This window comes from Callionymus lyra, chromosome 2 (assembly GCF_982586985.1).
Source record: "Callionymus lyra chromosome 2, fCalLyr1.hap1.1, whole genome shotgun sequence".
In the NCBI taxonomy this organism is placed as follows: Eukaryota; Metazoa; Chordata; class Actinopteri; order Syngnathiformes; family Callionymidae; genus Callionymus; species Callionymus lyra.
This window is the reverse complement of record NC_141819.1, coordinates 38700222-38822117: the sequence shown is the minus strand read 5'-3', so window position 1 is coordinate 38822117 and position 121896 is coordinate 38700222. Positions and strand designations below refer to the sequence as shown.

At 37.8% G+C, this 121896-nt stretch overlaps 3 protein-coding genes across 3 annotated transcripts; 1 reads left to right on the top strand and 2 right to left on the bottom strand.

Moving 5' to 3' along the window:
* Positions 1-280: 280 nt before the first annotated feature.
* On the bottom strand, positions 281-32698 carry itga3b (integrin, alpha 3b). The gene is made up of 26 exons (XM_087785082.1): positions 32439-32698; positions 16715-16842; positions 15372-15454; positions 13967-14204; positions 13782-13874; positions 12788-12992; positions 12282-12475; positions 11746-11834; positions 11204-11340; positions 10972-11058; positions 10843-10910; positions 10628-10773; positions 9846-9992; positions 9685-9782; positions 9444-9612; positions 9296-9373; positions 9140-9219; positions 7561-7638; positions 7394-7496; positions 7080-7256; positions 3458-3592; positions 3264-3377; positions 2107-2205; positions 1914-2039; positions 1641-1814; positions 281-449 (listed from the first exon to the last, which is right to left on the bottom strand). The coding sequence occupies exons 1-25, from the start codon at positions 32606-32608 to the stop codon at positions 1704-1706; spliced, it is 3153 nt and encodes a 1050-aa protein (XP_087641208.1). The 5' UTR covers positions 32609-32698; the 3' UTR covers positions 281-449; positions 1641-1703.
* A 21180-nt stretch (positions 32699-53878) lies between these two features.
* Positions 53879-55684, top strand: dlx3b (distal-less homeobox 3b). The gene is made up of 3 exons (XM_087785074.1): positions 53879-54332; positions 54595-54779; positions 54927-55684. The coding sequence occupies exons 1-3, from the start codon at positions 53990-53992 to the stop codon at positions 55239-55241; spliced, it is 843 nt and encodes a 280-aa protein (XP_087641200.1). The 5' UTR covers positions 53879-53989; the 3' UTR covers positions 55242-55684.
* A 5613-nt stretch (positions 55685-61297) lies between these two features.
* dlx4b (distal-less homeobox 4b) lies at positions 61298-64664 on the bottom strand. The gene is made up of 3 exons (XM_087783069.1): positions 64221-64664; positions 62471-62664; positions 61298-61714 (listed from the first exon to the last, which is right to left on the bottom strand). Exons 1-3 carry the CDS (start codon positions 64519-64521, stop codon positions 61463-61465), a joined length of 747 nt encoding a protein of 248 aa, XP_087639195.1. The 5' UTR covers positions 64522-64664; the 3' UTR covers positions 61298-61462.
* Between the last annotated feature and the right edge of the window lie 57232 nt (positions 64665-121896).

Sequence of the window (121896 nt, the reverse complement as noted above, 5' to 3'; positions counted from 1 at the left end):
GAAAGAGTTCTCTCCGTCTGAGCCGCGGGGAAATAGATGTTGCATGTTTGAAGTACCTTTTCGGGTGGTCGGGTTCTTATTGAACATGTGACCGGTCCGTTTGGGTCGGGGCAGACGGGTCTTTTTTTGGCTCTACACAGAGTCCATAGTGAGGATGGAGGTCAGAGCAGAAACACAATCAGGCGCCGAAACAACTTCCAAAGTTAACACTGCATCCAAAAAAGAATTAAAACAACAATCTTGTCCAGTTATATTGCACCGGCAGAACCCAAGGCGCCTGGTCAGTACCAGTAGCTCTGCAGCTCGGTCCAGCTGGTCATCCAGTACCTTCTGTGCGGCTCGTCGGGCTGAAACGCTGCGTTGAACTGATAGCGCTCAGCCTTTCCAATCTTAACCCCCTGATGCTTTGGCATTTTCCGGTAGTAGATGGCTCGCCTGAAGAATCCAAGCTGGTGAGACATGAAAGAGGGAGTCAGGGCCAGGGTGAGAGGGGGAGGGTCAAGGTTACGCTGAGACTTCCCGAGCAGGAGAGCTGGAAAGTCGGTGAAGAAGAGGAAGATTAGTGCAGAAAGGTTGACTGGTGTCAGAGTGGAAAGAGGAAAACATCCATCGTGAGAAAGAGAAATCCAGTTTTTTGTCACAGATTTTGACTTCTGGTCCAGATGATGTGGTCTGTGAACATCAAGTCTCTACTCTTGTCTCTCCTCGTACTGGTCTTCGTCTCAACTGAAGGTCTTGGTCCTGATCTGAAGATTTAGTCTGATTGTGGTCTTGGTTTAAATAAAGTCTTGATCTTGTCTAGGTGTGTATATTGGCATGAATACAGCGAAACAATTAGTATCACGGTACAGAGGTAACAAAAAAATATATTGTGATATACTGTAGTAACAAGGATATATTTGTAGTATTGTCGAGTACTTGACTCTGGTGTTGTAGAATTTACAGACCACATGACTCTTGACGAAGTCGTAACTGCTTTAATTTGTTTTGAAACCAAAATATGTCCAAACATCAGCTTTAAAAACTGCTGGAGTCGACTGTATCCTCTCGTCCTCAGACATCGCCGGAATCTCCGATTTTATTGTTGCTTTGGAGCACCTAATGACTGCTGCCCTCTAGCAGCTAGAAGTTTAACCTAAGCAAAAATTGAACAAATAGGATGAATATTTGCATGTTAATTGTATCAGATACATTTTGGGCTAAACAATGGTTCAAATTTATTATCGCGATGAATTGCAATGTATACACAGAATCCCCTCCGTCATCATATTTATCAAACAACTATGAAATTAAAATATAAACCAAAATCATTTGATTGACGATGACATGATTAGAAAGCAAAACTAAAAATAGAATTAAAATTAAAATAACAAAACTGATTCACTGCAGTTGAATATTGATAAATAATTTTGATGAAATGTATAGATATTTAAGTGTATAGATATTCCCTAACTCTCATAACCTTGTCTCCGTATGGACGTAAGTCAAAAGTTTGACGTGAGGACCAGTCCGAGTCAAGTGGTCCGAGACGAGTCCTCTCTATGAAGGTTGAAGGGCCCACAGTGAGAAAGACAGAGGTTCTGACGTCAGCCCCAGAACCAGAGGGAGCAAAGAAAGTGGATTTGAAGGGTTCTTGTTACCCAAAAGCCCCAGTGGAGTGTGCTGCCGGGCCCCCACTACAAGGGGGGCCCCGTCTGGGGGTCTCAGTAGTCCTCTGTTAGCCTCTCTGTCTCAGAGGGCTGGATCTTCATCTCGGCTTTCTGGGCCTTGGCCTCATACATCTCCCTCCTGCTGGCTCTCTGGAAGAAGCCGCACTGGGGAGGCAGGAGCAGGGTGGTGGAGAGGTTTAGACTTCGGCTCGACAGTCTCCATGCCTGTCCAAACACCTCAGCGAAGCAGAGGATGCCACTCACCTTCCACAGAATCAGAATGATGATCCCCAGAAGCAGGATCCCCGCCACGGCGGCGGAGATGATGATCCAGAGGGGTAGCTCGTACGGCGTCTCCACACTGGTCTCAGGTTCGATGTCCAGCGTGAACTGTACCAGAAGACTTGTTTTGAAATGTCCATGCTTTGAATCAAACATTGTGTGTCTAGATGGTTACCATGGCGCTCTGACTGTCCATCTTGATGCTTTGTTTGTCAGTAATCAGTCTCAGAGTGGCTTGACCTACGACCTTCACCCACTGAGCATTTGAAAAGTCCTGAAGAGACAAAAACACCATTAACAACCTTAAACACATGATCAGCACGTCATTGGTTGTAAATACATCTGCTGACCATTACTGGGTTAATTATGAAATCACAAGTTCCTACAGCGCAGTGGTCAGTGAACGCATCATTCAACCAAAAATCACTCATTAAATGTTATGTTAAAATGCATACCATAGTTATTGGACTATTATTTTTTGGAATAATTGAATTGAATAATTTCTATATTGAAAGGTTGAATTTGTTTTTATTGTAATTAGATTTTTTTTAAATTTAATATTTTCAAAAGATTCAAGTTTTAAATTCAATATTTTTAAATGTGTAGACTTTTAAATTAAATTTGAACTTTCAGCCAATCATGCAACACACTGATGATCATGTGGTGGATTCCTAAGATTTTTGTAATCCAAATTGAAAAATGCTTAATTTAGATATATTATTTAATATTAGAAATAGAATATCAGACAATGTTTTTTAAAAAAGTAATTAAAAAAAAATAGAAAACATCATTTTTTTTAAATTCAATAATAAAACTAAATCACCCTTGAAAATATAACTCATTAAATTCGATTTTAAAAAGGATTCAATGAGTTCTATTTTCGTTTACATGTAAAGAACAATACATTTGACCAACAATTTTTTTGCACGACAGACTAGTTTAATGTGATAATATAACATTTTTTTTTACTATTTTTATCTGAAGTTCTGTCTGAAATTAAAGAGTTTGTATTTCACTAATTTTTATTTAAAAAAAACAACCATCCAGACAGTAATTATCAATAGAAATCTTATAAAATCTCTCATGGACCACTGTTATGGATTTAGCCACATTGTTGTATTAGCCATAGAGTTCAAGGAAAGTATGAGTCAGATCTTATCTTAACAACCGTATCTTTATATGTCGCATTTTCAATATAGGCATCAATCTAATTTGATTTTGAGTTACCGTCCATCGGGCCAGACATAAAGACTTGGTTAGTGTTAGTTTGACACCTGTGCTCTACACTGTGGATGTCTGGCTAAAGGCTCGTCTATATGGTCGTCCACCGACCTCTAACATGGTGCTGTTCCACAGGCGCGAGTGGACGTGAATCTTCGCCGAGTTGGTCATGTTGAGCAGAGGACACGAGAAGGTCACACATCGCGCCGTTCCTTTAGAGCATTCCTGGAATAAAGCGGGAGGAAAACAAACTGAAATGAAACATGTGTACCGACATTTAATGTCTCTTCCTAAGATGTTCTTACCAAGGAGTAGGACTTTTTCCGCGGACCCAGCAGCTCGATCTTGGCCTGTGGTTCAATAATGTGAGGCGGAGTCGCATCTTCGCGCTCGTCCTCTCTGATCTGCCGCCGCACACGTCTGGAGCCGCCCTGGGACAACTGCATGGTGACGGGACAAGGACACATTAGGAAGCCAAAGAGACACTGCGTCACGCTGTAATTACTGGTTTTGATAAAGCTCTCACTAAATCACCACCAGAATAGATTTTTTATTTTTAAAGCATCTAAATGTGGACTGATTTAAATGGAGGAGAGTATTCTATTCAGAGCACTAGGATGTTGGCGAGGGCTGACACTGGGCTTTTACTAAAAAACTATTCTTAACAGCCACAATCTGGCAGCAGGAACTTTTCACTGTCACAGCATCAGCTCACACTAAACACAAGATGAGCTACAGTCGGTGTACAGACGTGTTTTTCTGCAACATGGTTGATTCTATTTTAAAACTGAGCAGATGAGTCCACTTGAAAACAGTCGCCAGGTTTATTGTGTTCAAGAAATAACAATAAAAAACGGATTATTGATGTATTTAAGAAATGTATGCTAAACGTGTATATATTTCCTCAGGGGCCACGTTATATACTCTATGACTGTTCTAAGGGGCCGTCAAGCCAATAGAAGAATTTTTAATTATGCCATGCCATTTTTATGTTTATTTATATAAAGAAGATTGTAAAATGTAATAAAAGGCATGTATATATGACCATATATATATGTATATATCTTGAAGTAAAATAAATACTGACAAAAAGGACAAATAACTACATAAATGAGTGAAGGAAATTGTTACAAAATTCAATTGTTAGGACGTCAGAGCTGCTATAGCGGGACCATTGTGAGGGGCCATAAAACTAGAAATAAGGAAAGAGAAGACACAACATGACTAGTTAAACAAGTTAAAATGCTACATATCAAGTGTAAAAATACATAAGATATAATCAAATAAACCTAAATACCCTAAACTGTAAACGTGCTATATATTAAATACCTTTTTTTTTTTTTAAAGAATATCAAGATTCACTCAAATTATTCTAAAGACCAAGTAACGCTAAGAAAAAAAAGAGGTGAAAGGTCTTAAAATTAATCCATACTTTATGATATACAAAGTTGATAAGAACATGCTGTTTATTGCTTAAACTTCTATTTTTTGCTCAAGAATCTTCTTTCATCTTTTTTTCAGCTAAAGAAATCATTGGATGATATAGTTCAGGGGTTGAATCGCACAAGGTGCCAAAATCTTGTAGAAGTCTAAGTTAAGGTACACACGATGTATAATAACCGTATGGGAAGAAAGATTATGATTTTTCCTTCTTTGAGCCGATCTTTACTATGTCTAATCTATCTTTTATCGTTTCCTGAACACAACATCTTGATGGCTCACTAGGGGTGTTAACATCTACATGTGTAAATGGTTACACGGATAACAAATCATAACTGAAGGTCATGTGATGTGGGAGAGAGGTGAGAGGTGTCAATAAAGACTCAAAACTTTGTCCTGTTTTGACAGCGACAACTCACAATCTTTCATGAAGGATTGTGAAACGATAAGGCAAGTACCACTATTGCATTCACACACAAGTGTTAGTTGTATTTATAAAGGGATTCAAATGTTTGTAAATGAAAAAATAAATAAAATGCTTCATAGAATTACTCTGAGAGCCGTGTGACTATATGGAGTATTACTAAGTGGACACGTGGTGCTGCTTGGTAGCTTAGCAAAGTCATTGGTTCGCTGTCTATAAGTTCAACCAGAATTAATACATCAGGCTTTGGAAAGAAATAAACGATTTTAAGTGAGTTTTATATACTGTCGATGAATTTCTGTTATGTACTCGTTGTCATGGCTTTAATCTAGTACAGAAATAGTTTTTTGTCTGATAACTACTGGAAGTAAGTAAGTAAGTAATATTTATTTATATAGCGCTTTTCTAGACCAGGGTCACAAAGCGCTTAAACAATCAAAACAATACTCAAAAAAGTATATACTTTAAAGATCAAGATAATACTGAGGACAACACAGGAGTTCCAGAAAATCAAGGAAAAGCCTGAACAAATAGAAACGTCTTAAGATGTTTCTTAAAGGAGTCAGTAGATCATCAAGCGCAAAGAGAGAGGAAGATCGTTCCAAAGCTTAGGAGCAACAGCCTGAAAAGATTTCTCTCCTCTGGTCCTGAGCCGTGTGCGTGGAACCATAAGTAGATTCTGATCCACAGACCTCAGAGCCCGAGCTGGGGTGTAAGTCTGGATCAGATCAGTGATGTAAGGAGGAGCCTGACCATGAATAGATCTGAAAGTAAGAACCAGAATTTTAAAGTTGATCCTGAAAGAAACTGGAAGCCAGTGAAACAGTTTCTGGTCAGTTTTTTGCAGTGTCGAACAAGAGACATGTCTTTATCAAATACAACACCCAGGTTTCTCAGGCTCAGTTTGACAGACTGACCTAAGTCACCCAAGTACTGACTCAACCCTGGAATCTTATCATCAGGAGCAATCACCAGTGTTTCAGTTTTGTCCACATTTAGCTGTAGAGTGTTTTCACTCAGCAATTGTTTGATTTCTAGCAAACAATTGACTAAGCTGTTCAGCCTTTGGGGCTCAGTTGGATCAAAAGAGCAGTAAAGCTGGATGTCATCAGCAAAAATTTGATAAGAAACATCTGGAAATCTCTGAATGATTTTACCGAGGGGAATCAAGTACAGCAAAAACAATAAAGGACCCAGAACAGAACCTTGAGGGACTCCACACAACAGATCTGCCGATTCAGACCTCATTTGATTGGCAGATACACTAAAACTGCGCCCAGAAAGGTAAGATAAGAACCATTCTAACACAGACCCAGACAGTCCCACTTCATCCCTCAGTCTTCTCAGCAGGATCTGGTGATCAACTGTGTCAAAGGCTGAGGACAGATCCAAGGGAACCAGAATAGGGAATTTACCAGAGTCAGCCGACATCATGATGTCACTGGACACTTTCAATAAGCTTTGAATGAATGGAGACAGAACGCTCTAGTGGTTATATAGCGATACTGCGACTGAAAGATCATAAATCTCAGTTGTGTAACCGGTTTTATGACTGACCGTGACTGCATGTGTGTAACAAATAATGACATCCCTACGGGTCACACTATTGAATGGAAATAGTTGATCATTATTTGTTTATTAGTGTTACTGTAGTGCGTTGCACTTGTACTTCTATTTATTGTTATTGTTATGTTGATTACTGTTTAATTACTTGTTATTTGTGTAGTGCAGGGGTTAGACACTAAAGGAGAAACGCTTTTGGGCATTTGAAAATATATATCTTTTATTTTGTGTTTTCTTTGTTGTCGACCCAATTGTAATTATCAAAGTACCACTAATGTGATTAATATATTAGAGGAATACCATTTATCATCCATTTTAATTTACTATACTATAAAGTTATTTGAGAATTGTGTAACAGAATTATTGGAGCTATTTTGGTAAGATGGTTTCCCCCCTTAGAGTAGCCTGGAGTTGCCCAAAGGTTGGTGACCCTGGTGCAGTGTGTTTAATCTGTTTGGACACACGGGAAACAGCGTCGGAGACAAGCGTGTGCGACTCACAGTGAGGTTCAGGGGGTTGACCATCTCTCCGGGAGGGTTACATTCTCTCTCCGACTCGGTCACGACGACGATCTTGGTCAGATACAGGAGCCACTTCCCGTTGGAAACCTCCACGGGCCACTCAAACTCCACAGCTAGGGTCCCCAGGTGCCCCAGCGGCTGATCCCTCATGTTAACCTGGCCAGGGATGAAATAACAGTCATTTTGAGGGATTCAACCCTCAATTGCTCCCACCACAAGCTCTTATAATTCTGTTGTTGTTCCGTCTGAAGACATGTGGGTGATACGAGCGCGACTATTAGAAGCTGACTCACGTTGAAGGTGAACTCCACCAGACTGCCCACGTCACTGGTGTTGACCATGGCCGACTCACCCATCACCGTCCCTCCGAACTTGGTGTGCATCAGAGGGTTGGTTCTGGATACAAACGGCAGATAATGAAACTGTCGCTGCCGGTCGTGTCAATAAAGTTGTAGCTCACAGGGAGAAGGAAGGCTGGATGGTGTTGACGACGAGCAGAGTCGCAGACGCCAGCCTCAGGTCCTTCTGCTCGCTCAGACTGAAAACACATGGAAGTATTTAACTGTCAGCGAAGAAAAATGTTCCGTTCAACGAGGAGAAGGAAAACAAACAACAACTCATTTTAAATCATGTCGAACAAACAGTTGCTATTAAGATAATTGTTATTATCCCTGCCCGGGTTCAAACTATTGAACGGACTCAACTAAAACAATGGATCAAGAAGCTCACTTTATGGTTTCGAATAATCGACAAATATTTTAAATGTTTCCTCAACAGTTGCCAACGCGGGCGCCAGTTAAATGTGTCACGCTACTGCCACCTGTTGTCCTTTGGAGTGCATTGCAATAATTTACATTCAAGGGTTTTAGTAATAATTATAATAAAAACACATTTTGTTGAAAAGCTCGCAAAATGTACAAATAACAAAAGTAAACAATAAAATCACATAATAAATTTACTTTAAATGTTTTCGAATTATATCTATAAAGACAATGTTATTGAACGTGTCCTGGTTGTTAGATGCTTTATTGAGTTGGTTATTTAATTTATAATTATTAAAAGATAATTACATTTTTCTTTTAGTTCTAAGAGGTAAAACTTTATTCAGAAAACTAAAATGAAGATGATTCATTAAATTATACTTTTATGATTACTAAATCATAATAGTTTCGTAATTCATTTTTATGTTCATGTATTTTTGTAATATTTAAGATTGCGTTTTAATCGTTTTATCAAACATGAAGGTGCTTCTGATTCTAACTAAACTCAAAAGCTATTCTGGCGCAACCTAGAGCTCAAACCGTGTCATCACAGGCGGATATTTATCTCAGGTAAATATATCGTTGCAGAAGAGAATAGGATCTGCATTTATTTATTTTTAACTTAAAATCGGCAACATCACTTTTATTTATCTGTACTTTTATTGTCATGCATTTTTTTGCTTTTGTTTTTGCCACAAATAAACACAACAATATATTTTGAATCTTTTTCTTATATTCTCTTATGTTATTATTAAACAGAATGTTCATTTTCATTTAGTTTTAAAATGTAATTGTATGAAATAAAGTGGTAGTATTTGTAATGATAATTAAAGTATTTGAACTGGTAGTATAAGTATAAAAAGAGCAGAAGTAATACCAGTTGTAGTAGCACTAATTATAATAACTACAGTAGCAGATACTTATGTATTACTTGTAGTTATAACTAATAATGATAACTACAGTAGCAGATACGGATGTATTCGTTGTAGTTATAACTAATAATGATAACTACAGTAGCAGATACGGATGTATTAGTTGTAGTTATAACTAATAATGATAACTACAGTAGCAGATACGGATGTATTCGTTGTAGTTATAACTAATAATGATAACTACAGTAGCAGATACGGATGTATTAGTGGTATTAATAACTGTGACATCAATGGTATTAATAGAGGTGAAATCATTTTTAAAAGTTGAAGCAGTAGCGTCACAACATACTGACAACCAAAAAAATAACAAAACTGAACAGAAAATCAAAATTGGAAAATGTCTTACGTGGATGGAAGCATTGTAGTCTCGATCTCCTCAGTCAACAAAGCAATGTTGGACGTCTCAAACTTCAGGGACAAGGAAACCTGGCGACAACATGGACGTCAGCGTGACAATAATGATCAATTATCAATAAAGGCTTCCTTCATGATCATAACTTACTTTCGTGTTACCCTTGAGTGGATTACCCAAATCACAGATGACTGAGATTCCAATACTGCATTCTACATCTGTCTTGTTCTGAACACAAAAGATGTTGTCATGACAACGTGTCGTTTTGTCTTCCTTTGCCGCCCTCTAGTGGACATACCTCGGACCTGAAACCGGAGTAGATCAGCGCTTCAGGGACGGTGACGTTCAGCGTCGCGTGATGGGCGTCCTCGGCCTTCTTCCCGCCCGTCGGAAAGTTGGTCACCTCCACCGCCAGCCAAATGATTTTGATGTTGCTGTTGAACTGAATGATCTGCTTTCCGCCCTTCCTGTAGATGCAAACAAGGAAGTAGGATTCACGTCCACAGAGTCACGGTACCCCACAGCAGACCGGCACTCACCTGGGGTACGGCTTATTCCTGTTGTTCGCGTACTGCGCCGTCACTTGGAGGTTACTGGTGCATTTGTTGTCGTCGCCACACTCCTTCTGGAAGTGAATCTTTGGGAAACGACACAAGCGTTACGACCGCTGTTTCACTGGTTCACCTCCAGAACTTCTCACCTCACTCCTCTGGGTGAGTTTCTGATCCGGGCTGAGGATGGGGTAGGCGTCCAGGTTCTGTATGGTGCGTCGGATTTTAGCTGCTGGTTCGTGAAGGCTCATGCTGAGGGAAAAGACCACCGGCTCCAGTTTGTCAACGACAGAGGCCTGTCAGGGAAGTAAGTTGGTCAACGTCCACTTGAAATGTTATTATCAACAATACAGTAAAAACATGTTTAAAAAGAAAGTGCAAAAATATGACTAGACATATGGAAGTTTCTGCATTAATGAAGCCATACCCATCCTGCACGTTTATTGAACAAACTCTACATAGTAAGTAAGTTAGTAGTGACCATTGCAATTTTAACTAGTTTAAATCAGCAACATTGATTTAAACTTGTAAACTCCACATTGCATATGAGGTGCAATCCCTCTCAACAACCCTCTCAGTAACGCTAACCAGAAAAGCTCCCACAATGCTTTGCCGCCCAGTCAACCACTGACAGCTGTAGATTACTTTTAACATAGGAACATAGACGTAGAAAGCGACCAATCAGCTGTCACTAAACAGAACAGTGTGTAAAAAGGCATCATGGGAATTCCCATTGTTGGCACCATAATTAAGGTGAGTGCAGTTATAGTGTCAACCACTAAGTTCTGTGTTCTGATAAATCCCCAGTTTCTAAGAGAGTGAACAAACGCAATAAAAGTTATACCTGATACAATGCGTTTAAATATTTAGTACTGTGTACTTATATATTGATATACATTGATTGAACCCAAATTAAAGTGCAAGATCTTACCACGACGACCAAGTTGAGGACATGGCACTGAAGTTTGCTGGACGGCACAGTCAAGAGTCCCGTGAAGGTGTCCAAGCTGTTGTCCTTGAAGCGAACCCTCGGGCTCCGCCGCCGCTCCATGTCGGCCTCCACCGTGTAGTTGACGGCTGCGCACAGGCCAGAATAAACATTGGTTAGGTTCGGCTGTTTGTGGCCTCAGAGTCGAGGCAGCTTACTTATGTCTTTCTTGAAGTTCTTGTTGCCGTTGCTGAGCGTGAAGGACATGCAGAGGTTCGCCGCGATGCTGTGGAGCGTCACAGAACGAGTTCAGTCAACCGTTGACTCCTACAAACAGGAAGACTCACCAAGCCGTGTTGACAGGACAGTGGTTAGGATCCACGATCTTAGGCTCCACTGTGAAGTCTGTCTGCATGTGAACGACCGGTCGGGCCCTAGAATGAAAAATGAAAAATTAAAGACAATTAAATATAGTACTTTAACTTAACTAACTTAACATATTTTGTAATACTTTTAATACGGAATAATTTGGACCTTAATGAAAGTTCAAAATTAACAATATTCAGGCCGTGGTCATACCTGAGCAGTGCGATGCGGTCGTCCAGGGAACCAACCAAGATGTCTGGGTAACTGTTTTCATCCATGTCCATGCCGCCGCTGATGGAGTAGCCGAATGTTTTGAATCCCTTTTTGTCTACCGACTCTCCCAGTATCACCTGCAGAGGGCGGAGAGACCACAGCGGTCACCAAGATAAGATCGCATATGTCTTGGATACAGGGCCGGTAATAGGCAGGGGCAAGAGGGGGCCTGGCCCCCTCAAATAAATGTTGTGCCCCCTCAAACCAGGGCCGGGTCTAGGCAGGGGCAAGAGGGGGCCTGGCACAATGCCCCCTCAAGATTTGTGGCTGCCCCCTCATACATGTCTGTCTAGACCCGGCCCTGCTTGGATATGAAAATATAATTGTCACAGCAGTTCACAAAAAAAGAAAATACACACACATTAGATGAAATATACTGAACACATATATAATTAAATATAAACATTAATTAAATAATCAAAAAATAAAATAAAAAAATTACCAAAAAAAAAAAAAAAAAATAGCCAAAGGGAAGTTTGTACCTGACTGGGTTTCTGTGAGATTCCCTTTTCACTGCCTGACCATATATAGACCCTTCCTGTTTTGTGGAATGGAGCTCCCACTGCAAGATCTGCAATGACAAGTCAGTCAAATTTAATTGAATGACTTAAATTCAATCATATACATTTATATCAAGCTAGTTGATGCCTGAAACTAACCACCTGGATATAACTTATCCAATCTACAAGTAACACAAATAAAATACTTTTTATTACTTACTAATTCTCCATATCTTTAACAAAAACATATTCAATTGAATAAAAAAGAAAATCATGATAAAACAACAAAATAATTGTTCCAAGGTTTCAATCAAGTTCTATCTAATATCTTATTTCGCGAACCTGGTCTCGAAAAGCACTATATAAATAAATATTACTTACTTACTTACTTACTTTTAATATCAACATTGATGTAATTGCACTACTGGCCCAATAGAGGGAGGCAAAGTGTAATTCTCACTTCCTCTAATAACGGCCTGGACAGCTTCTGTCTTCTCTGTTGTCATCAACGTTGTTACCTTGAAATCCGTCTTGGTTGACGTCACCAACGGCAGCCACGGCAAAGCCAAAAGCAGACTTCCTGGGTCCCTTCAGCACCACGCTGGCCGTCTCCTGGAAAGATCCGTTCTCGTTCATGTAGATGTACACGGCTCCCTCCTCGTCCTTCATGCGATCAAAGTAGAAGGGGGCGCCGACGATGAGGTCATTCCAGCTAAAAAAAATAACAACAGGAACTTGTAAAATTCAGGCAGATTTTCCTGACTGCGCAGAACAAGGATTTGCTTTCAACATGATAGAAATCGCTGCCATACATTCACCTCAGGACAGACACAAACAAGATGAAGTTACATCTACATCACATACTTCCTGCTCTTGACAACTCCTGATCTCAATATATTAACTTAACACTTATGAACAAACTCCTTAACTTAAAATCAGTGGAATCATGAAATAATGATCTTTTTGTTCAATTACTTTTTTTTTCTGGAGAACATTTTTCAGCCTCTTCTGTGTCGGGACTTACTCATCGTTGTTCAGGTCGGTGACGGCGAGGCAGTTTCCAAAGTACGAGCCCACTTGTTCTCCACGCAGGACGAGCGCCTGCAGGATTTTCTTGCCCTTCTTCACGCCGAGCATCACGGAACCCTTGGACTCCTCTCTGGGAGACCCTGTCACCACCGTGTACTCGTCACGACTCAGCAGTCTATTCTCTTCCACCACCGAGTAACCTGGGGCCAGAAATCCAGTTTGTTATTTTATTATATAATATTGAATGATTTTTGGAAAATGTAAATAAATAGTAATATTATGAATCGTTATAAAATAGAAAAGGTATGAAAAGTATTTAAATTCCTCATTAATTCAAAAAGAAAAATAGTATTACTCAAAAATACGAAATGGTACATAATGTTAAACGTTTTCAAATTATTTTTAAATTAACATAAATATTATTATTAGTTATCATTAAAATGTAAAAAATGTGTACATAAAATATGTTTAATTCCTTGTGTATTCAAAAATAAAAAAAATATCATTCTTAAAAATAGATACATGGTGATAAAAAATTTTTTTTTTGTTTAACTGAATTAAATCATTAATATATTAAAACTTTTTTTTTTAATATATATATATAATTCATTGTTCCTTTCATTTTTATACGTTGAGTTCGAGAATCCAATACAAAATTCCACCTTTTTTATTCATATCTCTTTTAAATTCAGAATTAATAGTTAGTATAATAGTGCCAGAATTAAAAAAAAATAAAAAACTAATTATAAAATAAAAATAAAAAAATCCACCTTTCAATATACAAATTACTGAATTAAATGATTAAAAATATACATAACATAGTCAGCATTTCAATGATTCAAAAACAATAAATGCTGGGGAAATAAAACATTTCCCTCCAAAATAAAATTGAGTTGAGTTTCAACATTTGAAATGTTAAATTCAACCATTCAATATTGTGACGACACTGACGTTCTGCCATATTAACCATCTAAAGCGTGTAACTTTACCCATGTAACTGTAGCTTCTCTTCATATTGTCAAATTTTGATGTTTCAGAGTCCCACAAGTCCACAGGATCTCTCCATGTCACGTGAACGTCTCCTGCAGGACACAAGAGAATAAATAAAGTTGTAATAATTGGATTAGGTTTCAAACATCAAGAAAACATCGTTTTGAATGAGTTCCCGTCTCACCCTGCCAGAGGAAGCTGCCGGGAGCGCCCAGGTAGACGTCGTTCTCCGTCATGCCCCCGGAGATCCCCATGTTGCACATTCCCTCCAGCTCCATCTCGTAGGGGTTGCAGACCTCGTAGCTGAAGGTTTGCCACTCGTCGTTGGGGTCAAAGGTCAGATCGTTGCTTCTCACGTAGCATTTCCCGATCATCATGTACTGCATTTTGGACACTATCTTGACGTAGCGGTGACCGCATGCCTGGAATAGGTGTCATTAAAAACAACTTCATTTAGTAGAAGTCATATCATCTCTTAGGGCGGGTTAACACCTAACACGACACGCCACTGGTTTACATGTTAAGTCAATTTACTGCTTCTACTCCTGCTTTACTGCGACTTCAGATTCTATGTTGCCGGATGAAAGAGTTCTGATTGAGCCAGAGACGACAATTCAATGAATATTTGTTTTCCTTTTACATATCTACTTTAGTTAAACAGCAAAAATACTGATGCTCTGTTCCCCTATTTTGACTATCCACTGACATTAGACCTGACCCCAGAAGCTTGAACTACTTATTTACGCTGCAACTTGCCAGGTACCATATTTTTCTGACATAAAGTGCACTGAACTATAATGTGCACTATCAACGAACCACTATATTTTCATATATACACTGTATATCAAAATAGTTGAATTTCTTTTATTGGGAGTCTGATAGCCTTGACTGATCTGGGAGGCTCCTGACTACCACAGTGCGGAGTAATAATATACTACAAGAAAATAATACATCTAGAAATAACACATAACGTGCACCGGATTTTAAAGCGCACAATAGATGTTTGAGAAAACCTAGCGCTGGTAGTAAAGTAACATTTGGTGTAAACACACTATAATATTGAACTAATACTTTTTTACATTCATTAGCTTGATTTAGTTTGAGAACGACTGAGATGTTTGCTTCTTTCTTTTCTCATCAAAAGAGTGATCCTTTATTTAGTTCATCATTTTAATTCATGATAGCATGTAGTTGAGCTTCATCTAAAATGTGTCAAATAAACTTAAATGTAGTGTGCTTTTAACTTAAATGTAAAGTTAGTTACATGTTTCAGTGTGTTGAAAATATAAACATTATTTTTATTAAGAATTAAAGACAATAGGTATGAACTAATTATGTTAATACGTCATGAACTCAAAGAGAAAACTCATATTTAAAATTAAAAATGGTATATTTGACAATAATAACTTGACATTCCATGCAATAAATTTGAAATTAGGATGAATATAAACATTTAAAATCCTGCAGTGGCCACGACACGATGACACCACGACAAAGAAGCCGACAAGCTTCACTCGACCGATAGATTCAAAGCTGATCTGCAGCCAGTTAGAGGAAAGCGAGAAAGAAATGCTGAGTAATGTTCTCACCAGCACGTGTCCCCCGCCAGATTCTCTCTGGCTCGCCACGGTCACTCCCAGCCACATGCCCTCCACCATCTCTTCCTTGTTCGCTGAGGACACATGCAACCGTTATGTTAACAGATAAACATCCACAGAATAAAAACTAAGCTATCAAGTTGACTTGATCTTTAAAAGTCCTTCATTTCATATGATAAAAATAAGTAGAATTATAACAGCTTCCCCCAAGAATATATATTTTTTAATTGTTCTTTTAGTAAACTGTTTGCATTTTTTTGTTTTTTCCTTGTTTATTTTCTCAATAAATACTATATTCTACAGTGGGATGATTGGGTAAATAGTAAAAAAATGTTTTTATGTAAAACAGGAGTGTGAAAGTTAATCACAGTCGAGGAAGTGAGCCACACAAAAATAATATTTACTAAACTGCAACAGGAAGAATGAGTCTGATATTTGTCTTTTCATTTTTGGAGTAAATACATTTGAACAAACTCAGTGTTTCCTCTTCTTTTTCCAAACCAACCATCTATTTTACTCTTATTAGAGGTCTCTGCATTATTGTTGACATCCATCATCTCTTTTTCTTTTCTCAAAAACAGACATCTTCATCTCACACTTATCTACTTTTATTCAGAACCAAACATCCAACAACCACATAATACAACTTGGGGCCTTGAGTTGGACAGATGGTGGTGTATATTATTTATTTTTACATAGATCCAGAGTTACAAAATGGGACCAAATGCAAACATAGGTAGGTTCTAAAAACTCCCAACTGGATTAAAATCCTTAAAACTCTGACGTCACAGTAATGAAAATTCAACTAATGTCAATATACAACACATAAAATATAGTTACAGTGGTCACTCGTTTATTGAGGGGATTACGTTCTTAAATACTCCCAGAATAAACTAAATTAATTAAGTACTGACAATTCAAATTAACAACATTAAATTAACATTTCTTTTGCACATGCAAACTCAACATTGCATACGATGTGCCATCCTGTGCTCCTGTAATGTTTTGCCGCCCAGTAAACCAATCACAGCTGTCTATCACTTTTGAAATCGTAAGATAGACGTTTAATTTAAACGCAGTATTGTAGCCAACCAATCAGCTTTCACCAAAGTGTGTAGAAAGGCATCATGGGAGTTCACTGTTTTGTTGGCACTAATGAATTAGTGCGTTCCACTAAGTTCTGTGGTTGTGTTGAAGTTGATCTGCTGTTCCAATGATTCAACTAACATCTTGAGCAATAACAATGAGTTTTGCTGTCCCTGACTTCAGTTTGATACAATATATACTCTATATTTAAGTCTAGAAATATCACAGAAAAGTGATGAAGGACTTACTGGATTGGACCAGGCCCATTCTGGAGCAGTCGTCTCGGCTGGTGGTGATGGGACACGAGTAGACGTCACCGGTTTCGTCGACATCTTTTAGGGCAAGAGATTTTTCTTTGGGGGCTCCCACGAGGAGTCTGGCCAGAAAACAAGAGCCTTGGTCAAATACATCAAATCATTATAACGGGCAGATCATTGAGGAATGATGATTTCAAGGGGCTCACGACAGACACTCAAGTATCAGAAGGTTCAGATGCTTCTATTGACCTAGTATCGAATGGACGCTCTGACGACAAGTGGTGACGGACCTGATGGCTCAGTCCACTCTGCTGGACACATCAGCACGTTTGAGTTCACCACGACTACTTTGAAGTATCAGACACGACCCAGCGTTGAGTTTCTGTTTACTGTCAGCACCAGATTTATTATCTCCACTTTGTAGGCGGAAGGTGCGGACAGACTTGTTTACCGAGCCACGACCTACTTCAGCTCTGACTCCACAGCGTCGGGGAGAGCAAAGGTCAGATCTTAACTCTGTTTTGGCTCTTTCATTCATTCAGCCGGTGCTTTCAGCGCCGGACGTGGTGCTGGTGATAGAAAGTGGAAGGTGCGAAGATGTGAACAGCGATGGCGATTGTTTAAACCACATAAACTACACCAGGTGTTTACAATCAACATTACTATCTCACCTCAACAGACAAATTGGAAAATGTGGGAAAATAATATATATATATATATATATAGGTCAAAAGATTCATAGATGTTTATTTCCCACATTTTCCAATTTGTCTGTTAAGTATAGTATATATCTATGTATATCTATATATATATATGATATATATGCCTGATATCAACAGCTCATGGACCGGTAACAGGCCGTTACCAGATGGTTGAACACCACTGCTTTAGAGAATGATTATACAATAGATTAGTACTGAGTAACTTTTTACTTGCAAATGTTTGATTAACTAACGTTTTATTACTTTTCCATGAGTTCTCCAGAACTTATTGAGAAATTCCAGTCCAACCCAATTTGGTCAGTTATATTTATTGTCTTCTTGTTCAAAATAAAAAGTTTTCACGGATATTTTCAAAGGTGATTTTATTTTGTGTTGACCATATAAACAGTGACAATTTTCCTGATAAAATACATGGATTTTTCCAGGTGTGTTTCTATTTGTGGTAATAGCAGGAGAGATAAAATTAAAGTTTAAAACCTCAGGCTATTAAGTAAGTAAACATTATTTATAAAGCGCCTTTCTAGACCAGGGTCACAAAGTGCTTTAACAAACAAAAACAATACTAAGTTAAAATATATACTTTAAAAGATCAAGACACATAAGACAAACACAGGAGTCCCAGAAAATCAGGGAAAAGCCGGAACACATAAGAATGTCTTAAGATGTTTCTTAAAGGAGTCAGTAGACTCCATCAAGCGCAAAGAAAGAGAAAGATCGTTCCAAAGCTTAGGAGCAACAGCCTGAAAAGATTTCTCTCCTCTGGTCCTGAACCGTGTGCGAGGAACCATAAGTAGATTCTGATCCACAGACCTCAGAGCCCGAGCTGGGGTGTAAGGCTGGATCAGATCAGTGATGTAAGGAGGAGCCTGACCATGAATAGATCTGAAAGTAAGAACCAGAATTTTAAAGTTGATCCTGAAAGAAACTGGAAGCCAGTGAAGAGTTTTAAGGATCGGAGAGAAATGCGAGTTCTTCTACTTGAGCGGGTTAGAATATTTGCTGCAGAGTTCTGAATCAACTGCAGGCGAGACAGCACCTTGTTAAGACATGAAAACAAACTGTTACAATAGTCCAGACGAGAAGAAACAAACGCATGGATTACAAGCTCCAGATCATGTTCCGACAACATTTTCCTAAGTTTAGAGATTTTTCTCAGTTGAAGGAAACTTTTTCTGGTCAGTTTTCTACGGAAGCCAGTGGTTCTCGTGGATGTTGCTCTGATCCAGGAACAATGAAAGCTGCTCAGACATCACCTTCTCCAAGATCTTGAACAAGAAAGGTAGCTTAGAAATAGACCTGAAATTACTGAGGTCAGTCGGGTCTAAGCCTGTTTTTTTAAGTAAAGGCTCCACAATGGCATGTTTGAATGCATTGGTAAAAACCCCTGTGGAAAGGGAGAGGTTTACCATTTTATATTTGATCAACTATTGGGCACATCACAATCATCTGAAGGTCATATCTGAGCTACATTAAACACACCGCTGCACTCCACAGTCACGGATCATTGCAAAGCTTGTTCTGTATTTGGCTTATCTCGACTGGGTTCATATCCAGGAATTCCTTTCCCCCGGCTGAGCTGCTTGAATCAAAAGGAACGATATCTGAGCAGAAAGTTGTTGACCTTGTGTGAAAATGTGAGATAATTCCAAGGTTTTTGAAAGAGCACGAACCACTGTTGAAGCACCAACTAGTTAATAAAGAGCAGGTTACAACATTTTGTTCTCGTCACCTCCTCATAAAGAGCCTGTCGGGAGAGAAGGAAGAGAGGAAGAGGGGGAACCAGGTAACTGCATTCCTCCCTACAGGACATGTTGAAATTTGCCCCACTGTTGAACACGAGCCTGACACTGCGAACACACCCAGGTGGAGCGATGATGATGATGATGATGATGATCAACTAGTTGTCTAATCTTCTCTATACTTCAGGTTAGCGAGGCGAGGGGCAGACTAGTCATGTGTTTAGTCAACACACATCAATTTACCAGACCCTTGACACAGCATGTCTTTAGTTCACTGACTCAGAACACACTCAGCAACTGGAAAAAGCCAAGCTGGAAATTAACAGTATTAATGATTAAAGGGGGAGACATTTTACTTTCAGTGGAAAACAGTGATCACCTTTTAAACTGCTGACGCATCTTTTTTTGTCTTGAGTTGAGAAAATGAGTGATGGATCTCCATGTGTGTACGTTACCTCAGGGCAAAGAAAAGAAAAATTCCAGTTTGATTAAACAGAGCTTAAGGGCTTGTTTTCAGTGTTTTGCTGGGATCCGTTTTTCTTTTCTCCTATCGAGTCTTACTTCAACTGTAGTGTCTTGAGATTTTTGTTGTTATGATATGACACTTTAAATAAAATTGGATTGAATTGTGTATAAGAAATATGACTATGTGGTATTAAAGACTGACAAAACTGAATCTTCTTTGTCAAAAAATCTTTTTTTATACAATTGTATGGACGATTGGAAAGAGGATGGTGCTTGTACTGTGTCCATAATGTGGCCTTTTTAATTGTTAAAATTAAACATTTTAAAAGTCTCACAAGATTTTTATGACAAGAACAAAAGAACACCAGAAAAGTGAAGCTGTGTCGATGCTCACTTCTAAACACTTGCGTTAAACTGGTGAATGTATCTGAACTTTTGTGTAAAGGTTTTGTTTGTTTTGTAAAGTTTGAAGGTTTTCTTATTACCGGTACTTCTTTTAATGTGACCCTCCTCGAAAAAAAGTTTGGACCCGCAAGTCTTTTGTTGATATTTTACTATTAATCTGTCTTGCAAAGGCCAGTTGACTTCATCAAGAACAATGAATGGAAATTAAATAGAGATGTTAGATTTAAATCTATTACAAATCCACAAAATAAAAAAAAAGAATTGGAAAACTGAGCGTTGCCTTCATGCACGTGAAGCGGCACTCCCGTCGATGATTTACTTCACACCCACACTAAGTCTTCTGTTGAATCATGCGTCACCAAATAATCAAACAAGCTCAGACAAAGGACTCCAACAATGACCCACAATCCCACACCTATTTCAACAACCCATGTTTGCCCACATATACACACACCTGGCACAAAGTGTGTTTTAAAGACCTACTGTGTATTTGTTACGATATTAAGACCACCTGTGTATTTCTACCTCTTAAGACAAGAGCATCAACTCTTGTGTTCATTATGTTCAAACTGCAACAAGTCATGAGGAGAAGATCAATAAAGAAGGAGATAATAGCTACAGGAAGATCAGGAACTGAGGTCCTCAGCTAAAAGAACGCAATCATTTACAACCTTTTAATCATATTTTCACCGCTACTCGTGATCTCCATTTAACATTTTGTACAATGTAGGAAAATTAACATTTGTACTGGCCGGAGAATACTTCCTCACTTCAGGAGCCGTGCACATGCTTGAGCGTTGATAAACTTACTTCTGTATTTCCTCAGGAAATTGAGGACAATAAAGTGGTCTGTGGCGTTGATGTTGAACTATGAGAGTCAAGCGATGAGCTGGCTTTGAGCAAACACTGACAGATTAACTTTCGAAACTGCGACCAGTGTCTGCATGTCGTGTAAATGGTTAAAGATACTGCATAGTGATTCATAAAGGAAAAATCCATTAGTTAATCAGAATGGGACAGAATGTCACGTCATCACAGCAAAGGTTATTTTGGCGGCATGTTGAGTTCATTCATGTGGAGGGCGAGGAGGAGGACACCCTGGTCCACTAAGGGGCCTCAATTAGGGACGGGCATAGATACTTTGTACCATTACAGCCCCAGTTCTGACTTAACCAATCTGAAAAGCAGAACATATTCCAATGCTTCAATTTAGTTTTTACTAATTTATTTTTTCAAGATTTATATTTTGGTCTAAAATACAAACATTCAACATGAGGACTGCATTTATCAGTGAAGGCATTATTGATGCATCCTGATAGGCCGACACAAATGACAAAAACATGCTGATGTTCCTTTTTAACATAAGATAGTATTTGATTAATATTCATTTGGATCTGATACATTCAATGACATCGGTATTGCTATGATAGGTAGTCAATTTTACAACTAAACGATGAATGAACAAATAAACACACACAAAAAGACACATGGGATTTCTAATTTGGATTAATTTAAATTTGTAAAAATTTGCAAAAAGGTAAAACGCCCAAAATATTAAAATCCAATCATCTGATCAGACACTTAGCCTGAAGTCACAGTACCAGTTGTCAGGATATAAGCCAGATTTATTTTTTTCTTTATGCTTGTCAAAAGTATCGAAACTCAAAAATGACAACCCTATTTTTCTTTTAGATAAAAAAGCACTTACTTTACTTTTAAACGTATCCTTGATTTAATTTTTTTCTGTTTTTTATCTATTTTCCTTTTAAGGTGTTTGTATAAACTTTTCAGTTTTATTTTTATTTTTAATTGATGATGTTATTCTATGTTGATCTTTGTATCCTTTTTTTTTCTTAGCATTATTTCCTTTTATCTATGTTCTTTACATTTGCTATTTGTGATCCGTTGCACTTTGTTCTTGTTTTTATGAAGCTATCGTCTGGTGTGTACCGGAAACCCAATTTCCTGAAAGAGTTCTCAGGAGGATAAATAAAGTCTATTTATTCTTATCCAATAATAATGATAGGTGATCGCTACCAGCCGATAGGTGCCCCCTATAGTCATGACAGTGACACTAACCACACTACACCATCAGGCACCCGTGATTTAGTTTATGTTGATAATAATTCTTATCAAAATATTCGATGGACTTCCACAGAAAACAAGTCCCTCCAGATGTCCTTATTGGATTGAGGCAGGAGCAGGCGGGGAACCATCAACTCTTGAAATAATATCAGGTATCAGAAGCACCTGCTTCTCTGGCACACACACATCAAACAGGCCATCTCTGCTGGACAAACATCCTGTCTGAGCGCCACCATCTGCCCGCGGTGAAACAGTAACAAGCTCATTTAGAGCCTGAGGGCCAAATCAAACACGACACGATGATAAACAAACTCACTTTTCATTAGCAACTTAGTAAAGCCTCGACCCAGATCCTCCATCTGCGCGGGCCCCGCCCACCGTCACCGCATGAATGATGTCTGGCTTTGACTGCTGACCCCAGCGGGCGGTCCAGCTCTGCCACACATGATTAACACGCACTTTTACACAAACCATCCACCAAAGTGACATGGGCAAATACACACACATGCAGTCAAACAAACAAGAGCTCCACACTCACAGCAGCACGCGCTGTGGACACATGTTTCTCAATGACCCTGGACACCAGTCTGCAGCCAAAACTCTTTTCACAAACACAATTTCCATGATCAGTGTGACTTGAATGAGGAAGGTGTGTGTGTGATTTGAGGGTTGACTTCCTCACGGTTAGAATAGAATGGACCGCAACTGCATTGTTAGAAGTCCTTTGCGAAAGAGCAGCTAGAAACAAAAGTTTGACCTTTTGTTACCCAGAAATCTAATAATTGTTTACTTCTCTGAGTGGAAAAACTATTCTAAAGGTACTTAAAAGTAATATGAAGCCCAAAGGTTTGACCCCCTATCTTCAGACTCTCACCCAATGCTAAACCTAAATTATCCTCAGTTTTACTTCTATTGGAATTCTCCATATTATTGTTGACACAGATAATATCTGTTTGCTGACATCTTTAAAGTTATGATATCAACATCAACTACTATGTACTTTGAGCCAAATTTGGGCCCCGGACGTTGAGTTTGACTGAAGTAATGTGCTACATACGTCTCATTACACTGAGCGGAAGTCTAGAGTGTCAACATCAAATCTTTTATATCGCTCAGTTGAAATGACTTAGATTTTCCAACCAACTTCATCTTAATCTTCAAACCTCTTGAGTAAATACTCAAGAAGAAACCTTTGATCTATTTTTAAGATAGGAGTAAATAAAGGAGATACATTTTCAGATTAACAATGGTACGTTTAAAAAAGAAGAATATCAAATACAGCAGTACTTGTGTTCCAAATGAGACAAATTGCTCCAGAGAAACATGAACATTTACGCATCAGTACACAACATAATAACTCATTAAGCTAATGGAAAACAAATCCTTAATAGTTAACGACAATCCAAATCTTAGGTTAATACAACAAACAAGTTAGAGCAAGATTCTGTTCTTTTTAATACTGTCCTACGATTATTTACATGGAGAATACAAGGTGAGTTTTATCGTCAGCATTCTCTTACGTATCTGTTTGTTACCTAGCTAGAGCTGCGAGTATACTTCATACTTTTAAAGGATATTAAACTGAAGTACATTATATCAACTCACCACATCAACTTCCACCATTTATCGAAATTTGTGGCATTTTGAAAAAATAGTAGTAAAATCCCACACAAAAGATTGAAATGTGGTCAGACAAGCTACTTCATCATGCTTCTCAAATTCCCAAGTTCACGTCCAGACCAAAGACACCAAAGGTTAGGACTTGTTTCCCAACATGATAGACATTCCACGTGTTTCCTGCTGAGAACAATGGCCACATAATTTATTAACGTCTCTTAATTGATTTCCCACATTGAATATTTGGGATTTACTGGGAAGGAAGCTGTCTGAGCCATCAACAATGCCAAACATGAAAAGAGTCCTGATGGATAACCGTCTCCGCCTCACATATTCAACTCACCCTAGGCTAGAGTGACATCCCTCCCCAGCCCTACTCCATATGTAAACCAATCCACCGGGATCTTCTCCCCTTTAAAGCTGGAGAATGACCTCAGAAACATATATAGCTCACTTCAGTTGCCCCCGGCTGGATCTAACAGCTCCTTTCTCCCTGATGTTTCAGCGCATTTGTGCAACCACAAGACAAAAACGGATCTCTTACAAACAGAACGAGTCCTCGCTGCAGGTATGTGGAGGGGAAAGAAGCTGAAGACAGAGGCTCCTATGTGGACATTAGCAGAGGGCCTCACGCCCCACTGGGATCCATTTCACTCTGTTATTGGAAGACATCGTTTCCTGGGATGCTCAAGAGTTTTAAGTTTTTAAATCTCACCTTAAAACACACTTTTAACACAGCATGAGACTCGGTAGCTGCTCTTAGTGCCTTTTACTTGTTTTTACTTGTTTTATTTGGAATTATCTTATCTCAGTGTTTTTAAGTGTTCTCTTTTTTATGTTCTTGTATAGAACTTTGTATCAACTACTGTTGTTTAAAAGTCCATTTTAAATAAAGTTGAGTTGAGTTGAGTTGATAGTAAATGTAATATAGTACATATATTTTTATTTTAAGTTTGTTAAGATCGCGTGTCTGGAAAGAGTATTTGAACTAAAGTTGTTTGTTTGAACTATTTAGTTAATATGATGATCCAACGGTTTGGAGCTAAAGTAAGACTGAACCGTTTGGACCCATTATCGTCATTTTTTAAAAAGAGAAATAACTTAAGAATTGCTTAAACGACCTTTTGCCGTATTATGCGTTTTAAGATTTAGAATAACAGCTAATAAGTATTGGCAACAACAAGCTAAGGAGTATTAGCACAATACAATTTCTCCTTGAGTTGACAGTATTTTGAATATTGAATATTACTACTTCAGATCAACAACTTGACATTCATTTAAATCAGAGATATAAATCATATAAGGGGCCAAAATCAAAACATGTATATTTAGGAATGTGTCTTTAACAGGAAGGATAATCTGATTGCGATCTTAAACTCTCTCCAATGTTGCTCCTTTTTTTTTTACCAAATACACAGAAAATATATGATTGGAAGTCTCAGTATAATTGTTGACATTGATTATGATTGTTTATTATCTTTCCCTGGGCCTTGAGTTTGAAACATATGCTCTAAATACCTCTTTACTCTTTATCTTTCTTCCCAGAAAGATGAGGAAGTATGTTTTTGAGTTTGACAGAAAGTGGTCAAGTGACATGCCTCAGGAGATTGTTATTGTTTATTTTTAAGTTATGATTTTATTCTCCATCTATGACTCCATTTGTAAATCCCGATTGGGTCAGCGATCATCGGAGCGTTGTCTTCTGTGTTTTGATACGACATTACATTATATAAAAAGGAGGAAAAGGCATGTCTTCTGAAAATGTTACAGACGAGGGTGGGGACGCAGCGCGATCAGAGGAGCTGTAAAATATTATAGCGTTCACAACTGACGAGGTAACGAGATGGTCTGTAGACCACCGCCGAAGTCAAAACACAGTCACGATGTTCTCTTCTCACGCTTTTCAACAACCACAACAACTCTCACTCTCTCCACTTTAATCCAGAAACTAAAACACACTTCCTTTTAACTCAGCCAATCAGAGTCAGTCTCTCTAGGGTTATTTTAAGAGAGTATTAACTGTGCCAGAATGTTGAAAACGTTAACAACAGTTTGGGAAGGTTTATGAAGCGTGCACGGAAGAATTATGAGGCCTCAACATGTGTTTGAATAGTGAAAAATGAAACTGTCATTTCTTGGATATTAGTTTATTGCGTTTTTAGAACGCAAACCATGATTTTGATGACTTGCAACAGGAACATCAATCCAGAAGTTGAGAATTCCCAATATGACTGTGGAACTTTTAGGTACATGCAACCATTTTTGTAGTCCTTGATACTTTGCCACTTTTGTAAACTAAAAATGACTTACTGAGTAGGATCATTAAAAAAAAACTGATTATTATTCAAAGTTACTCTATCTATAAGTTATAAGGCCAAACGGTTGGACGCACCTTCTCATTCAATGTTTTCATGATTATAAACATAATAGATTCTCAGTGAAGGCAACAAAACTATGAATAAAAACATAACTTCTCAAAAAAAGTGTTAAAAAAAAATGAAAACTTTGTCTTATATTCTAGTTTCTCCCAAGTAGGCACCTTTTTCTCTGATGACTGCTATGCAAACTTTTCTCATTATTTTGATGACATTCAAAATATAGTCCTTCTAAAATGGTTTGACTTCACAGGCGTGTTCTTTCAGGGTTACTTAGTGGAATTATTTTGCCTTATTAATTGGGATGCAACCATTGGTTAATCAGGTTGATATAGTTATGGCACATTTGATTACTAAAGTAAACAATAAATAAATAAAAGCACATGAACCATTTCTTAGGTTTCAATAACCATTTCTTAGTTTGAACTGGTTGCTTGTTGTTAGTCGTCTGCTGCTGTTAATGATCGAAGCTGAGCGACGATGTGACGATAGTCACAGTCATGCAAAGCATCTAGACGGGTGCAGTCGATGGCGGCGGTGATGTCGGACACATAGTGACACACGATCATGTACATTTTCCGTCGACCGTGTTGCAAGAGTTCCCTTGCGTGTAACAATGTCCGGCGATGTGTGCGGGTGTAAGACACCACGCTTGATTCTTATCTGAAAGACTTCCAGTGTTGCATGACTTGCACTCCAATAGGAACAAAGACCACATGGACGTCTTTGATCAGGGAGGCAGGACGGTGGCTAAGTGCCACACCGGACGTTCAGTTCATGAGGTCACTCAGTTACATGTTGCAGTACACAATGTCGTCAATTTAGGTTCTTGATTGTCCATACAGCAGTGACGTCACTCAACAATGTCTTTTTTTTAGAGTTCATGCTTGAAGAACTGAAGGCAGAAAGGTCGGTTCAAAACTGCTCAGTTGCATTTTGCTAACTTTAAAAGCAGGATCGAGGCGTGTTCTTGTACATGTTTAAACGGATCGTCTGTGTCTATGAACATCCCAGCTGGTTTAGGGGGAAGACCCGCAGAATTAAATGGCTGACTTTCATGGCCTCAGGCCTTAGACGTCAGACAGAGATGATCTAGAAAAGCAAAAATGTTCAATTAAATATTCAAAGGTCGAAGTGATTAAAAGATGCTTAACGTGGAACTTTCTCTCAGTGAGTCTGGCTTGTGGTAGGTCTTGACTGCTCTGGGGAATCTAAAAGAGTTATTAGTGAGGCTCTTGTCGACGCGTTCCCCACTTGTGTCGCGGTGATCGGCCTGTCTTGTCTCAACCTGAAAACCTGGCAGGTTGTGACTGTGCACAGAAGGGTAATACATTCCAGGCATACCGTGGGGTCAGGGGACTGGAAGAGCCAATAGGTAGCCAGCTGACTGCCCAGTCCCCCGCCCCGGCTGCATCAGGGGAACAAAAAAACCTCTCTTGGGTAAAATCTCAGGCACCCTAAAGAGGTGAGTCAAAGTGAAGCAGGAACTGACGGGTGAATACCTGCAAAATGCAAAACAAATCCCCCTTTAGGATCGTTCTATGGTCCAGAATTCCTTAAATCACAGAGAGTACATGTGAGAAGGCTTGGACACTTCCTGTCCTGAAACACCTGCAGAAGTTCCTCAGTGTTGTTCGTGTGATATTTAGTTCTTATGATGAAGAACGGAATAGCTTTCCAGAAAGTCTAGAACTGGTTCAAGTTCTGTAAAGCCATGGACAGGTTTACAGAAAATGCAGTATGTGTGAAAACCCTGATATAATCGAGTCTCACACACAAGCCAAGAGGGCACTTTCCCTGCTTAGTGGGTCAATTCCCACGGCAAACCAACACACATCAAATGGCTGAACAGGAGAAGAAAAGCTTTATGTTTGTTAGACGATGTCTTTATGGGAGTTTTCGATCTAGAAAATACCAGTGTTTAACAAGTACTTTTCAGAAATAGCAGTGTGCCTAAACTAGAAACAATGCTGAAAGAATGGAAAACATGCAAACGTCACTTTTTATATAATTGATTGATTGATAAATTGATTATATAAATGTCTGAAAGATGTTTTTTTGATTTAAGAAGTAACATTAGCCTATGACGCGTTGCCAATTCAAGACGCTTGTCATGTTGACCCCAAAAATGAACATGTAAACTAGTGAAAATGAGTGAAACACAAACTCTCTGTTTCAGAGTCCTCATTTCATATAAATAATACTAAAACACAATATAGAACACCATTGTCGGCATAAAATCAAAAAACGTTGCAACCAGTCCTGAACTCTTGGCGAGTCACTGTATAGTAAGATGTATTTTTAATGTGACTAATGTTGCTTTTTTTTGCCGTTCGTGCTCATTTCCCTTTCGTATGTCAGACCTGCAGCCCTTATGCAGTATTATGTGTATTCTTTAATGTACTTCTTGAAGGTCTTTTGAAACTTTTCACACTAGCCTGTCTGTAATCCTCCAGCAAAATGTTAACGTTTCCTGCTCATTTTTGAACAACATATCAAAAAATATAACCAAATGCCCAATCAACATGTTTTCCTGGACATAAAACACGAAGTTCTGCCTGAGAAGTAGCAAAGAAGGTGTTTTGTAATGAAGGTATTTACTGTATTTAGGTTCCACTGTTAGTTCAAAGGAGAAATCCGAGTAATGCTCACAAACCGTTCATCTATTCCAAATTATTGTCTTACATCACTCCTCACTAATAGGATAATGTCCTGCTGAGGTTCAGGAAAAAAGAGCAAACCAGAGTTAAAACCTTCAGGACTTTCATCCTCTGTCTGACTCATGCAGAAACAAAGGAAGAGTACTTTCAATATTCGGACGTGCCACAACAGGTTTATACGCTTGCATTTTTTTCAAATTCGCTTTCAGGCTGCAGAGATGAGGAAGAGAGCTGTGACTTGGTAAGACGGATGGAAAGGCCAAGAGAGACGGCAGGGACTGTAAAACCAGCCCAAGTCAAACAGTGCAAACACTATCTACGCATTCTTGTGTCTCTTTACAGAATCACAGCAAACAGTTGAGTCAGAGCCTCATTCCTTATGTGTCGGGATGAGAGTAAAAGGCTTCACAGCAGCAGCTTTGTCGAGGAAATGAAGAAGAAAATCATGTTGAAACACTGATGACCGCCTTGGATGAACACCTGGCTTTAAAATTTCATTTTCCATTTCAATCAGAAAGACTCAATTTGTTCCATTACTTAAGTCATTTCCAACTATGCTCCTTGTTGTACGGCACACAGATGGATGAGAATCTAACTCAAAAACATATCAAATATTTCTAAATACAGCGAACATGTTGGATAAATAATGTTGGAGATGAAGGTAACAAGTAGAAGAAGGAGAAGAGGTTCATTGAGGTGGTAAAGAAGGACATGAAGAAGATAAGAAGCACATGGGAGGACGGTAGGTTAAGGTGGATGAGGAAGATTTGCGATTGCAACCCCTGATGGGAAATGCAGAAAGACAAAGAAAAAGTTGCTGATGTTGTAACAATTATTTTGCCGCACCACAGTCAAACAACCTCAAACAAGGACAATTGTTTTTTTGTGGTTCAATTGAAATCCGGCCATTAGACGGCAGCGTTCATTACTTCAACCTCAGCTAAAGGAACAATGAAATCCTGCGAGATCGCATTGATGACTGAGGACTAAACGATAGTATTCAGCTGATTATAAAGTTAATATGGGCTGAATATATTATATACAATCATATCGTGCGCTAAATATATTGTATCAAAATTGTATCGTGAGCTAAATATATCATATTGTGAGCTTAATATGTAGTATCAATTTGCATCGTGACCCAAATATATTATATTGTGAGCTAAATATATCATATCGTGAGCTAAATATATCGTACCAAATTTGCATCATGAGGTAAATATATCGTATCAAAATTCTATCGTGAGCTAAATATATCTAAATAGTATCATGAGCTAAATATACCATATCAAAATTGGATCGTGAGTAAGTAAGTAAGTAAAGGTTATTTCTAGACCAGGGTCACAAAGCACTTTAACAATCAAAAATTAACAATCAAAAATAATACACAGTTAAAATATATACTTAAAAGATCAAGACACATAAGACAAACACAGGAGTCCCAGGAAATCAGGGAAAAGCCTGCAATTAAGAAGTTAATAAGAATGTCTTAGATGTTTCACTAAATATATTGGATTTGCATCATGAGCTGAATATATCATTTGGAATTGTATCATGAGCTAAAAATATCGTATCAAATTCGCATCTGAGTATATGATATGGGATCGTATCCAAATTGTATCAGGAGCCGAATACATTGTATTTGTGTTACGCTTCAGCCCTAGCAGCTGTATTTAACATTTTAACTAAATATAGCTTTATCCTTAAAATCATTTAAAATTATGCAAAACAATGCTATTGGCATTAGGATTTATTACCAAGATTAAAAATGTACAATACACATAATAAGGATATATATTTAGGTATTATATAGTTTATTACTGAATTTACTTATATTTAGAATAAATTATATTTTTTGTGTACAATTATCAGTTTAATCATTATGCTGTAAGAACCCTGATCTCCAGTTTTTTACATCTTGATGTCCAGCTACAATTCTTTCTTCTTCTCCTGGGTTTCATTGAGATGTGGAAAGAGAAATGTGTATTCATGCTCAAATTCATTGACTCCACAGACCGATTATCTAAAAATATGTTCATTTGAATAATGACTTGATGTTCACTCTGGCATAAACAACAACAGGAGACGTGTGCAGCAGACCCCCGATCATCCCTCCAGACCCCAAGTCTCATTATCACGGCCATGTGGTCCACTTCTAGGGTTGCAGACGGTGGGCAGTCTCTTGTCTCCTGAGACGGACCTAAGATGGCCCATCGATCATGTGTAAAGCTGGACCATCCACTCTCACGTCTGAATGGATCTATTTCACAGTAGCGACCGCCTGTCATCAGACGACACAGAGGAAGTATTTTCTGGTTCTAACATCTTCTTCCTCTTCAAAGAACTGATAACACCAGTTATGAACTCACTGTGTGATCATGGATGCGGAAGGATGAGGGGGCGCTGTAATTAGCTGGGGGGGAAATCCTACACCAAACAGTGGTAGTGTTTGAAGAACATTGCATTGGAGACAAGAAAACTATTGCAAAAAAAACAAAAGGAAGATCAGCGTAAGGAGCATTTGGGACTCTGTAAAAACATGCCCACTGGGGTTACAGAGCAATCATCTGCTTTATTGTGCAACTCAAACCCAAATTCTGTCTTAGCTTAGTGTTAGCCTCAGGATAGATTGAAAGAAAGTTGAGTAGGTTGTTTTCAAGCTGTCTTTAGACTATATAATGACTCGCTAAGACCCCCTTGCACCAATAGGACTTACAAGTCGATGTAGGCGTATAGAAAAATAAACTGATCAGAACTTATTGTTGCAGCTAACCAAACTTTCGTGGTTATTTAGAAGTAGTTTTCCTGTTCAAACGAAGACCTATTAGATTCTAACTCTTGCGCTGACCACAAAAAAACAACTCAATCTTTAAAGTGAGCTCCACAATCCTATATAATAATTAAACTGTTCCTCATGTCGAGTCATAATGGGACATTCTTTTAACATTTCAAAGACAATGGGGGGAAAACTATGTACTACCAGGGGTCCCACTGTGGCCCCATAATCCAATTTCAGGTTGTGTCAAAACATTTATTATCTCAAACACTGAAAAATAAATAAATAAATAAGTTAGTATAATGAACACTGTACAAAGTTGAGATACAAAGTGGTAACTGTTACTATAGTAGACTAGTAGTATAGCTACTGTGAACTTCTGGATAAGATATATTTTCGCATTTATCTTTTTTTCAAAACTGCATTTAATGTTCTGATAAAACACAGTGTCAGCACATATTTTCAAATCTTCAAATTAAAAAAGGTTTGGACCCTAGTATATGTATAACTACACTTGCTCACTTTTTACTAAAGATTAATACATAATTAATAAAAAAATGTATCGTTTTTATGTATTTCAGAAAGAATGTGTAAAAGTTTCAAATCAAGTTTCTATTTAAATAGGATCTCCTTGATATCTATGTAAAACTTCTGTCATTTTATATTTATATATCAAAACAGAGTGCACAGGTGTCCTCCACCTCCCAACTCCGCACTGAAAAGATCGTTTTTAATCCGAACCTCACATCTATGCGGATGCAAGTGTCGACAGCCTCGCACCGAGGACTCCAGCAGGTGCGCGTCACTTTTCAATCCGCTCCTTGTTTAAACCAAGAATTTAAAGTGTATGACGCGCAAACATCCAACTTACATGTACTTGGCGGATCCCTTCGTCTGCTTGTGCACGGCCACGGAGAACCCAAAGAAGCTCCCGGGAGTCTTTCCTTCCTTGATCACAGGAAACCGTTCATCGATGTTAAATCCAGTGCAGAGCAGAGTTCGCAGAGCCAGGAGCGCGCAGAGGGTCAGTGCAGGAGCCATGTTTGTGGCTGACAGCCAGCGAGGGTCCCACAGGTAGACTGCCTCCCTCACAGAGACCTCCCCGCCCAGATCCTGTCCTCACCCTCAAGGTGACGGTGTGTGTCTGCCTCGCTCTGGCGCCCACCCCACGACTGCCTCCTTCCATCCCTCCCCCTTTTACACACCCACTTTAATGGACATCATGAACTTTACAAAGTGGAGCTTTGAAGCTTCAGACAGATGTTATTACTAAAAAAATAAAATTATATTTAATAGTGTTTTAACACAAAATAAAACTTTATTTAGTTCTTTGTTTAGGACTTTTCTTCTTTAGTTGTTCTTGTCATGTTTGTCTATGTTTATGGATATAATTTGATTAAATATTGAAATCATATTTTATGTTGTTTTATGTATTTTTTTCCAACGTCTTTTGGTTCTTTGCGCCTCCCTTTTGGCTAGATGGCCCCTCACAGCATTCACTGTATAACATGTGGCCCCTGAGGAAGTTAAGTGATTGCATACCTCTGGTTTGATTGTTGGTGTTTAAAATTTCCCAGGGGCCATATTTTATGCAGTCGCTGCTGTGAGGGGCCGTCAAACAAAAAGGGAACTGAACAATATAAAATGCTAAGCTAACTATGCTAAAATAGTCCATGTATTAGTTTTCATAACTTTTTTTGAACCTATAATTAAAACACATTTTTGATCTTTTTTACATTCACTTAAATCTTTTTTAAGCGAATAAATACTCACGAAAATATGCTAAAAAATTAACAAAAATAAAAAAATATTTTAGTGTTAGTTTCTACATGACCTCACGAGGGCCACATCAATGCAGTGGCTGTGGCCCTCAGAATTTACCCGGCTCTGATCTTGATCTATGAATGTAAACGTTGAGTGTCTCAGCAGGAACACGAAAACATGTCTCACTCACTTTGCCAGAATGAAATGACGTCAGGAAACTGTGCATTGTAATGAGGTGTCTCGGGGGCAGGAAGGAGTTCATTATGAGAAAACAAACTCCCCCAGTGCTGCTAATAGTCGCATGGTCCGCCTGCACATGACACTCAGCTCTGCTTGACTGCAGATCGCTCAAACTTCTGGCCTGCAATCAGCAGTTCATTAAACCCTTAATCCCCTTAGCGGGTTCACAGGAACAGCCACAGTTTGTTCTCAGCTACTCCAGGATCTTTTGAAACTTCTAAAAAGAATGAATGTGTTTACAATCCAACATGGATCTACATTTGAACAATCTCTGGATAACAGAGCATTAAAGCTTTTTTATATCAGCTCTGGTTCAGCTGCTTGGATGGTCGTTGACCTGGTCTAATAAGCCGGAAGAATTCTTTACCGTCACCCTCGGGTGAGGAGGTGCAGATCTGCTCTGTTTTCACTTGCATTAGTTTAGGCTTTGATTTATTTGAGACTTCATTGGCACAAACATATATATTAATGGATATTTTTATAATATTGAATATATTATTATTATATAATTTTTTTTAATTTTTTTTTAATTTTTTAATTTTTTTTTAGAATAATTGTAAGTAAGTAAGTAATTAGTATTTATAGAGCGCTTTTTAAGACCAGGGTCACAAACCACTTAAAGAATTAAAAATATATATATATATTTAAAAGGTCAAGACAACACAGAGACAAACATAAGAGTCTCAGAAAATCAAGGAAAAGCCTGCACGAATAAACATTTCTTGAAATGTTTCTTGAAGGAGTCAGTAGATCATCAAACACAGAGAGAGAGGAAGATCGTTCCAAAGCTTAGGAGCAACAGTCTGGAAGGATTTCTCTCCTCTGGTCCTGAGCCGTGTGCGTGGAACCATAAGTAGGTTCTGATCCACAGACCTCAGAGCCCGAGCTGGGGTGTAAGGCTGGATCAGATCACTGATGTAAGGAGGAGCCTGACCATGAATAGATCTGAAAGTAAGAATCAGAATTTCAATTTTGATCCTGAAAGAAACTGGCAGCCAGTGAAGAGATTTAAGGATCAGAGAAAAGTGAGTTCTTCTACTAGAGCAGGTCAGAATTCTCGCTGCAGAGTTCGGTATCAACAGCAGGTGAGACAGCTCCTACTTGTACATTTACTTTGTTTCTCATCTGTTTTCTGATCTTGCCCTTGAAAATAGTTTCAGTAAATCTGTACATTTTCAAACAATCGTAAACCTTGTGCTTAGACATTTTTGTTTTGTGTAAATCATAAATGTACAATCGTATATTTTTCAACTGTAATCAAACTATTTCTAACCGTAATTAAACAATTTTCAACTTCAATCAAACAATTTTTTAACTATATTGAACCAATGGTCAACTACAATCAAACAATTTCCAACTGTAATCGAACAATTTTCAACTATAATCAATCAATTTTAATCTATAATCAAACAATTTTTATCTTTAATCAAACAATTTCACTTCAATCAGTTTCCCCTCAACATATTTTTAACATCATTCTAGACTTCCAATCCATCTATATTATACTGTACTTTTCAATATCAAGAATCTCTTGTCGTGTGACACCTGTGACGCTCGGAGGTGAAATGTTGTTATCAGTGGAAAGGCGAGTGCACAACATGCCAGTGTTGACACTGTCAACGTCCTGTTGTCGCCTTATCAAGACACTCGTCTGGTACAGCCCTCCTGACGTTGGCCAGATCCACACCGACCTCTCACATGTCTGGAGCTTCAACAATCTGTTGCTTCGACTCTCAGTGATTGATGCTTGTTGGTCGTGTAAACAAGTGTTTAGCTGCTTAGCATGTGCTGATGCTGCAGTAACTACTAGTGACACAATGATAAATTTAGTGAACTTTTAACATGAACCTTATCACTGGAATATAATACATAATCTTTAATAATTATTATTATTATGATTTGAACAGTTTTGGGGTAAGAGGACGATGTTGTTCTAGCGGACATTAAAAAGAGAAAATTCATTAACTAACTGGTAACAATTTGGTAACAATTTGGAAACAAACCTCACAATTGTAGTTTGACTTAAAAATGACTGACAAATATTGATACCAAGTTTGTTTTCCCTGTAAATTATATCAAGAATATGGTACATTAGACGACTAAAGTACTCTTTTTTGCTTATATATTGAACAAAACAGTAAAATAAATAAAGATATTGACAAACTTTTTAAATCACCTGAAATGATGAGTCCGCTGTTATTTGGAAGGTTTGCTACAGTTTGCCTGAAACAAGTTTGTTTTGTGGGAGCAGAAAGAAAGTGTTCCCCGACCAGAGTGTAAGCCAACACCAGCCGATGAGAACCCCCAGGACAAAGACCAGAATACAGTTGCAGTACCCCCCCCTCCACCCGGAGACCCCTGCTCCTCAACCCTGCAGCTCCAGTGGCCCACAGTTAACAATGTAATTTGAAATGAATCTCCCAATTTCCTGCCCTCCCCCCCCCACCCCTCCATACATCCACAGATGCCGGAAAACAACAACAAAACGGCCTCAACTTTGTTTGTGTGGCCACTGCAGCTGCGTGAGGAAATCAAGCCGTCATACGTTGTGTGCTGCTCCGTGGTTTGTGTTTCCTCTCAAGACGTCCTTTGAATGGGCGCTGAGGGCTGATGGGAAGGTGGGCGGAGCGGGGAGCGATCTGGAGATCCTGATGTGAATGACTGATAGCTGAGAGGGAGCAGCTATTGTGACTCCAGGATGTCGCGGGTGAATGTAACAACATTGAGTCTCTAACAATCTGCTGAGTCATGTTTTAACTGGAAGTCTAGAACATGTTAATAACACGCACTTTTCATGAACTAAACGACAAGATTTTTTTATTTATTTGTTTCAATCTCATATTATATTATTATATGACACACACATCACATACATGTCTAAACATAATCAGATCAAACATTCAACTGTAGAAAAAATATTTCTTAGAGATTGAAAAGAGGTAGAAATAAATGTTAGTTCTTGTGGGTGTCATATTATAATGTATGGGTGATCATTTATGTGTGTCATGTGATACATTATGGGTGCCATATGATACATTATGGGTGTCATGTTATAATGTATGGGTGATCATTTATGTGTGTCATGTGATACATTATGGGTGCCATATGATACATTATGGGTGTCATTTTATAATGCATGGGTGATCATTTCTGTGTGTCATGTGATACATTATTGGTGCCATAAGATACATTATGCATGTCATGTTATAATGTATGGGTGATCATTTGTGGGTGTCATGTAATATATTATAGGTGTCAAATGATACAATATGGGTGTCATGTTATAATGTATGGATGATCATGTATGTGTGTCATGTGATATATTATGGGTGCCATGTTATAATTTATGGGTGATCATTTTTAGGTGTCATGTGATACATTATGTGTGCCATATGATATATTATGCATGTCATGTTATAATGTATAAGTGTCATTTAATACATTATGGGTGTCATATGATACATTATTGGTGTAATGTTGTAATGTATGGGTGATCATTTATGTGTGTCATGTGATACATTATGGGTGTCATGTTGTAATGTATGGGCGATCATTTATGTGTGTCATGTGATACATTATGGGTGTCATGTTATAATGTATGAGCGATCATTTATGTGTGTCATGTGATACATAATGGGTGTCATATGATACATTATTGATGTCATGTTATAATGTATGGGTGATCCTTTGTGGGTGTCATGTAATATATTACAGATGTCATGTGCTACATTATGGTTTTATTAATTTAGTTGTATCAAGACAGTATTTAAAATAATGTTTTTTACCTGAGGTTCATTTTCATGTATAAAATGTTCCACTTATGTTCACTTATATTTACCTAAGAGTGCTCAATGTGACATGCTGTGACACACATGACTGGTGTGAATAATTATAAAAATCATGATAAAGGTCTGGATCTATGGTGTGGTTGATCTCAGCTTCAGGAGATGTGTGATGAAAGTGTGTTAACATCTCTGAATATGAATGTACAGCAGGGAACATGACACACAGACAGAGCGGCACATTGGTTGAGTATGAAACACAGCACGCTCTCTCTCCATGACCTCGCTCCACAGTGATGACAGAGACATCGGTTGCCATGGAGCCCAGAGTTGCTAAGAAGCCGGTATATTCAGAGCAGCGGAGACAATGTAGTCCGTTCAAACTCCGCCCAGGAACCTTGCTGAGTTCAGCTGACCTTTCACAGGAGTAAAACTTGATCTCAGTGTTTCTGTCCGCTCACACAAAGATTTAACAAGGACCACGTCACACGTTTGTGTAGCTGTTTGCTACCTGTGGACTCAGTCAAACACTGATGGAAGAGTCCCAATGAACTTCTCTCAGTATCCGGAATCATTGCGCTGTAACTTGAACTGTCTGGTTCAGACCGGATCTAATCCTGCTGTGGTTAATGAGGAAAATCAAATTATTTTTCATTTCATTATTTCTTGTGTTGCTACACAGAAGAAAGTACTTTTATATTTCCTGGATTTGACAAACCCTGGAGACCATTATCATTTGGTTTTAAACATCTTTGTCCTCTAACCAAACAGTTACACTTCAGTTTATCCATCTTTTTATTTCTAATCAAATGGAAATATTTGAGAAAGTAAGCTCAGCTTGTTTGGAAACCTTTGATTTGACACTTCCTGGAGTAGCTTGTGTGTACGTTTGAGGCTCACCACACCCTGGCACACAAGTATGTTTTCTCTTTTGCTGCTACATGCTTTTCTGTTCGGCCGGAAGAAAATGCAGAGGGTGTTTTTTTTTGGGGGGGGGGGGACCCACGCAGGGTTTTGCAGCTCCTCGCTCCTCAGGTCCCCCAGTTTGTGCAGAGTAAAGGAATGTATCGCCCGAGGAGAGAGCGGTGGCTCTGAACACTCTCCAACTGTCCGGAGGCACCTGTTTTTCAGCTTAGCTGTCACGCAGACAGATCGAGCGATGGGAGACACACACACACTCACACACTGACACACACAGACACATGGGCCATATTGTGAAAACAAAACACAGACAGTAAACAAGGATGTATTTAAAGAAGAATACACTTTTGTCAGCGCGTCTGTATGTCGGCGAAACTTGAGAACTTCTGACCGTATTTCAACAAAATGTAAAGGAAAGTTTATTAATGGGTTCGAAGTTTACAGCAGAGATTGAGAATGAATTGTGCATGGCTCAGACATAAAGATGTTTTTTGTGTGTTTAAGCACGTAAAATCTGATGTGACCATGTAGAATATCAGTGTCGATATCAGCATTTATTTATTTAACTGGTTCGTGAGTCACATGTTACTAGGTCACACAAATCATTTTTAATAATTTTAGATACATTGATTATTATTGTCTGGAATGTATTTATAATGTGGGCATTAAATAAAGAGAACAATCTGTCATATCATTTATGTTCTATTGATTATAACTGTCTGAAATGTGTTTTATTTTGAACAAACATGGTATTTTCTTGACACATTGAGGCTCTTGGTTCAGTCAAGTTACCTCCCAAAATCAACCTGTAAACTAGTGATAATGAGTGAAACTCAAACTCTACATCTGGGGTCCTCAAACTTTCTTTTAGGAGGGCCATGTTTCATGACGCAGGGGACAAATATAAACAAAGTGGTAACTCATTGAGAAGTTCACATCTACAGTCTAAAAAGCATTTCACACTGAATAATACACTTTATAACAGATATCACAGGTTGGATTAAATCTGCTTGGTCATGCCTGCTGTATATAACTTTTCTTTTACTGTTTTTATCTGTTTAAGGTCGGTCTGTGAATATAATGCCAATTTTGAACTGGGTCAGGTGCAAAAACGGTGAATGACCCCTGAGCTAGCTGACAATATAAGGAAATCTTTGTTAGTCAATTATGCAAGAATTAATGATAACTGGCTTAATACTAGTTTAAAAACAAGTAATCCAACACACTACAATAGTTCACTGAAGTTTCGAACGGGATGATTGATATAAATGTTGATCAAACACCTTTTAAACAGCCTCTTTATGGTCTAAAAGCACTTTAGAGAAAGAAACAAATCACACACATTTGAAGATAAAGACCACAAATTGGCTTTTGTGCAGCTTTTAGTTGCAAAGTGAGATGCGGTGAATGATTCATAGTTGGACTAAATCATACAAAGGCATTCGCCACGGAGGGCTGGCAAGGAGTGTTTAATTTTTAAAAAGGGAGTTCTTATGAGTAGCATTCCTTTCTCTGCCCGGAGAGACATTCTTCCTGAAAACAAACAGCAGATAGTGTGCGGAGGAGTCGCAGGTGAAGAGTGATAAGCCCGATATCTCGGCCCGAGTGATATGGCCGAGCAGCCAAAATGAAAATATTAATATATTTATACTTAAACGGCATCCAGTGCGGCTCAGCATCTGGCGTGACACCGGCTTGACCTTTAAGGCAAAACTAAATCTTAGCTGAGCTCGCAGTGTTTTTACTGACAACTCTGTACACGGCAGTTTACGCAGGTCGAGTCCTCATCTCGCAGGACGCATGGCCCGGGAACTTGATACGCAACAGTCTCCCTAGTTTTAACTTAGAAGCATTTTGACCGGAAACCCCAGAAACCTGTTAAAACACCGTCTCAGACCTGAGCTTGTCGTATGGAGTATTGCTTGACAAGTGTTTCTGAGATGTCAAGCACATAATCATATTTACCTTCTCCTAACTCAATCCCCAGCAGTTCTCCATTTGTCACCTTGAATAACAGCTGGATGTATTGGGCTGTAAAGCGGAGCCAGGTTCCATGAACAGGTTTAATGTAATTTTCTGGACAGACGCTTGAATAATGACTCAATCTCAGAAGTAGCCGAGTCTGAATACCCAATGTTTGGTCTCCTCTTTGATCAATTCTCTAACTTGTCTTTTTTTATAATTGAGTTGTTTGTTTATTCAGATGTTTTCTTGTGTTTATTGCCAGGGATATTGTTCGAGAGTGTGTAGCATGTTTCTCTAAGTGTGTCAATGACGGCAATGGAGGAAGGTCTTGGTTCTTGCCTTTTAAAAGCACAGAATTCTGTGCAATCACTCAAATAATTCGACTTTATGTCACACCAAAATGTTGGTAGATACAATCCATAGAGCCTTAAATACCGGCGACCAAACTACCTGGTGATGAACGACCACAGCTCCATTGAAAACGAAGTTGTTGTAGTAAAAAAACAGCCGTATTTGTAACAACGAAAGAGCGAGGGAAAGATGGTCTTGTTTAACTTGACATAAGACATTAGAGAGTGTGAAGGAGAAGCTTGTTTACCGTCACTGTGAACACTGTTGTTACACTCCAGTTAGGAATCTACAAAGTAATAAAGCCGGCACAGTCGCCTAGAGCTCCCACTCCGGACCCCATTTTCAAAAGTTGTTTGTTCGTGCAGCGACGTGAAGACTAACACTGAAGCCACCATGATACTGTGGCTAACTCTAATCTCGGAAGTAAAATAAAAACCAATGCAAATCCTTTAGTGCTGTTGTCCCGAACCGGCAGGTTGGGGCCCTGAACCATTGTGTGAAGCATTGGTTACAAGGCAGTACAGGCAGAAGAAAATTAAAATTTGGCTGATTATTACCTCCTGAAATGTGTTTTGTTTTGAGAAAAGGCTGTATTTTCTGCGAAGTTACATTTGCCTATGATTCTTGACACGTCAAGATGATCGTCACAGACGTGGTAACTCAAAATATAACTATATGAACTAGTAAAAATGAGCACAACACAAACTCTAAATGGTTAATTTTGTTTTACCCCAAGGCGTTCCCAAACCAGCGCCGAGACATAGACTCTCCAGCTCATCCTTGAAAATCATTCTTATTCTTGTTTAACTTAATTTAAAAAATAATTCTGTTCATGACTCACTCACTGAATGAGTGATTTCCACTCATATCTCAGCGATGCAGCTTGAAAGCGGAGAGACCACCTGTAGGAGCATGAAAGTCGCTCAGAATGTTCTAATTAAAGTCTGAGCTCAGTCGGGTGACTGAGTCGCCAGGTATTTCTGGTGGTTTACACAAAATGAAAACAGAAACCGGTCACATTTGTCCTTGAGTTCTGTCAGACATGGAATTTACACAACACCGTTATTTAGAGTTATTGAACGTCTGCAACGGTGCAATACCTTCTCTCGGCCAGGTGAGTCACTTCCTGTCTACATGTTCCCACATGTGAGGATCACATGATCTGTGTGTGTGTCCTCGACGCCTCTACTGGGAGGATAAAAAGCTTTTGTTTCCTCAGACAAGTGGAGCAGAGAGATGCTTCAGACCTGCACATTATTCACTCAATTGAATGCTCCTCTCAGATCATTAAACCTCCATTCATTAGTGGGGGACACGGGCGAGGGGCCTCAGCAGCAAGGCAAACAGAGAGGCCACTCTCGGGGGGGCCCCAGTCCCCAAAACTGCTGCCTGCATCGCTGTGGGTGGTAGTGGGGTCCAGTTAACAAGAGAGGAGGATGGTGACACCGGGGACAGGAAGACGAGAAGAATGAGATGTGAAATTAGCAACCGGCTAGATACAACACTTTTTAAAGGTTTATCAAAAGAGCATTTGTGTAGATGATGTGGATCATTTATATCAGGGGGTTCAAACTCAAACACACAAAGGGTCCAAATCTTTTAACAGTAAGCAGATTAGGAATCTGACTTAAGGCTGTCAACTTAGACAAAGAGGAGACATCAGAGATCAGATTTGGTTTAGAGCCACAACAATTTTACTTGCAAGGGGAGTTTAATACAGAACCTTCTCATCGAATGTCAAGAAAGTAAGAACTGTTTCACTTTTACTACATATTTATTTATTATCCGAGAGGTGAGAACAAAGTTCACGATAGGAAAAACACAGACTGGACTAAAATACTGCTGCTTTTTTGTTTTCAATCCGCATTAGACAACTTTTAGTTTATTTCTGCTGTGACTTGATTTGTGGTGGTGATGCAGATCCCCAAACATGTGAAAACAGGGGAACTTTCATGTGACTATTTGTAATTGTTCATTCAACTACATGGGAAGGCTGCTGACCTTGCTACCTGAGTTCAAATCCCAGCACGGAGCTTTTTTTTCCGCTGTGAGGCGACACAACCTTGCATCATTAAAGTTGTTTTAGTTAGACAGAGAAAACATGTTCCAATTGATAAGTTGTATAGGTTTTAGAGAAGTTTTTAGAACTGTGTTCCGTCCTATATTGAGACTCTAGATCAGGCTCCTCCACAACACTTTTTTGCACCACAGAACCCCTTATATGTAGGTATTGTTTCCACAAACCAGCCTTCAAAAAAAAAACAGCAAAAATAAAATTGCATTAGTGGAAAGATAAATAAACCATATCGCTGAATCAGCGGAATTGCGTGTAACAAAATGGTAACATATAGAGTTCGTTTTTTTTATTCATATTCACTAGTTTACTTTTTTTTTTATGAGATAACTTGACTTTAACAATCAACAATTTAACACTTGACTTGACACAAACAAATAATACTTACGTAGAAAAAACAATAATCTTTTCAAAATATGTAAATATTGTTGAAATATTTATCTTAAAATTTAAATATTTTGACCTTCTTGGTTGGATCTGATTATTTATCTCCGGTACAAAGGCAATACTTGTGGTTTTTTTTTTGTTTTTTTTAATGAAACATCATCCACTCCTCCAAAAGAACACTTTTTCCTTTTATCTAAGGTTTGTATTTTCACAAGCGTATTCCCTATTTCCTGAACAAGCTCTAGTGATCTTATCACTTCCCTGGGGACACGAGAACTAAATCCTGCACAGGTGACAAGGAAATGGAAGTGAAAGGGGAATTCTGCTGAAACTCTGGACTCAGAAGTGGCCACTTTACTTTCTCTTGGACTGTATAAGAAGTTTTGACGGTTCTCGTTTCTCTTTGATATTCTGTGTTTTCTTATTTTGGAACATAATAGAATCTTAACAACTTCCATTTAATCTATAAATTATCAAACATGTGTATTTTAATACAGCTGGTATTTATAATGATGAGAAAATATTTACTCTTGCAGGGATGAGCTTTAAAGGAATGTCAGGGGTTAAGACACCAGTTTATTTGTACAGATTTTGTCTAGAAGTCTAGAAAGGTTCAAGTCTAGAAAACTTCATAATGAAAGTTACCTTATATTTTCCATATATCTACATTGACACCAGGAGCAACAAAGAATTGGAGACTGACTCTGAAAACAGTATATTGAATTATCAGCTTTAGGAGTTCCATCTATTGATCCAAATTGATGATATAACAATGTTTTTAATCCTATTTTTACATAAACATATATTCTTTATATTTAACGTGATAGTAACAAATATTGTAAATCAATACAATATATTATTAATTTGAAAACTTTTTCTGGGTTAAATTCAAATCAGCTTCCTGTCTAAAACCCCAAATTTTTATTTATTTATTTTTATTAGAAGTATTGACTGTATATATATCTTATAGACTCGCAAACAGCTCTAGATAAGATATTGAGCATGAGCATGTAAACTATTGATCTCTCAGTGAAGGGTTTATGGAGTGTGGACAACTGGATTCAGGGAAAGGGGACGATGGGAATGTCCAATTACAATTACACTTGTACCATTTTAAATACATTTTAAATAAGAATGATATATACATTCATATTGCAGAAGCCTGCTAAGAAACTGTTCTTAGGAGCGCTTTATAGCAAGACATGTCAGAGACAATGATTCGGACGGTGGATGAAACACTGAAGCATGTTATGTTAAATATTGATTAAAAAAATGGCTTGAAAATGAGTAAGTAGACTACTGACTTCTCTCTTAAGGTTTAAGGGGGGAGAGCAACTCAGGGGAAAGGGGGACAGGAAGGGCAGTAGACCCTCATGAAAATAAAATTCATACCATATGAAGGATTTCTATACTTTTAGATTATTTCTGCAATATCTGGCTGGATTATTTTCTCTTGTCACCCTTCAGTGATTTGTAGGTTATTTACAGAAGACTTGAAAATTCAAATATGTACAATTTTGATGAAATGCAAAACATATTTATTAAATACAAAATAAGGGTGATTTCCAATATTTCAGTTATGTTTGATCATTGTAAAGAAGCAGAAAGGGAGGCAGCAGAAAGTCCTCCTCGAAAAATTCAAACAAGACCAATTCCAACACATTCTTTTATCATTTTAATAAACGTTAAATACATATAATTCTCATAGTTTTTGCTTCTTTTTTAGCAGTTGTAATCAAATCTAGTTTTAATACCCGGGCATATTCCAGCTAGTTTATATACTGTTTATAATCTGCTGGTACATACAGTGAGATTGTGAGACGGCTGAGTGAAGTGGGAAAAAGACAGAGGTGGAATGAAACCATGCTCAGACTTGCCTGGGAAAAGACGACTCCTAACACAAGCTAACAAGCCCACCTAATGACTAGGTGTCGTCCCGGACAAGAATTCTGTGATTTGGCTGCCAACTACAGATTTACAGTCGTCGACAACAGTTATTTGTACTTTCCTTTAATTGAGGGTCACACAAGTTTATAAACAGCAAACCAGCGACATATTGTGGAAGTAGGTCCGAACGTGCACTTCCCCTTTCTTTCAGTGTTTGTTTGAGGACCAAACCAGGTTCTTCTGTCCTGACACAGTGATGCGTCCACGGAGCAGGAGGGAACACCCTGCCTGCAGGTGCTGTCCAGACATTCACCAGCTTCATTATGCAGTCCTTAGTGATCCAAACAAACACAGGGAGGATCAGGGTGGAGCTTCCTGAGAGGATCCTGGGAGAGGCTGGATCTAGAAGTGGGTGACTGTAACCACGGTGACCGCAGAGATAATCATAAAAAGAGATTGGGGTTACAGGGTCAAGAGGAATCCCGCGGGAAAGGGAATTATTTTGGAGGAGTCATGGGAATGAACTTTGTGTGATTAAACATTTCGGGGGGAACTAGAGTTGCGGTCGAAGATGATTGTATCAACAACACTCACACCAAAGGTTGTAGCAACCAGTGGTGGGTAGAGTAAAAAGTAGGCACTGAAATACTGTTTGAATACGAGTAAAAAGGTTATTGGTGACAAAAACTACTCAAGTATTGAGAAAATGTTTGGAAACATCTGATTTATTTGTTAAAAACTTGTGTTTTACCATCAAAAGATGGTGGATATGAACAGTAGCCTCCAAGATAACCCGTCCTGCCGATGATATTGAGTCGGTCATGTGACCAGACTGCAAGACAAGGGCTATGATTCATTGCTTGGAAACAGCCACAAGGTAGATCATTGGGCAGAAGACTATCTCAAACTGAAAAAAATAATGTATATTTATAATTCTCAAGGATCTGATGAGCCAGAGATGGCAGTATCTATTGTTTTTCTTCTTTCATGCTCCCACATAAGATAACAACCAACAATCATGGCGTTCTATTTAGATTTTACAATAACTTTACTTTAACTTAACCCAGAATTTATTTTAAAATGAGAATTGAGGAACTGTCATCAGTTGTTTTGTAACCGGACACATACCTTGAAAAAGTATATATATAATACAATAAACAGAATCTGTAAAATAGTTAATACAATCTCAAATACTGACCTCGTTTCAGGGTTTTACACTGGTCACTGCAGGTGTCATGTGACTGATCAGGATTGGCTGAGTTCGAGGAAGTGTGTTTTTAAAGGAAAGAGAGAGAGTTCGACATTGTGACAATGTGTTTTGACGTTGGCTGTCGTCTACAGAAGTCTGTGCATCAGTTACCAAATAAAGTTATAAAAACTACAGCCGTTTTATTCAGGATCACTTACCATATCTTTAACTATGAATTAATAAAATAAAAGAATCTGTGAAACTCTGGATTTACTTACAAATATGAAGTCTCTGTCACATAAAAGGGAGGATCCAAACTTAGCAACACTTTGTTTGTGAAGATGCTTACTCTAGGTAACAAAAGCCTATCAAAACACTTCCACTAGGTCATTGTGCATTCCTGTGGGTCCTCCTGAGAAAGTGAGCTCAGAGAATAATAAGGATTGAGTGGCGGTTGGACAAAAAGGTACTAATCAAACAAGTCTCGCCTTTTCATTTGATCCCACTCTGAGCAGCTGTTTGCATGCGGCGCTCTCACTCGTCCTCTCTTGGCAGAAGAGACACATTCTTCTCAGAGAAGCTTCTGTTGCCAGGACCGGGACACTTGTGCGGATTCCTCCATGTTTTGTCTTCATTCTGCACCTTCTGGGTTTGAGGATATTGCGACTGATACTGCCTTGATCTACTGGTTCTGTTCTCGACCATCGTTCTCATGTTGAATCAGTTGGAATGTCAATGGCTTCTTGTCTCCATCAAAGCCATTGTTTAGATATTTCAATTCAATCATTGAGTGAAGGATGTTCAAAGTTGAAGCTGAAGGATGATAGTTTTTCACAATAAAAGCATCGCTGATGTTCCTATTATTATACTGCAGGCAAAACAGATCATTTTATTTTCTTATATAGAATGAAATATACATATTTAATGAGAGGAGAGAGCTAAAGTTGATTCTTCTGATTCCACCCTGCAATTATTTTTCAAAAAAAGAAAATATGTTTGTTTAATCATTTAGGAAATTTCAGGATTTTACTAATTTTTTTGTTTGATTTTTTGCTTAACGGTTTGACTATTCGATTCCGAATATTTGTTATTTGTTATATTGTTCATTTGTTTTATAAATAGTTTTTTTAGGATTAGTTTATTTTTCAAAACGTTTATTTATTTATTTAAGTCTTTTTTTATTTAAATATTATTTCAATATATATATTTACAGATGTTGTTTTACATAGAGTGTTTGTTGCAGCATTGGCAGGTACAACAGAAGATCAGGATGAAATGAATTATTAACAAAATATACTTTGGATTATGATACAGTATATGATATGAAAAACCTACAATTATTTAACACATGAGATACTAAGAATTATGCTTGCTCTGCTCACTTATAGTTTATTTTATTGCCTACCCAGTTGAGTGGTTCAATGGATCTAAATGCTTTTAAAAGTAGAGATAAGAAGCATGTGACTTCTCCAAAAACATTCCCAATTCATACTAAAACTACGCAGTTTTAAAGAGACCATTTCTGGAAAGTTCATTCTCTAGACTTCCAGTGGATTAGTTAGAGGTCGACCCAGCAATATCCAGGCCCCAGATTTCTCAGGCTGTTTCTCAACAGGACGTGAGTGGAGAGCTGGTGTCCCTCTGAGTCACATTCTGAGGCGAACAGGCAGGTAAATGTTATGTGTTTCTGGGGGTCCACAGCTGCCAAATAAGTCAAAAAGTTAATGGGAGGCACATGTGGACAGATGTTAGAGGTCAGGACTCTTCCTGAGAGCAGACCCACATTAGCACACAGGCTCATTCTAAACACCTTCTGAAGCTCCTCTACAGGGCGTCCTCCACCCACACTGACCCCCCCAGGAACTGTTCGCTCGCTGCTATCGACCGTCTCCTGTTTTTACAGAACGATAATGACTCTGGTCGGTCTGCAGACGTGCTCTCTTTGTGTGCCCCACTTGATCCAAGTGTTTCGAGGCTATTAGGGGTTTTAACGTGTCAATACATGTGTCAGTTTTAGAATCTAACAAAACTATGTTGTTGCAGCATCAACAAGTTTTACATGATCAACTTCCCGAGTTGCTCAAAGTCGTACCCCTTAGTACACTTTGAATCATACGCAAATGTTTGTTTGGTATTCCTCTTACACATACAATTATTGAATTTCCAACTGTTATCAGGCAATTTAAACTGAATTCAAATGTGAAGACTTTCCAACTGTAACTATTTTACTTTCTTGCTATGATTACACATCCTCTTGTGGAAAAAAGCAAACATTGCAATCGCCCAGAGAGTCTGTGAGAGTCATGTGACCACCAAACTGCTTCATAGACAGTTTTCTTCTTTCAAATTATTAATATACTCTTTTCAATTTACCAGAAAGAAGAAAACAGAAACATACACTACTATGTGAATGTGGCAAGAAAAGTTGCGCAATATTGCAGTTACACTGTTTGACTGTAGGTGGAGCCAGAATCAATGTTTTTGAACTTACGTATTGCAGCTTTAATAAAAGTAAGCTTGTTATATGGTGTACTGCACAAATAACCAAGATTTACATGTATCATATATTCTCAGCCTCAAATGTTTGCTAGTTTACAACTCTTAAGTAGCTAAAAAGAAAGTAAAAGTCAAGATGTCTGTATTATCGGATTCTTGATTATGGCAGACTCCACTTAGCATGGTCAGGGTTAGGAATAAAGGAGGACAGACTTTACTAGACCTCCTGGACTAGACTCAGAACAGTGACCTGGCCGTGCGTGTGATCAGTCCGTCGGATCAGCAGCAAACAGCCAGTGGCGCTTCATTATCTCCGATGCCTTGAAGTTTTCAAAGACGAGTCATGCCGATGGTCGAGGGGGGGGTCGTAGGAAGCGATGGGTTAGCGGTGTCACCCTCCACCCTGATTGTAAAAACCAAAACATCCTCTTTGGCCTGTTTGTTTGTTAGTGGAGTCAAATAGAGCTATGTGTCCAGTTAAGTGTTAATGATTCTTGTAGTTACTCTTGCAGCGAGCAAGGTGTGTGCTTGTGAGATGCTTTCCAGGAGAAGAAAAATATAGTACACAATATTTGTCCTGAGGGCTTCGCTCTCATGGAGATTCAATTCACCGTGGAATGCCGAAACAGGAATTTAGAAAGCAGATTGAAGGAGACACATTTCGTGCTTCAGATCTGTTTAAGGTCATGTGAAAATATTCAAACTGGTGCTTCTTCTTGTGACTAAACATCAATGCAGCTTTAGAATGAGCGAAAGAATGTGATGAGTGTTTGTTTTTTTTAAGCATCATTTGTAATGTACAGGAGAAATTTATTTTGTGTCGCATCAGACCAAACTTTGTTCCGCTGTAATTGCTGGGTTTTGGGTGTCTGAGCTTTTGTTCTGTGTTGGAAACAAGCCAGCTGCTCCACTTAAACACTGTACACTGTAGTTTGTAAAACAATTAGAACAGGTTTCTCACACTTTGATCTGGAAAATCAGGTCATCATATGTAGCTTAAGATCATAGAAACATTGTTGTGGAAAAACTAAAGTTTGACAAAACAATGAAGGTTTATCCCATTCAAACAAACCTATACATACCTTTTGCAGTACTTTTTCTGTATTTTTCTATGCATGTAGTAATACATGTAAATTGTATGCTAAAAGTAAAAAGGAAACAAGTCAAACTAACACATAAAATATGGTTAAAAGCTAAACAAGGGAGAGTAGAACATATTTACATAAATACCTGAGGTTATCCAGGTAAAACTAAGGAAATTATCCTTATTTTAAATGTATCTAATATGGTATTTATGTTTTTGAAATTGTACCTTTTTTAACACTCGGGGTGAACTTCTGCTCCCATTTGAGCCCCTTTTACAATTGCAGAATGGAGCTGATATTTTGGAAATCTGTAATACGTAATAAGTAATACATACTGTATATATAGTTTAGATTTCAACAATAATGTATGTATTTGAAATTTCATGGGGTCTTCTGCCCACGTGTCAATTACAAAATGAGCTGAATTTCTGTAAATTTCCCTAATTTGTGGTTATAATTTAATTTAGTAGATAAAAGTACACAATCTGTAGGGACATGATAGAAGTACAGGAAGCTGGGAAACAAACAAAAGTAGAAACACGTCAAAGAGTAAGCACAAGGTAAAAGAAGCAACGACAATATGCCTCAATGGCATATTCTTTTTAGACTAACGCTTGACCAGGTTGCACTATTAAGGAAGGAAATTTACCAACAGCATATGTTGCAAAGTAACATTTTATGTAGTCATTGTTTTATACAGTCATCTGATCAGCTGTTTTTTCTGGCAAGAGCATTAGCACCTTGTTATGCCTGCCCGAATTTGTTGTAGTGAGCTCTGAAGAAGTCCTGAAGCTTAGTCATTAAAGTGTACCAGGAACTGGAAACATAGTAGCTTGGTATTGTACATAAAAGAACCTGTAGACAACGGTTATGACTTCTTGTAATGGGAAGAAGTTTTCTCAAAGCCATAAGTTCAACAGATGGTACTTTCCACTTCACAGTCACAGCACTAACTGACTCTGCTCAACTCCACAGGCACTGCTACCTGGGGAGGGCCGTTATAACATAGTGTAGGCAATAGTGTACTTACCAGACACACAAAAAGGTCTAGACCTGGTCCGTGGACCATGAAACAACTTTTACCACTGACAGAGCCTACTCTTTACCGACGAAAAAATGGCGGGTTTGTTTCTTGTGTTGGGAGTCAGGTTGATGACTGTTCAGTCACTGAAAACCAATAAGTGACCAATAAATGGGCAGCAACTGGTTAACTTCACCTTTTTATGACTAACAATATGATTTTCAGGTGGCAACAAAAACCGGGGAAAGTTGATTCGAGTCCAGTAGAATAGAATAAAAGACTAGCCAGTGTCAAAGGGCCAATTGAAACTTCTCCAAACTCCCTGTTGGATTGAGTATGGTAGTCCAAGTCTGACAGAAGTATGAGGGACACAAGAATAGGTCAAGATCTCGATCCTGGGCCTAGTGAACCACTTCCCTTTGACCCAGGAGGTTGCAAGAAACAAACAGAATGGGAAAATGAAGCTATACCTATCAAGGAATAAGAGCTTAAGAGAGTTCAACATCTTAGTTATTGTATGTGATGATCATAACTAAGGCTGAGGAACGGGACCTCTGAGCCCAAATGCACTCCTGAGGGGAATCTTCACAGGATCTAAACAAACTGATGATGTCATGTCAAAATGTGGCAGGGACAAGGGGCAGAAAAGAGGCATGTCGAGACATAAGGAGCTCTTCCCAGAAACCTTAGTTTGGTCCAGTCACTCTGATGATGGTGGATCTCAAAACAGGTAACTCCCACAACAATAGGAGGGCACACAAGCATTACTCCCAGTAAAAGAGTCATGAGAAAATAAAGGAACAGTTTTGTGCACTTCAAAAAACCTGTTTGAATAACTGGAAGGTCTGTAGGTGGAGACTGTGCATTTCTCAATGACAACATGTGGTAGATTGTATGTTTAATAAAGTTACGTAGGTAAACCATGATGTTTTAAAGTAAGTACAAGTTACTTAAAGAGAAGATGTGTAATAATATTGTTATTGTATTTTTTGGAAACAAAATAATCTACATTTAAGCATTTAAAAGGGGGAAGTGACATTTTTATCCACTTATCGCAAAAGAGGATGAGGTTTATCAATGTGCGAGTTACAGTAACTCTTAAAACTTTAACCTGGGACGACAATACGAAGGTTTTTACTTACAGTAGTGAACACCTGATCTTTTACTGGGTTGGACCACGACATTTCAGAACTGGTGAGTATTGTATTGATGATGAAAATAGTTCTAGCGACCTCTTTTGGATAGAGCACGCAGTTGCAGCCAGAAGTGATGTTAAATTTAAGAAATGTCTACTGTAGTTTAAAAGTAACCTGTGTTGATTCTCGTTGAATCTCTCATTTAAATTATATTTACTTCTACTACATCACACATATATGAGAATGGGAAAAAAAAGAAAAGTATCATCATCGGTTATCACACTTCCTCTTCCTCATACTTATTTACAAAGTTATTTTGTACCTTTTAAAAAAACAGCCTTTGTACTTGAGCGTTATTTCATTCTCGAGGCTCCACAAAGTCACTCCACAGCTCGATCACACATGCTTTTCATAGTCATCCAAACCTTCGTCTTTTGAAAGTTCTTGATAGTTGATTATGTCTTGATTCGTAGATTATTTGTGTTTTACGAATAGCGTCTGTGTGATATCTGTAACCTGGTTTTGTTTTTGTTTTTTTGTTGGTTTTAGTACTTGTGTTATCTTAGGGTCAAGGTGACCCGGAGTCTCTTTTTAAATAAATTGAAACTGAAGGCCCAAAGAACTAATGAACGACCTCTGCATATGTATTTATGGAAGCCAGGGATGTTGTTCACCTTGACCCAGTCACAATACAAAAGATACCTAAAAACACGTTTGATTTTTGCGCCTCGAGGTCACACAAGGGTTTAGGCAAATGGCGAATAATAGATTTGACAGCGTGAACACTTCAATGATGCAGATATACCAGTAGGGGTCAGCAGAGTACAAAAATGATTCACGTTTGATCTGGTTTCGAAAATGCAGTTCAAGGAATCTCTGGGTTTGGAACCAACTCTTTCACTATCAATGTTTCTCTCTGGTTTCTTCTTATATTTCCTTTATTTACCCAGCAACGCTCTGATGACCAGTTCACTCGTTCATGTTCTTCCTCTTATTCCCTAATCGTGGTCGCTTTTTGGGGGCGAGAGACGAGGGACACCCTGAACAGTCCGTCACAGGGCACACGTCTGTAATGTGCAAAGATTATACAACAGGGGGCGCTGTAGACCGCTAAATAAACCTTTACAGTGAAGTAAAGCTTACAGCGTTGATAAACTAGTTTAACTAAAGAATTCATGAATTAAACACAAAACAAGAATTTTTAATGTGAATACATCTGAATTTTAAAATTAAACATAATTTTGAGTGTTATTGAAACAATTTGCATTATTTAATTTGCATATAGATGTTTGTATATAGTAAGTAAGTGATGTTGTTACAGACTAAAATTGTGGACTACAACAATTTGAGAGAGAGTGACAATATGTTACTGTATAGAATAGAATAGAAAAGAATAGAAAAGCTTTATTCATATTGATATTGGGACAATAATTTGATGATGATCAGTCGACTCCTGGTAGCCCTGTAAGGGCCAAGTGAGTAGGGCCACATTGATTTTTTGCCCGGAGCCTCCAAATCTCTAAACCCGCCGCTGCTCAGGCTCACAGGGAGGAATTCACCCGCAGGTAAAGTCAGCCGAACGAGCCGTCAGTTATCTCTTTTATCACTGCAGCTAAAGTTCACTGTCCGACATCACCTCTGCATGACAAAGGCGGCCAGTGGGAGTCTGCAGGAGGCTGAAGCCGCTGTGATCTCACAACAGTGTTAAGCAAACAGCGCATAAAGACATTAGGGAGACACTCTGGCTGCGGGACTTAACTGCGCCCCTATTGTCATGTGACGGTGCGAGGCCGGCGTCCACAACACGCAGTCAAATTCCCATCATGAGAGTCTCTCGGAGGAGGAGGATACCTGCCCGGTGTGTAAATGCAAATGTCGACGAAGGTATGTGCGTGTTCGAGCTCCATTTCGCCTGGAGCGCAGAAGAAGCGGGGAGCCAATGAGAAGCGAGGATCCAGCCCAGCTCTTTATAACTCTGTGACACACAGGCTGGACCATGCCACAACACTCCGAGCAGCCGGGCCTCTTCCACGGGAATTACACCGAAGAGCCCTTTTTTAGAGCCTCTTTTCTCCTCCTCGCGCCACAGAACTCCTCTGGACTTCTATTATTACCGCGTCCACTATGAGCGCAGGGCAGATCTACGAGAAGAAGATCGCGAGTATTTTGACGGATCTCCCCGGATCTATGAGCTGCCACCCGAGCTCCAAGGACTCCCCGACTTTGCCCGAGTCTTCCATGACGGACATGGGCTACTACAGCGGGCAGGCGACCCACGGACACCACGAGTATTACCAGGGCCAGGCGTACGGACAGCCCCTCAACTCGTACCACCACCAGTTTAACCTGAACGGAATGGGAGCCGCCGGAGCGTACGCCACCAAATCTGAATACCCCTACTCTAACAGCTACAGACAGTACGGACACTACAACAGAGACCACCTGCAGGCATCCCCACCCAGCTCAGGTACCAGAAATGAGTTTTTCTAAATAGAAAAAAACAATCTCCCTATTGTTATTTATTTTTCAAAGTTTTCAAGCATAATAAAATGTATAACTTAGTCTGTGTAAGACGTAATCGGGTTTGAAAAGAAAGGAACTCGTTTTATAATTCACTTTATAATTATTGTTACAATTTGTTTAATTACATTTGTTTAATTTCTCACGACAATCTTATAGACTATATCCATCAGAAAACTCAACGTTTTTTTTTACTGTTGTTTCTACAGTTAAAGAAGAGCCCGAGCCAGAGGTTCGGATGGTGAACGGAAAGCCCAAAAAGATCCGAAAGCCGAGGACGATCTACTCCAGTTACCAGCTCGCTGCTCTTCAGAGACGCTTCCAGAAGGCGCAGTATCTGGCGCTCCCGGAACGAGCCGAGCTGGCGGCTCAGCTGGGCCTGACTCAGACTCAGGTAAGAGTTCATTTATCTGGTCTTTTATCGTACACTTTTCATAGTATGTTACTGTAAAATACTTTTTTTGTGTGCCACGCATGCGTAATGACGCACACGGAGACGTTATATAATGATCATTATTAATAATATGATTTTCTTCTTCAGGTGAAAATCTGGTTCCAGAACCGGAGATCCAAGTTCAAGAAGCTGTACAAGAACGGCGAGGTTCCTCTGGAGCACAGCCCCAACGCCAGCGACTCCATGGCCTGCAACTCGCCTCCGTCCCCGGCCGTATGGGACAACACCACCCAGCAGAACACACCGATCAGCCGAGCCCAGGTCCCGCAGCAGAACCACGGCTCATCCCCGCCTTACATGGAGGATTATAGCAACCACTGGTACCAGCAGGGATCGCACCTACAGCACCCTGGAACCGTGCACCACCCGGTCCCTCAGCAAAGCGTGGGCGCAGTTTACTGACACTTGGAAAAGGTCTGCCCTCCCAACATGGACTCTCCGCAGAGCGAGCTGGACCCGGGAAGACCTGCCTTTTTTGGACGATCAAAGCATCTTCCACTCACAAGCACATAAGGGATTTAGTTTCTTATTTAAAAAAAAGGACGACTGGCGTGGTTTTCTTTTGAATTATTTATCGTTTCTGTTGTAATTTCTCCCTTTTTTTACGTGACCACGGACTATTGATCCATGTGGGTTTGTAGAAACTAAATCAAAGAAAAAAGAAAAAACTCAGGTCCTATTTATATGTATTTGTACAAATGTTTCGTCGAAGGCTGTAAATATGTGTTTATATGCAGAACCACTATGATCATATTTGTTTGAGTTGCACTGCAGTGCTCACCAAAAATACTTTTTATAATCTTGTAAGTATCTCCGCCTTCTGTTGAATAAAGCTGGTAATTGCATGTCTGTGTTGAGATTTATGTTCATTTAAATCATCTAGAAAGAAAAACAAAACATTATCTTGTCAAACTAACGATCAATTGTTTTCACTAAATGAACGAATTGCGACTATTTTTTTGCGTCAAATATATAATACACTGAATTCACATTTCACGATTAATCTAAGAACAATAAACGTCTTATATTTATTCTATGTATTGATTAAATTAAATTCGTATTTATTGCATCAAAGACATACACGGTTGTGTAATTTTAATTTAACGTACATCGCGCTCCTAAATGAAGAAGAAACGCAACTATAAACAACTATTCCTTTATTACACGAACGCTGGTTATTCATTTTGACTTTTGTTTGTTTCAAAACAAATAAATATAGTTACACCCAAGACACAAAAAACACCATCAACATTTTGTTCTGCCCTCACGTGCATCAGAATGAGGGAATTGAACCCCCATGCGTGGGTGCAAATGCGACGCAGACACCGTGGAGTCACTGCGTTTTATTGCTGCTCTGTTGCCACATAACAAGAATCTACAGCAAACTGTGTGCGTGTGTGACCAAACGAACGATTAGAAATCCAGCTTATTAAATCCTATAGGACGTTGATGGCGATCTGATCCACATGGACCCACCAGGACGTTATTACGCATCAGAAGAGAATGTGCCAACGGAGTCAGTGAGTTTTTCATTTCTGGCCCAAATGTTTTTTTTTTCTACCCAGAGTCATTAGAGAACGTTACGGCTTCGGGATGTCCTGTATCTGGTTAGGAAGTACAATAAATAAAACCACAAGTAAAGACGATCATTTGAAGAGATGAAACTGCGAGTGACATAAAATACTTAATGAATTCTGAACATGCGCAGTATAAATATGACTCAAACATATTTTATAAATGCAACATGTTCATTAATTTCAATCTGGATCAAATATTTAATAGTAAGATCAATAACGAGTTATATAAAAATAAACGTGTGTTGTTTCAAAGCTTCCAGGTTAACATTTCTACTTTATCAGGTCATAAAGTACTGACGTGATCAGTTCACCTGTTTAACATATAGTAGTTTTAAAAATTGTAAAAGGGACTTGGAAGCAATCAAATGAAAGAATGTGTAAAAGCATAAAAAAAAACGTAAAAAGCACCATCCTGTTTAAAACAATCCGCTGGGGTGGTGTTTGAATAGAACCAGAACAGCTGCAATAAAAAAACATTTAAAGCTATTTAATCCGTTTTATTGTGCCGACGCCATGCCAGGTTATTTTGCTAAATGAATGCTTTTATTATTTTGAAATAATCATTTTTATTGTTGAAATATAACACTTGTTTTATATAGTTTTAGCTGACACAGCACCACCAATCAAAGCAGAGAACTGAACAGAAAAATGTAATTATTTTCAAGTTTTAGTAATTAGAAGAAAAAGAAAAGTACATTTAAAAGGTTTTTTAGGTTTATGACACAACTGGAATATATAATTGTCGTGTCAAGGTCATAATAAAGTGACACAGACTGAAGAGAAACTACAGGGATGTTGTTGTGTGAGCATCTTTTGGCATAAATAATAAAAATACAAACACAGCACTAAAGAAGAGTGAACAATTGTTATTAATCGGCGTCATTTACAGGGAAAAGTATGGTCACTGGAGGTTAGGTCTGGCCATTACAAAACAAACAGATCACACATATGATGAAGGACTAAACATAATTTTTTTTAGAATATTAGGCCCTTTTTGCCGTTTCGCAAAGTAAAATACTTTTAAAACGATTTGTTCATTGTAAAAGGGAGTTTTTTGCTGTTATTAAATATTTTTGTTGGTTTTCTCGTTAAGATTTGAAAAAAATGATTTTATTTTTTACAAATTTTTACACTGAAAAAACACATTTGTAAAATAGGCTAAATGATCGGAGCTTTGAAAAGAAACTTGAGAGATGAAAAAAAATTCCAGAAGGAAAAAAAAACAGTAAAAACTCGACCTTCAAAGATCAACTCACATATGAGAAGAAAGTGTTCAAAAAAAATAATCGCACAAGCAAAGCTTGGCACTGAGGTGTTGACTTTCTACATGTACACACTTGTTTTATATTTCCCAAACATCCTTTCATCATTTTCTCCCCCAAAATAAAACATGTCACGATCCACAATCCTGACTCCTCTAAGGTCTTTGTAGTCCCTGAAACCCTCACCAGTTGTCCTCGGCCTCTGTCATCGTGCTCCCACTTGCTGATGTGACAGAAGCAATATTGTCTTATGATATCAATGAAATCTCATCAGCAGGTCATGTGATCCCCCCGCGGCGGCTCCCTCAGCGTGTGTGGCCCCCCAGCTGCGAGGGGAACATTAGCGGCGCCGGTGACAGGCGCTTGTGCGTGGGCGGTCGGCCGTGTCCCGGGTGTTGTCTGTAAACACCGACAAGTGTAGCCGGACCTGGAGCTGAACTGAAGCGTTGAACTTGATCCTGCCGAAGTCACCGCAAATAGAACCGGAGTCCAGGAGGGTTTGAGCCCAGTCAACGCCGAGGTGAGCCAGAGGTCGGCAGGTCCTGGAAAGACTTGTTGCAGCTGTCCTGTGGATGGTCCGGTCCCGGGGCCAAGCTGAGCCCTGGATCACTCACTCGGACCATTTTGCTGATGAAGTGAGGGCAGAAAGGTATTACAGCAGCTGTGGGTGTGAACCCAGGATGCCCTCTGGACATGGCCCGGATGAACATCATCATGACACCACAGATACACACAAACTCTCTCACAGAGTGGATACGTGCAATTCATAGCATTCCACCCAAGCGGCCCCTAAAACCTCCTGTTGTTACTCCTGCTTCCTAGATTGTGGGTTTCGGGTCGAGGCTGACTCATTACTGAAGGTACACCAGTCGGGTGGCAGAGCTGTGGTCTAGTTCTCAGGCTAATGACCAACAACTACATCTGGTTCTATTCACCCAGGATATTGCAATTAGAGGATGGATAGATACGTCAACTAGGATTGGGTTTGAATGGTGAAGACGCCTCACCGTTAATCCATAAGGCACATGTCAAACCCAAAGCCTGCCAAGTGACTTAGAGAGGCCCCTTGGATGATTGGTTCTACATCAGAGTGGATTAATGTTCATTTATGGCACTTTTCGACTCTGGCTACCCTACTCTACTCAACTGGACTTGACTCCACCGGTTTGTGTTGTGTTTCCACCAGCACTGTATGACGAAGCAGACACTGTTTTTAAGAGAGTGACATCACTGAAGAGTCATTACTACCAACACAAGAAACCAACCCACCATTAGAAAAACACTGAAAGTACTGTAGGTTGCCAAAAAGTTATTCCGTGGACAAGTCCAGAACCTTTTTTCGACTGTAAAGTACACCATTCCGTCCAAGTTTCGTGGTGCTATGTTATGATGGCCCTGCCCGCCGTGAGAAGGTAACTGGGCTGGTGGAAACACAATACAATCGGTGCGACTGTTATTAGTTGAGTAGAGTCAAATAGAATTAAGGTGATTGGGATGGAACTGTGTGGTAGAAACGATCCTGTTGATATCTTCACCTAAAAGATAAGTAACAGAGTTGATGAATGTCAACAAATATACACAGGAAACAAAAGACAATATTTTGGACTCTATATTCCTGTTCCAGAAAGTTAGTTTTGCGCCCTAGACTGAAGATTTGGGCTCATCGTGAGTAAGGGTCAGGGTTAAGTTTATGGTCAAGTTAAGCGGAAGGGGTGTTCGATCTAGGGTTAGGGTTTGGGTTAAAGTTAGGGTTAGGGTTACTCTAAAAACCTCAAATGACCCAAAAAATGACAGGTTTTGATATAATAAGTGCTAAGTAACCGATGTATGGTCACTTACGGGCAATAAGTCTTTAAGAAACAATCTGATCAGCTGTTTTATCAACAAACACATACACGTGTCTTTTAGCTATGGGCTTAAGGACTGGGCCAACTCCGACTTGGGGAGTCGACGGCATTTGTGTGGCAGCTGAAACGTGTTTTGGACGTAAGTGCAGAAGAAATCTGAGCAATTGACGAACTCATGAAATTGAATTGACCTTTTTTTTTCATCAAAAAGCTGCAGCTGCTCTCAACCGAGTTCCTGCTGGACCACACATATGAATTATACTTGACTTAGACTCTGAGAATAGAGACGAGTGAAAATTATAGTGAGCTTTTTGGTAATTTAACTAAATGTTCCATTGTTCTTCTTCTCAAAAACAAAACCCCATTTTATGAATTCCTGACATCTTATTATTTTAATGTGACAGAAATTCTTTCATGCGAGAATGAAACGTAAATCATTACATGGAGGTTGAACACTGGGCTTAGGTTAGGGTTTAGCGGGTGGTAATTATGGTTTGGGGTTTAGGTCTCAAAGAGAAGAATTCAACAACCGAGGAGCAAAACAATGAACGTGTGTCGCCTCTTTCTTGAAGTCAAACTGTATTCAATCCCTTAAAGAGGCGCGAGGATGACACTGAATCATACATTCGTCTCCCACTCCTCGCCTACCGGGAGATGTCGGATCATTCTGGCTAATAACAATAATCACCGGAGAGACCGTGAGTCTAATAACCAGTTGTCCCATGATTAAGAGATCCCACCTCACATCTGATCAGCGTTGATACCCTCGGCTCTTCAACGGCTCTGAATAGTTCCATGTCTACTGCAGCGTCCATTACTCTCATCTGGAGATGGGAAATTGCCTATAATTTTCCCTGATGCCCGTCACTTGGTCCTGCATCTTCCCTGAATGTTTAACAAGGCGCATAATCATCGGGATTGAGGAAAGCTGTGTATATAAGACGCTGATGTAGCACAATGCAAAGGAAAGCAGTGCAAACATGGAAGTGTGCGCAGCGGCTTTGTTGAACCCAGGAGCAAGTCAGGATGACTCAGCGGGGTTATTCTTTTTTTCGGACAAAGGTGTCCCTGGCATGGACATCCAAGAAGTGGCGAAAAGTAAGACTTCATTAAAGAAAATAGGTGTTTTATCATTCTTGTAATTAATAAACTGTCTTTTAATGTTCAAGTCAGGATGTTTAGATTAATCTTGTGCAATGAATTGAATGCAGTAATATGGAACTTTTGATGGAACATCCTGTTTTAGCCAGCAAAAAAAAAACACGACGGTAAAGCTAATAAACGTCCCTTTTATTTATATTAATTACATTTTGTAAAATTAATTTCGATTTGGTGAAAGTTGCAAAAGTGTGTTTTGAAATTTCATAGTTTTATAATTTGGTTTAAGATTAAATAAGCAAATACAAAAAAAGTTGTATACATTTCGAGGTGAATTTATGTATTATTTTAAAAAGGATATGATATGGTAATAAGTCACACAACGCTCTTTTTCCCTAAATTAATATATAAATATATTCTGTTGTGCTAAGCTCGATCCCAAGAACACACTTGCTTATCAATGCATTGCACATTTGCTATACAAACAATCTTAATAGCAGTAGCAGTATGTAATATAATGAGATTATTTGGAAATACTTTTTTTTTTTAAATCTATGTACAAAATTAATAAAACAGACGACGTTGAAGTAACTTTAACATTATTTGTTTAATTTGATCGTGTATCGTTTGTACATTTTTAACTAAGACCAATAAATAGACAAAAAACATCCATATTCATTCAACAGCTATTTATTGTACAAAGATTGGATTCTTTAAAAAAGAAAGATCGCTAATTTCAGAGTCCAGATTTGACAAAACATGCGATCCAAACAGGGAAAAAAATACAGCAAAAATAAACAGTAAACACTCAGATTTGTCCTCGACAGGCGGGCAGACGCTCACATCATCTGGTGTCTGGACATCGTGTCCTGGTGCGGGTGATGGTTGGGGTACCAGTGTCCGAAACTGTTCATGTAATTATTCTGGTACATCGGGGCTCCCTTGGCCATGGACACCTCCCAGAGCTGCGGGACCCCGGGTGAGCAGGGCGACACGGAGCTGTTGCTATGGAGATGTTCTCCTTCCGATCCGCTCCCGTGTTTCATGATCTTTTTATACTTGGAGCGTTTATTCTGGAACCATATTTTCACCTAAGAGAGGAATGAAATTGCGCATAATTATCAACCATGAACCAGACAATAGGTTTTTTTTTAAAGACGCATTTTCCCATTTTATTCAGTCAATTGTCACGTCCTGACGTAATTGAAAATAAAACTCTCTGTTGTTGCTGCCAGACTTTTAACTCGGAATAAACGAGCAGTTTTACGTGGGAGCCCATCTAACAATCCAGAGTGGTTATGAAATTAAACTGTCAGTTTATGTCGCTGCGGTGGGTCACAGCAGAACAATGCTGCGAAAGTTTTCAATGACTTCACTGATACCAGGGATGGAGAAAGTGGCTTCATTTAAACTATTTTCGTCTTCATAAAACGAGCTGATTAAACCCGTTTAAATCTGAGTATATTTTAAGGATGTTGGATCATTTTATTGGAAAACATAAAGGCTCTGCACCTGCTGATGTAAACATCAAACATAATCATAATTAATTTTTTTTTTTAATTATTAAAGTGTTGTTATTTAAAATGACACAGATTTTCTGAGCTATTTCTGTCAACGAAAGCTACGTATATTCGAGATTATTTTACCGAGTAAACAATTGTCGAGTAATTAAAGTTTGGTAATAAAAGAAGCGACATTATAAATTGGAACCATTTATTTTTCATTTTCCAACACGTGTCATAATTCTGTATTACAAAGCATATACCGAGATGGCAGTTTCTTTCCCACCCCGCAACCACCCCCAGGACGTTGAGTCATGTGGAATAATACGAGCAAAATGAACACACCTGAGTTTGGGTGAGACCCAGCTTGGCTGCCAGGTCGGCCCGTTCCGGCAAGGCGAGGTACTGGGTCTGCTGGAAGCGCTGGTGGAGCGCCTGGAGCTGCAGGCTGGAGTAGATGGTGCGAGGTTTGCGGATCTTCTTGCCTTTGCTGTTCAATCGGACTTCCCTGTTGTCCAGACCTGAGGACTTGTCGCGATCTAAAAGTGAACAAGATCAGAAAAAAAATGTTTTAAATCTGATTTTAAAAAAATCAAAAATATTTGTTAAATAAAAATGATCAATTTTTACGCATGGTGCGTTTTTGGTGGGTGGGAAATCCTGAATGATCCAGTGTGACATTTAAAGGGTTGGAAAGATGCTTTTAGGTTTTTAATTGAGTTTGTTCAACATTAATAACACAGATAAGGATTAACTTTAAGACTTAATTAAAAGATTGTCATGCAAGGAGTTTAGCAACGGTCTAATGTCAATATGAGAGTTAATTCTGGCTTTGTTTGATTAGCTTTTATTGATAGCAGCCATGCTAACAACAGAAGCTGGCGGGCCTGTTATTAAACAAAGCGACGACAGTTAACCAGTTGATCCACATTGAGTCACACACCCAAGTGTAACATAGTATGTTCTCATCGTTAAAAAAAAGAAATCTGATATATTGTTGTTTTAGGATTCCTTTCAAACTACACTTCAAGACTTCCAGTGGATCATGTCAAACCATTAATCTCACACGGACCGTGAAGTAGTCATTGCTAGTTAAATGAATAGTTAAAGCCATTTACTCGTCTTTCCCTCCACGAGCGAACACCTTTCTTGACAGATATTTGTCCATAATTACCCTCCAGCAACTGACACACTCTGACACAAGATCCTCCGACTATATTTTAATAGTATAAGAACAATTTGTTGCACAATTCCAGTGAGAGCCGACAACAAACAGCGAGTCAGGCCCATTGTTTTTGCGAGCAGCAGGTGACTGTAATCTCTGTAAAAATGAACGATCCGGTTACGATTTACGAGGATTCGAACCATTAGTAAAGCTTGTTTAACTGCTAGAGTTCGTTCAGGTGATAAATATTAACGACGAATAGACTGACAGGTTCAATCGTTGCCTTTGAAACAGCAGGGTAACTGGTCATGTGTACTTTTATTTCATTCATTTTTTTAATTTTATGGTTTATAATTGCATTATAATTTCATACATATTTATTGGAGTAAATAATTGAGCTGCTATACAATCGCATTGTTGTAGTGTTATGTTTAATTGATTTATTGATTGTTGTCGATGTGTTTGCATATAGTTAACCCACATTTTTTTTTCGGAAAAGATTTGATTAAGAAACACAAAATCCGTATTTAAATGTATGATTAATTACAGAATTGATAATTTTTTTGCATGTTTTAGTCAGTTAACCGTGCGCAGTAAACAAACCAGAAAAAAAGCCATTTGTTTATTAAAATAAACTAAATCGCACTGTTTAAATTAAATATATGTTGGGGCTCCTGCCCCCCCCCCCCCTTTTTAATTTAATTTTATGTAGTTGTTGTTGCTGAACACATCACAACATTTTAAGGGCTATATCAGACGTACATCCGTATGGGATTTATGAACTTGCTCTATGATGTTATTGTCCACAGACTGGGTGCTCAGGCTCAGAGGCGCACAGTGAAAGTGCGCTCTATGCGTAATTACGCGCGGCTCGGTTTGCGCTCGGACGCCCGTGGACGGTAGAATCCTGTGAGTTACTGGTTCACATACCTGTCTGCTCTATTCGGCTGTGAGCCAGACTGCTGCTGCTGTGATTGTTGGGCTGGTACGACATGTACGCGGACGAGGGGTGCGAGTTCACAGGACCGGGGAAGGCGTAACCCAGCGAGCGGCCGTAAGACGCGCCGGACGCGAACTCGTGCTGAGAGTGTCCGGCGGAGTGGAGGCCGTGCACCGGGTAGATGTGGGACAGTCCCGTGGAGTGCTGCGGGTGAGCCGGGTGCCCATGGCCGAACTCTAGAAATGCGGATTTGCTGGGATCTGAGGCAGTGTCCGGCATCACAGACATCATTGGCTAGTGTCCATCCACATTAATCTGGAGCGAATCCACATCCCAAAAATTCTCAGCGGTCATGGTCGAAGCCGTTTGGTTTAAAAGCAGGAAAAAGCCAAAGCGATGCTTCTTTGGATTATTAGACGAGCTGACATGGTTCTCCTGCGAGTGCAACCTCAGAACTATCACCCCCCCGCCGGTGCTGCTCTCTGATTGGTCCTCGGCAGGACACTGGCCGCGTCACCTGACTCATTACCATACGAGCGATGAGGCAGGATCCTCCTTCAGCACGTTATGACGCCACACGCGCGTGTTTGAGCCGTCAAAAAGCGCAATAATATTCTTGAAATCATCACTTAACTCACTTGTTCAGGGTTTAAATAATCGTAATATTTTTTTTAATCGCGTGAAGATGTTTGATGCAGCTTTGATTTTGACACAAATGACCTTAAAAAACAAAACACGTTTATGTCAATTGATAAAACTGGTAAATAAAATGTGCGCTCCTTGGACACAGATTATGTACAGTATATTACAAATTCGGTAGACTTGTGTGTTAAACTTAATTGATAAATTGGGAAACAGCGAGATATTCACTTCTATTTAAAAGGAAAAATCAAAGCAATTTTATTCTAAAACAAATACTATTTACTAATATTATCGTAATCCATCAGTAAATTTACAATTTCTGAACCTAAAGAATCCTTTAACTCAAATATACTAAATAAAGAAAAACCTGATCAAATGAATGATGATGTATTTTAGATTTCGAATTCGTCATAAAGGATACAGCTGAACACAATTGATGCAAAATCTTCAACTGGCCTACAATATATATATATTCTCATAAAAATAAAGAATTTGATTGAAATTTATTTCGCTAAAATGTGTGAGCACAATTTAAGAACAAATCAAATAAACTCCATCAGGCGAGAAACCCGCTTGTTCGTTTAAAAGCGAGGAGACGCACGTTTGATACGTTCATGACCAGTGACCTTCACCTTCCGTCACACACAACAGCGGTTTAACTATAAAATCGGACGTTTGTGGACAGACTGCGGTGTGGAGCGCAAACTCAAACCCATCATTGTGGTCAAGTCCTTCCAGGCCCTCTGCTGAAGCCTGCCGAGGGGCCACACCACGTCCTTGAACCTCACACGCCTCAGACAAGAGGCCCGAGTAATAATCACATGAAATGACTCAATTATTTTATGATCACTTTATTGGTTCAGGGTGTCCACAGAAACATTTTTGACAGCCTCCGACACACACAATGCGGAGATTGTTAGAAGAAAGAAAAAATAAAATATATTTCATGTTGCTCCCTCAATGTTGTCATGCAAGTAAAATATATTTGTGCAGAAATTAACGTATTTTGAACAAATTAAGCATTTTTTAATAGACGATTTAAAGCAAAGTTATCAACCCATCCTTGTCTTTCATTTCAAACAAAACCATCAATATAGGGATTGTTTTTATTTTAAGTCGGCCTGCATCTAAAAATGCTGTCATTGTCAATGATAAAGTTGAATTAAAAAGAAACAATAGCGTTCTAAAATAAATAAACAAACAATGCAACAAAGACAACAAATATTTTGAAATCTCTCTTTTTTTTAAGAAAGCAAAGAAGCAATACTTAATTCAATCAATGAGATATGTAAAAATAACCACAATATAATATTATAATTAAACAAATACTTGCAAATAATATATATAAATAGTTAAATACTAAAACAGTTCAGTCAAGTCTCCATGATAGGAAAAAACAGAAGAATCATTGTCTGATGAGAATATTTAACATGATTTAAAGATCAACCATTGCTTATCGAATATAAAAAAGTATTTAACCAAAGGTTAATAAATTATAAATATTTAGAGAAATAATAAAATGAGAAAATATCAAATACATTAATACATTTAACAAGAAAGTGAATGTTGGCCTGTGAAAGGTGCATTTAATAAAATGTGAAAGTTAAAACGACTTTTTTCCTTTAAAAAAAAAAAAGCATTTTTATTTGCACTATTCTCCATAAACACAAGGAAAAAACAGTGAATACACACAACACAACTAAAGCCCAAACGTGGATGTGAATATTAGCATAAGCTCAGCTAGCTGCTAAAGTTGTTTTAGCTAAGTTGTAATTATCTCGATTCAATCAATCATCCGATCATTTTATGATGGCTTAATTTTTAAAGGTTGACACATGGACGATTAACCAATTAATATCTGATGAGAGCCCAGAGTTTACCAGCAGGTGTATAGAATATGATTATTTTAATTCTTGTCAAAACAAAATGATGCTGCTTGTTATGGTTGGCACTCACTCAGTCTGGCAGGCACATGATCAGACACAGAGATGTTTATAATGTGTGTGTTCAGGTGCATGTGTGTGAGAGTGTGTTTATGTGTGTGTGTTTATATGTGTGTGTAAGAGTGTGTTTATGGGAGTGCATGATTTTTGTGTGTGTCTTTATGTGTGTTTACGTGTGTGAGAGAGTGTGTTTATGTGTGTGTGTTTATATGTGTGTGTAAGAGTGTGTTTTTGTGAGTGCATGATTTTTGTGTGTGTCTTTATGTGTGTTTACGTGTGTGAGAGAGTGTGTTTATGTGTGTGTGTTTATATGTGTGTGTAAGAGTGTGTTTATGTTAGTGCATGATTTTTGTGTGTTTGTGTCTTTGTGTGTCCCTTTATGTGTGTTTACGTGTGAGTGTTTATGTGTGAGTAGTTTATTTGTGCATGTGTTTATGTGTGAGTGTTTGTGTGTTTGTGTCTATGTTTATGTGTTTGTGTATCTTTAGTATGATTGTGTGTGAGACCTGTGTTTAGGTATGTGTGTGCGTTTGTGAGTGTTAGTGTATACGTGTGTGTTTGGGTGTGTGTGCATGTGTGTTGCAGTGTGTGCAGGTGTGTTTATGTGTGTACTTGTGTGTGTGTCGGTGCATGTGTGTGCATGTAGGAGTGTGTTTGTATATGTGTGTGTCGGTGCATCTGTGTGTCCCTGCATGTGCGGGTGTGTCTGTACTTGCACGTGTGTGTGTCGATAGATGCGTGTGAGTGAGCATCGGTGCTGGTTTTGTTGTGTGTCGGTGAATGTAATGGACGCGAGTGTGTGAACGGCGTTTTAAAGCCAGGACGTCTCTCAGAACCGTGAGTGAAGGTGTGGTGGGCAGTAGGTGCATGACAGAGAAAAGGAGTCTCTGTCAGGCTTGTAATTATGTGTGTATTACTGCGGAGAACAAAGACGAGCCCTGCAGTCATAGGGCAGGGATGGCTCCTCGCCGCTGTGGCTTTTCTTAATACACGCAAGTAGGATGATGTTGAAAACAGTCACACTCCTCAATGCAGCCCAGACTCACTGGCGTCTACTCGCCTGCACACGACACGCAGAGGTGTGTTTGACTGAGGTGTGTTTTCTCCCTCCCTCCCTCCCTCCCTCCCACACACTCACACACACACCAGTCAAGTTTGTCCATCATGCAGCTCTGATGCAGAGTGACAACATTCTTTGTGTACAAACCAAAAGCACATTCCCAGGCAGCTCCACGGCTCTGATCTTCCCGCGAGCACGTCATGTCTTACAAGTGAGGCGCCGTGAGTCAAGGCCCAGTCACACTGACACCGCGGGGTTCTGACGGAGGCCGGGTCCACTCCACAAACAAACACACAACATCGTGACGGGGACACACTTGACACACTTGTTTCATCATCGATCCACGATCAGAAGTGACAGAAGTGAAGATGCTACGAAAAGAAAACATTCGCTACAAAACTGACACAATGAAACAAATCTGTTCATAACACTGTTATAATGATGGTCCATTAAGATGAACACCAAGAAAAGGAATAGAAAGAGTATTCTAGAGGGACAGATATTGTAATGGGTTATATTAGACGTTATTATATTATTATTATATATATATATATATATATTTAATTTTTCAAAGTTTGTTTTGCTTCAGTTCTCAGTTCTTGTTGTTTTATTTTGAGAGTTTTTGGTCAATTGTGAAATGAGCCAAAACATCAGGCCTGTCTTTTGAAAAAGGGGCCTCAACAATCTCGAAGTGTGTGTGTGTGTGCGTATGTGTGCACATGTGTGTATGTGTGCACATGTGTGTATGTGTGCACATGTGTGTATGTGTGAACATGTGTGTATGTGTGTGTGTTTGTGTGTGTGTGTGCGCACATGTGTGTGTGTATGTGTGCGTGTGTATTTGTTTGCATGTACGTGTGTGTGTGTATGAGCGCATGTATGTATGTGTGTGTGTTTGTGCATATGTGCATGTGTGTACAGGTGTGTGTATGTGTGCTTTTGTGTGTGTTTTTACATGTGTGTGTACATATGAGCGCATGTGTGTATGTGCGTGTATTTCTGTGAACATTTGTGTGTGTGTATGTGTGTGCGTGTGTGTATAGGTGTGTGTGTGCGCATGTGTGTCTATGTGTGCGTTTGTGTGTGTGTGCATATATGTTTGTGCGCACATGTGTGTGTGTATGTGTGCACGTGTGTTTGTTTGCATGTACAAGTGTGTGTGCATATCCATTCAAATAATTTAAATTCAGAAAAACCACAGTAACAATGAGCAGGACAGAATGATTCTAATGAACTTAATCAAGAAACATTGACTTTGCAAAAACTTTAAAAAAAAAATGAAGTTAGAGAATAAAGTGAGAGAATTTGACATAATAAATATGACATAATACATTAGATTAGATTACGCTGCGCACTTGTGTTGTTTGTCCTGCTCAACAAAGAGCTTTTGTTTATGAAAGAAGACACAAGAAAGGATGTAACGGGTCAGTGACACGAACACTGAGTTACGTGCTGCAGAAACAACAGCCACATATGTAGATGGTGGTTACAGGACGTGTCATAGGTCGACGTTAAAGACCAGCAATGGAGCCTAAAGCAGTAAACATTGTAAGTAAGTAAGTAAGTTAGTAAGTAATAGTTATTTGTAAAGATCTTTCTAGACCAGGGTCACAAAGTGCTTTAACAATCAAAAACAATACACAGTTATAATATGTTATAATAATTATATATTATTATATATGTATATTATATACTATAAGAGGCCAAGACACATAAGACAAAGACAGGAGTCCCAGAAAACAGAGTTGGCCCCTGAAGGTTACACAGTGTTACAATACTCTTATAATGGCCCTCAAATAACTTCAGAAGTGCTGAGCACTGATCCGAGTGCTGCCTCCGATTATCAAGTCGAGTTGCTTTAATAGCGAGCAAATGAACCTCTTGACTCTCCTTGTCTCTCATTTTCACTTTTACTTGAGGTTGTTTTCAGTCTTTTCTCTCACTCACTAAGCCAACGGCAACAGGCGGCTTTAGCTGTGTGTGTTACAGGCCCCCGGCCAGAAGAAGAAGAAGAAGAAAGAGGAGGAGCAGGAGGTTCAGCTCATCTCTGCTCGCGGCTCATCAAGCAGAAAACATTGATGTATTGTCCTTCAAGTCTACTGCTGTGTGTGTGTGAGAATCAATTGTGTTATTGTGTGTCGTTGTCTACCAATAATGTCATGCAATTATTATTGTTGTCGTTTTTATGTAAACATTTCTCTTTTTTTCATTGTTATTATATACTAAATATTGTTGAATTATGAATGACAAAATCAAACAACAAATAATATTAATAATATTGTCATTAACTTTATGTATTATCTGCCTCATATTATTTAAATAGAAACGTAATAAAAATAAACTATTGTCAATAAATAATGATTTGAAATAACAATGATTACATACCAAAATATGCTGATATTAACAAGACAAGGTTTACTACTAACATTTCTAGTGTTTTTTGATTTAGTTTGTTTGTTTTAATGTAGTTTCTGTTGTTATTATTATTTCCAGGGCACTTGTAAACATCACATCTTTTAATTAAAAAAGTGGAAATATAACGTCAACAAAGAGTAACCTTTTTAACTGGAGGATAAACGGTTTGAATAATGAAATAAAACGTGCAATGTGTGATTGTTGCTGCGGCAACAAACCGAAGCAGTTCTGGGCTGAGAGTCAAGCATGTGAGGCAGAGACGTCTGAGATCATGAGTTCTCTCTGTACTCAGGTCTTGATTCCTCTTAAGAAACTATATTCTCGGAAAGTAGTTTGGAGAGGTTGAAACCCCACAATTACCACTAGAATAACACAATTGGATTGAATTAAAAATATATATATATATATATATTTATATGATATAAAGACATCATTTTATTTGACACCAAAACTCCAAGAATACTCCAGAGAAGTAGAAATGAATATAAAGATCATTCATTTTAAAACATATTGCTCACATGACACCCATACATTTCCAAATAACACCTATACATGATCACATGGCACCTATACATGATCACATGACACCTATACATGATCACATGACACCTATACATGATCACATGACACCTATACATGATCACATGAAACCCATAATTGATCACATGGCACCCAGTAATTATCACACCTATACATGATCACATGCCACCTATATATGATCACATGACACATATACATGATCAGATGACACCTTAACATGATCACATGGAATCCATACATTATCCCATGACACCTATAAATTATCACATGACACCTATACATGATCACATGACAACTATACATGATCACATGACACCTATACATGATCACATGCCACTTAAACATGATCATATGACACTTAAACATGATTACATGACACTTAAACATGATGACATGATACCTATATATGAACCATACATACATACATACCCATAGATGATCACATGGCACCCCTAGATGATCACATGACACCCATAGATGATCACATGGAACAATAAATGAGGATTTACAACATACATCATTATTACATAATTATACATGATTATAGACGACATTGTAAAAAAAAAAAACAATGGAAAAATTAAAAGTATGAATGAAATATTCTGTTGTGTGAAATATAAAAGTATTAATAAGAGGCAGATATAGTCATAGAACTTTTCCATCCAAGTGTAGGATCGTTGAAAATTGACGACCCTTGAAAACGTTTGATAGTAACTGAGATGCCTGGAACTGATGTCAAGTGCTCGAAGAATTCAAATAAATAAAGTACTTATTAAAAAACGTGTGTTTGTTTTTTATACATTTAAAAGAGAACAGCTCAAAACTTAACATGTTTTTTTTGTTGCAGGAAGTAAACAATCGAACAATCACACCCTGAGGGACTTTCCTTGATTCTAATTTTAGAAAAGTGTTACCTGCACCATGTCGACCAATTAATTCTCTGTCCACCACGCCCTCAGTTTATCAACCTTCCCTTCTAATTGATTTTGAAACACAAAAGTCGAATTGTGAAGATATTTGTCATCGTTGGATGCTTTTAAGGAGATGAAAGGCAGAATAGTTTGAACAAAGAGGGTAATTAAGTAAGAAATTATATATCGAGCGACAGTATCAGCAAGATGATGGCGTGGGAAACGAGTGCGTGTCTGGTCTTTTGGCTTTCAGTCGCTCATAATTGCTACCAGACCGACGGCGTTCATCTGACTGTCGGACCTCCATTAATTGGCGGAGCGAGGCGAGACCCCCCGACTCCGGAGAGTTGCCGAAACCAGAGAAACCCGTCGGACTTAAACAGCCCCATTTGTATAAATCTGCGGTCGTGTGTCCAATCTGAACTTTTTGAAAACTTCTGCGGCTCGGTCGACTCAAAATGGCGGTCGGGCTGACGGACAGTAGTGGGGCGGGATTGGGTTTCGGTTCTTGGCATGATGCGAACGCGTGAGTCGCTCCACATCTGGAACGAAGAAGCCCGTCTGGGTCTACCCCGGGTGTTTACAGCGCTGTTGTTTTTTCACACTCCTCACAAAATCCTGCCCCGACACACATTCCAGACTCAGCGGCTCAACATGGGGGGAAAATCTATGCGATTTTTTTTCCGCTGTAAATGGAGGTACCGGGGGCGGCGGGCAGAAAACAACAAAAGCGGGCAGAGGTGAGGGGATGTTGCTGAGTTCAGGCGAGGTCAGGACAGCTGTTGGGGCGACAGGTCCACTGGATGAATCAGTTAACTGGCTGTTAACAAGCTTCTAAAATGATATCACCCACCTGCAGCCCCACCATACCAGCAGTCTAGAGCCCCCTCTTTTCACTACACACCGAGAGATACACACCTTTAACCCACATCAGCGCATCGTCAGCAAAGGTGCTGATGTTGTAGTTACAGTTTCCTGGAGATCCCAGGCAAAAGCCATCAATCACTGAGTCATACAAGTGTTTTCACTTACAAAACAAACACATTACTTCCCCACACCTTAGTGTTCTTAACCAGTTTTGTTACCATTTTTTCATACACAATATTTGAATGCAACCTCTCAAACTTACACACAGAGAAGAATTGATGTCGCACAGAACTTTAAACTATAGTAATTATCAAGTCTTTGTGTTTTTATGAGGGAATAAGACGTCTTGTTTTACTTCCCGTAGCACACACACACATTCAAGTATACGCATAGATATACACACACAAGCGCAAACACACATACAAACGCCACGTACACAACCAAATACACATGTACGCACACACGCATACATGCCTAAACACACACAGACACACCTACACTTGTACAAACTCACATACACACATCCATACACACACAGACACACACATAGACAACTACACAGACACTGACGCACACGCACATACATGCTCAATTTTCACCTACACACACACACACACACATAAATGGCAAAGAAAAATGAATCATTAAGCAGTTTACCTTTCTACACAATCATAAACTGACATATTGCATATTCATAGTACTACAATTACAAATATACTACAATTATCATTATCTTTTATTATGAAAGTTAACCAGCCAATAATTAATTATGTCGATAATTTTAACAATCATCGTAATTACTATAAAAACAATTACGTTTTTTTAATTTGAATAAAATTGTATGTCTCGTCTGAGACGCAGGACTGAGACAGTTTTATTAAGTCATATACAATAAAATAAAAAGCGGTGATATTAAGTCTTAGGGGATTTTTATGATAAAATTATAATTTGACAGACAGAACTAAAAGATTGTTTTGATCCGCTACAGAAAAAAGTTTAGTTAAATGTATAATAGTTCAAGTCGTAGTTATACCATTATATATTATATAATTATTTCAAATAATGAGCAACAAATGGGCTTGAATAAAGGACTGTAACTGAACTTAATTAGCTTGAAAACAAATATGTTTGTGGTATCCCTTGTCTGGGTTAAGGTGAACGACCTCCACCACTGCATATGTATTTATGCAAGCAAGGGAGGTTGTTCACCTTGACCCAGAGACAACAGAAGGAATACTACAAACACATCTTAAGACGTTTCTATTTGTTCAGGCTTTTCCTTGATTTTCTGGAACTCCTGTGTTGTTCTCAGTATTATCTTGATCTTTAAAGTATATACTTTTTTGAGTATTGTTTTGATTGTTTAAGCGCTTTGTGACCCTGGTCTGGAAAAGCGCTATATAAATAAATATTACTTACTTACTTACTTACTTACATTTGTTTTCGGGCCTCCGGGGCACTTTGACCCTAAGAGGGTTAAAATGTCAAATCATAACAAAGCTATCCAAGACTTTACAGTTTCAATTACACTGTATAGGAAGTGAATAATTGGTCGTAGCGAATCAAAATGAGGGACAGGGGCAATGAAAAACTTTTTACAGGCAGAAACCTTGAGTAGAACCAGACTCCAGACAACCAGACAGTGTAAACATTCTTCTACTGTGATTGGCGAACGGAGACAGGGGGGAAAGGAAAAGTGAAATTTAACAAAAATTATTCGTATAGACAAACCAACAAATGTGTATAAGTGCAATAAATAAAAGGTTGACACCATCAACAATCTTGACCAGCAGAGATACAGCCTTATGGTGTAACTACCCACCAAATATACACAAAAAACTAAAGACATCAAAGACACACACATGGACCTCAAAGGCGACACACCTACAGACACTAAAAAGAGACTCACAACTATACACTGCAGCTCTCATTACACAATATATGATATAAACATAATGATACAGACACACGTACATAAAAACATACACACAGATAAAGCAAAACAAACTCTACAGCCTTGATGAAACATGCATACTCGCAGCAATGACACGTTTCTTTATTACACAATTGACACCAGGACACACTAAACTTGACTACTCAAGACCTGATCTCACACAAATACACATTAGATTATTATTATTATAATGACAATAATAATAACAAGATAATAAAACTATAATAAATAATACTATTACAATTTAGTTAAAAAATAGTATATTCAAAAACGTCTTATACAGAACTAAATTTAAACCTAAACAAACAAAAATACAGTTATATACACAAAAACCTTACCTACACAATCATCTGGTCGCAAACTTAAAAGAGTTACATATGAGGTCACACATTGACAAATGTGCACACATGTGTGAAACATGCTAAACATTTACTAATTTACTAAAACTGTCATACATATGAAACATTTTACCCTAAACACAAATAGACCAGATAATCCCTTCTACACGTAACCAAAGCTTTTGACTGATAAACACACAATAACACACACCATTTAAACTCCAAGGTTAGGTGAGAAAGTGCTGTGTCAGGGATCTTTACGCGGCTGAACTGGTTTGTTAAAAGAGGTAAAAGTGCTGGAAATATTCACGACAGGTGGACGAGGAAACAGTGAAGCAAGCAGACAATGATTCGCCTCGGGCGGTCGCACACAATCAACACACAATGAAGCATGGCTGGAGGTTGCCAGGTTTAGACGGTAGCCGGGTCCAGTTAAAGACCGGTTTACCAGGGTTGGGGGATTAGGCAGCTGAGGTTACCTGTCCCCCCCTCTGGGTAACGTGAAGCCCCTTTTGTGGTCTGCGGGGCAACAGCGAAGACAAGCTCCGGTTTGAAGCGCCAGAGGTGACAGGCTGACAGTTCTCCTGGGCTGCCTCGGCCTGCGAGCCAGGGTTGCCAGGTTAAGTGAAACATCTGAGGAACAGTTGGTGTAAGAATCCTCCAGCTCGATCGGATCATCTGACACCGATGCGAGTCTCTGGAGGCTCATCTGCACGTCAGGACAAGCTCTTTCCTTCACAATGACATCCTCGAGCACATGGGCGCATCACAAATAAACACAGCTCACATCGGGCCCTGGTGCGGAGCCCAGAGTTGCGAGGTCAACGCCTTTTCTTCCGAGCGCCTCCCTGGGAACAACCTGCCGAGATCAAGTTCAGCGCCTGACAAGGAGCTCCGGCTCTGACAAGTGTTGAGTTCCATTGTGACGTAGGGTTGGACACAATGGCCCCGCAGCAGACACACACTGTACCACGCTGACGATCAGATGACACCGGGCCCTCCAGCAAAACACTGACAGCAGGTCAGTTATTTTTAACACTTCCAGGTGAAAACATGCCTCCTTCCAATGTTATCTAAGAACGAGAGAAGAAAGATGAAGGTTTGATGATCGTCACAGTGAAGGTGCTTTCGTACAGTTGTGTTTTTGTGAGTCGCTGTTCTTCAGCTGCTGTTCAAAGAAGGTAACAGAGGTGTTTGTTGTTATTGGGTTGTTGATAGCTAGTTTTATTCACGGTGCCATTGACAACTACACACACCTATACACAACTATACACAACTACATACAACTATACACAACTACATTCAACTATACACAACTACACACACCTATACGCAACTATACACAACTACACACACCTATACACAACTATACACAACTACATTCTACTATACACAACAACATTCAACTATTCACAACTACATTAAACTATACACAACTACAGTCAACTATACACAACTACATTCAACTATACACAAATACATTCAACTATGCACAACAGCATTCAACTATACACAACTACATTCAACTATACACAACTACATTCAACTATACACAAATACATTCAACTATGCACAACAGCATTCAACTATACACAACTACATTCCACCCTACACAACTACACACACCTATACGCAACTATACACAACTACACACACCTATACACAACTACATTCTACTATACACAACAACATTCAACTATTCACAACTACATTCAACTATACACAACAACATTCAACTATTCACAACTACATACAACTATACACAACTACATTCAACTATACACAACTACATTAAACTATACACACCTACATTAAACTATACACACTTACATTCAACTATACACACCTACATTCAACTATACACAACAACATTCAACTATTCACAACTACATTCAACTATACACAACAACATTCAACTATTCACAACTACATACAACTATACACAACTACATTCAACTATACACAACTACATTCAACTATACACAACTACATTAAACTATACACACCTACATTAAACTATACACACTTACATTCAACTATACACACCTACATTCAACTATACACAACTACATTCAACTATACACAACTGCACATACAGCACAGAACACAATGACAGCCATAATAAACCACAGACCCAACAGAAAACGAATACCAACTATTTATTTTATATATTTAGTGTTTAATGAGAACATTGTAAGTAAAGCTGCTTTAAACGTCACATCAGGTTTATGTTTATGTGAATAAAAATGTAAAATTCTTGATCTAATTTTATTGTATTTCCTTTCACTGAAGTGTTTTAAACAATAATTCAATAAACCAGAAGCCACATCACCACAGCTTCTAGCACGTGTCGCTAATACGATCAAATAATGGCGGTGACACTAAAAATAAAATATTTCCGTCAAATGTGGAACCTACAGTACTGAAAAATAGAAGAATTGGAGGAGAGAATTGAAAATGATTGGATAATAAGAATGTCCATCAAACTCTGGGTTGCGTGAAAGAGCCAATCAGAAAAAGTTAGCACGTTGCTAACAGGAGCATTCTGAATATGTATGGTTGAAGCTCACCTACCCCACCTTTGCCGGGAGTCTGAAAGAGAGAAGCAGGCTCATCATCAGCCTGTCAGGCCACACCAGCGAAGCAACATCAAAGCAACTTCCATCCGTGGACGTGAGCGTCTCCTGGAACATGAAGAACGGAGAGAAAACATTGGACGGAAAAGTCGTGTTTTGATTGGGCCTGCTGCGTCATGTGCGAGCGAGTGAGTCTGAGCAAGCCCGTCAGCAGCAGACTCGTCCGGCTCGCGGCTGGGATTGATGGCTCTGAAAGATCCACCTGAGGCTGAGATCAAAGTCAGACAGGATACATACTCCTCACCGCTTTACCTCTTTCATCCGCCGCCCTTTGCTGCATGACTCATGACCTTTGACCCGCCTATCTGCTTCACCTCTGACTGACGGATGGCGCTCCTGCAGCCAGTTCTGACACATTATTATCAGGCCAGGAAAATGAGAAAGAAATTTCCTGACAGTGATGAATCCAGAAGACAAAGAGTTTTTAGGGCACGTCAATGAAAATTGTTTATATCATGTTTATTGCAATATTAAAGTGATATTACAATTATCACAACATGAATGCAGTTCATATTTAATTTGTCATGAGATTAAAGTGGCATATTAAGTTTATTAGTAAATCAAAGTTCTATATATTACATTATGATACTACACTTGTATAAATTACACTCTTATGAAAATAATGATAATAATGACCGATAGGGACCAAAACATTGCAGTTCAATAACTGTCCAGATCATGAATAATGTTTAATTAAATTTAATTATAGTTTAATTTTGTTTTACTGAAAAGCGACAGTTAGTTTGATTATTTTCAAACTAAAAAATAATAAATGCAAAAAATAAAATAAAATATAAAAAAGATTAGAAAATTAAAAAAAAAAGCCAAATCAGTGGGAGGGCGGTGACCTCTTGTTCTATTTTTATTTTTATTTTTATATTTTTTTTATGAATTATCAACTGTATTGCTGTGTTCTAATTAGAAAAACAACAGCCTGAGGGATCAATAAAGTTCTATCTAGCCCCCTCTATGGGCCAGCTGCCACTGGTTCATTACGAGATTAAAGTCGTATAAATAACATTCATTACAAGATGAAAGTCTTATAAATTACATTCATTACAAGATTAAAGTTGCATTAATTATATCTATTACAAGATTAAAGTTGTATAAATAACAGTCATTACAAGACTAAAGTCGTATAAATAACATTCATTACAAGATTAAAGAGGTATAAATAACATTCATTACAAGATTAAAGACGTTTAAATTAAATGTATAACAAAGATTAAACACGTATAAATTACATTCATTACAAGACTAAAGTCGTATAAATAACATTCATTACAAGATTTAAGATGTATAAATAACATTCATTACAAGATTAAAGAAGTATAAATTACATAAATTACAGGATTAAAGACGTATATAAATTACATTAATTACAAGATTAAAGTCGTATAAATAACATTAATTACAAGATTAATGACGTATAAATTACATTCATTACAAGATTAAAATGGTATAAATTAAATTCATTACAAGATTAAAGAGGTATAAATATCATTCATTACAAGATTAAAGACGTTTAAATTAAATGTATTACAAGATTAAACATGTATAAATTACATTCATTACAAGATTAAAGTCGTATAAATAACATTCATTACAAGATTAAAGAAGTATAAATTACATAAATTACAGGATTAAAGACGTATATAAATTACATTAATTACAAGATTAAAGTCGTATAAATAACATTAATTACAAGATTAATGACGTATAAATTACATTCATTACAAGATTAAAATGGTATAAATTAAATTCATTACAAGATTAAAGAGGTATAAATATCATTCATTACAAGATTAAAGACGTTTAAATTAAATGTATTACAAGATTAAACATGTATAAATTACATTCATTACAAGATTAAAGTCGTATAAATAACATTCATTACAAGATTAAAGAAGTATAAATTACATAAATTACAGGATTAAAGACGTATATAAATTACATTAATTACAAGATTAAAGTCGTATAAATAACATTAATTACAAGATTAATGACGTATAAATTACATTCATTACAAGATTAAAGTTGTATAAATTACATTAATTACAAGATTAAAGATGTATAAATTACATTTATTACAAGATTAAAGTCGTATAAATTACATAAATTACAAGATTAAAGTCGTATAAATAACATTATTACAAGATTAATGACGTATAAATTACATTCATTACAAGATTAAAGTTGTATAAATTACATTAATTACAAGATTAAAGATGTATGAATTACATTTATTACAAGATTAAAGTGGTATAAATTAAATTCATTACAAGATTAAAGTTATATAAATAACATTAATTACAAGATTAAAGTCGTATAAATTACATTAATTACAAGATTAAAGTCGTAAAAATAACATTAATTACAAGATTAAAGAAGTATAAATTACATTCATTACAAGATTAAAGTCGTATAAATTACAATAATCACAAAATTAAAGTCGTATAAATTATATTTATTACAACATTAAAGACGTATAAATTACATTCATTACGAGATTAAAGTCGTATAAATTACATTAATTACAAGATTAAAGTCGTAAAAATAACATTAATTACAAGATTAAAGAAATATAAATTACATAAATTACAAGATTAAAGTCGTATAAATTACAATAATCACAAGATTAAAGTCGTATAAATTATATTTATTACAACATTAAAGACGTATAAATTACATTCATTACGAGATTAAAGTCATATAAATTACATTAATTACAAGATTAAGTCGTATAAATAACATTAATTACAAGATTTAAGTCGTATAAATTACATTAATTACAAGATTAAAGAAGTATAAACTACATTAATTACAAGATTAAAGTCGTATAAATTACATTCATTACAAGATTAAAGTCGTATAAATTACATTAATTGGAACATTAAAGACGTATAAATTTCATTCATTACGAGATTAAAGTCGTATAAATTACATTAATTACAACATTAAAGATGTATAAATTACATTAATTACAAGATGAAAGTCGAATAAATAACATTAATTACAAGATTAAAGCCGTATAAATAACATTAATTACAAGATTAAAGTCGTATAAATTACATTAATTACACGATTAAAGTCGTAAAAATAACATTAATTACAAGATTAAAGTCGTATAAATTACATTAATTACACGATTAAAGTCGTAAAAATAACATTAATTACAAGATTAAAGAAGTATAAACTACATTAATTACAACATTAAAGTCGTATAAATTACATTAATTACAACATTAAAAACATATAAATCACATTAATTACAAGATTAAAGTTGTATAAATGACATTCATTACAAGATTACAGTCGTATAAATAACATTCACTACAAGATTAAAGTCGTATAAATTACATTAATTACAACATTAAAGATGTATAAATTACATTAATTACAAGATGAAAGTCGTATAAATAACATTCATTACAAGATTAAAGCCGTATAAATAACATTAATTACAAGATTAAAGTCATATAAATAACATTAATTACAAGATTAAAGAAGTATAAAATACATTAATTACAACATTAAAAACATATAAATCACATTAATTACAAGTTTAAAGTTGTATAAATGACATTCATTACAAGATTAAAGTCGTATAAATAACATTCATTACAAGATTAAAGTCGTATAAATTACATTAATGGCAACATTAAAGACGTATAAATTTCATTCATTACGAGATTAAAGTCATATAAATTACATTAATTACAACATTAAAGATGTATAAATTACATTAATTACAAGATGAAAGTCGTATAAATAACATTAATTACAAGATTAAAGTCGTATAAATTACATTAATTACAACATTAAAGATGTATAAATTACATTAATTACAAGATGAAAGTCGTATAAATAACATTAATTACAAGATTAAAGTCGTATAAATTACATTAATTACAAGATTAAAAAAGTATAAACTACATTAATTACAAGATTAAAGTCGTATAAATTACATTAATTACAAGATTTAAGTTGTATAAATAACATTAATTACACGATTAAAGTCGTAAAAATAACATTAATTACAAGATTAAAGAAGTATAAACTACATTAATTACAACATTAAAGTCGTATAAATTACATAAATTACAACATTAAAAACATATAAATCACATTAATTACAAGATTAAAGTTGTATAAATGACATTCATTACAAGATTACAGTCGTATAAATAACATTCACTACAAGATTAAAGTCGTATAAATTACATTAATTACAACATTAAAGACCTATAAATTACATTCATTACGAGATTAAAGTTGTATAAATTACATTAATTACAACATTAAAGATGTATAAATTACATTAATTACAAGATGAAAGTCGTATAAATAACATTCATTACAAGATTAAAGCCGTATAAATAACATTAATTACAAGATTAAAGTCATATAAATAACATTAATTACAAGATTAAAGAAGTATAAAATACATTCATCACGAGATTGAATTTGTATAAATAACATTAATTACAAGATTAAAGAAGTATAAAATACATTAATTACAACATTAAAAACATATAAATAACATTAATTACAAGATTAAAGACGTATAAATTACATTCATCACGAGATTGAATTTGTATAAATAACATTAATTACAAGATTAAAGAAGTATAAAATACATTAATTACAACATTAAAGTCGTATAAATTAAATTCATTACAAGATAAAAGTTATATAAATAACATTAATTACAAGATTAAGTCGTATAAATTACATTAATTACACGATTAAAGTCGTAAAAATAACATTAATTACAAGATTAAAAAAGTATAAACTACATTAATTACAAGATTAAAGTCGTATAAATTACATTAATTACAAGATTTAAGTTGTATAAATAACATTAATTACACGATTAAAGTCGTAAAAATAACATTAATTACAAGATTAAAGAAGTATAAACTACATTAATTACAACATTAAAGTCGTATAAATTACATTAATTACAACATTAAAAACATATAAATCACATTAATTACAAGATTAAAGTTGTATAAATGACATTCATTACAAGATTACAGTCGTATAAATAACATTCACTACAAGATTAAAGTCGTATAAATTACATTAATTACAACATTAAAGACCTATAAATTACATTCATTACGAGATTAAAGTCGTATAAATTACATTAATTACAACATTAAAGATGTATAAATTACATTAATTACAAGATGAAAGTCGTATAAATAACATTCATTACAAGATTAAAGCCGTATAAATAACATTAATTACAAGATTAAAGTCATATAAATAACATTAATTACAAGATTAAAGAAGTATAAAATACATTCATCACGAGATTGAATTTGTATAAATAACATTAATTACAAGATTAAAGAAGTATAAAATACATTAATTACAACATTAAAAACATATAAATAACATTAATTACAAGATTAAAGACGTATAAATTACATTCATCACGAGATTGAATTTGTATAAATAACATTAATTACAACATTAAAAACATATAAATCACATTAATTACAAGATTAAAGTTGTATAAATGACATTCATTACAAGATTAAAGTCGTATAAATAACATTCATTACAAGATTAAAGTCGTATAAATTACATTAATTACAACATTAAAGACGTATAAATTTCATTCATTACGAGATTAAAGTCGTATAAATTACATTCATTACAACATTAAAGATGTATAAATTACATTAATTACAAGATGAAAGTCGTATAAATAACATTAATTACAAGATTAAAGCCGTATAAATAACATTAATTACAAGATTAAAGTCGTATAAATTACATTAATTACAACATTAAAGTCGTATAAATTAAATTCATTACAAGATAAAAGTTATATAAATAACATTAATTACAAGATTAAGTCATATAAATTACATTAATTACACGATTAAAGTCGTAAAAATAACATTAATTACAAGATTAAAAAAGTATAAACTACATTAATTACAAGATTTAAGTCGTATAAATTACATTAATTACAAGATTAAAGTCGTATAAATTACATTAATTACAACATTAAAAACATATAAATCACATTAATTACAAGATTAAAGTTGTATAAATTACATTCATTACAAGATTAAAGTTGTATAAATTACATTAATTACAACATTAAAGACGTATAAATTACATTCATTACGAGATTAAAGTCGTATAAATTACATTAATTACAACATTAAAGATGTATAAATTACATTAATTACAAGATTAAAGCCGTATAAATAACATCAATTACAAGATTAAAGTCATATAAATAACATTAATTACAAGATTAAAGCCGTATAAATAACATTAATTACAAGATTAAAGAAGTATAAAATACATTAATTACAACATTAAAGACGTATAAATTACATTCATTACAAGATTAAAGACATATAAATTACATTCATTACGAGATTGAAGTCGTTTAAATTACATTAATTACAACATTAAAGTTGTATAAATTACATTCATTACGAGATTAAAGTCGTATAAATTACATTTATTACAACATTGATGACGTAAAAATTACATTCATTACAAGATGAAAGTCGTATAAATAACATTAATTACAAGATTAAAGCCGTATAAATAACATTAATTACAAGATTAAAGTCGTATAAATTACATTAATTACAACATTAAAGTCGTATAAATTAAATTCATTACAAGATAAAAGTTATATAAATAACATTAATTACAAGATTAAGTCATATAAATTACATTAATTACACGATTAAAGTCGTAAAAATAACATTAATTACAAGATTAAAAAAGTATAAACTACATTAATTACAAGATTTAAGTCGTATAAATTACATTAATTACAAGATTAAAGTCGTATAAATTACATTAATTACAACATTAAAAACATATAAATCACATTAATTACAAGATTAAAGTTGTATAAATTACATTCATTACAAGATTAAAGTTGTATAAATTACATTAATTACAACATTAAAGACGTATAAATTACATTCATTACGAGATTAAAGTCGTATAAATTACATTAATTACAACATTAAAGATGTATAAATTACATTAATTACAAGATTAAAGCCGTATAAATAACATCAATTACAAGATTAAAGTCATATAAATAACATTAATTACAAGATTAAAGCCGTATAAATAACATTAATTACAAGATTAAAGAAGTATAAAATACATTAATTACAACATTAAAGACGTATAAATTACATTCATTACAAGATTAAAGACATATAAATTACATTCATTACGAGATTGAAGTCGTTTAAATTACATTCATTACGAGATTAAAGTTGTATAAATTACATTCATTACGAGATTAAAGTCGTATAAATTACATTTATTACAACATTGATGACGTAAAAATTACATTCATTACGAGATAAAAGTTATAAATATCGATAATTCGCTTTGAATGAGTTTTTTTGTAAGTTCAGTGTTACTAACATTTCTCAAAAATACAACTTTTGTTAAAGTGATCTTTTTACGTGAAATCAAAGGTTTTATGTCACATGACCTCTACTTAGGTTAGCTTAGGTTAGGTAGAACTTTATTCATGAAATTGTTTTTCCAATTACACACAGCAATACAGACGATTATTCATAAAAAGATCAAGAACAAAGAGAAATAAAAAGAAAGAACAGGATGATACAATCTAAGTCTAAAGATAAAGATGAAGAACATAAATCAAAGACAAATATCAAAGACAAAAGATACTAAGATTAACATAGAATAGAATATCAAGATACTTTCGCTCCACTCCTGCCCCTGAACTGTACAAGAAGAATTGTACAATCTAATAACATGAGGAATTAATGAGTCCTTGAGTCTATTAATGTTGCATCATGGGAGAAGCATTCGTTCTCCATCTGCTTCTCTGCTCACTGATGACAGTGTTCAGAGGATGACTGTCATCATCCATGATGGACAGTAGTTTGTCCAGTGATCTCCTCTCAGCAACTGTCACCAGTGAGTCCAGCTTCATTCCAACCACAGAGCCAGCCCTTCTGATCAACCTGTCCAACCTGTTGACACTCCTCTTGGACACATTCTCACCCCAACTCACCACAGCATAGAACACTGGCCACCACAGACTGGTAGAACATGCAGAGGAGCTTCTTGCAGATGTTAAATGATCGAAGCCTCCTCAGAAAGTACAGTCTACTCTGAACTTTCTTATATACATGATCTTTGTTGCAGGACCAGTTTACTGTCCAGCCACACACTGAAGTACTTAGTTTTGAACTATCTCTACCTCGTCGCCTCTGATGGACACTGGACATGGCTTTGTCCTGGACCTCCCAAAGTCCAAGACCAGCTCCTTGGTCTTCGAGGTGTTCAGCTGCAAGTGGTTCCTCTCACTCCAGTCCACAAAGTCACGTATCAGACTCCTATACTCGTCTTCGTTGTTGTCCCTGATGCATCCAACAATGGCAGTGTCGTCAGCATACTTCTGGACGAGACTCTGAGTTGTAGCAGAAGTCTGAAGTGCTGCACACCACAGTGTCAGACGTGATGTCCTTCAGCCTGACCTACTGTGGTCGATCAGTAAGATAATCCGTAATCCAAGAGACCAGACCAGGGTCCACATGCATCTGTGTCAGTTTGTCCTGCAGCAGAGTGGAGCTGGATAGTGTTGAAGGCACTAGATAAGTCCAGGAACAGGATCCTCACTGAACTGCTACCTTTATCCAGGTGGGAGTAGGTCCGATGCAGGCGGTGAAGGATGGCATCTTCTATACCAACTGCTGGCCGGTAGGCAAACTGCAGGGGGGCCTGAGATGTTTGAGGACCAGCCGCTCCGGTGTCTTCTTCCTCTTCCGGTGAGCCTTTGATCGGCTGCTTGAACGTGAGCTCCTGCAATTATTGCCCAAAACAGTCGTTTTAACGACTACTTGTCCGGATATTATGCTCATATCACTAAAGATATGTCTCAAGCATCTCGAATCTATGATCGTGATGCTCTTTTCAACATCAGAGAGTCGATGGATTATAAGCGCGACCATTACCAACGTCCGGTGAATATGTTTCTGGCTCCGCTTCTCATCGACTCGGACTCTGTGGAATATCATTTGATCTCTCGGGTACCGGGCGATTTCCACAAGCGATCGAGTCGGTCTGGAGTACAGGTCAGGATGAGACAAGCAGTCGCGATCGCTCGGAACAACTCTGACGTCATTGGACGTCATCGATGTTTGATCGACGTTCCTCTCGCTGAAGAGCTTGACGGCACATCGGCGCTGCCGTCTGTCCAGACCTCAACGAAAGGTGGTAAGATTTTTTCATTTCCTCTCTTTAATTCGGCTTTTACTACGGAGTTGAACGTCAGTGACAGCTGGTACCCACGTGACCGCTGTTCGCTTCAAAAGATCCCGCTCTGCGCGCCTGTCAGTGACGCGGCGTCGTCAGTGACGTCATCGGTGCTGAATGTGGGACTTCTTAATGTTCGCTCCATTACTAATAAATCCTTTATTCTTAATGATCTTTTCACAAGAGTTAATTTGGATTTATTATGTCTTTCTGAGACTTGGCAGAGAGAGGAAGAGTTCATCTGAACGAACTCTGTCCAGTAGGGAGCACTGTTCTGGGGAAGCCTCGCCTCTGGTCGTGGAGGAGGTCTTGCTACTGTTTTTAGGGAGAGTTGTTCTTGCAAAGTGATTCAAACACAGGAATTCACTTCTTTTGAATCTCAGATGATCTTGGTTGGTTCTACAAGACCTTTCTATCGTGTTTCAATCTACTGTCCGCCTGGTCCTGCGGCGGTGTTCTTGAAAGACTTTAGTGACTTCTTATCTTCCATTATTCAAATGTAATCTGTTCTTATTCTTGGAGACTTTAATCTTCATGTTGATGACGTCACATCTTGTTCTGCTAAAGAACTTTCAACTTTAACAGAAGCCTTTAATTTTGAGCTGATGTTTCTGAACCCACTCATCAAAAAGGCCACATTTAGACTTAGTTTTTACTCTTGGCCTGGACATTTCTAATGTATCTGTACATTATGTCCATCTGAGTGATCATTCTTTTGTATTGTTTAACCTGGACTTCATCCCTGAACCTAAGCCTTTGAAAGTTAGGTCTCAGAGGCGTGTCATCTCAGCCGATACTGCAGACAGTTTTTCTGCTATGTTTGACCGTCTTTCCTTTGATGACTGCCCAGACATGGACAGTTTGATTCACTGTTTCACTGATCATTGTGTTGAAATACTGGATCAAGTGGCACCTGTTAAATCGAAAATGAAAATTCAGAAAAAAAGGTGCCCTTGGACAAATGAAGATCTCCTGAGTCTGAAGAGACTTTGTCGAAAGACTGAGCGTCTCTGGAAGTCCACTAAACTTGAGGTGCATAGACTTCACCTCAGGGATCTGATGACTTCTTACAATGAGATGGTAGAAACTGCTAGATCTGATTACATCAGAAATCTGGTAGCAGCAAATAGGAAAAACCCCAAAGTTTTGTTTGACACGATTAATTCTCTCGTGTCTCCTGCTCCTCAAATCACGCCTGTCTTCTGTGAAGCTGTCAGCAATGCATTGTTGAGATTTTTCATTGACAAAATTAAATTGATCAAAGAGAAAATCTCTCCCCCTTTGTTTGGAACCCCTACTGTCTCTGAGCCCCTCTCCTCCTCTTGGTCCTCCTTCACTGATGTATCTTTGGGTGATATTTCGGCACTAGTGAACAAGATGACACCCTCCTCTTGCTCAGATGACGTCCTTCCTTGTAGGCTTTTTATCAAAGTATTTGATGTAATTGGCCCCTGGGTTACCAATATGGTGAACCTCTCCCTTTCCACAGGGGTTTTTCCCAATGCATTTAAACATGCCATTGTGGAGCCTCTGCTCAAAAAACCAGGCTTAGACCCGACTGACCTCAGTAATTTCAGGCCTATTTCTAAGCTCCCTTTCTTGTCCAAGATCTTGTAGAAGGTGGTGTCTGAGCAGCTGTCTTTGTTCGTGGATCAGAGCGACATCCATGAGAAGTTTCAGTCTGGCTTCCGTAAACAACACTCTACGGAGACAGCTTTATTGAAAGTGTCCAGTGACATCATGATGTCGGCTGACTCTGGTAAATTCACTGTTCTGGTTCTTTTGGATCTGTCCTCAGCCTTTGACACAGTTGATCACCAGATCCTGCTGAGAAGACTGAGGGATGAAGTGGGACTGTCTGGGTCTGTGTTAGAATGGTTCTCATCTTACCTTTCTGGGCGCAGTTTTAGTGTATCTGCCAGTCAAATGAGGTCTGAATCGGCAGATCTGTTGTGTGGAGTCCCTCAAGGTTCTGTTCTGGGTCCTTTATTGTTTTTGCTGTACTTGATTCCCCTCGGTAAAATCATTCAGAGATTTCCAGACGTTTCTTATCACATTTTTGCTGATGACATCCAGCTCTACTGCTCTTTTGATCCAACTGAACCCCAAAGGCTGAACAGCTTAGTCAATTGTTTGCTAGAAATCAAACAATTGCTGAGTGAAAACACTCTACAGCTAAATGTGGACAAAACTGAAACACTGGTGATTGCTCCTGATGATAAGATTCCAGGGTTGAGTCAGTACTTGGGTGACTTAGGTCAGTCTGTCAATTGAGCCTGGGTGTTGTATTTGATAAAGACATGTCTCTTGTTCGACATTGCAGAAAACTGACCAGAAACTGTTTCCTTCAACTGAGAAAAATCTCTAAACTTAGGAAAATGTTGTCGGAACATGATCTGGAGCTTGTAATCCATGTGTTTGTTTCTTCTCGTCTGGACTATTGTAACAGTTTGTTTTCATGTCTTAACAAGAAGGATCTGTCTCGCCTGCAGTTGATACAGAACTCTGCAGCGAGAATTCTAACCCGCTCAAGTAGAAGAACTCACATTTCTCCGATCCTTAAAACTCTTCACTGGCTTCCAGTTTCTTTTAGGATCAACTTTAAAATTCTGGTTCTTACTTTCAGAGCTATTCATGGTCAGGCTCCTCCTTACATCACTGATCTGATCCAGACTTACACCCCAGCTCGGGCTCTGAGGTCTGTGGATCAGAATCTACTTATGGTTCCACGCACACGACTCAGGACCAGAGGAGAGAAATCTTTTCAGGCTGTTGCTCCTAAGCTTTGGAACGATCTTCCTCTCTCTTTGCGCTTGATGGATCTACTGACTCCTTTAAGAAACATCTTAAGACGTTTCTATTTGTTCAGGCTTTTCCTTGATTTTCTGGAACTCCTGTGTTGTTCTCAGTATTATCTTGATCTTTAAAGTGTATATACTTTTTTGAGTATTGTTTTGTTTGTTTAAGCGCTTTGTGACCCTGGTCTGGAAAAGCGCTATATAAATAAATATTACTTACTTACTTACTTACTTACTTCTTCAGCTGCGAAGTCAGTGCCACCGGTCTGTAATCGTTCAGCTCGCTCGGCCGGATCTTTTTCGGGACCGGAACGATACAGGAAGTCTTCCACAGGGTTGGTACTTTCCCCAGCTGTAGACTGAGGTTGAAGACATGTTGGAGCGGCTCAGCTAGTTCAGCAGCACAGGTCTTTAACAGTCGAGCAGACACCTTGTCAGGAACAGCAGTGTCACAAGCACCACCTTCAGTATTCCTTCGACGCATGTACACAACACAATCATTCATTTATTATGCAAGATACAACACGATAAAAGCAAAAATAAAGGCAATTTTCTGACAGATTAAGAGAAAAATACGCTGACTCATCAAATTTGATTGATGTTGGCCAAGTTTCATTTAACTTTCACAACACCTTCTTGATAGACGGAGTAAAATAAGCCGCGGGTTTCTTCACGTGCAACTCCTCGCAGCAGAGCATCAGTCCGGTGCTATTTACATTCCAGCAGCGAGAGTGAGGACAATTAAGCCATTTCCCGTCCAATCTATGTGGGCCGGCCTTCATCCCGGCCGCCCCGGCACATCAATGGGAAGTGCAGCTGTGGCGCCCATGTGTGCCAGGCTGGAGCTGCAGAAGATTGGGGTTAAAACCCTGCTGGCCCTCAGATTGGCTCCATCACCGAGTCAAAGCACGGACGCAGAAGCAGCTGTTGCCAGGCAGAGCGGGAACTCGCCACTTCCTGTCCCATCTGTATAAGCAGTCCAGGCTGTTCCTGCATGACTGTTTATTTTCAGGACCATCTGACACCAGACTTTTCTCTGCGACAGGTTCCTGTGCCCACCTGACGGAGCCTTATACGGCAGATGTTTTTTCTAATTCAAGAGAGCAGAATGAGTTGATATTATTAAATTCTGAAGCCATCAGTTGAATTGATACTATCAATCAATACTTGGGTTCATCGTGCAAAAACACATAGTTTTTTTTTCCTAAGATATTTTTCAAGTCAGTCTTTTCTGTGTGGATGAAGAGACTTATTTAGTTCTACCAGAATATAAAGTTTCTATTAATGCACATTTCTGTAAAGATGCATACAGTAAGAGAGAATAGTAATCTGAAATTGTTTGATTACAGTTTAAAATAGTTTGTTTACAGTTGAATATTGTTTGATTATAGTTGAAAATTGTTTGTTCCAAGTTGTAAATTGTTTGATTATAGTTGAAAATAGTTTGAAATAGTTTGATTACAGTTGAAGTTTGTTTGAATATAGTTGAAAATTGTTTGTTTACAGTTGAAAATTGTCAGATTTCTGTTAAAAATTGTTTGAATATAGTTGAAAATTGTTTGTTTCAAGTTGAAAATTGTTTGAATATAGTTGAAAATTGTTTGTTTCATGTTGAAAATTGTTTGATAACTGCTGATAATTGTTTGATTATTGTGGAAAATTTGTTTGTTTACAGTTTAAATTTGTTTGTTTACAGTTTAAATTGTTTGATAACATTACAAATTGTTTGATTTTGGTCCAACATTTCATGTATGGGTATACAAAACAATGTACATATTACATAATCATAATCATTCAAAATGAATGATTGTATAAAAGTAACAAATCTACTGTAAACTGTAAAGATGAGAGATTGAAATCAATTGAATGGAAAACAAGTGTTTATTATCAGATCAATAGATAAACTGTTCCTGTTGAGAAATGAGCTCGGTTGAGTACCAGAGAAGAACTTCCGGTGAGACCTCGAGGGGAACCTCACTACTCTTTAAACACTTTGGGAACAGTCCGATCTGGTTCTCCACCCGAGGCGCTCCAGTCTAGCCACTCCAAAATCAATTAGCCAAATCACATCTCACAAAAGTGGCCCAGTTCTGCTTTCAGTGGCCCTCAGGTGTCAGCGAGCCGCGGCAGCTTTGCTTGGAGTCGTGCAGGATTAGGCCGAACAAAGAGCCGCACCTGTGCAGCTCGCTCCTCAAGGGCCGCTCAACGGGGACGACTTGGGTCGAGAAAAAAAAAAGAAGAGAAAGAAAGACAGGTGCTCGGAGCTCAATCTCCCAAAGCGCAGGCATCCGATTCCACTGTACCCAGAAGCAGAAACTTTGGACATGACCGCCGAGCCATCTCCAGAACCAGGACGTCCATCTCCGCTGGCCCCGGTGATCAATCATTTACACGTGTAATTAGGGCCGAGTGTCAAAACAGAAACTGTACACCAGGGACCCCATGTGCTGCGAGCTGACATCAGACTTGGCAAGAGGAGCGACAGAAGCGAGAAAAAGAGGAGAAAAGGAGATTTGGCTTTATAGAACCGGATACATCTCGATCCATCTTTGAGATCCAAGGCACTTGAATGAGACTCTCGGGTTCTATAGAGAGTCAGTGGAGCAAAGACGTGTTTATTTGCAAAGGTTCCGCGGGCTCTTAATAAAACCCACAGTCTAAATCGCTCTCACAACACGCAGACAAAAGACGGGGCTCAAGGATTTCTGTCACGGATCAAGACCGATGTTTCAAATCCAGCAGCAGCCACTTCTCTGCAGCGAGTCAACAACTCCTGTGTTGCTCAAGTGCTTCAATTGCCTCCGTCGTGCCCACCAGGCGTGCGGTCCATTTCAGGTCATAACAAGGGATTACACGGTAATAACAACCCCCCCATCCCCCGCCGCGGAGAGAATACACATCCTAAACAACCAGTCCGACTGGAGATGAGAACTTTGAATGTTTGCTCGTCAAACTATCTTTTCTCATGACTTCGAGGATCAAAGGAAGGTCCGAGGCTCAAGTGTTTGTTTGGCTCGTGTAGAGTTCAGTTTCATAGGTCACACGCCACCTACTGGACGAAGACGTTGGTGTCTGACTGCTTCCGCCCAAAGCTTTCAGAGACTTCTCCAATGGAACGCAACACCAAGGAAGGCAAAAATACAAAAGTGAGTAATATTTTGTATTTGATCGCATCATTTAAAAGAGAATGTTATACGGGACCATTGGTTGATAACGACTCCATGTTTTCCAAGTGCTCGCCGGGGTTTGCTATTGGCACTCCAGCTTCTTCCCACAGCCCAGAAACACTAAAGACACATATAGTGCCTCAAATGACTCTTGCTAAATTAATATTATTGTACTTTAAAAAAAACAATCAAACAGAGTACAATTTATTATGTAAACCTTTTCCACCATATTTTTTTTAGTAAGCTGAGTGTAAAACGTTATTAAATATTTGTATTTATTTTTACATTTACAGACAAAACATGTGCCATAAATTATGTTCATTAAATGATTTCTGTACATTTTTTGACATTTTTTTTAAAAATTTACCTAGATGTTTGCTTTTGTTTTTCATCAATGGCCTTATTTTTGTCTTTTTTCTTTACACTGTTTGACATTAAATTGCTTGTGTTTTTGATGATTTATTCCCGGCCAAAGCGGGCCGCCAGGTTATTTCATGTGGCTCGCTGGATGGTCAAAGTATCTTTACGTTAATGTCGTGATGCCAGTGTTTAAGATAAGATAAGGAGAACAGAACAGAGACGGCTGATGGCAACCATTCTACAGAGATGGGAGTGTTTGGTAAAGGAGGACAAACACAGATGATTAAGATAATTTGAGCCTCTAAGAATTGAAGACAATATTAAAATCAATCTCACAAAGACAGTTTGATTAACAATTATTTTGTTCCGCCAGTAAATTTGACTGTGAAAAGATTTTGGCCATTTGTGTTCAACAACCGTGGTGTTCAATTATAGTAATAACTAGAAGATTTGCATTTCCTGAAGAAGATGCGGTGTGAAGGCTGGATCTGCTGAAGCTGTGAACTGACATGCTTGAGAGTAATGGATTAGTATTCAAAGTAAAAATGGAAACAGTTGAAATGAAGGAAAAAGACTGATGTGAAGACATTGAAATAAACTGAAATAGGTTCAGAAGAAAAAAAAAAAAAAAAGAATCCGAAGGAGAAGAAGAAAAATAAGAAAGAGAAGAAGAATAAAAAAGTAGTAGGATCTGTAGTAGAAGCATAAGAAGTAGTAGAATTAGTTGTAAAAGTAGAAGTAGAGTAGCCTTTAGCATTCACACAATTAATATTGTGACAAAGATGAAGACGACTGAGCTCCAGTTACATTAGAATGAAGATATATATATTTTTCTCTATAACGCTACAAAGAACGGTCTACTCTGAAAATGATCCCACCCCTTTAACAACCCTGTAACATTTAAAAAATGCCTATTGAAGACTAAAACATATCATCAACCAATATCATTCTGAGTTCTTGGGAAAAGGAATCGAGGAAAACAAATTAAAAAATTGTTTTGGAATAATTTCGTACTGCTTGTTAGTTTTTATGTCGAAATAAACAAGTTTCAACTGTCACAATACAATCACAATATTTCTGCAAAACATAATCAATAGTATAATATCTCTTAAAGTCAGAAAAAAACAAAAGCTTCCAACGAACCACAGAATTAACAAGAAACAAAGAGATGTAAGCAGAGAACCTGAAAACATTTTTAAAAAAACCACAGAGGTCAAAACACTTGCGAATAAAACAAGAATTCAGATTCCTTTGATGTGTCAAACAGGTGGTTGAAGTGAACGGTTCTTGATCGCCGGTGATTCTGTGTTCATGTCAACTGAGGGGAGAACAGGAAGTGGGAGAACAAAATAAAACCAAAATAAAAGTGGAACATGACACTGACATTAATTTAAGGAATATTGATATTCATGAGGCTAATGTGTAGAAAGAAGAGCTGAGACGGAGCTTCAATATATGAACAAAGACAATGAGAAGAATTCTGTGGTCAATCTTCAGGTCTTTAAGGCGACTCCAACACATTCTTCTGAGTGTAATCTCTGAAGAACAAATAGTATTTCCTCTGTTTGTTTGGACCTGGACATTTTTCAGATGTTTGGGAATGTTTTCCCGCACTGGGCTGGGCGTGCTTAAAGTTGGGCAGGAAAATGCCAATGCCCAATAATCCACTTGTCACCTGAGGGGGATAGGTGTGGTGCTCCGGGGTTAAGGAGGGGATGTGTGCAGGCCGCCGTGACTTATGTGGACTCACCCAGCCGCCACCTCAGCGCCCGGAGGGGCGAGTGGGCGTTTAAAGGAGCTTGTCTAGGGCTGGAGTTTAGAGTTTCCCGGCGCAGAGTGAGCGCAGCTTTGAAAAGGTAGGTCCAGTAATGAATCGGAGTATTGTCTGCTGGAGGGGGGACGCCTCTGGGCGGGACATCAGATCAAAGAAGGTCCGGCTTTATTACTTATAGCGACGGGGTCAGGTATGTGAGTGGACACCGCTGACCCTTCGACGGCCAACCTTCACCTGCCGGACGACACAACAGCCAACAGATCCATGTTTCTGGATCAGGTCTAAAGTGGATAGCGTTAATATAAAGTGGCATTATCACGGGAATAACTTATCTTTATCAACCATCTGCCCACTTTAGTATAGGTCCGGTTTCTTGGCTGTTTAAACCTTCAGATCTCTCTATCGCCACCTATGGGTCAAACAATAATACTTTGTAACATTTCAGTTTTTTTGCTTTATTACTGTTTACTCACTACTACTGTTTGTTTTCTTATCATTTATGTAGTTATTGTTATCGTTTTTTTTTTATTTCTTAACCCTTTTTAGTTATCTTAGGGTCAAGTTGACCCAAAGGCCCGTAAAAAAAATGTGTTTGAGGTATCCCTTTTGCTGTCTCTGCGTCAAGGTGAACATAAGGGATACAACAAACACATTGGTTTAATGGCCTTCGGGTCACAGTGACAAAAATAAAGTAAGCAATAGAAAAGTGGCACAGGAAGTGTGTGTGTAGAACATGTCAACTGGACTGATAAAAAGTAATTATTATTATTATTTTATCTAATAAATATGTGCACTGTAGTTGTCGCTGTGACAACACAAATCTCTCCACTGTGGATGAATGAAGGAATATCTTATCTTTCTTTTTGGATTTTGCATAAGTTATACGAAACTCAGGTGCATTTATAAGTCGTCCACTCTATCAAGGAGTTTTGGGTGTCCCGGGTTACACCAGGGACCGGACCCGTACCGGTATATGAGACATTTGTCACCAGGCCGCACAGAAAGAAATACATGATCTATTTAGTAAAATAAGACTGATTTTCTCTGATATAACATTAGCGTGTGACTCTTGACTTGTGAACATGAGTAAAACACAAACTCCAGAAACTTCTGATTCAGAGTTCTCATTCCATATAAAAGATTCTTAAACACAAACATGCTCACACATTATCACAAAGTCTGTAAAAGCTAAGACGGTCTGTGACTATAATCTTGACATTCAACTGGTCCGTGGTACAGAAGTTTGGGGACCTCTGGGTTACACTAATCATACATTGATGAAGAAATCCTACTGTGTAGATTGTCATAGTTTACTCTAGTTAAGAACAGCAGCTCAACTTTAACAATAATAATCTAATAGGCCTCAAGAAATGGTCTGAACTTTCTAAATGAATTTTCTCAAAAAAATAATTCCTTCCTTCCCACAGTTTGGCTATGATCTTTATTTGGAATGAAAGATTCTCCTTCGACTGTGAACGACTTCTGGATTCATCTTCATACATGGACACCTGACAGAAGTCGTTCACAGAGCAAACGTGGCGGCGCAGACATGCCGAGGAATGCGTTGACCGCTCCTTCTTTTCAGGAGCCTTCACGTCGTCCTTGGGGTCATTCTCCCACGACACGGTCCTCAGAGCGCCGAGGTGGACAACACACCTTTGATGTCGGAGGATGAGGCAGCGGCGCGAGAGACACACACACCTGGACGGAGTGGAACTAAAGAGGAATGTAGACCGTCAGGGACCGTCGAGGCGTGGTGTCGCTGGAAGAAGTCGCAAGGAAAAAAAGGAGTTTCCATCAGGACTTTTGCAAATAACAAATCATAAATATGTAACGAAACACAGAGTTTGTTTGTTTGACTGGTCCAGTATTCAATGAACTGACATGATATATCAGGCTGTCTAATGCTGTAGAATAGAATCTCTTTATTGTCAAAGAACAGTATTGTGAATAAATAAATAAAATTCTGTTTTACATCTCTAAACCACTGGCAGCAAACAATACAATACAACAATTAAATTTAGAATAAAAAAAACAATAGATTAAAAAAACAACAAAGCAAATTAAAGAAAATAAATAAATGCATTAAAAAAACGAAACAAAACAATATAAATAATAAAAACCAAAATACCATTACTTCAAATTTTGTAATTTGACATTGTGTAATTTTGTTAAAACACACATTTTTTTTAATGTTTCGCTGGTGGGGGTTTAGTATTTAACTGTTTTAAATAGAGAATCTCAGTATATATGAGAAATTGTTGACTCATTTGTACTAAATTAAACAAAACTGCAAGTAAAGTTTATCTTTCCTTTCAGTAAAAAAAAAACATGTGAACACCTGTGGTGCCTTCAATGTCTCCTGGGAACTTGATATTGCTTTTCACAAAATAACATTTAACATGTCATTTATTTATTTTTTTACATCTAATTGTATTTTGTTATTTGAGTTTAAATGTATAATTCAAATACAATTGTGTTGTAACACTAATAAAAAACAATTGTAGATGGACAAAGTTTACATGTTAAGGTGAATTTTTGTGTGTGCTTGAGTGTGCTGCATATTTGATAGAATTATAGCTTTAGCAATATGTTTGTGATATATTTATATATATATATATATATATATATATATATATATATATATATATGGTTTAAAGTAGACAAAAACAAGAAATATATTTGTCCAATAAACTTAAGAGAATTGTCAGACTCTTTTCTCCCAGGGAAACTTGTCGGCCCCGGGGCTAACATTTAAACAGTGAACAACTAAGAAGTGCAGCATTAAAAGAACTCTCTCCAGGAAAATCAAGCCAAGTTGGTTCATTGTCGAAGGAATATTTAAGTTCACCGTCTCAGAAGATCAATGTAAGGTATTCAGAATGAGTCGAATCAAGACTCATATATGTCAATCATACATGACATAATAATAACAATGACAACAACTTCTTCATCATTATTTCAATTTAAAGGTCTAGATACCTTAAATGAACGAATACATCCAAACATTCCATAACAATAAGTAATTTGACAGCAACTTAAGCAATAAATTAGGCATGAAAAGGTCAGCTAGTAAAAGTCACTTTCATGAATATATGCGTCACACTTACCAGTCGTGACGGAGGACAGAGCTGAAGGTTATGCAAGCTACTGGAAGTGATCAAGGTTTTTAATTGTGTTTTGGAAGTCGGTAAATAAAATGATAGATCGTTTAATTGTGTTGTTGAAAGAGAATCAATTATCTGTGACAGAAGAGGATGGAATGAATGTTGGAACCATCATGTAGGTCACTTGTTGTCTGAGTCATGTACACAACAATGACTTGAGTGAAGTGTATTTAAAATTCTCACTATTGAAATTCAAATTTTACTTTTTTCAGTGCCTTTAAAAAATATATATTTAATTTAATTCTGGTGTAATGTCAGTTTTTTTTAACATTATGATCAAGTGTAAAATAAAAATTAAGAATAGATTAAATATGTCAGCAAGTTGTTTCATATTACAAATGTAATCATAACAATTGTAATTTTAAGGATCTAATGATACTGATAAAAATATATATATACATGAAAAGATAGAAAACAGAGAATAATTTAAGGACAATGATACTTTTTAATGGCAGCGATTGATTTTATTTTTAAGAATTTTAACTTTTTATTTCCATTCAATTCTATCCATCGATTTGTTTCCCACAAATTTCAATTTTCTTATTCATCATTTTAAATTATAAATTATATTTAACGGTTTAATTGAAAAGAGAAAGAGATTCAAAAGGTTAGTAAAAAACAACATAATCTGACTAACTTGTTCTTTAAAGGAATCTGATTTTATCTTTTTACCTATGAATCATTAGAATGTGGTGTGTCTTTTATCTACTGCTGAAATGTTTGACAGCTGCAATTGTCTTTTCAAAGGTTTAATTGGAGCCTTCAGATGAAACCTTTGATAAAAACACTGACATCGGTTTATGAGGCAAAAATGTCTCAAATGATTTCAAACCCTAGACACAGAGCTCTGCAACAAGAGTTGGTCAAGAAAGATCTGTACATTTTTTATAATTTTGTAGAGATTAAAACACAAAAACAATCCGTCATATTTGTTCAAGACACATCATTGAATCCGCAGAATATCTGATTATCTTCAGGGAGACATGACAACAAGTTACATAACTATCTAAAGGTTAAAGTAGAGATCGACAGAGTTAGACGGGAAGTACAAAAGATTGAAGCAAAATGGCAAAAATTAAAGGAAACAAACGGACGGACAGACAGAGAGCTAGATAGTTGATTGACATCATGAGAGCACTTAAGTCAATCATAAAAGAGGGAAATGCCGTCGTGACTAATTCAGTAATTACCCGGGTGTGTTGCCCGACAAGTTCCATTGGAATTTCTCATTTTTGCATAACTATACTCCTCTGATCGTCGACAAGCTTTCAAGTTTTCAAGGTTTTCTAAGGACCAATGACATCAGGGATTTGGCGTCATTATCTGGAAGTCCTGGGATCTTAGATGGTTGAGAAGTACTGCTCGAACCTTTAAAAACTGAGACAGGTGCTCACAGACAAGTTTAGTTCAGTCTCTTCCAAAACTGGAGATAAAGAAAGAGAATCCTATAAGAAATCACGATCTAGAGAGAGGGGAGAATATGAACATGATGATGGTTCAAGAGGACTCCGGACAGGTTTCTAGGGAACGATTGAAACTCAAGATACTCACAGGACTTGGACAGAACGTTTGTACGATCAGACAAGAATCACCTGCGACCATTCTTACCTCGAAGAGTCTCGAACCAGAGAAAGAAACTGAGAGAAAGGAAGAAATACTGACAAATTCTTTACACATGACTAGCTTCCCAAACAAACATCAAGAGCTGGTTTTCCAGATGAACCTAAAAATGCAGCGAAATGTTTAGACCGTAAAAATACGGGATATTATGAGGACATAGGTCGTACAGTCGTCCTTGGAAGTTTGGACTCTGCATGTGCAGGATTGTTTACCTGAGGGACTATTCAATTCCTGGTTGACCTTTGCTTCCCAACAGCTGGGAGCGCTGTTCAACCAGCCAGCCATAATGTCTTAATTGTCCCGTTCCCCTGCCCCTCTTTAGCCACCGGGACACAAAAGACAGCACCTCGGGCGGAGGGGAAGCCCTGGTGGACCGGGTGGGTTTCAAATGATTCCCACATCTGCTGCTCCCACCTCGGCCTGTACAGTAAATAAATGTGTGTTTTTTTTTTTTAAACCTACTAACTCCAAGCATCTATTTTCATCTTCTTACGTCTAATTCTTTCAAGTATTTTAGTTAATACTTCACACTCACTAACCCACAGGAGTAAAACTTCTGGTCTCACGCGCCACATCTCCGACAGATGTCAATTATCCCTGATGACGGTCCAAGTGGGAGCTGGTGGTTGAACAAGTCGTTTTTGTTGTACACGTAATTGATTCTCGGCCCCAGAACCACAAGACAATTACCCAAGACTCATATCTGCTTGTCAGGTTTGACGACAGCAGTTTCAATAAACAGGCATTGTGGGAAAACAAAAGAGCCCACCAGGGGACGCGAGCCCACTCGGGAGAAAGTCCATCGTCAACTCGTGTGTTCGGCTAAATGATGAAGACGACGATGATGATGATGTGAATTGGGTGAATGTGTTCAGAACGTTTCCTCTGGGCATAGAACTAGTCGTGTTTAAACAAGAACAAAAGTGTGGACGCGGGGGAGCGAGGGGCGACAGGTGTGATGGAGAAACTCATCAGGTGAGCTAAAAAGAAGCCACCTGTCACCTTGTCTTCCAGCAGGAAACAACAAGTGAAAGAAATCTTATTGAAGGTTGATCTTCGATGTCTGCACGCATGGTTCCGTACAGTAGCCAGACTCACGGAGAAGCTTTATAAGCAGCAGGAGAGTCAAAACAAATTATAAAAGAGGCCGAAATCTTTCAGCAGTCTTGTCGCACAAATTGTTCTTGACAGTACGAGTCTGATGATGATATCGTCTTTTCATGCTGAACTATCTTAACCATCCCTGCGTTCGTTCTTTCCTTCAACATCATTTTTACTCTTACTGGAAGTCTTTGTTCTGTTGATGGCATCTGTTCGATATCTGTTCCTTATCTTGTCTTAATCACTGGCATCTTTCTAGGTCAACGCCTCAACAATAATCCACTTTAACTTGGTAATAAAATGGTAATAAAATGACCAAAAATAAGGTGTGTAATTATAATACAATGATTTTCATGTCGTTAAGATCCAGTAATTATTATTTTATTATCAGAAAAAAAATTTGGACCGATCCTGAGTTTGAAGAGTGACACGAGACTCTTGATGGTATTTGTCCTTAGAAAACCTATTGTTAATGTCCTTTTGATGTTCAGTAGACAACAGAACGTGAGCGAACACACCTACATAACTACTGGACTAGTCACTGAGGCATGTCCATCTTACTGAGTGACAAAGTACTGTCATGATGTTCCGTGTCAATCCGTCCGTCCGTCCGTCCGTCCGTCCGTCCGACGGTCCGTGCCTTAAATTGTGCTGTGAAATTTGACAGTGAGGACTTTCTTAACTTTCTTAAAGTATTTCTTAAACAATCCATGTTTAGTTTGTTTTTTTTAAGCCAGTGTTTTTTGGACACAGTTCTGTCTGGTTTCCACACACAATTGCTTCCTGTGGGTTCGGCCCTCAGTCTGGCCCATGGAGAGATTTTGTGATAACCGTTCGGGTCTGGTTCTCGCCATCTGCCTCTTCTGCTCACGTTAACTTGGACCTCATTAGTCATAATCTGCTCCCCAGAGTCCACATTAAAAAACCCCGGTGAGCCAAACAAGAACCTTCAGAAGGTTTCTGGCCGACGCACCGGCTGTAGGATATGACTTATGAATCTCTTTCATCATAACAAGATCGTCCTTTGTCTTAGTCCTCACTTCGCCATTTTCCAGAGTGACTGACACGATCTGTTGAGCGAGCAGCGACACCAGAGAAGACTTGGACGGAAGAAGAGTGTTTAGTGGAACCATCGGCGATAACAGCGTCGGAGTGACGGATCCAGTTCCCAGCCAAACATGCTACCTGTGCAGGGACGAATGTTTGAGAAACATCCATACTTCAGTGACAGCAGGCTTCAGGGGAAACAACCCAACAACCTGGAATCTCCAGTGGAGGAGGAGCTGATGCGTCACCATAGAGCTGTCCTGCACATGAAAAGAAATGTGACCACAGCTTGACCTCCTCACTGCAAGTCATTTGTTCACTTTTTTGGTTTGTTTCTCCTTAAATATGTTTCAATTCTAATAAAAGTGTAAGTTCCGGAGACCTATCAGCCGTCTATTTAAGTTATGTTTTAACTACTCAAACACTAATTTTTCATTGTGAAATTATATAATTATTTATTTTGAGGTGTGTAGTTTCTTTTGTAGTTCTTTGCAATCCTGTTTTTGTATTTACTGGCTATTTGTTTGTATCATTTTAAAAAGTGTTTTGAGTCCAATAGTTAATTAAGAAACAATGTAGTTGTTGTTAATTATGGTATTGTTTTCATTTTTAATCATAAAGGTGGTTTTTAGTCCCAATCTCATCCAAAGAAATTAAGAAAAGTGGATCAACCATCATCGCGGTTGAAACAAAAAGCCACTAAAGTCAAACTTGAGTTATAAAAGTAAACAATGGTCATTGCTAAACGTTTTTATCATTTGTTTGTAGTTGTGTGTGTTTGTTTTTTTTAAGTGGTTCATTTATGTTGTTTACTGTATTTTTTATGTTTAATATTAAAACAATACATATATATTATATTTTTTTGTGACTATATAAATACATGTTTGGATATATGGTTAGATTCGACAAAATCTTCCCTAAAACCTGAATAAAAGTCATTATTCAAATGCTCAACAAGTAATAACAATGTACTTCAATGCACCAGTTGGTGTGCCAGTGTTGTTGGAAGATAAAAACAACTCTCTATTATATTCTATGTGAGTCCAGATTTCTTTTTAAGTTACTGTTACTAACATTGAGTAAACCAAAGATTAATGTAACAAACGTTTAGGTCATTTACTTTTGTTAGCTAATAGTTGCGACCTGAATGTTACATGTTTTAATATTAGTTTATATTCCAGATGTTAATTGTCAGCAAACACAACACAACTCAGGAATTTATTTTGTGGTATAAAATATAATGAATTAAATATTATAAATGAAATAAAATAAGATATTAAGTTTGTTTATTTTGCTTTTTTTTTTCTTCCAGCAAAACTTATGACTTGCGTAAAAACACATCAATTAGGGATGGTTTAGAGAATGTTTGCTGTCATTTGTAAATAGTGTTTTAACGTTGTTATTACTTTAATTTGTCACATTGAAACATTCTTCTGTGCTTTCTAGTAAACCAAGATGAAGTTGCTGTAAAGAAGCTGAAGATAATAAACTGGTTTTGGAGAGTGTAAAACATGAAAAAGAATCGCTGTGACCGCAGTTTCACCCCGATTTCTCTCGTGCCATTGTGTCTGTGTTGACTCCAGGCTACAAGCACTGGTCACTTCAGTCAAAGAATTTAAATTGTGCATTTCCATTAACTTTTTCATTGTAGTGATTTCATCGTAAGGAATATCAAATAATTTGGTGTAAGTGAATAAAATCTACTTTTAAATGACAACTAAGAAAAACTAACTTTTTAAATGGAGGGATGATTGCTTTTTATTTATTAAAAAGACAAAGTAACCACATACATTCAGAGACTATCAAAATATATTGTCATTATTTTGCTAAACTATAATGTAATTCCTATAAATAATATATAAGGTCTGCATCGCCAATGTTTTATTACATTTTTTAATTCTATAGTTGAGAAATTTTGGCCTAAATATTTTAAATAAAAGTCATTATTGAAACTGCTTTGTACTTCAATGCACCAGTTGAAAACTGATTAGATTCAATATGGTGCATATTTATAATTAAATACAAAACAGTAAACAAAACATTATGGTTTAGTTTATAGTATTAAGATATTTTTTATGTTTTTCTAAACTTTATAAAATATTGTTTTTAGCAGATTAGAAGATTAAAAGAATATATATATATCAAGTGATTGAGGTGTAAGTGTTGTCTTAATATCTTAAAGTTAGACTTTTTAAAAGTCAGATTTGTGGTCATGAAGTAGACAGGTTGTTCTCTGTTGCTCAGAGAAATCACTTACTAACCCTTGGCCTACTAGAGTCAATACATTATTTGAAAATCCGATAAAAAACTGGTCCCCTCTCTGCAGGGTCTGTGCTCTACTTGTACAAATTCAACATTTAAAAAACAGATGGGATCGCTGACCTACAGCATGACAAATGTTTTATATTGTAAATCTGACCTCAGGTGACTTTCCTGAAGTCTATTGACAGGCATTGTCTTGTTGCTTTACCTCAAGACCCCAGAGGCACCAAATGGCTCGAGGGGTCGGGTCAATTGTTCCCTGTAAGGGTCTGGAACCCAACGTTTTTTTGTCATCTTTGCCCCTCAGTGCTGCCGTTCTCGGGCTGACGGACTGAGGGTGGATTTGTTTTTACAACAATGACAACAAAACAGGGACCAAACCCAATTCAGGTACCTCCTCTAAACATACAATGCCCCGGTTACCTCGGTGCTTACCCTTCCCCTCCGCTTTAACCCAACCTTTATCCCCTCCTGCCGAGCCAGGAATGCTGCAGGACACCGACCTTTTCACCCAAAGGTCCCACCTGCGTTTCTCAGGAAGATTACAAAGTAGCAGAAGACCACAGACCCAGTCGGAGAAGACGCCAGTATTAAAGACCAGATACACCGTCAACAAAAAAAGGTTTTGAATTTCATGCAGGATTTTAACAACCCGGTCGGCTTCATGTGCAGCGTGGGTTTGGCTGGATGTCAAAAATGTGAAAACAATTTTGCAGGCTGCAGCAGCTTTCTATTACCTTCCATTAGGAACAACTGAACTCTGCCTCATTACTGCAGCGGACGACCTCGCCAGCTCCAAAAGTGTGATTCGGGAGGCCATGAGCGGAGCTTTCAAACTTTTCCCTCCGACTTTCTGTGTTGTATTTGGACTGTTTCCCGCAAGCAGACACGTCGTCGTCTGCAAGGCTCTCAGGGAGAAGGCGGCACCCGTCGTGGAAGTATCTCCGGGCAGAGTCAGGAATACACATGTATTTTGAAATGTACACATAGTTTAAGAAACTTCAAGGGGACAACCTCCGTGGGTGAACGCTGCTTTAGAAGACACTAGACTATCACTCACATCTGGACCACAAAATGACGATGCCGGTGCTAATATTGATACTTTTACTTCGATCGCTGAACCAGTTTTTTTCGACCCCAATTTTATAAGATCAAATCTAACAAAATATATATCATATTACAAATATTACATGTCTTGAGTTTAATGTTTCACCTTTGGTTAATTTCAACTCAAGGCAGAAGAAAAAGTATCCTTGTAAAATTGTTAAAATTACAGTTGAAGCAAAAAAAATGTTCCTTTTTGCCATAAAAAAAAGTTACATTTCAAACATTTTAACCTCTGGGTACCAAAACTTGGCACCGAGCCATACATGAGGGCCATAATGTATGGTGAGTGTTGTGAGGGGCCATCTGGCCAAAAGAAAAGGAAAGATAGCTTTATACAACTGAAACAAAAGCTGAAAAGTTTGCATCTTATTTCTAGCACAATCGTTTGGACTTAATGTTGAGATAGAGATCTTAGTTTGGTTTATGTGTTGTATATTAGTTTAAATAAAGTTCTGCTAATTAGTAAAAAAAAACAAAAAAACGTTTTCTCGTAAAGTTTCTATATACAAGAATTAAGTGTTAATACAAGAAACAATACAATACATGTTTTCCTCACAGTATTTAGTTTACAAATAACTGCAATTTACGACTTTTTACATCTTGAAGCATAGACTTGTCAGGTGAATGTGATCTTCTACTCACGTATCTCGACCTCCCGACTTCATTCTACTGTTTTTTAGTTCAACTCTACTTGTTAAAAAAATCTTTGTTTCTGCTATCTTCTTACTTTTATACGTCTTTTTTTTTATAGATATTGGTTTTATATTTTTTGGGCTGTTTTTTTTCAATCTATTTATAAAATTAAATGCAAATTATTTTACATAATATTTTAAAATGTAATTCATATACACTAAAATAATACACATTTAATTGTATGGCATTATAAAACACATGTCTTTGCATTTGATATATGCATGGAATGGTTTAGTTTAGAATGTCCTTTTATGTATTTTTTTTTTTTTAATATTTCCAATCATATTAAATTCTTTATTTGTTTCTCACTCTCTCAAGATAAATGTACTTTAAAAAAAGGAGGTTTAGAGTCAAGTTTTTGACACACCATCTACATCTATGAGGAAGGAAGAAAGGAAATAAATCAGTTCAATGTCAGGGTCTTGAACCCAAATGGGAGGGGGTCATTTGTGTTCATGGGGTCTCAGACTGTGGGGTCAATTCAATTGTCAGTTTTATTTTGTTGTTCAATGTTTTGTCTGGTTTCACAATGATCTATTCCATCTGAACGATATAACCAGTTTTGAAAATGACAACATTTGATCTAATCTTAATCCAATGCTCGGCCCCACTCATAAAAGAGGCAGAATATTATCTCAAGGGCCACGAATGGCCTATGGACCCCCTAGAGTCAAGCCTCCTCTCTGCGTATGAGTCCGGGGCTGCAAGGCAAGCAGAAAGTGTTGCAATGAAATATGGTGAAACATCTGCACGGCACATTTCGGGCTCATCTCGAGCATATAAAATCACAAACATGCTACACAGCAGCGATAAAACAAACAGCAAAAGTGGCGAGGAAACCACCAGACACACGGCACGAACCGAGCTGGCTGTTGCCTCGCAGACCGAACCCGAGATGATGTCCACAATTAAAGCTTCCAGCGAACAGAAACTCTGAGATCTCGGCGCTCAGATAAAAGAGCGACCCGGCGCACTGCGTCGCGATAACCAAGGTTAGCCGCCATTACTGGAAAGCGTTGCCAGATGCTGCTTCAGCTGTCGATCATATCTCTGCTCCTCGTGTCGCGATTGAGTCCAGATGATTTGTTCATATATAGAAATCATTTACAGCTACTTTGACAGATACTTAGTGGCACTTTCATAATGGAATATTTAAGAAAACCAGGAGAAGCTGGAGGAAAACATCTGTTGACGCCGCTGCTCACATTCGATTGAATTCATACATTTGATTTGTCATTTTGTCTCCAGAATCATTTTCCATCTCATTTCATCATTACTTCGGATTCAGGAAACAACATGAATTTAAAAGAGAACTCCTTAAATCAAAAAAAATTGAAGGAGAATTTCTGAGTAACTGCTGGACTTTTTTTTCACGTAAATATCATTTTATTTATTAATTATTTTATATATTTGTATACAGACTTTGGTACGTCTTCATCGTATAACCATTAGAACAGGGCTGTCAATCAGAAAAGGTGCTAAAATCTTTAAATGATCAGTTGTGGGCCAAAAAATAAATTATATTTTGTCATTGCAATATTATCTTTGGCTTAATCCATCCCAATTATCTTTGTGTTCAACGAACGCTCCCATTGAATTCCATCGTTGGCGGTAGTTTCACTTACTCATTTATGAATCACTCCAGGTGTAACTGTAACAAAGATAATATCTACTTATTATCTTATCTAATCTCTCTGACATCTTTATGGGTCATCATATCAACGTGAACGTTTTATCCAACAGTAAAAAAAACTCAAATCATTGGCAGCAAAAACATGCTTTTCTCTCACTGTCCCAGTTCTGTCCCTGCAGGTTGTTGTGTGTGAGACCTGAGCCACTTCAGTGATGACACGTGTTACACAACAGCAGGAGTGACACACAAACAACAATGTAACTTCATCTGGATGACAATGAAAGGTAGAATTCTGATAATACAAAGAAGAAACACTCTCAAGATGAGTTGACTAAAAGTTTGGTATATTTTTGTAAGTAGTTTAAAATAACTTTTTTTAATGAAAGTTTTGAGTAGGTGTTGATAATGGGATGAGGAAAAGATTTCGTTCATGTTCCTAATTATTATTTAGTTTCACGAAGACAAAAAATGAGAGTGTGGCAGCATAAAATAAATGTAGATCAATCATTTTCTAAAAATGTCATTTGTTATACACTGTAAATGTGTGAATATCAACTGGTCAAATGCAAAGAAAAATAACTTTTCAATCTGCTATGATCATGATAGTAAATCACAATCAGAAAACGTTTATTTAGAATATTCTAAAAGCAAATTAAATTAAATATGATTAAATAGAACAAGTGACTTGTGCATTAAAGTTGGAATATAAAACTAACTAAAATGACATAAATAATGATAAGCAAAATACATACATTTTAATTTTAGTTTAAATCTACTTCAGTCAACGCATCCTAATATGTCTGTTTGACCCTAGTTGATCGTTTGAAATATAATATATAACTCATAGGATTGCTGAACAAAACTGTCATGCGAGGTAATAAATATGTAATATGTTTATTACACAGAGCTCTTAATCTGACACACAGAAAGCAAAGAAAGGACCCCACAAAAAGCTGGTATTATTCTGTTAACTAGTAAAAGTAACACATTATTTGTTGACATCATCCATGATGTTCTAGTTAACTTTATTTACACTTGTCACTTCAGTGTTGCTCTTAATAGTTCCCTAATTGTCAGAATAATTATTACGATTCCAAAAATAGAAGCGAGCCTCAGGAAAGGGAAGGAATGTTTCTGACCTGTCTCGACACATTTAGCTCTTTGACCCCGGGGTGTGGCGGTCTTTCACTTCCTGTCTCACATCCAGAAATTAAAGGTCTGTGACAGAGACATACTTGAAGTCGACTCAGTGAGATGCGACACAACACTTGTCATCAGCAGATCAGTGCCAGCGGAATATTCAACGGTTGAATTTGACATTGATAATGTTTTTAAAGCTTTTTTTTAAAAACAATGAACATGATATTTGCTATATTGAAAAGATGAATTCGTTTTTTTAATAATCAACAATTGTTTTATGTCAGGGTCAAGGCCCGAAAAGAAATGTGTTTGTGGGATCCCTTGTGTTGTCACACACTTCGGGTCCCCTTGACCCTGAGATAACACTAGGGTTAAATAAAAAGTATTTTCAAAATGAATACATTTTTACACATAGATATTCTTATTCCAATTAGTCAAAAATAAATTTTCCTAATATAATATTTTTTCATTCGTAGCCTTTTAAATTCAACGTTGACAGTACAGAGCTACAACCACTTTTACGTCGTCACAAGATGATATACACGTCGCATAATTGGCTGAAAGGTCATTCAATATCTCCATACTCTTAGTATTGTGTGGGGACACTTGTATACCAACATTTTTATTTATTTTTATATTTAATTTCAAGGCTATAAATTAATTAATTTGAATATCAAACTCAATGAAAAAAAAAAAACCTTCACATTGCAAACATTAATATATAAACTATTGAATTAATTAGAATTTTTTAAAATAAATCAAACTTTAAACATTTGAAAATGTTATAAACAACCAGGCAATAATCTGATGGACATACTTTATTTTCAAGTGTTTCCTCTTCAAGCGGCTCGTTCACACTTCCAAAAGTCTAATGGTCAGATTAAGAGTTCTGCTTGTCAAGACGAAGCCTGGACTTCTTCGGTTCTGATCCATAATCTGCACCAGCGGCTTCCTTTTGCAATCAAACCTCTGTAAACTTCACAACTCCAGCATCATGGTCACCTCCGCTGCTTTATTTCAAACACCACAAACCAGTCTCAGTCGACCCAATTACTTACTGCCTCTTCGAATGCTGCGGATCCACTGACACTCTCCAGTGTCGCCTCGGATCTGGTGCTGTCCAGTTTCAACGACGACTCACCCGTGTTTTAGACATTTTTATTTACACTCAACAGTTGAACCGTGACCACGTTGAGATCTGTCCCGCGGTCCTTCCACAAAAGAAGGAGTGAGTGACAGCGGAGGTGACAGATGAGACGCTGCCCTCTGAGTGGGCGAGCATATGGGAGCAATCAGGGAAAGTGGGGGTCTCCCGGCCCAGCCGTCATTAGCGGGCCGCTCCATGTTCATGTTTCTTTTAATAGCGCGACACCGCTCACCGCGGACTAAAAATAAACAGGGCAATTAGAGGCGGGGAGGAAGGCCGTCATTTTAGGATCCTGACCTCTGCACCTCGGGTCAGAACCCATACTGAGTTGTCCATGTGGACCACCTGCACCCCTCTGGGTCAGCGGGGAGAGGAGCCATGTTGTGTTTACGTTAGGGGTCATGAGCAGAGCTAGACCATTGTAGGGGGAGGTCGGCGGGGTCTATTTATACCCCTGGTGTTTGTTGTGTTTCAGGCCCAGGAGGCGACTTCTGCTCAAGTGTTCGTCAACTGCTTGTGTTCATTTATTCAACCTGTAACAGCGGGAGCTAATGCTAACATACACACAAACAACCAAAGCGTTTTTTTTCTCCTTTTATTTTTCCAAAAACTGAGGGCCTGGATGACACTCGTTCAAAACATACTTTCCTGGTAACGATAAACAAAAACTCCACTTTGACTCTTCTATCTCTGCTTCTTCTTTCCCTGTCCCTAATCTCTTTCTTAATAAAGTTACAGTGGAACTAGTTTTAAAAATGCATGAGCTGCAATTCACACAAGAAGGCCAAAAATATGAATGGACAAAAAATAATAAATAAAATACATTAATTTATGGTGAACTTTTTTATGTTGTTACCACAAATAAAAACTTCCAGTTGCATAATATACTAAAAATATACAACGTTTATAAATATGTCGCAACATTTACTTACATGTATTGACCTAAAATAAAAAGACTGAACAAATTGGGTTTTTTTTTACATATAATCCAGGGTGTCACAAAATATTTAATAAAATTTCGCAGGCCAATAATTTGTTCAATCTCGTTGAAAAAATCCTCAAATGTACACATTATGTATAGCAACTGACATAGAAACTAAGATTTTGTATTTTAACATTACATTTTTATTTCTGTTTTCAGTATGAATAATAAGCGTCAAAGTTTCAGCGTCAAGTGTTGTCAAAATCGTCTCCTCACAGTTTTTCAAGCAAGTCAACCCAGAATTCTTGTTTTTTAAGATCTATTCATCGTTTCCCTGCATAATCTTTCCATTTACATTTTTGCCAAGTCTGAATTTTTGGGTAGTTTTCCATATTTTGCATTGAAGGCTACATAGTCTTGGGTGACCTAGAGCAACATATTCCAAGACGAAAAAATGATTAGGGCGTGAACGCTGTGACTCAATCTGAAAAAAACAAACAGAATTGAAACATAAAAAATAAAAAATAAATAGTTTTTTACCTTCTGTTAAAATCGGAGGTTTTTTCAACAAGAATTTCACATTACAGATATGGGGCTGTCAAAGGGACTCATCAACGTTTACTGCAGATTTGACGTGCATGACTTCAGTAATGAAACTACGGTTTTAAAAAGAAGTCTGTTAAGTGTCAGTGACTCTACACATTCACTGTGCAAATGTCATTAAAACCTTTAAGCGCTGTAAACTGAAGACTGGCACCTGCCCTGATAACATTTGCAGTCGCATGCTAATCCACTGGGCTGACCAATTAGATCCGGTTTTTCACTACATTTTTAACCAGTCACTCAGTCAACATAGAGTCCCGACCTTGCCAAAAACAACCACCAAAAAGTTTTAAATGACTTCAGGCCGGTTGCACTGACCTCCTTATCATGAAAGCTTTTGAAAGAGTGTTAAAGAAGGACATACTGGAGAAAACTGATCATCTTCTGGACCCGGTGCATATCGCAGCCATAGGGGGGTCAGGATGCCACCATTACACTCCTTGACTTGATTCATCAGCACATCGAGGGAAACAAGGACCACGCCAGACTGTTATTTGTGGACTTTTCTTTCGGCATTTAACACCATCCAACCACATCTGCTGGTGAAAAAGCTCAGAGAACATTTGAACCTGGACTGTAACACCACGGGGTGGATCTTGGACTTCCTCACTGACAGGTCACAGAGAGTACGGGTCGACGAGCACCGATCCACACCGTCAAGGACTTCCACCGGGTCTTACAAACAAAACACTGACGTCATAATAAAGAAATGCCAGCAGCGGCTGTTATTATAGTAAATTCTACATTCATGTTTGCTTTATAAATAATGGTAGCTGCAGGGCTGGGCGGCAAAGCTTAAGCATGGGAACTATTCAGGTCACTGTTACTGGGAAGGTTGATGGGATGGATGACACTTCATATGTAAAGTTGAGTTAACTGGTGAAAAATTCAAAGGTCACTCCTCAAGGATTTTATTTAATGTCGGGTTTCCTGAAAGTAAAGGAGGGAACACCGTTTTCTGAATGACACACGGATCTCTGCGACGACCAAGCTAGAATCTGTGGCTCATGACGTCCAGAACACACTCACATCGGCCAAAAACAACACGCTTCTCACACCTGGCAAGAATCAAACAGCACCAAAGATCACGCGAGGGCGGCTCGACCCAGCCTTTGACCTCCTCGGATATTTGGATGCTGGAAGCTGCCCTTGGACTGACGGAGCTGCAGACAAGAAAGAGAAATCATCAGGATAAATGTTGATAATGGCAGACAGAGACGCACGATACACTTGGCTCGAGGCCACGTGTGAAAATCTCGGGTCATTGTTCTAAACGAGGATCATTTGTTGCTGTAATGTTGAGTGAAACCTTGGCAAAGAGGTTTGGGAAAGTGTTGCGCCACCAAAAAAAAAAGATAAAACCAACACACGCTCAGTTATGTTAGTGTCACTCATCGATTTGTTTCCAAATGAAAGAAGGGAAAAAGCCCATTGTGACGAATGAAGCCCAGTATCGGCTCTATACGTTCTGCCAAGACACACAGAAAGCAACAAACCACACATCCACAGGCGGGACTATATTTAAACTCACATGTGGACTCCACCACCGCAGCAGAGCCACCAGAGGATCGGTCACAACGGCATTGTCCTCCAGAACCAAGCCAGAAGTCAAATAGTATATTTGTAGTTTCTCAAGTTTTCCTTTCCTATGTTCGTTGAGATACATTTATCTTGGCTGAATTCTCTTCCCTGATGGCTTAAATGGTGTGTTTTCGGAACCGTAGGAGAAGAAGGGTCTTCAGAGGAACCTGGTCAGCGGATTGACCTCCTCGTCCCTGAGAAGAAAGACCCCTGCACCACTTACAAAGCGTTTGTTCTTCCTGTCGGCCTTCAATTGAGGATAATTGTCTCTTTCAGATCTTGAAGGGTCTGTGATCTGCCATCCATTCAGCCCAAACGGAGGTTAAGTTTCACCTGAGGTCGGAGGCAGGGGGACCAGACAAGGAATGTCTTGACATTGATGGAGGCAGATTAAGCATTCAAAAGGAGAGCATTCATGAAAAGTTTTGTGTGGTGATGGGGATCAGCATATGAAGATTGATTGTCCAGGAATGGATATTGGAAGTCTTGCCGTATATAAAACTTTTACAGAAGTTAAATAGCTTTTTCCATTTCATGAGATAAATCCATTCGTCTACTACAAAATCAGCTGTTTTTATTGAAAGCTCCAAAAGGATTCAATTAAATATTTTAGCGTCTGGATCACAATTTCCCAAAGGAATTTTCCTAAAGAACAGTAAAAGTGGGAAGAATTGAAGTGAGACTGTGGGAAGTTTTGGTACATAACGGCAAGTTTTGGTACATAACGTCAATTATGAAGTAAATCATGTAAATTAAAAGCAATTTAACATCTATTTATACTTTTTTATTTTCTTTAGTTTGAATCGATCAATTCATGCCTCAATTGCTTCTACCAACATCTTTGCCACTATGTCTATGGTTCTTGTTTTTGTTTGTAAGTCAGTGTATTGTTTTTGAATCTTGATTTATTCATGTTGTTTATTAAAATGCAATAATTAAGGGGAAAAAGTTCTAATCTTGTAATATTTTGCTCATAAAAAACATACCTTTTTGGTCAATAACGTTGAAAGATGCTTCTAAACTTCCAGATTAATATCTTGACTTTTCAAGCGTCTGAAACTGGATGCTATTCTCTGGCCTGCCATTAGGTGTCGAGGTACGAGGCCCTCTGACTGTTTGTAAAACATCTCTTGATAGAGTTAATTGAGTTTGAGATCTCAGGTCTTGTCACACTTAACTGATAAACTTAAAAAAAAAAGAAAAAAAAAGACTGGTTTCAAGTATGTTGTAACAACAGCAATTTAGCATAGCATTCCTGACTATGAGGTAATAGAGAAGATCAAACAGAAAAAAGTAGGTCATTAACAAGAAATTTATCAGAATCAAGGCTTTGCTATGTAAATGTGGCTTTTGTTGCTAAATAATCTGGCTGTACAGCTTGTCAAACAGACAGCTTTCTTGTTGTGTTTTCATTGTTCGGTGAGAGTACAAATAATGATAATCGGACCTCTTTTAAAGCCTGATAATTATCAAAAATCCCCATCAGCATTCAAATGTTTGAGTCGAAGCCAAGTCGAGTTTGCATTTTTAGAACGTCTGAAGGCGCCACTAGCAGCCGCGCTTCCAGTTCCACCAGCTGTGCACCGGTGGGCTGGTGGCGTGGAAGAATTAGCGCTTCAATGACAAAACAAAACTGTCATTTTCAAACTTGGAAGAGGGGGATTTGAGGTAGACGCCCCTCTGCTTATGACCACAACACATAAACACATCAACCACCCCCCCCCCCCCCCTCCTTCCACACACATGTCTATCGAATGAACGTTTATTCAAAAGCGCTGTTACGAGATTATTACACAACAAGTCCTCTATGGAAGCGCGGCTCCGTGCTTCATGTGGTGACAATGTGTGTTCTGTGCCGGGGCAGCAGTGGGTCTGTGAGAAGAGGAAGTGGTGCGGTATCCCCTGGAGGAGTAGGGTCCCGGGGAAGAATGTTTATCCTGTCCACCGCCTTTCATCTTTTACTGTTAATCACTTCCTGCTCGCTGAATATGAAGCAAGTAGCGCGGGCCAACAGCAGTGTGCATCCGACAACATGTTAGCTTCTTCAGGTCGGAGAACGATGACACTTGACATGTATGTGAAAGTTAAGGAGGGGAAGAATTAGGTTAATGTGCAGGAGTAGCTGGTTGCATTAGGGAACAACGAGAACTCTTTAATCTCCACCCAATCAAATCCTCACAATATTCTGTGTGGTTAAAAGGGTGCCGCCATCGCATACTAGTCAATTACAGTGATTTAACTGGCAGAAACTCTGTGTTCTTCCTGCATTTAATTGCACCTACTACGTCAGTCCAGTTCTATTTTTCAACCTCACGAAACAGTTTCTTTACTAACTACTCATGCAACACTAAACCTCCAGTATTTCAACCCATCCACATCTGCCAGTGTTTAAACAGCCCAGGAAAGTGAAATGTCTTCAGCTCGTTGCTCAATTTTTGTTATTGACGATCCTCAAGCTCACATCATACTAGTTCAGATCAAAAGTCCGGGATTGGTCCGACGACCGATAATAACAACTTATTAGCAAACAGTCCACAATATTATATAATCTAAACTTATTATCTCATCAGTGATTAAAGTATTAAAGTATCACCTGTGATACCGACTTTTTCTTTTCTAAAAGTGAGTACAGCATACTGTATACGATATATACAGTATACTGTATGGGGTTAATTATGTTGTATGTATGTGTATATATTATATTTTTGTTCTGCTTAGTTTGTGCATTTAAGTTACAACATCACGTTATATTTTTAAATATTGTGTTGTATTGTATTTTAAAAATAAAGTATGCCTGTGTAGCAATTGTTGAATATTTTCTCAAGAACTTAAAATAGTTAAAAAGAGGTTTTTATATATATTTTAATTATGTGCAGTGTTTTGTTATGTTTATAGATTTTTTTTTAACCCTTTCTCTTGTATGTAAACATAATTATTGTATACATGTTCGTAATATCGTATTTATTCACACAATAGTGACTTTTCACACATGCTTTACTTTCAGTTTATTTTTCCTTTTGATGTTTCCTAACACGTTTTTTTCTCGATCAAATCAATGGATTTCGGGTGAACGGTCCCTTTAAGTCAGGTGGAGGTCAAAGAGTTTGCAGTTCGTCAAGGAAGCAAATGTTGGCTATCGTCCATCTCAATTACAGAAGGGCTAAAATCGTCGAGCAACCGAGGTTTAACAACAACATGAGCATTAATCTACTTTGCTTGAGGCCATCCGACCCGGGCCTTGAGTTATGCTTTACGGAATCTAAAAATATAAGATGTTATTCTTTGCGTTGTACGTGTAAAAATGAAGAGAAACATTTGAGTGTTTGTCAGTTTGTTTGTGTTATTCAAACCAGTGTGTAATTACATGTCAAACATGTGTGTTGTGTGCACAGGTGTGTGTGTGTATGTGTGAGGTTTGTTTGCACATCCACGTTAGCATTAGCGTCATCCCGTCTGTATGTCAAGTCTTTGCATTTGCGCCCGCTTGTGTGTTCGTGTGCGAGCTTGGGTGTGTGTGTGTGTGTGCAAATGTGTGTGTTCCTGACGAGGCTTGCGTGACTAGTGAGGAGTGTGAGCCGAGTGAAACGGTTCCTCTTCACCCTGAGGGAAATAGCAGCGTGTTGTGAGCATCTAATCCTGCAGAAAGTTTTAAAAGGCCATGTAAAACAGCGAGCCCCTCAGCGAGATGCTTGCACAGGAATCACAACATTAAAACCTCGCAGCCCCAAAACTTTCCACCCTCGTCATGCGTGATAAGGTCAAAGACAGAAGTGGGGATCAAACATTCTTGCGTCACGCCAAGAGTCGGCGAGCAGTTCCAACAGGCTCCTGGTCTCTGAAGGCGACTGAGGTGAGTCAGACGTCACCCTGCGGGCTGACTCAGTGCTCTTGAGCAAACACGGAGCTTAATGGAGCGTGCATGTCGGAGACTGACACAGTGACACGAATTGAACCATCGTCGTTAAGGGTTTATCAGCATCCAACCGCAGAGGTGTCGGCGGACGCCTGCTCAGCATCCTTCATACTCTGACGACAATCCAAGCTGTCATGAGCCGCACGAAGGTGTGACATGGCGCATGAATGTTTGAACGTTAGTGTATTTGATCTTGATCCAATGAGCTGTCAATTACGGAACATTGTTATTTAAATTTAAAAAAAGAACATTATAGAACAGTGTCGGTGTCGGTACATTCAAAACAATAGTCCTGGTTTTATTGCCTATGTGAGTCATTTTTCGTTGTCACGAACGAAGGCAACAAAAGGGATGGAACAAGACATTTGTATTCGGGCCTTCGGGTCACCTTGACCCCAAGATAACACAACGGTTATAGGGACAACAAAATGCTTAAAACTAAATCAAATGGGGTTGCATTTTTCATTTCAAATATTATTATTTGCATTTATGTATTTTATAAAAATCCCTGGGTATTTCAGATAGTACAATATGATCCACTGTTTAACTATGTTTATTTGTATTTTTAATTTGTTTATTTTTATTTCATGGAAATACTATGAAGCAAAATCGACTGCAAATTGTAGTTGTTTTTGAGTATATACTGTATATATATTTACAAATAATACTTTTTTTAATTTTTATATTTACATAATTCAAACAAAAGGAGCAGTAATTTATATCTTTACTTAAGGATATTATTTCATCATTAAATGATCACTATTTGAAATGTCAAATCCTACTTGGTCCTCAAACACACCAGTGAAGATTATGTAAGATCTCTACATTAGAAATGTTGTTCAGGTAATTAAAATTTAATTTCATCAACTTCTTACTTTGCTTTTCTTTAGTACATATGAAGTATAATTGTTGCATAACTGTAGGAGGTGGATGATTATTCAAACTAAATTGAGCTTTAACCAATATTGCAAGATAATAAGTCTCAATAAAATGGAAGATTTATTAAATAATTCAAAGATGAATGAATAAAATAAACATATTTTTGTAGTGGGCACCAATAATCCCACCTGTGAAGCTAAAGTTCAGCTCCACACCTTCATGACTGAAATTTAAAATCACGAAAGATGAGTTTATAATTCATTTTTCTCTCATGGAGTTTCAGTTTTCCAGCGTACGTTCAGGGTTTTAATCCTTGCTCACGTTTTTGTGGATCTCAAGATCTACTGTTGTTCCTAACAAAGCCGATCCGACGGGGCAGTGGGCGACAGGATGGGGGGAGTGGGTGTGACAGAAGAGAAAAGAGGGTGGGAGAGCCAGGAGGCACCCTGCTGGCTCCTGGTGCCGGCGACAGGTGGAGGGGCTGACCCTAGGAGAGGGTGCTGCAAGTGAGGGGTTCACCTGGTCTGCTCCAGCCCCGGCAGGTAACCGCCCCCCCTCTGCCAGCCAACACGCCCTCTGAGAGCCTGACCAGACCACCCCGGCACCTTTTCAGCTCCCGTCCTTATGTTCCTGTGGCAGCTTAAAAACTCCATCTGCCGTCCTTGACTGGAGGTCGGAGAAGGAGGAGGAGGAGGAGGAGGAGGAGGAGGAGGAGGAGGAGGAGGAGGAGGAGGAGGAGGACGTTCCTCGCACCATTTTCCCAGAGTTCCTAAAACCCTGCTGTCGCCTGGAACCACTACATTCTCCGTGAAGAACTGAAGTAGAAGTAGTAACGTGAGTACGAAAGTAACATGAGGCCCAAACACGCTAGCTAACAAGCCCTGATCCAGAATACCTGCTCTCCGCTCTGGGCTATATCTTTGAGTTGAACAAATTCCGACACGTCATTAAATGCTGCGTTCAGGGTCGGACAGAAACAAAAGTCTAGGTATCTGAAGTTTGACCTTTTCATTCTTTAATAATTCCTAAAAGTTGTAGAGCTGGAGAGATAACATGTGAAGCACCATAGGCTTAAAATAGTATGTAGTAAAAACAAAGGAACATTTAAAAAAAAAATCTAAAATTAGACCCGGAAAAGTCTGGCCCTGGGATCACATGTGGCCATTTGCCTGTATCTACGCGGCCATCAAAGTAAAACAATAAAGAGGAATATTTTTCTGACAGCTAATGTCTTCATTACTATTTCATTCTTGATGTCACGCCTTCAATCTCTTGTTTTCTGTTTCCCCCATTTGTATTTCCTGCATCCTGTTATGGAAACGAAGAGTCAACACACTGGCTATGAACCCTTTTAAGTTCCGTGTAATCTGATTTAATTTGTATCATTTTTATTTGTTTCCCCCTATCTGTCCATGTGTTCTTTTATTTGTATTGAATTAGTTACACTAAGTTCTTTTTTCGAGGGGAATGAAAGTATTTATCAAGTCTAATGTAATATATAATACATTTGAATGGGTTGCGTTCAGTTACTTTATTTATTCAAAAGTTACTTGAAATGAAATTACACTTTTGGTATGTAATTGTGAAGTAATAGCATGAATGGTCCAGATGAACCTTTTTCCTTGTTCTACAGGCCATGTTAACTAATTCATCATTTATACGAGGAAGTATTAGGGCCACTCAAATAACAATTTAATACTTAATAAAAGTTGTATAAAATACTTTATCATGATATGAAAGTCATAAAAAAAAAACATTTTTGCGAGTTTGTGTTTTCTGAATACTTTTGTTCTATTATTATTTCTACTCTTAATGCAGCCTCTTTAACTTCCTTGTCATCTCATTTTCATTTGTATTTGTTTTACTCATCTTGCATTATCTTATGTTCAATCAGAGATATAAATTAATTTCTTCTTCCAGTTCCACAAAATGTAAAATGTATTTATATTGCTTTCCTTCAGTTATTCACATTTTATTAAAGTGTAAAAAAGTGATTTTTAAGGAAATATCTCTTGTGGTTCATAATAATGATGCAATTAAGTAATTAATCAAAGCTTCTTTTTTTGTTTTCCGTCCGTCCTTTTGACTTGATGGCCCCTCACTGTACATAATGGGGCCCCTTAAGAAATGTATTTACCACCACTGGCTTGAATCTTTTTTTTTTTAAATCTCTAATACATGATCTTTATGATTCTCCAGTGACCTTCTGATCTCCTAACAATGAGTTGAGGGTCAGAAACGTTTTGTGTTGAACGTGTTGGGATGAACGAAGTCTCCAGAATGAAGTCCCCTCCGTCAAGAGTCTTCTAAGGGCCCCTCTAAGTGAAATAGCCATTTACAACGTTTGCAGGCATTATCTGGCTGCAGCCACTTAATCATGTTGTTGTGTGTGATCCCTCGGCAGGAGACATGGGAAGTGGCTGCCTGGTGCCTGTAAACACAGAGCTTTTGTTTGTGGGAATTGGCCTCAGGTGCAGTTGACCTCTGACCCTCAGACCTGCAGGTTGGACAAAGGGCCATTAAGGAGAGTCGGGCTCGTCTCCACTCTCCAAAAAAACAAAAACAGAAAAACAATCGCAAAGCTTTGCAGAGAAGCGTGCGGACGACGAAGAGAAACTTCCGGATGATTCTGTGAAACATCTGATTTATTTCACTGGCTTTTGTTGATGAATCTCTTTGAGGAAGCGCCGACAGCCGCCGTCAACGCTCGAGGGACTCGGGGGTCACTTCGTCATCATTTGATCGCTGGGACAAGTTTCCCCCTGGAAGTCTCCTCTTGTCCCGCTGTCACACAGCAGAGCGGCTCCTCTGGGCTACAGACCCCCAGGTTCATCAGCACAAAGACCCCAGTCTCTCGAGGCCCTCAATGGGGTCATTCATTTCGGAAAGGTCGGAGGGTGGTGGGGGGGCGTGCATCCTGACTGCCTTTACACCTGAAGCTGACAGGTGGATGAAGTTTTATAGACTTTTTTTTTTTATTCCCATAATTGCGTTCATTCATGTGAGTGCGTTATATTGTTTAACTTTACCAGCTCCAGCTCCATCCTTCCTTTCTGGCTCAACGCTGCCCCCCAGTGTTGGCCGCGAGATCTTCAGAGCGGGAGAACCCAGAGTAATGTTTCCAGAGGAGGTGGGATGGTGCCAGGGGGCCCTCCTCTCACTTCAAGGATCCGTTAAATGATCGAGCTCGTCTGAAAATGTGATTCCGCTCGGTTTTTCCATTGTGATCTGTTGTTTTTGAGTCGAGGCTTCCAAGCCTGTGTGCGAGAGACCACACAGGCTTTGATTTCAAAAACCAAGAAGTTTGTTTAACATCTGTTGCAAAATAAAATAAAATAACAAATGTATAACTCTAATGCACATGATTTCAGAGTAGAACATGAAGAAAATATTTTTGAATTTTTAATTTTATCTATCATTGCATTTCATATAAATAAAAAAAATGCTGGCGTTTCTGGTTAAATAAATAATAATCTGAGTAAATATGAAGCTCATATTTAGAATTAAATATATATATATATATATATATATATATATATATATTCTTTTTTTAAATGTATATTCTTAAGAAAGCTGTATAACTATTGTATTTGCATAGTTGGGGTTTATTATATATATTTTTTAGAGTTTGCTTTTTGAGTGTTCGCTACTCTCTCACAACAGTCACAATAAACTGGTCTAATGCTTCAAGAATTAAGTAAAAAGTTCAAATAAAAAAAACATCCATAATTAAAAAAAATGTTATGTCATTACTGGAAAGAAGATTTCAAATAAAGTGTTTAGTTATCCAAACACACATATATTTTAGTTTCTACGGTCCCAGGAAGAAAACCAACAAATATAAATACAAATAAATGAAATAATAATAAAACAAAACATGCGTTAGGAAAATAGTTCACTTTATAAATACAGGTTTAAATGGTTAATCATTCCGTTAAATGTCAATTTTGATGTTTTAATTTTAGATATTTTATCTGTTTATTTAACATGCTATATATGTTTTGTATATAAAATCCTGGTGTGTAAAAATTCCAAACATTAAAAAATAAACGACTGTTGATGTTTTTTTAATCACTAACATTTGGATCACTGTGAATGATTTTGGACAAGGTTAGTGTTTCGAACTTCTTGTTCAAGTGCAAAAATGGT

Bases quoted from the DNA above. Each gene is read 5' to 3' on its own strand.
- dlx4b (XM_087783069.1), bottom strand. From the start codon at position 64,521: ATGATGTCTGTGATGCCGGACACTGCCTCAGATCCCAGCAAATCCGCA. The intron at 62,665-64,220 runs GTATGTGAACCA...GTTCACTTTTAG, and splicing joins CAGCCGAATAGAGCAGACAG to ATCGCGACAAGTCCTCAGGT. The intron at 61,715-62,470 runs GTGTGTTCATTT...TTCCTCTCTTAG, and splicing joins TGGGTCTCACCCAAACTCAG to GTGAAAATATGGTTCCAGAA.
- itga3b (XM_087785082.1), bottom strand. From the start codon at position 32,608: ATGGCTCCTGCACTGACCCTCTGCGCGCTCCTGGCTCTGCGAACTCTG. The intron at 12,993-13,781 runs GTAAAGTTACAC...TTCTGGCCCCAG, and splicing joins GAGAAGCTACAGTTACATGG to GTTACTCGGTGGTGGAAGAG. The intron at 2,040-2,106 runs GTAACCATCTAG...CTTCTGGTACAG, and splicing joins TGGACAGTCAGAGCGCCATG to TTCACGCTGGACATCGAACC.
- dlx3b (XM_087785074.1), top strand. From the start codon at position 53,990: ATGAGCGCAGGGCAGATCTACGAGAAGAAGATCGCGAGTATTTTGACG. The intron at 54,333-54,594 runs GTACCAGAAATG...TTGTTTCTACAG, and splicing joins GGCATCCCCACCCAGCTCAG to TTAAAGAAGAGCCCGAGCCA. The intron at 54,780-54,926 runs GTAAGAGTTCAT...TTTCTTCTTCAG, and splicing joins TGGGCCTGACTCAGACTCAG to GTGAAAATCTGGTTCCAGAA.